The sequence below is a fragment of the Zophobas morio genome, unplaced genomic scaffold, assembly GCF_036711695.1.
Source record: "Zophobas morio isolate AGI-343-1 ecotype UQ-CSIRO unplaced genomic scaffold, CSIRO_AGI_Zmor_V1 ptg000017l, whole genome shotgun sequence".
Taxonomy (NCBI): Eukaryota; Metazoa; Arthropoda; class Insecta; order Coleoptera; family Tenebrionidae; genus Zophobas; species Zophobas morio.
This window is the reverse complement of record NW_026972122.1, coordinates 17,692,193-17,836,371: the sequence shown is the minus strand read 5'-3', so window position 1 is coordinate 17,836,371 and position 144,179 is coordinate 17,692,193. Positions and strand designations below refer to the sequence as shown.

The 144,179-nt window shown below is 35.1% G+C and overlaps 6 protein-coding genes and 2 long non-coding RNA genes across 12 annotated transcripts in view; 1 reads left to right on the top strand and 7 right to left on the bottom strand.

Moving 5' to 3' along the window:
- The window catches only part of LOC135130177 (Y+L amino acid transporter 2), a 14,061-nt gene extending 4,818 nt beyond the window's left edge, over nt 1–9,243 (bottom strand). The window contains exon 1 of the mRNA XM_064057536.1: nt 8,804–9,243. Coding sequence (XP_063913606.1) covers nt 8,804–9,047 — 244 coding nt within the window. The 5' untranslated portion in view covers nt 9,048–9,243. The remainder of the gene's footprint in view (nt 1–8,803) is intronic.
- Nucleotides 9,244–29,448: 20,205 nt separating this feature from the next.
- Nucleotides 29,449–44,705, bottom strand: LOC135130181 (tyrosine aminotransferase). Its single transcript, XM_064057543.1, has 3 exons — nt 44,440–44,705; nt 32,798–33,789; nt 29,449–29,583 (listed from the first exon to the last, which is right to left on the bottom strand). Exons 1-3 carry the CDS (start codon nt 44,612–44,614, stop codon nt 29,470–29,472), a joined length of 1,281 nt encoding a protein of 426 aa, XP_063913613.1. The 5' UTR covers nt 44,615–44,705; the 3' UTR covers nt 29,449–29,469.
- Nucleotides 44,706–45,044: 339 nt separating this feature from the next.
- On the bottom strand, nt 45,045–48,825 carry LOC135130189 (uncharacterized). Its single transcript, XR_010280701.1, has 3 exons — nt 48,099–48,825; nt 46,914–47,377; nt 45,045–45,476 (listed from the first exon to the last, which is right to left on the bottom strand). It is a non-coding gene; the product is annotated as an uncharacterized LOC135130189 (long non-coding RNA).
- A 4,649-nt stretch (nt 48,826–53,474) lies between these two features.
- LOC135130182 (cdc42 homolog) lies at nt 53,475–67,644 on the bottom strand. The gene is made up of 4 exons (XM_064057544.1): nt 67,422–67,644; nt 66,984–67,063; nt 66,712–66,934; nt 53,475–54,152 (listed from the first exon to the last, which is right to left on the bottom strand). Exons 2-4 carry the CDS (start codon nt 67,046–67,048, stop codon nt 53,865–53,867), a joined length of 576 nt encoding a protein of 191 aa, XP_063913614.1. The 5' UTR covers nt 67,049–67,063; nt 67,422–67,644; the 3' UTR covers nt 53,475–53,864.
- Nucleotides 67,645–73,125: 5,481 nt separating this feature from the next.
- LOC135129979 (uncharacterized) lies at nt 73,126–73,849 on the bottom strand. Its single transcript, XM_064057248.1, has 2 exons — nt 73,762–73,849; nt 73,126–73,706 (listed from the first exon to the last, which is right to left on the bottom strand). The coding sequence occupies exons 1-2, from the start codon at nt 73,847–73,849 to the stop codon at nt 73,126–73,128; spliced, it is 669 nt and encodes a 222-aa protein (XP_063913318.1).
- Nucleotides 73,850–80,777: 6,928 nt separating this feature from the next.
- Nucleotides 80,778–114,145, top strand: LOC135130171 (death-inducer obliterator 1-like). 5 transcript variants are annotated; one of them, XM_064057517.1, is made up of 19 exons: nt 80,778–81,181; nt 81,697–81,830; nt 81,890–82,006; nt 87,072–88,318; nt 90,329–90,465; nt 98,439–98,691; nt 98,746–98,958; nt 99,352–99,489; nt 99,544–99,696; nt 99,898–100,392; nt 100,445–100,589; nt 100,642–101,133; nt 101,264–101,386; nt 104,766–104,903; nt 104,991–105,299; nt 105,627–105,842; nt 107,411–107,563; nt 107,659–107,903; nt 113,331–114,145. In XM_064057517.1, exons 2-19 carry the CDS (start codon nt 81,716–81,718, stop codon nt 113,691–113,693), a joined length of 5,052 nt encoding a protein of 1,683 aa, XP_063913587.1. In that variant the 5' UTR covers nt 80,778–81,181; nt 81,697–81,715; the 3' UTR covers nt 113,694–114,145. The 5 variants fall into 5 exon arrangements, with proteins under 5 accessions (XP_063913587.1, XP_063913585.1, XP_063913588.1 ...); XM_064057515.1 differs by having other exon boundaries at nt 113,307–114,144; XM_064057516.1 differs by having other exon boundaries at nt 80,789–80,883; nt 113,307–114,144.
- Nucleotides 114,146–129,806: 15,661 nt separating this feature from the next.
- LOC135130338 (uncharacterized) lies at nt 129,807–130,623 on the bottom strand. Its single transcript, XR_010280737.1, has 2 exons — nt 130,362–130,623; nt 129,807–130,291 (listed from the first exon to the last, which is right to left on the bottom strand). It is a non-coding gene; the product is annotated as an uncharacterized LOC135130338 (long non-coding RNA).
- A 4,524-nt stretch (nt 130,624–135,147) lies between these two features.
- LOC135129977 (putative nuclease HARBI1) lies at nt 135,148–137,411 on the bottom strand. Its single transcript, XM_064057247.1, has 4 exons — nt 137,360–137,411; nt 135,609–135,709; nt 135,312–135,567; nt 135,148–135,266 (listed from the first exon to the last, which is right to left on the bottom strand). The coding sequence occupies exons 1-4, from the start codon at nt 137,409–137,411 to the stop codon at nt 135,148–135,150; spliced, it is 528 nt and encodes a 175-aa protein (XP_063913317.1).
- Nucleotides 137,412–144,179: the final 6,768 nt, after the last annotated feature.

Below are 144,179 nucleotides of genomic sequence, written 5' to 3'. Positions count from 1 at the left end.
AACAGTGAGGTTTATATTATGGTACTTGAAAACGTGATGCTGATAATGTAATATCAGACGGAATACCAAACTTCTTATTGAGAAATTGCGCCAGAGTTTTTGTAGAACCTTTACATTTTATAAATAATCTCATAATAAAAACCTCGAATTTTCCTATTCCGTGGAAAAAAGCTTCTCCTACATCAGCTTAAAAAAAATGATCCAACTAAAATCGATTAATATCGACCGATTGTTTTACTCTGCAACTTCGTGAAAACTTTTGAATCTATTATATATAGACACAATATTCTATTATCAAACACGTAGTAAGCCCTTACCAACATGGATTTGTAGAGAAGCGTTCCACTATTACAAATGTTGCTTGCTTCTTACAATATATTTCTGACCCTTTTAATGACAAAATTCAGGCCGTGTAATAGTTAGCGACTTTTGCAAGGCATTCGATACAATCTATCATTTTGTACAGTTGAATAAATTAAGATTAATCAGCTTTTCAGAGTCGTTGATTCTACTATAAAACTCCTATCTTAGAAATAGAATACACTATGTCAAATATAGAAACTTTTGTTCTAAAACTTGTACCCCTAACGCCGGTGTACCCCAAAATTCCAATTTGGGCCCGCTATTCTTCTTACTGTTCATCGACGATCTACCAGACGTAATTAAATCACAGACTACACAGACAAGCCACTGCCCCACCACTGACAAACGAATATAGTCTTTAATTCAAGAGTCCAAACAGTCGATTTCAATTATTTTGCCCTTAAACACAGGAAAATGACGGTTTAGGTAAGAATGACCTTGATTCCGCTTAAAAATTTGCAAAATACTGTAGTGGCTACCCTGGTTAGTGGAAACTTTTAGGATAATGTAACTAGAAAAACTAGAATTTTGACACTTCGGGTCAGAGATATTGAATATAAGTACATATATACATTTAAACCTCCTTGCTTTGGGTTGACAACATAACCACATATAATCTCAAAATGGGTCCGACCAAGACGTGTAAGTGCAACGCACTCCTGTGAGTCCTGCGGCGACAGACACAATACAATACAATATAATCATACCCTCACTTTTAAAAAATGTATAAATTTAATTAATAGCACTCATAAATTTTTTAGCTTGTTCATGTTTTTTTTTTACTATGAACGTACGTACGAACGCCTTTATTATTTTAGTAAGTTAAGCACAATTAATATGAGTTCTGTTGATGTATTTTTTTAACATTATGTTGGCTTTTATCCGAGATTGTGTTGTAAAGTGGCAGTCCTCGCGTTTAAAAATCGCGCGTATGAAGTGACGGTTGAGGTAAGTCGTCAATAAGGGTCACGTTCGCTCAAAGTGGGTATGTGTCTTGTCTGGTAGTCTGTGATTAAATTAATTATTGTAGACGATTATGAAAGTACATCGAGTGGGAGGGGTGAATGCGCGAAGTGCGAAAAGTATGGACGAATCACTGGCTGACCATTAGTGTTGTTATTGGGTTTTGCATGTTGCACGCGTTAGCAACAGAACATATACTAACTCCATTTGAGATACACCTGTTAAAACTTTTATGACTTAAGCGGCTTAAACCAAACCACCCTTATAAGTCAAACTGGCTATTGTAGGCTTTGTGGAACCGAACCGCAAGATTATTACTGTCCATTGTTGGCATAATGTAGCTGTGAACTGAGTTAAGTAATACAATAGCCAGTTTGACTTATAAGGGTGGTTTGGCTTAAGCCGCTGAAGTCATAAAAGTTTTAACAGGTGTATGTCAAGTGAAGTTACAGTACAAAACAGGTACAAAGAGTAAAGGAAGTTCGTTCTCGACGCCGCCGATTCCGTGAAAGTGGTGCTCATGCACATTGAATATTGTTTCAAATACTGGTATCTGAGCTCTTTTATTACTATGTACTTCTGATTTCAAATAAGCTCTAGGTCCATAGAGGACTCCTTATTCCTTCAAAATAATCTGAATGAACTATATAACTGGTGTAACTACAATAACTAGGCCCTAAACGTAGATAAGTGCAAAGTAATGTCATTTACTACTAACTTTAGAAACTACCAAATTTGCATATAAGATCAACAACGTCATTTTAGAACGTACAAAATTTTGTGATGACGTCATCAAGATTTTTGCAAGGACACATATATCAGTTAGGATGGGTGCAGTGTAATACTGATAATAATAGTATTTCATTTTCAAATTTTCGGGAAAATGAAGTGGTCCATTTCAGATTTAATTAATTTAATGTTTCATTAAAAAGTTGGTCTAAAGAGTTTAGACAGTACTTCCCTCGCTGTCGGAAACTTGACGACTGCATGCCTATTGTTTTTTTTTTCTCATTACATTTTTGTAGTGGGAATTTAAAAAAAAATTGTGATGACGTCATCAACATTTTTGCAAGGACACGTATATCAGTTGGGATAGATGTAGTGTAATACTAAGAATAAAATTATTGTATTCCCAAATTTTCGGGAAAATGAATCGGGTCGTTTTGAATATTGATTTCTTATAATCAATAAAATAACGAAACAATTTACTCACGTATACGGCGCCGGTGTGTAATATCTAGAGAGCGGATTTCTGTCGGGCTAGGCAAGGCCAAACTCGGTACGGGTCGTACGGGATGCGAATTCATTGCGGTTGCGGACTGCACTTCGTTTATTTGAGATTAGAATAACGCTGTTTCGTTGCACTCTGCTGTTAATTCCCGTTCTCATTTACTTAGCCGTTTGATTAATAAATCGTTAATTATATTTATGGAATTAGTACCGATTAAATTCATTAATTTTTTTGAACCATCTCTTAAAAAAATCTAAAAAATATGAATGGAATGATAAATCACAAGTACAAACTCATCATATTTTTTGCATTTTAGATAGGATTTATTCAGCAAAATTTAAGGGTGACATCATCAATTTTTTTAGGAGGGATGAACAAATACATTTTGAACAAAAGTTTACCATGCTTATAATAACTTTAAAATATTCCCAAGATTTCAAAGCATTCGGTTTTGTAGTTTCTGAGTAAATCAGTAAAATAAATTTACGCTTTCATTAATTTTTTTGAATCACCCTGTATATGCAAATCCAAAAAATATGAATGGAGTGATAGATCACAAGTACAGATTGATCATATTTTGTACATTTTAGATATGATTTATTCGGCAAACTTTCGAGCTGACGTCATCAAGTTTTTGGAGGGGATAAGCAAATATATCTTGACTAAACATTTATTATGCTCTTTATGACCTTAAAACATCTGCAAGATTTCAGAGCATTCGGTTTTGTAGTTCCTGATTAAATCAATAAAATATATTTACGCATTCATTAATTTTTTTGAGTCACCCTGTATATGCACGTCCAAAAAATATGAATGGAGTGATAAATTACAAGTACAGACTCATCATATTTTTACAGTTTAGATAGGATTTATTCGGCAAACTTTCGAGCTGACGTCATCAATTTTTTGGAGGGGATAAGCAAATATATTTTGACTAAACATTTATTATGCTCTTTATAACGTTAAAACATCTGCAAGATTTCAAAGCATTCGGTTTTGTAGTTTCTGAGTAAATCAGTAAAATAAATTTACGCATTCATAAATTTTTTTGAGTCACCCTGTATATGCAAATCCAAAAAATATGAATGGAGTGATAGATCACAAGTACAGACTGATCATATTTTGTACATTTTAGATATGATTTATTCCACAAACTTTTGAGCTGACGTCATCAAGTTTTTGGAGGGGATAAGCAAATATTTTTTGACTAAAGATTTATGATGCTCTTTATAGCCTTAAAACATCTGCAACATTTCAAAGCATTCTGGTTAGCAGATTAAAAATTAAATTTCAAAATGTTGTTTTATAATTTTGATTTTTTTTCCAAAAATCTGGACGTTTCGGTTGAAAAGTCGATTCGGAGTTGTAAACTACATGTGTAGGACTATGTTATTTTATACAATTGAAAACCCATGTACTATGTACAATTTTGAAGTGACGTCATCGCATTAGTGGTGGGGATGATTAGACAAATTTTGGTTAGCGTTTTACCATCTACATGATATTCTTAATATAAGTACAAAATTTCACAACAATCGGTCGAGTACTTTCGGAGATTATCTGTCTAATAAAAATCCGGGACGGCAGACGGACAGACGGACAGACGCACAGACAGACGGAAATGGGAGACCTATTTCTTCGTCTTCTAGGGGTCATGAAAGATCGAGAAAACGTAAAAGTAGAGAGTCGGCCGACGGACTCGATTACAATACTTTCTTTGCTTACGCTCGGGAAGTAAAAATAAAATTTTATAATTTTTCTAAGAAATCGTAAACGTTCGACTGTACTTTATTGGCGAGAGAAGTTCTGTCGAAATAAAGTTCGACCATTTTTTTTTGTGCAGTCTTGAAAAGGACTCAAAGATATGTGTGAAACCTCACCGATATTGGGGGAAAATTTAATCATGCAAAACCTGTTTCCAGATAGTTTTCCTTGTTGCGCAGGAATAATCAATTAAACAAGTTCATCTTCTTAGATAAACCATAATCAGAATCCATTATTAACAGTTATCTAATAATCGTATGATTAACTGATTACTATTACTTATTTTTACTTCCCGAGCATAAGCGAAGGAAGTATTGTAATCGAGTCCGTCGACCGACTCTATTTCTACGTTTTCTCGACCTTTCATGACCAGTAGAGTACGAAGAAATAGGTCTCTCTTTTCCGTCTATCTGTCTGTCTGCCGTCACGGATTTTTATTAGAGAGATAATCTCCGAAAGTACTGGACCGATAGTTGTCAAATTTTGGCTTTATAGTAGGAAAATCATGTAGATGGAAAAACGCTAACCAAAATTTGTCTAATCATCCCCACCAACAACGTGATGACATCCCCGCAAAATTTTGTATAATTAATGTATCTTAAATATTATAAAATATTATACACCCACACTTGTGTTTTGTGAATCCACCCCAACTTTTTTTTTCCCCCTTCAAATCAGAAACAGCACATCCTAGTTTCACAATGTGACAATACAATAGTAGAATAGATAACTGTTATTGTGACACTGTAGTTTATCGATGTGCTTTACAACGCATTCATAATTTTCCATTATTATTGGTACAATACATAAATCAATGCACTGGATGTAAAAACAAAACTAAAGTACATATGATTCCTTAATGAATGCATAAAAAAGTCTCTCCCGGAAACTTTACAAGAATAACGTGCAGGTACTGCATCAGTTGCTTATCAGCAGAGTCATCGTCGCCGTTTCGCCGACATGTAGACGATTCGTCCAAATATACCTATAAACAAACGTGATGTCTATGCTGTAGCGAAATAAAGTGTGTTACATCACTGAATGTTGAATAAAAATGTGGTCTAGGGTTACTTATACATAACTTCCTTCGCCCTTGAAATACAGTCGAACAAATACAGAGTTTACCTTTGTCTAGATAATGCCAACGTGTTTGGCGAAACTCGTCGAAAATATTTTGTGTATTATCGGTGTTGTGGGAATAAACGTTCTATAAAATACAAAATGTTCGAAAAATTATAAAATTTAATTTGGCGAATTTTATTTTTACTTCCTGAGCGTAAGCAAAGAAAGTATTGTAATCGAGTCTATCGGGGGGGGGGGGGGCGACTGGCTGCTTTTATCTTTTCTCGACATTTCATGACCCATAGAGTATGAAAAATTAGGTCTCCTGGTTCAGTCTGTCTACCATCTGTTTAGATTTTTATTCGGCAGATAATCTCCAAAACTACCGGACCGATTGTATTTTATATGTATGTTAGGAATATCATGTAGATGGTAAAACGCTAACCAAAATTTGCCCAATCTCCCTATCAATATCATAATATGTCAAAAATGTTTATAATAAATTTTATAAAATAGCATACGCTTGCATTGGTTTTCCTGAATACAAATTCGCAAAATCTTTTTTTTTTTATTCTTCAAAGAAGCGGGTTTGTGGCACTGCACTTCGAGGGCAAGAGAAGTCCTGTCGAAATAACTTTCGACCAATTTTTTTAATATATACCCACTAAAATTTAAGAAAGTGGTTAACTACGAGGTTAGTGACGGTGTTACACGGCAAATTCTTAGTAATTTTTGTCACTTTGTTCTTATTAAAATCTTAAATCAAACTAATCGCGTTTTTTCATGAAGTTGTAGTTTTGTTTCAAGGTAATGAAGATCGACTTTACTAACAAAGTTAAAAAAGAAGATATAAGTTATGTATGTAATACTTGATTTCATTGTTTCTTAAAATGAATAAATATATGTAACTCACATTACTTCTTGAATATATATGCATGGTAGTTGGTAGACGGTGGAAGATAAAATTAGTTCAGCCACAAGTTTAGTGTACACTGTTTTCTTTGTCTTGAAGATTTAGATTAGGTTTGATTAAAAATCAAAACAAAATCATTTTGCGTCAAAAAATTACTATTATTTCTTTTGGAACACCAATATATCGTCATTCTCATTACTCATTACTGTTACTAGGATGCTTCGACCTCATATTTAACTTGCATTTGCCTCAGAGGTTTTGGATCACCATTAAGGTTTATTTTTTCAACTTATTGTCTTACAGTTTACGGTTTCTACTAGTGAAAAAATAATATTTTAGTGTTAATGTTGTGAGAAACGTTGATGCGGACAGATTCTGCGTTTCCGTAAAGGTGTATCTAGTAGGAGTTTAATTTAGGAAAAACTGCAGCTTAAGCAGATTCATTGGTACTCAAAGCTGAGATTATCAAACTAGAAAGCTTCTGTTATTTGATGTGGCAATATAAGGTGCTTTTTGGTGTGGCCTAAAAACCTAGGGTCTGTAGTATGCTGATGTTCTATACTTTGAATAATACTTTATTATTGCACTAATTAACTATTATTGAATTAATTATGAAGACATATTGGAGGAAATATAAAAATTTGCAACTACGTGAGCATCTACATTTAGGTATAATGTCTCAGATACTACAGGCTTATATGGCTATTGTAAAATTAGGGTATTGTGAAGACGACAATGGAGCAGTTAATAAGGCAGACCCCCAGTTGTAAATTGTGTTTGTGTTGGTTTAGAGTACCAAAAACGGATTACCCAGCAGTGGATATTGAAGTGGCAAGATATTGGGACAAATTTTTAATTTATGACGCTAGGATTAAGCCGGTAACCAGCCGCACAAAAGGAGTTATAATAACCCATTATTAATTTTAGTGGGGCCATATAACCTTGTAGTATCTGAGACACTATATTATAAATAATCTAGCATGTTTCTTCGGAATTGATCTCAATAATTTAAAGAAAATACCTGAATGAAATGAAATGAAATTGAACAAAATGTTCCTTTCTATAATGGTAACTTTAAATTTTCCTATTTAGTTCGAATTTTAAATATTCATTATTCATTGCTTTACAGTGTTGTCGTCCAGCTTTTGATTCTCGCATGTCTTTCGGATGGGTAGTGAAATTTTTTAAAATCGACTGTTCGGAAACTAAAAATTATGCTTCCCATCTGTAAAAATGGTTCCAATTTTAGCTGCCAGCTCTGTGTTATTTTGGATCCATAGGCTTTCTTGAGTTCTTTATAACATTTGATTATTGCAACCTTATTCCATGACCTCAATAAAATTTTTGTCACCTGTGACTTTTTCGATAAAATCCTAGTCGGTTCCATTCCTTTGTTGAATACGTAATTATTATGCCTTTTGGGAATTAAATAACAAATTCTTAACACAACAAATGTTTCAGATTTTCAATATTTGAAATGCCAAAATGACAGGAAGGCAAATATATAAATCCCTGTAGAGCAATCTTACCAACTTTTTTCAATTTTAAACAAAAATTTAGTGGGCGTGTGTTAAAAGATAGATAATAATAGGAGTAGTAAATATGAATTATTTAGTATTACGTGGCTAGCATTTTTTTTTAATTTTTAAGAACTAAATTAACATAAAAAGGACAAGAGTGGTTTTCAAAACATTTTTGAATTTTTTTGAATCACCACTTGGTATAGTCAAACTAGTAAAATATTTCTCTAGGCAAAAAATTTGCTCATAAAATTTTGTATTCTCTCATTAAACTAAAAGATCCTCATTCAACGAAATTTAATAAGAATTTTTAGTAAAATGGTTAACCTACCACACTGTCCATGTCCCAATGGCGCGCATTTTGACAAACCAAACCTGCGCAGCTAACCGAAGGATGTCGCACTCACACGTGTTTCATGTCTGACTTTAATAAACCAAAACTGCAAATTCAAAATACACGAAAATCCACACCGTCTGAAAAACTAATTTTTTGTTGCATCATTCGGCATGTGGTTCGATTTGTTAAAATGGACACAACGGTGAACGGGGCGAACTTGAATGTGTAACGTGTTTTGGAGTTGCATCAGAAAACCGACTTTCGCTAAATGCTTCAAATTTTGCATAGGTTACTACATATCGTAAAATGCACGCGAATTCAAGCAATTTGGCTATAATAGGTACGCCTCTGTCCATAGTTTTGCACTTGAAAAAATGTGGGAATAGTTTTTTCGGAACAATAAGATTTTCATATACTTATTTATTTAAATCTGGTTAGAACTTCGGTAGAATTTTTGATAAATATTGTACACATGTAATTTATAGCAAACGGCCTTTATCGTTTTAAACTTATTACATCATTGTTTAACATTCCTACTATCAACATCATAATACTTTGTACGTAGATACCACGTATAAACAAAGAAAATTATCCATTACCGTTCGAGTATAAGCAAGTTAAATAATGTTGCATGTAATGTAAGTACTCACCTAATTCTGCGTAACATAATGCGCCAATCATTGATAAAATTCCGGAAAGTATCCACACAATACACGCTTGTCCTACAGAACCAGAAAATTTTAACACTCCTTTTGGGGACACAAAAATTCCAGAGCCAATTATAACCCCCACGATTATAGCAACTCCATCAATTAAGGATAATTCTTTCTTCATTTTTACCTCGGAATTTTTGATGGACATATTTTCGTCACTCTTCTTCTTTTCTTTTGACATTGTTATTTGTGTTTACTAAATCACCAATCGACAATATTTTGAATATACCACCACTGACAGATTTTCAAAATGCAACACGTGTTCCTAACCTGTGTTTTAGTTTCCAACATCGCTCACCGCTTACAAATTCGAACGAACAACTTTTACTATCGTTGATGCGACGGTTTTGCGCCGGCTCAGACCTCGCATGTGGCAAACTACTATCGCGGTTACATCAGTTCTACAACATTCGTTTGAAACCTTCCGGAGTTTCATTGGCGTCGATTTTGTAGGGTTAATGGGAGCACATATTTTGGATATATTTGAATTACGAGGCACGAGTACTTTCTGTACTTGGGATAAATCCTCTGGTAATAAATACTAAAATACTACTTAGATTAATAAACACGAGGCTAAAGTTGTTTACACAGAACTTCCCTCACCCTGCAACACAATCAGTTCCGCCAGTGCTAGTGTTGTCAGTGAACAAGCCTGTCACAACTGGATATTTTCAAATTTAACATTCGTTAGTTTATTAGATATAAAACTCTTGTCGGTCCTTGTGCCCGACATACAGGGTGTTATTAAAAGGTACGTACAAGAAAATTGACAGTTCTTCGCGAAGTCTAAAAACCTGAAAAACTTAATTTGTGTTATCAAAATTATAAGGGGAAAATTAACCCCTATCCAACCTTTTTAGACGCTACTGAAGGATAAATATATATATATATATAATCTGTTACCCTCTTTTACCCATTGGGTGTCGAGGGGGGAGACGCACCGAGCCGCTCATATAGGTATGGCGATCTTAGCCACCCATCCACAAAGTGACTGCGGACAGCGTTGCTTCATGAGCATTTGAAGGATAAATAGGTAAAATTAATTTACTTTAATAAATCGTAGCAACTGTAACAATAATAAAAAATAGAAACGGAAGATGATCTTTTTATCAGAGGCGTACAACGAATTTGGACATAAATTTTAATAATTTTTATCTCTAAAACAAGAACACTTTTACCTGAACTTTTTTTTAATTTTAGCATCCATACTTTGAGACCAATTGCCGATTTTATTTTGTACATACCTTTCAATAACACGCTGTATAATGAAAATATTATTTATTTGTTCGTAGGTTAGTTCGTGATGATGGTAACACATTCTAGTACTGGACAAAGGGAATACTTTAAGTATGTATATGCATTTTACTTAAATGAATAATTATATTTAACTCGGAAATTACTATTTACAAAAGAGATATAGTTTACAGGAGAATAATTTGGTATAACAATAAATTTTAGTGTAGTTTAACATGCAAACATGTATGTATAATTAACAGAAATGAACTTCAGTATTAAGTCATTTTTAGAAAAATTCAAGAAAACGTTGGAACTATGAAACCAAATCTTTGAAAGCATAAAAAAACAAACATAAAAAATATAAAACAAAAATATAACATAACTCAAAATTGGTAAGGAACATCATAGTAGTTCATCAAACAACATAACTGTTCAACCAATAATTTCAATACAAATTAATCTTTAAAAATATAAAACTCAAAACGTTATCCATTCGAGATTACTAAGGGTGATTTATCATCAAAATTAAACTGAACTTTAAAAATATTAACAAAAAACAAAAATTTAAAATTTTATGAAATCATGCACATTTTTGGAGATATCAACACTTACCCCTTGTGTAATAACCAGTACGCGGGAATTTATCTCACCGCTGCAATCCCCCAGTTGAAATAAGGTGTGTTTTACGGCGAGAAGGGGGACGCCTTGATCTGGTCCACAAGGTCGTAACCAGTGCATCGCTAGGAGTGTTTACAGCTAGTAAAGAAACTACTTCTATATTACTATACTAGCTTTTCGCCCGCGGCTTCGCTCGCGTAGACGATTCGTTGTGTTGAGCATTATTGCTAAGTTTCAAGTAAAAAATGTGTTGAAGAGGATCAATACAAAATTTCAAGTAAAAATCGCCATAAAAATATTTTTCCTCATACAAACTTTGTCACCTCCTTTCATCTTCTTAGGGGTGGAATTTTGAAAAAATCTGAAATACATCTTTCATTATTTGTGTTGAAGAGCATTAATACCAAGTTCCCCTTAAAAATTTAAATTTACAGTAGAAATAGTTTTTCATACAAACTTCCCCACCACTTTTCACTTGAATCTCGGAAAATGCTTAAATACTGCTTCATTATTGTTGATATTATAGAAAACTACCCTTTTGCTAACTGTATTACCGACATAAGCTTGCGCATGTGCGCACTTGACAATGCAAGTTCAGTTGATGTACCACCAAGTTGCAATACACATTTCAATCGTTTCGTTCAGTTTTATTCACCTATAATTTCCAAACAATCAATTCCACTGGATAAAGCAAAACCTTGCTACAGGTTATGGGCCCAGGGTACTGCTGATTGTTTGGCCGCGTGTAAAAATAAGGTGAATCCGATATATCTCAGTGATAAAAACTTTTGTGTTCCGGCAACAAAATGGCAGCGTCCACGCTACCACCGATCGAAAAACTACTAGGGCGCGAAAACTTCAACTCATGGAAATTCGCAATGCAAACATATTTGGAGCATGAAGAGTTGTGGGAATGTGTTGAGGGTACGAACACTACGGCAAAACAAGTTGCAAAGGCTAAGGCCAAAATAATCCTGTCGATACACCCCATAAACTATGTCCACGTGCAAAATGCGAAGACCGCGAAAGAGGCATGGGAAAATTTAATCAAGGCCTTCGACGATAAAGGACTTACGCGAAGAGTTGGCCTGTTACGTACCTTAATCACAACTCAGTTGGAAAATTGTGATTCCGTAGAAGAATACGTTAACAAGATTATTTCAACAGGACATAAATTGACGAATATTGGTTTTGTTGTAAGTGATGAATGGCTCGGGACGTTATTACTTGCTGGATTGCCAGACCATTATCGCCCGATGATAATGGGACTAGAAAGCTCCGGTATCGCCATTACCAGTGACTCCATCAAGGTGAAACTATTACAAGAGGTCAAGGTCGATACAAGCAGTTCAAACAAAAATGGAGTAGCGTTCTTCGGAAACCACGCCGAAAAGAAGAACTATACTAAAAATGGGCCACGGTGTTTTGAATGTAATAAAATTGGTCATCTCGGGAAGAATTGTTTTAAACGAAAGGCTCGCCTGCAGAGAGAAAATGGCAAATCTTCCAACACGAAGGAAGCGAAATCCTTCTTAACAGTCTTGTCAACGGGAAACGATCATGTTGAAAAAAATGAATGGTATATCGACTCCGGCGCATCGGTCCATCTAACAAACGACAAAACATGGCTGACATCCGCAAGCAAACCTCCTTCATCCACGCAGGAAATTATAGTAGCCAATAAAAATCGTCTAAATGTCGATGCAGTGGGGGAGGTAAATTTGGACGTTTGTACCGGTGGTACACCTGACAAAATAAACGTAAAAGAGGTTATGTTTGTGCCAGATTTGACAACAAACTTGCTGTCTGTGAGCAAAATAACCAATAAGGGGCACAAGGTCTACTTTGAGAGCAGTAAGTGCAGTATATACGACAAAAACAACGCCCTCATCGCCAGTGCCACACTGAAGAATGGCATGTACAAACTGGATCGACCGAAAAATAAGGTGCACGGTGCTAACTTAGTATCGGTTGCTGACAATATACATCTATGGCATAGCAGACTAGGCCATCCGTCAACGGACAGCATGAACCGAATAAAAAACGGGGTCGTTACGGGAACGAATTTCAAAAATTCGCTGAGTGAACCTTGCGAGGTATGTGTGCAGGGCAAACAACACCGTCTACCATTTAAGCCACATGTCAAGAACTCAAGCCGACCCTTGGAACTAATCCATTCAGACCTATGTGGTCCTATGGAGGAAAATTCATTGGGAGGATCAAAATACTTTCTCACTTTTGTGGACGACTTCACCCACAAAGTATTTGTTTACTTCCTAAGAAACAAATCAGAAGTACACGATGTTTTCCAAGAATTCAAGAATATGGTAGAAAATCAGACGGGAAATAGGGTCAAGACTCTGAGGACTGACAATGGAACTGAATATGTCAACAACAGGTTGCTCAAGCTGCTGAAATTGTCTGGTATTTGTCACCAAACAACGATTCCACATACGCCCGAACAAAATGGAGTTGCAGAGCGGATGAACCGCACCATCATAGAAAAAACGCGTTGCTTATTAATTGGTGCCAATTTGAAGAAAAGGTTTTGGGCAGAAGCCGTAAATACAGCTGTCCACTTGATCAACAGAGCACCGACAAGAACATTGAAAGATGTCACACCAAATGAAGCTTACACAGGTAAGAAACCTGATCTATCCTATTTAAAAGTGTTTGGTTGTAGGGCATTTGTTCACGTGCCTAAACAACAACGCAGAAAATTGGACCCGAAGTCAGAAGAATGCATTCATGTGGGCTATGCAAATGGTTCGAAAGGCTACCGGCTCTATCACATAAGAAAACAGAAAATTGTGGAGGCTAGAGATGTTGTATTTTTTGAAAAAGAACTTCCAAAGGCATCGCAATGTGAAAACAATGATTGGTTGTTTTACCCAATCACCGATGAAACGAACCTCCATGATCATACCGAAGAAAGTGAAGAGTGTGAGATCGAAGAAACTCAAGCAGACGAAATTGATGAACAAGAAATTGAAGAAATTCAGGTTGAATGTAATGTCCATGAAATTGAAACCAATGATGATGTTGAGCAAGTCGAAAACACCGAAAGAGAAGAACCCGCTATAAGAAAATCAAGTAGGGAAAGAAAAGCAAAGGAATTTTCTGAATATATTTGCTACCATGTTCAGTCGTTGACGAGGGAGCCCAAAAATGTTGAAGAAGCTGTTTCGAGTCCTGAGTGTACAAGATGGCTTGAAGCAATGCAAGCTGAATACGATGCACTCATTGAAAACAAAACATGGACTCTCACAGATTTGCCAACCAATGCTAAAGTGATTGACAGCAAATGGGTATTTAAAACAAAATTAGATCAAGACGGGAACATAGATCGATTTAAAGCCAGACTTGTAGTGAAAGGTTGTTGTCAACATAAGGGGATAGATTATCAAGAAACCTATTCACCTGTGGTACGATACAATTCGATTAGATTGATCTTAGGGCTTGCAGTCAAGTATGACCTTGACATTGATCATATGGACGCAGTGACTGCGTTCTTGCAAGGAGATCTTAACGATGACATTTTTATTCAGCAGCCTGAATTATTTGAAGTTAGAGGCCAAGAAAATAAAGTTTGCAAATTAAACAAGGCAATGTATGGTTTGAAGCAAGCTGGAAGACAATGGAATTTGAAGTTACATCAAGCGTTTATAGAAATTGGGCTAAATCAATCAAAACGAGATGAGTGCATATATTATCTTTGCAAGGATAATAAGATTGTAATTGTCGCAGTCTATGTAGATGATTTACTCATTTTGGGCAACGATTCAAAAATGAAAAATGAATTGAAGAAAGAATTGGAAAGCAGATTCAAAATGAAAGATTTGGGAGAATTACAGTATATCCTGGGAATTCGGGTAACAAGAGACAGAAAAGAGGGCAAATTATGGTTGGACCAATCAAAATATTTAGAAGAGGTTTTATCAAAATTCAACATGGCAAACTGCAATCCGACTAAAACTCCGTTAAGTCCATCCGAGAAGCTAACAAAAGAAATGTGCCCAAAATCAACGAACGAGGTTCAAAACATGGAGAATGTACCATATCAAGAGGCAGTTGGGTCATTAATGTATGCATGTCAGGGTACGCGTCCGGACCTGGCATATTCTCTAGCGTTATTGAGCCGATTTAACAATAATCCAGGCTCTGCTCACTGGTCAGCTGTGAAACGAGTCCTTCGATACATCCAGGGCACAAAGGACTTCAGACTCTGTTTTACAAGGACAGAGAATGGAAAACTTGCAGGTTTTTGTGACGCAGACTGGGCAGGTGATGAAGATGAAAGACGGTCAACCACAGGATATGTCTTTACATTCCAAGGGGCCCCTGTATCATGGAATAGCAAGAAACAACCCACCATTGCTTTATCCACAACTGAAGCAGAATACATGGCTCTAAGTGCAGCGGCGCAAGAAGCTATTTGGTTACAGGGCCTTCTAAATGAATTAATGCCTGAAGTCGATGACGAAGGACCTATTCTGAAATGTGACAATAAAAGCGCAGTGGATCTGAGTCGAGTGGGAGGATACAGAGCAAGGACAAAGCACATAGATGTGAGACATCATTTCCTTCGTGAGCAAATTCAAGAAAAGGCCATACAAGTTCAACACATTGCTTCGAAGGAAATGACAGCTGATGTGATGACCAAAGCATTACCTCTGGAACTGCATGAAAAGCACCTGAAGGAAATGGGACTCAAGAAGCGTTAATTTTACTTTATTTAAATTTAAAAATTTTTGTTGTTGATAGTTGTAGTTTTCTAGTGGGAGTGTTGATATTATAGAAAACTACCCTTTTGCTAACTGTATTACCGACATAAGCTTGCGCATGTGCGCACTTGACAATGCAAGTTCAGTTGATGTACCACCAAGTTGCAATACACATTTCAATCGTTTCGTTCAGTTTTATTCACCTATAATTTCCAAACAATCAATTCCACTGGATAAAGCAAAACCTTGCTACAATTATTTGTATTGAAGAGCCAAATACCAAGTTTCACGTAGAAATTTAAATTTACATTAGAAATATTCTTCGCATACAAACTTAGTCTCCACATTTCACTCCCTTAGCGTTAATTTAATATCAAGTTTCACGCAAAAATTTAAATTTACAATAGAAATACTTTTCCCATACAAACTTAACCAGTATTTTTCACTCCCTTAGTGGTTGAATCTCGGAAAATGCTTAAATAAGTACTTGTTTCACTATGCATTAATACTAAATTCCATGTCAAAAATTTACAATAGAAATAATTTTCCGATATAAAGTTAGCCACCACTTTTCATCTCCTTAGGGGTTGAATCTCGGAAAATGTTCAAATACTTGTTTCATTACTTGTGTTGAAGAGCATTAGTACCAAGTTTCACGTAAAAATTTAAATATACTCGTACAATAGAAATATTTTCCCATACAAACTTAGCCTCCACATTTCACCCCCTTAGGCCTTAGGGGTTGAATTTTAGAAAATGCTTAAAGACGGGTTTCATTATTTGTGTTGAAGAACATTAATACCAAGTTTCACGTAAAAATTTCAATCCATAGTAGTCAAGTCAAAGTCAAAAATACATTTATTTAAGCTGGTTGGTAACAGTTTTTCTTAAGATATTACACGGCATGGAGTGTGGGGCGCTCCTGAGGCTTAGGGCCTTTTCAGCGCTGAACATAGCTGTGATACAATAGGTTTTGTACTAACTGGTTGTTCTTAAGATACTTAGTTTACATGTTTCGCTTAAATAAGTACAATACATTCTAGACTTAAGATTAGGATTAAACTAGGGTTGGTGGTTTTCTGCGTCGTGTCTTGTCTTGTTCGTTGTCCTCGGTCCTGTGGCGGTGGTTTGGTCCTGGTTGTCGTCGTCGTCGTCCTTCTTCGTCCTGGTTGCTGTCGTTGTGGTTCCTGGTCCTGGTTGCGTCGTCGTCCGTCCTGGTCCTGGTTTGGTCTTGTCGCTCGGGGGGAAGTCTGAAAGAGAGATGTCCGGTGGTGTCCGGGGGGGGTCGTTTCGTCGGGATACTGTCCGTCGTTGTCGTCGTCGGAGGTGGGGATTAGGATCTTCTCATTGAGATGGGGGTGTCCTCCATGATGTTTAGGAGGGTCTGGGGGAGATCCGGGTATACGGTCTCCAGGAGAGCTGTTGGAGGGAATTTGATTTTATGTTTAGGGACTCGCGGAAGACGGTTAAGCAGGCGGTTGTTAGCGGTGGGGTGTTTGTGTGTTGTGTGTAATGTGTTTAAGGCGATTGTGTTGTTGTTCGCGTTAATGGTTCTAATTACGTATTTTCTCTGTAGTGTTTTAAGTCGGTCTAGGATGGGGATCGATTTTGTGCGTTGGTGGAAATGATTGGAGAGGAACTTGTAATTTAGTCTGTAAATACGGCGGAGGATTTTTCTTTCGCATGCACCTATTTTTAAGGCATTTTTTTGAGAGTGTCGCGTAGATGGGTGCTCTGTAGTCGATAATTGGGCGTATGTAGGTGTTGTAGGTGAATTTTAGGGTTTCGGGGTTACAGCCACGGGTGCAGCCACGGATGTGATAGAGGAGGTTGGAGCGGTTTCGGACCTTTTTAAGGCTGGTTTCTAGGTCGGGATTGAGGGAGCAGTTGTGGGAGAAGGTTATACCCAAATATCGGACTGTGTTTTGTTTGGGGATTTGTTCGGCATGCAGTGTTAGTCCCGATTCTCGGAATTTTCGTTGTTTTGTGAACGCGCGTGGATAGGACATGCAGATAGATTGGGATTTGAGGGGATTTGGTTTGACTCTCCAGTCGTTGCTCCACTTCTCGGCTCGTCTGAGTGCTTCCTGGGTTAGGAGAATGGCTCTGTCGGGGTTTCTGTGGGAGGCCCAGATCGCGGTGTCGTCAGCGAACATCCTTGTCTTGGTCCTGGGCGTGTCTGCAAATGGAAAATCGCTGCAGTATACGGAGTATAGAATGGGGGAGAGAACGGAGCCCTGGGGGACTCCGGCTCTAATGTTGACGGGTTGTGAGAGGGTGTTGTGGATTTTGACTCTGCAGGAACGGTTATGTAGAAACCAGTCTAGGAGCATGATAAATTTTGGGTTGATTTGGCGTTTAATGAATTTGTAGATGAGTTCGTCGTGCCAAACCTTGTCGAAGGCCCGCTCGATGTCTATAAAGACGGCGATTGTGCACTCCTTGAGGTTGGCAAAACGGGGGGCGTCAGTATGGACTTGTTGTTGGGGAATGATGTTGTTGGTTTCTAGGAAAGTTTTTAGGCGATTTGTTAGGATCTTTTCGAAAATTTTGCCCATGATGTTTAGGAGTGAGATTGAGCGGTAAGAAAGAGGGATGTGGGGGTCTTTGCCTGGTTTAGGAATCATTATGGTAGAGGCTTGTTTCCAAGAAGTCGGGAAGTACGAAGCGTTGATACAGTTATTGAAAATGGTGGTTAGGGCTTGGAGGGCTGTTTGTGGGAGGTTTTTGAGAAGAATGGCTTTAATTTAGTCGGGGCCTGGGGCTTTGGAGTTTTTAAGGTTTTTGATATAGGATTCGACTTCTTGGAGGGAAATTATGTCTGTCAGGTCGTCGTCGTCTTGGTTAACATGCATGTTTAGGAGGGCTAGGGGGTGGAAGGGTTGCTCCCGGAATTCCTGCACTTCTCTTGAGACTTGGTGGTAGAGATCTTGATTGAAATTTGGGTCGCGGGGTATTTCATGGATTTCTTGAAGTGTTTGGGCGAAGGTGTTGCTCTGGTCTTCGGGAGAGGAGACAAATGTACCGTTTTGAATTAGGTGGTTTGATGTTTGTGTTTTTTGTCCGGTAATTAATTTGAATTTGTTCCAGAATTGCTTTCTGTTTTAGTAGTCAAGGGAGGCGCAGGTGTCCGACCACTTTTCTTCCCGGTACTGATTTATATCGCGTCTGATTTGGGCGTTTAGGCGGTTGTTGTTTTTAGAAGTGGATCGCGGATTCGAACGAAATCTCTGTAGATTTTCCGTTTCTGTTTGATAAATGTTAGAATGCGCGGTGGAAGTGGTCGTTTGTTTTTCGGTATGCGTTTCACGGGTATTGCATGTTCTTTAGCGATGGTGATTGTGTTGGTGGGTTGCAAAATTTGAATGTCGATCGCGTCGGTGTCGTGGGTTTCGTAAATTGGAGGCAAATTTTCGGTAATGTGTTCTTTGTATTTTGCCCAGTCGGTGTGTTTATTGTCGTGGACTAGTACGAGTTTGTCGGGTTGGGGTGGAGCGGGTAATAAAAGTTGGGCGGTTAGTGGTAGATGCTCTGAGGTGACCGTGGTGCAGATCGAACAGGGGGTGTTGAATTTCGGAATCAGATGTTCGGTTATGATAATGTGGTCTGGTATAGAAGCACCGTTGTGGGTAATGAGAGTGGGTTGTCTATTTTCAATGCGAAAGAGTGGGTAGTTGGTCAGATGGTTGACTAATTTTCTGCCGTTGCGATTTGTAACGGTATCACCAAAATCTGTGTGTCGAGAATTGAAGTCGCCGATTAGAATGGCGTTGGGGAGTTGTGATGCATATTGTAGGAGAAGTGAGGAGATTGTTTCACTTGGTGGATTATACTCGTAGTAACAAATTATGGTTATTGAGATGTTACTTATTAAGACGTTGGCAGCGATGGCTTCAAGATTTGCGAGGTTGTGTGGGAGGTCATGTTGGACGGATGGGAATTTTCTGGAGATAAGGAGGGCCGTTCCGCGTGCGTTCGGGATGATAGAATGGCGTTGGTATTTTATAAAGTGGGGAAATTTAATTTCACGTTTGGTTTTGGTTTCTTGTATTGCAAGGATATGGATGTTGTCAGTTTGGATAAGGTTTTTGACGGCATTTACTTTGAAGGTTAGGCAGTTGACATTGATGGTTGAAATGTTAATGTCGGTTGGGTTGGGATCGTGGTTGCGGTTCGGAGGCTGTGAGAGGGGGATGGGGGCTGCACGTTGGATGGGTGGCCCAACGTGCCACCCACCCAACGTGCAGCGAGGGCGGGGGAACATGCATGTTAGGTTGTGTGGTCATTAGAGGTCAAAGGTTATGAAGAGGCGGTGTCCTGAATGGTTGAATTGGGGGGTTATTTTGAAGTAGGCTTGGGATGCGTCTTTAATGGCGGATTGGGTTTTGGACTTTTCGTGGGGGAAGAGGTCAAAGAGTAGTTTTGTGGTGTAGGCTATGAGGGCTTTTGCATAGATGGTGGACACGTTGATTTCGACTGGTTCGGGAACGTCATCGAGGGGGTCGACAGGGTCGGCGAATTCGTCTGGTGGGTTTATGATATAGGTCGGGATTGTTGGGGTCTCAGGGGTTACAGTGAGTTTTTCAAACTCGGGGCACTTCCGGGACCATGCTGGGTGGTTGCCGTGGCAGAAAGGGCTTTGCGGGTCGGTTTTGGGGCACTTATTGGGTGCATGCGTGTCGGAACAGGTGGGGCAAATGAGTTTTTTGTTGCACTCGGAGGCGGTGTACCCAAGTATGAAGCACTTTGGGCACTGGACAGGTGTGGGTGGTGGTGGGTGTGAAGGCTCACATGAGTGGTGGCGGCCGAAGATGTTGAGGCCTGAGTTTAAGAGGGTGCCGATGGTTTGGGGGTCGCTGGAAATGACGCCGACTAGCGGGGTGGGTTTGTTGGTTTTCTTGGAGGCGATCCTCCAGATTTTGTGGATTTTCAGGGCTACAGAGGTGGCGTGGTTAACGATGTCCATCTCTTCGATGCTGATGTCAACATCGCGGACTACTATGGAGAAGTAGGGAGATTTTTTGGGGTTTTGTTGGGGTCTGTTTCTGGGGTTTATGGGGCCGATGGTGACGCTAGCGTCGGAGCAAGCCCTTTGAAGCTGGGAATGGAAATTGGGCGGCAATTCGCTGCGTGTGATTAGGAGGGCGGATTTGTTGAAGTTCGCTTTCAGAACTTCGATGTCGCGGACTAAGAGGTGGGTGGTTAGGAGGGTGTAGAGATGTTTTTGGGGGGCGAATTTTGTGGGAATGTTTTGTATTGGGTACTTGAAGTACTCCTGGGGTTCGGATTCTTCGGAGATGTGGGACACTACGGTGGAGTTGGAGTTCGAGCGTTTCCTTATTGGAGTCGTCGGAGGTGTGAGACTCACGACGGGTGCGGCGGTCGGGGCTTTTGGTGGATTGTTTTCCTTGGAGGTTGCCATGCTTAAAATTTAAGTTGGACTCACCGGGTTTTCTAGCTGGTCGTTTCGACGTCGAGGCCTGGGAGCTGTAGCTCTGGGTACGCTGTGAGCGGCGCAGATTGGAAGACATCCTTCCTGTTCGATGCGTAGATCGAGAATGCAATTTATAGTAGAAATGTTGTTCCTATACAAACTTAGCCGCCCAAACTTAGACACCACTTTTCACCCCCTTTGGGGTCGAATCTCCGAAAATGCTTAAATACGTGTTTCGTTATGTGTTGAAGAGCATTAATACCAAATTTTTAATAAACATCACCTCAAAATTTACAATGGAAATATTTTTCGCATACAAACTTACACTTTTCACCCCCTTAGGGTTTGAATCTCGAAAAATGGTTAAATCGTGCTTCATTATTTGTGTTTAAAAGCAATAATACCAAGTTTCACGTCAAAATTTAAATTTACAATAGAAATATTTTCCCACACAAAGTTAGCCAGTACTTTTCACCCCCATAGGGGTTGAATCTCGGAAAATGCTTAAATACGTGTTTTATTATTTGTGCTGAAGAGCATTAATACCAAGTTTTAAGTAAACATCACCATAAAATTATTTTTCTTATACAAACTTAGGCACACCCTTTTTTAACCCCTTAGGGGTTGAATCTCGGAAAATGTTTAAATACGTGTTTCATTATGTGTGTCGAAGAGCATTAATACCAAGTTTCACGTAAAAATTTAAATATACTCGTACAATAGAAATATTTTCCCATACAAACTTAGCCTCCACATTTCACCCCCTTAGGGGTTGAATTTTAACAAATGCTTAAAGACGGGTTTCATTATTTGTGTTGAAGAACATTAATACCAAGTTTCACGTAAAAATGTAAATTTATAGTAGAAATATTGTTCCTATATAAACTTAGCCGCCCAAACTTAGACACCACTTTTCACCCCCTTAGGGGTCGAATCTCCGAAAATACTTAAATACGTATTTCCTTATTTGTATTGAAGAGAATTAAAATGTACCAGGTTTCACGTAACGATCTAAATTTACAGTATCTAGATATATTGGTCCTATACAAATTTTATCACCCCTTTTTAATCCCCTCAGGGGATGAATTTCGAGAAATCCCTTCTTAAACGATGCCTCCAGTATAAAATGAACATTCTCTCCATATTTCAACTTTCTATGATTAGCGGTTTGGGCTGGGCGTCGATATGTTAGTCGGGACATTGCCTTTTATATATAAAGATTACTTCAAATAATAATACTTGATGCCCTTTTTAATTTTTCAACCACAGGACCACAGACTTGTGATCTTGAAATGTTATATTATGTTGAAATAGTCCAAACGAAAAATATATTTGTAATCAAACTATCGCCGCGACAGCACTGGTTCTAGGTATGAGATACAATTCCGCGCATTGGTAATAACCTAATAACACAAACAAACACTGAACTGGCAAGTGGTTAGAGGACTCAGGCGTTTAATGGATCTTTTATAAGTGAAGACCCCTCCAAAGGAGTTGTTTTTGCAAGGTTATTTACTACTTACCAGTGTATTTGGGGTGTCGTAAAAGTATTTGTGTTCCCACCTAATTAGGCTAATTAACTTTAGTATGAAGATTTTTAGTGCCTAAATGTGCTTTTCGCTAATATGTACGAGTATTAACAAATTTAAACCATGAAACTATAAAACTGAACAAAGACGATGTCCCGTCAAATGGCGCCAATATTCAACTGTGAAATTATAAACCTTGATTAGCATGGTGTGAAATCATAAAATCCAAGATTCACAAGGACAGCGTTGATTTTTACGACAATGATGATTGTTCTGATTCATACTGACATCTCCAAAAATAATCGCTCGTTACATCTCCTCCCTGCTAGGAAAGCAAATGCTTTGCTTTAATTAGCATACATTTGATTTTTGACCAGGCAACTTCCTTACCTAAAACTCCTAACTACTAAATCTTTCCTCTTTCCGTCTTGAAACATGGACGGGGAGGTTTCTTCACACAGGGAATGATGTAGATTCGACCACATCGAAGGAGGATTCCAATGTTCATGTTTGCCAGCACAATCTAGTAGTGTTACCAAGAACTCCTTTTCGTTAATTGTCCAAATTGAGATAATTTTGCTGTAACCTCAATCTATTCTCAAAATTCTTAAGTTGATGGTCCTTCGGCTAAGTTCTTTGTTTCGGACTTCAAGCTTGCTGGTATGTGGGCCTTCGGATATCGTCATTGCTCGTGCTCAAGAGTTGGCTCTTGACAATGCCCATTCGATAGGTCGATTTATAACACTCATTCCGAGTGTGTATTAGTAAAAGCCTTTATTATTATTAAATAATAAAGTAAAAATTCTAATAAACTAATATGTATTAGTGAGAGTTCTCTAATATTTTATAAAAAAAATCACAAGATTAATAATAATTGATAAGCTATATACTATGCCAGCAGGAGGCAAGTGTATCAATCTCCGTGGTATGCATTAATAATATGTTTTTTAAACCTCTTTGTAGTCGTCATCGCGACTTCCTTTTTGGTTGTTTCCTAAAAATAATAAAACCACGTAACTACTTTTTACTTGGATTAAAACCATTCTATAAACAGTTAGAATTATTAATTATGAAATAAACCCGCCAAAAATATAATTCATATGTTTAACTTAACAACTTTCTATAAAGAAAGTTGTTAAGTTAAACATATGTTTATTCAATACCCACAGTTACTCAGGAGCTTGTCCTTTGCTTCTTGTATGACAAGCATATGTGGACTTCGCACGATAGATGAAGTTGGTTCATTTAACTCCTCTGTTTCAGATTCTAAGCTGTCTGAACTCATATCAGACGTTTCTGATTCAGCACAACTTATTTCCTTTTGAATATCATTTTCTTGTTCGTCGCTTAGAACGATTTTATCTAATGAGATATATAACGGTTTTTTTTTAATTCAAAATTGTCTTCACTACTGTGATAACCCAAACCTCCCGCCTTAAATTGACATTGAACAAAATTTGAAAAAGCCCGCTAAAATTTGAAATTTGGCCTTGGCTATGATCGTCTACAAAAGTGAGACCCTACGTTGTGTTTTGAAAAATGGCGGGAAGCGTTCGTTCATACAAATTGGCGCACTGCGGAGCGGGAAGAGTGACGGATTTAAAAAATCTATATATGGAAAAAAAACTATGAGAAATAAATCCAATAAAAACCTTTATTTTCGTTCGAACCTGAGAACATAACAAAATATCAGCAACCTCACAAGTGCAACAATAAACAAAATTAAAAGTCGCGGAATTCTCGGATAAGTAATGGATGGCAAAGCAGAGATTATGGTAGTGTGACCCCTACAAACCAGGTGGGGGCGCACAGCGTGTGCAGGGCGACAGCCGCACCCCCCGTGAAGGCCCACTTAGTCCTACCTCACCACTTCACGCGCGTGGTCTTACGCACCCGCATGCTCTAGGTTGACCATCCTATCCCCCGCAAATAAGGTAGCTGAGTAAACTCCGAGTCCGCTAAGGCCGGAAGTCTAGCAAGACCCGTAAACACCCGCACGGATACGTCGACGCCACCGCGTCCACGCCACACAACCCCCGAGTTAACTAGCGCTATCAAAATGAGTATTTGCATTTCAGACAAGCAATAAGCAAAATTTAATTGGCCACACTCCATCAACACCTTTTTTTTTCTTAAATAACAAAGAAATTTAAATGGGATTATTAATGAGAAATTATTCATGTTTTTATTCATAACTTTAAACAACAACCAATTTGAAAGAGATCATATTATTCACATTTTAGCAATGATTTTATTAAATTAAACTACATTTACGTCGCTGATTTCATCAAAGAAATTATCTGATAATAACAAAGAAGTTATGGATTTTATTAGTGTTTATCTGATATTGAACAAAGAAGTTAAAACTACATTAAAATGATCTGGGCAAAGTTACGTTGTTGACCGAATTAAATAAAAACAAACAAACCCCCCCCCCCCCAGCACATCCCCAAACAAAATACACATGAATAAAAACACATACGAAATAAACAGAACAACACATAAAAATACGACACATAAAATACCCAAAATAAGTAAAACATAGGCAATCATGGGTGCACATTCACTTTGAATTGTGCCTTTCTTTCAATAACATTCATTTTCAAATTCATCGACAAAGCTTTCGGTTAACAACAAATCCATAATGACTAATACAAAAATTCACAAAAGACGCCCTTGAAATTCCCCGTACTCTGCACCCTACCAGTTTCTCCTTTCTATTTTTTTTTTTATTGAATATTTGAAAACTACATGGAATTGTAGTAAATTAGAGTTTACAATAAACGCACAGGTGACGCAGCTAACACAAAAGAAAAACCCCCCGTCCCCCAGACCATGGCATTTTTAATTTTGTGAGTTTTTCCCAATTTATGCACTGTAGTCGTTAACTGGTTTGCGGCTAAAAAACGAACCATAAAAAAATACCATTCCACCACCCCTGCAAAGACTTTCCTCTTGATTACCTCGTTTCAGTTTTTATTAGAGTTAGAATTTGTTACACACTAAAATTTAAAAATAAATCTTGGACCGCTCTAACACGCACACATCGAAAGTTAAACTATTTCGTTTAACCTGCAGTTTGTTGACCTCTTTGGCCTCTAATTTTCTAGTATTTTTTACATGTATCGTAAGTATCTATTACTTTGTTAAAATAAATTTTACGTTTGTTTTTAAACCCTATAACCCAACATCCCGTACACAGACCACGGCCCTATATAACAGGTCTGCGAACTCCCAGTTTAAAATGGTCTTTTTTCAAAGAGATCCCAGGAGGCCACGAGAACTTAAAGTTCCTAGCGCCGTCTACTGGACACTATGATGAAACTATTCACAAAGGTCGACCAATAATGAATGAAATTTGCGTAAAAATGTCCTTGAATGCAAGTTGTCAAAAATGTCAGCTTTATAGGTTAAGTTTTGTGACGTCTTTTTGAAAGATGAGGGGGAATATACGTCAAATGTCATGTCAAACATCAGTTGGTAGTGCAAATAGTACAATTAACTACCACATGGTGGCGGTCATCTTAAGCTCCCACAACCTACTACGATACCAGTTTTTTAGCGCCCGTTTTATGAAAATTTATGAATGGAGTTGAAACACCTTACTTATACCACCGTGACACAGACTATCCCGTATGATTCCGTAATTAATATGACATTTCTTGTTGACAACACCAGACAAAATGTTCACCGAAAACCTTAAAATGAAAAAGAAACTATGTTCTTCAAGGTCGGAGCACCTTTAGCGACGCTAGTGACCTCTTTATGTCGTTCCGTAAGCTCCCCATATATTTCTGATGGAATCAGCTGACACTTTCATCAGGGCCACCAGGGCTATGATATACGTGTCCACGGCCATATATAACAGGTCTGCGAACTCCGAGTTTAAAATGGTCTTTTTTCGAAGAGATCCCAGAAGGCCACGGGAGCTTAAAGTTCCTAGCGCCGTCTACTGGATACTATGATGAAACTGTCCACAATAATGAATGAAATTTGCGTAAAAATGTCCTTGAATGCAAGTTGTCATAAATGTCAGCTTTATAGGTTAGGTTTTGTGACATCTTTTTGAAAGATGAGGGGAAATATACGTCAAATGTCATGTCAAACGTCAGTCGATAGCGCAAATAGTACAAGTAACTACCACATGGTGGCGGTCATCTTAAGCTCCCACAACCTACTACGATACCAGTTTTTAAGCGCCCGTTTTATGAAAATTTATGAATGGAGTTGAAACACCTTACTTATACCACCGTGTACGTGTCTTTGCAACAATGTTGATGATGTCATCACAAAATTAAGTAAAGTAAAAACTCACCTCGAAAATGCTGGATATGTTTCATTATACTTTAGATGAAAGGGCAGTTTTGTCGAAACAACTTTCGACCAATTTTTTGTATGTTCTTTAAAAGCTCTTCCGATGGTTTTACCTATTTGTCCACCTTCTGATCGTTGATCTGTCCACGTATTTGAAGATGTAGCAGGCTCGTTAATATTTAGTCGTTTGGAAATATAGCCACTCATGTGTCATACAGAATCATGATGCAAATCATCAATGTTTTCTTCAACAGTTGGAACATTTTCGACTGAACCATTACACTCTGACAATCCAGAAAGACATTTTCTGCTGAGAAGTACATTTTTCTCTATGTAAGGACCTTGAGGAAAGTCATCTTCTGCATTGTAATCTTCAGATAAAGTAGGTACCATAATTATTTATACAATAAATTGTATATAAAATTTGGTTGCGTAATCGATATTGGAAGTCAATTGGATCTGCATGGTCGTCAGGGTGCCCAGATCAGTTGTCACAGCAATCGCCAATAGAGGGACTCGAAAGCCGCCAAAATCGCCAACCCAAAACCATATATTAAATATAGGGACATTAGGGGCAATTCTGAATCAAAGTTGTTAAATTTAAAGGGTGTTAAATTGCAAATTTCCATAGTAACGAGTTAAATTCGTAAATCTGATTGGCTGTTTATTTTTTAACAACCTTTAAATTTTAACAGGTTCGATTCAGAATCGGGCCTTATAGCCCCTAGAAATACCAGAGATATAGAGAAATACATAGTACCGTTATCCATTGTTGTACGAGTGGAGCAAACGGAGTTGGTAACGCAAAAAATTTCCCTGGTTTAGAACCAAATTGTGTCAGCAGAGAGTTGACAGCGCGTAAACCGTTGTTGTCACGTGGTCTTGGCGTGGTCTTTTTGTTTAAAGTCAATTAATTGTCAATTAATATAACTAATAATTATTAAATAAGATTTTATTGATTAAATTTTATATTTTATTCAAATTAAAAATCCATATTTTGTACATAAACTACAAACTTTAAATCCAACATAAAACCATTTTAAATTTCGCGATCTGTCAAATGGTGTTAATAACTTTTGTTTTTGTTAAGTTTCCGCCAGGTTTGCTCCACGGTGACGATACTATGTGTTTTCTAGAGGCTATAATAGGGACTTTGCCAACAAAATATATTGTTGAAATCTAATGAAAGCACTTATCCTTTTTTTAATATTTATTTTAACTAAAAAATGCATTGACCCTTTCAGTGTGATGAACTGACGAGTGATGACTAATGACTGACGAGCGACTGTGAGGGGATGAGAGTGAGAGTGATAGTTGATTGTTGACTTTTTCGATTTTTTTCATTACTTAACTGTACACAAAAATGGAAAAATAATAGAGTCCCCAAAATTCGCCAAAATCGCCAACTGGCGCCGACATTAAAAAACAGCGCTAATCTTGGGCGCCAAGTCGCCAAAATGGCGATAAATCGCCAAATCTGGGCACCCTGATGGTCGTACCAGAGAACATAGAGAAGCGACATAGAGGCTGATTTTGCAAAACCACCCTTATTGACATTGGAGTCCTTAACCGCCAAAGGCAAGCGCCAAATTTAAATAGTCCATGTCCATGCCAATAAAAACCTTGCTTCACTATAATTGTAATTCGTGTGACCTGAATGAAAGTGAAGGAAACAGTAAGCAGCTTGGAATATTCTGGTAAATCTAGTGTCAATTTGTCGAAAATAAAACGCGTCGTTAAAAATATTATGACATTTCTTCTAGTTACTTTTATTCCTAGTTAGAAACAAACACTGCTACCAACATAAATTGAGAAGTCCACAACCGTCATTTGATTTAAACTATGGCGCTTCTCTATGTTCTCTGGTCGTACCTTTAGCACTGATAGTAGCAAAAAAGTTTTCTAAAATATCTTGGTTTAATCGATATCTTAGGACATATTTTAAGGCAAATCTTTCATTTAAATCTTGATACATTAATTTTAGAGCTGCATTTGATTGGATAATTCCTACATTAAAGATTAGGTAGGTTAATGCATTAATAAATTGATGGGATACCTTTTTGAAAAGGCATTACCCCAGAACTTGCTGCTGAAATCCATGCCCACATATTTACAACAATATGTGCGTCCACTTCGTTCAATCGAGTCCACGTATTTTTATTCGCAGCGGGTGTTTCGTGGCCTACGAACTCGTTCTCGATCATTTGGACATGATTGAAATGCTTTTTCGTCCAAGAATACTACTCTGCTCTAAAATTCAGTGTCGTGTAACAAAGTTTGGCTTAATTTTCGAATTCCCGCCTAGTTGCGAATGCCGACTGCATTCAAACGACGACGAGAAGTTTTAACACTGGCCCGGAAATTAGGTACTAATTACAGTTGCTTCAACAGCATGGTAAAAGGCTGCTTGGTTTAAAAGAGTCTTATACAGTTGCGGCCAAAATGAAGGATGGCAGTCTTCTTTCCCCAGTGTAACTTTCAAATTTTTATTGACGTTCAGTGAAGACCGTCGTTTCCAAAAAAAATCGGACAAATGACATTGACATGAAAGTGATATTCCCATTGCTTTTCATTAATCTGTGAGAACCTGATTTGCCCATCTTGCCCGAAATTTTTAGGAAACAACTGTATCTATTTAATTGAAACCAGTTTACGTAACTAAATTTTTTGAAAAAAATCTTTCAACAGGTGTCCTACTTTATTTTGGCCGCCATTGTACGTATTGAAGAAAAAGTATATAAATTTTATTTAAGTAGTTGTACAATATTTATTACAAAAGTGTATCATGCGACTGCAAGCTTCTCTCAATAAATTTTCTGGTACAGTTAACACTATTCTTATGAAATCCGGTGTTTGGAAACACTGCAATAAGAAATAACAAAGATTAAGCTTAATATTAAATGAATAAAAAAAAATGTTTCGAACTACGCAAAATTTTGTCAGAATTGTACATTACATAACAGGTGTTTTCGAAATTAGAGGTAGCATATAAAAAAAAACTCGATATGCTACCAAGAAAAAAAAGGAACACAAAAAACGAACGAAAAAGTTAATATCAGAAGTGACTGAGTCTGTCGGCATTACTTTTTAAACACAAATGTAAACTTTTCTTGCGTTTATGTTGCCATAATATTGTCACCAATCTGTCAATCTTGACAACTGTCAACTGAAAATTATAGAAAACATCATGATACCAATTTCAACTAAAAATCTAGGATCACCACACAGATCACCAACAGACTCAGTCAGCTCACGCGGTATAACATGTAGTAATAATAATATAATAGGTATGTTGAAAGAAAACTCTCCTACAAATTGGTGGTCATGATTTGAGTTGCACATCCAGAAAAATGTATGGCAAATTAGATTTTTGTTTTGAATAAATGAAATAAGACATTAAATTCGTTAATATAACCCCACTACAGTGGTTTAGTTAGTTGTAGCTTGTACTCTTCTACGGCAATCTTCATTTATTCTAGCCAACATATTCTCATTTACTGAGTTCGGTATTTGTCACACTTTCCTAATATTAATAGCATGTCTGTTTTTTTTCAGAATTCGAAAACATTTTAAAGCAAACGAAACTTGAAAATATTTGGCTGACAGAAATAATTTGTCTTAATTTTGATTCTCATCATTGCTATATATTATTCATTATTATTTAAAAATAAAAGTTAATAAAAGCTGTTTATGAAACATAAAATGGCTTGCCTATGCAGAAATATTCAGGCGTCAACAGATAAAATGAACACCCTGTATATAATTAATAGGAGCAGCATTTTGTTAGAATGCAATGATTTTTAGCAGTACGTATCGTAGAGTTGAATTAACAAATATGCAAACAAATAACATAAGCGACAAAACACCTTGATCAAAAAAAATAGGCGAAGGTTATTTCGATAAAACTTCCCTCGCCCTGAAATACAATAAATCATATCTACCTTTTTCGAAAAATTACAAAATTTGGTTTTGTGAATTTTATCTTTTTAATGATAACCCTTGTAAGCTAAAATAAAGACATGTATCTAATGTTAAAGAAGCATGTTACAGTTTTGTGTCAAGTGAATTTTTCCATTACAAAATTTTGTCATTCATTCTTACAAGAGCGCATGACACCTACTTATAGTTATCAATTTGGATAGATGCAGCGGAATAGTAACAACAGTACTGTATTCCCAAATTTTCGGAAAAAGGAGTGAGTGGTTCTTGATTTAATCTATAAAATAAATATCCTCATTCATTCATTTTTTGAGCCATCCAGAATAAGTAATTCTAAAAACTATGAGTGCATTGATAAAACACAAGTACAGAGCCATAATATTTTGAATGTTTCAGAAAATGTTGAGATGACGTCATCAATTTTTTGGAAGGGAATACAAGAATAAATTTTAATTAACAATTTACCATGATTACTATCAACTTAATAGGTAAGTAAGTATGTTTGCAAAATATCAGAGCATTCGGTTTTGCAGTTTCAAAGTTCAATTGCAAAATGTTGTTATATAATTTAATTTTTTTTTTTCAAGAATCTGGATGTCTAAGATGAAAACTCAACATAGATTCATACACCACATGTGCAAGAGTATCTTATTTTATGAAATTTAAAAAAATATACTATTGTAAATTTGGAGAAGCGTCATCTCATTGGTAGTGGGGATGATTAGCCAAATTCTGGTCAACGTTTTATCATTTACATGGTATCTAGAGATGCACGATATTTCACTGCCGATGATTATTTCACCGTGATCCGTCTGTCACTGTTGGTGACTGTGATTGGTGTCGGCAAATACCGGTGATTATTATTTAGAGATTATCTCTGTCTAATAAAAATCGACACAGACGACAGACAGACAGACAGATCGAAACGGGAGACCACTTTTTTCATACTCTAGAGGCCAAGAAACGTCGAAGTGCAAGTCTCTCGATGGACTCGATTACTATACTTCTGTATGTAGGTATACTCAGGAAGTAATAAATATTTGAAACAGTAGATAAACGAAAATCCAGCATGCACTTGTTGTCAGAATTAACTAATAATTTTGATGGTATTAATTTACCAGAAATTTATCGTAAATACGCAGCTTTACGCCCACAAAATATGGAATACCTAATACCGACACGTTTTTTGTTTTATAAATCGGAAAAACGCACTACGCAACCTGTTGGTATAAATTTTATTGGAAAATTCGACAACTTATTGACGGATATTTAAAATTAAAACGTATATTAACTCAACACTCGTAAGAACCATAGGGGTAGCAATCAACTAGAAGATGGTTACTCCAATATTATTAATTATTGATGAGAACATGAAGAGTTGCTCTGAAAATGACAAACTAAAAATAAAAGTCAAAACTCTGACGTTTCGGAAAACCAACAAAAGCAACACACAAATGGGACAATATATTATTTTAAATAATTTTTTGCGCTGATGCCCTTTTTTGATGCACTCACCAGGGTGTGGGAAGTCGAATTTCCTGCACGGGTACTTTTTATTTCGCATTATCATGGTAACCTTAAAGGAGCCTCAACATTGCGACGTGTTTGAGGCACTGGCAATGTCGTGTCACGAATATGTGTAGACAACATGTTCGTGAAGCCCGCTTCCCACATTCCCACAAATGCGGCACTCCCTTCAGTTTAGCCGCAAACAAGCATTCATGTGGAAAGCAGGCTATCCTGAACTAGTTCCGTAAACTAGTATTCCCGCATGCCGTTTAATATTATACCGGATGATGAAAAAAACAATATTAATGGAACAAATAAAAGTATTATTTTTTAAATCAGATATTATTTTGATAATTAAAATATAAAGTAATTATGCTACGCACATATTGTCAAAAAACGATGAATGAAAAACGCAAAAATGTAAGATTTGTGGACCAAGAAATATCTCAAATGACCAGATGAAAGAAAAAAAGAAGATAAATTGCAAATAGGCAAAAAGTAGATAGAGAAAAATTGTAGCTAAAAATGACAAATGCTGGAGAAGAAAAATTCAGCAAGTAAGGTAAGTGTTTAGTAGACCCACATGATTCATACATGCATAAGTTAAAAAATATATAGGTATACTTACACTTCCTGGTAAGCAAAACACAGATTCTTCCTCCATAAGCTTGATAACTAAATGTGAAATGTCTTCAAAAGGAAATCTTTTTAAATAAACTTTTACCATCATATACATTGTTCCTTGTGGCATATAGGGTAATAATCCTTTTGCTTCTTTCAATAGCTTAAATATCATCGTAGCATTGGTTTCTAAAGTATTAATTAAATTGTCATGAAAAATCTGTGGGGTATCAAATAAAATTTTAGGTAAAGCTCCTTGAATCAGAGTATTACTTCCAATAATTCGTTGACTTAAACTAACTAAAGCTTTACGAATATTTTTACTAAATGCGTCAGAATTGTCATGAATTGCAATCCACCCTAGTCGCCAGCCAGGAACTAAAAATCTTTTAGCTAATCCTCCACAAATTAAAATAGGTAAGTCTAAATTCAAAGCAGCTGTTGAAACAAATTTGTTTTTACTAAAAACTATTTGCTCGTATATTTCATCAGCTATAACGGGAATTTGGTGCAGACGTGCTATCCCAAGAATCTCTTTTAAATGTTTTTCACTATACACCGAACCGCAGGGATTTGATGGATTGTTTAAAATGATCGCAGCAGTAAAACAATCGATTTGTTTCTCTAAATTTTCCAAGTCAACTTCCCAATTATTTTCAGCTATTAAGTTGTAATACTTCACTTTTATTCCAATAGTCTCCGCTAAAGTACGATATATAGAAAATCCTGGTTTGGGAATCAGTAAATTGTGGTTTCGTTTTTCATCACACAGTGCTGTTATGCAAATTTCCAGCGAAGAAGAACAGCCACTGCATAGAATTATGTCCTGAAATGAAAATCTTGCTCCGTCATGGCTAAGATATGTTGCAACAGCGTCCCTAGCTTGTTCATAACCCGTGCAAGGGGCATAGCCGTTGTATTTACCGCTCTGAACAACATCTATCACGGCTTGCACTGTTTCTTCAGATGGTTTTAGATTACCATACACTGTTGGATCTCCTAAAAAAAAAAAATAAAAAATATATATTTAAATAAACAGAATGAAAATTATAACTAATTATAAAGGAGAATAAAAAATATTCAATAGTTTTATATGAAGTAAGTAAAACCTGCACATTATTGTAAAGGCTTCATTTTTAAGAGACCAGAATGCTTAGACCCATTTCCTATAATTGCTAAAATCGAAATAGCTGAAACAAACAATGAAACAATCCTATTCACTCACTTAGTCTTTCTGCGAAAGAACTTGCACTGATCAAAGCAATTTTTTTAATGAATTTTCACAAAATAGGTATTCTGTTAAACTATGACATTCAGAAGTAAAAATGTTGTTTAGACAAAATTTACAACGCCCCTAAATTATAATTAATTGTACAAGTTCAGTTTTTTAGATTAATAATAAAATTTGATTCTGAGAATTCTATTTTTTTGTTATATTTAATAACCTTTGTAAATAAAAATAATAATAGGGGTAAGTTGTTAAACTTCAAGTGAATGAATATGATAAGCATTATGTTACAAGTGCAATAATCTAAATAAAATGTCTAATAATATTGTCACCGATTTGTAGTAGATACAAACGTATTAGTTTTGATCAGTGGTGGCTCGTCAGGGGCCGCAGTGAAAAAATTAAAATTAAAAATTAGTTTTTGTTTTAATATATTTTAACATCAAATATATTTTGTGTGATCGATAAATAAAAGGAATATTATAGCCCTCATTGGGGGCGTAAACGAGGTCTTTTTGTCCCTAGGGCGATAATAAGAGTCATGGTTATTGTAATTCCATATTGTGAATAAAGACAAAAATTGTTACGACCATATCCCATACATTCTCTGTTTGTTTTACTGTTAAGTGTTTTGTTTATAAAGGGCGATAAGTGCAAGACGCCTCAGAAACACTGAGTACTTCAGTTGGAAATTTATATGTGCAAGAGTACTCACTTAATCACAGCAAAGGTGCTTCTGTATAAAAATTAAAAGTAACATTATCTTCAGGAAGTCAGAACTAATTTCTAACAAAAAAATATTTTTGAGTGCAATTATAGCCACGATTTTAGTTGCAAAAAATTAAATTTCTAAACACTGCATTTGCGTACTATTAGTACTAATAGTACAAGAGTACGCGGCCAATCAAATCAAATGATAACGCATTACAAAGCGAGTAAAAGTAATTTGTTTTATTTAAAAACTTTTATTATAAAACCAAACCTCAAAAAACAATAACAAAAAAAAGAGTAATTCTTTGAACAACTGCTTCATATTAATGAAAACTTATTTCTATGATAGGAACTAATTAGAACATAAATCACATTTGAATTTCACAAAACCGGGATAGGCAGTACATTTGTCATGCCACCACTTTGAATATTTCCAACAATCTATTAGGTCAATATCCGTAGGTTGATCGTCATAAAATTCACTGCATCCATGGCAAATGCTCGCATTTTTTGTGATTAACCGGAATTGTTTTGCTTCTTCGCCTTTTACACTTTAAGAGAATCCTTTTTTTCTTTTGAAGGTGCCGTTTTCTTTTTATTTTCCAGTGTTTGTTTAAAAAACAGAAAGCTAGTTAAGACCTCTGTTGAATCCAGATAATCTTGCAGTGCTAGTTTTTTCGGGCTGTCGCAACGTTAAATTGTGTTTCTGACGGTAAAGATAATTCGTTACCGGCTAATTTTAGGGATTTGTCAAAAAGATGATTTATATTGTTACGTTCGGCAAACTCATGCTATTTTACGTAAATCTTTCACTGTTGGTCCACAAAACAATGAATCTAATTTTCTGACATGGTATAGTAGATGGCCTTCCAACTCTTGAAAATACCGGTTTAAACCTTCCCAACGAGGTTGGTACAAAACCTTGTTTCAGACGTTTGCGTAATATTGCTTCGTGAATCCCGTAGGCTTTGGCCACGCTTCGGTTCGATTTTCCTTCGCCTATCAATTTTTTTACATCTTCTGGCAACTCTTTATTGAACATAATTTTTCGTTCCGTTTGTAGTCTAAATAAATAGTAAAGTTTAAAAATTAGTTCATTCAAATATTTTATAATTAACTGCTAAGAGTACCCAGCATACTCTTGGACAAAATGACTTTTTTTAAAGAATTAATATTTTCACAATATAATTTTCGGAGGGCGCCACAGATTTTGTGCGTACTCTTAGCCAACTGAATGTAGATAAAAAAAAAAGATTAGGTTATGTCCGTTGAATAATTTAAAAAATTACCCGGAAATTTGTGTCATAATAATTATTCAAACTATTTTTTTATCTCTCTCCACTTCTATAAAATGTATCAAAACCTTAGATCATATAATAAATAGATACCACCATGCCGTGTTCTTTCCCTAGGACAGCCTGTGACGACATCCTCCTGTCACACATCTCTCTCGTGCATGGAGGGATTACAGTGAAGCTATCCTTGCCTGATCACTATTTGAATTTTGCGTTTGAATTTTGAATTTTAGGAAGTATGTCTGAACTAACTTCGGAAGAAAGATGTTGACAGCTTGATTTTATAAATAATTCACAGTAGATAACGAAAAGAATAGTAAATTATTGGCCAGCAATTGTGATCCTTTATGACTACATCACTTAAAATAGGATCTTTGTTCTAAATTCTAAAATTGTTTTTTGTACAACAACTCGAAAGAGAGGTTAGAAGAAACATCTGTCAAAAGCGATTTGTTGCGCTGGTGCGGTACAAGGATGGAAGTGAAATAGACATATACAGATGAAATGCATATAACAAAGATGAAGATGTGGTGATCACACAAGGATAGCATTATACTACTCCCCTTGACGTAGAAAACGACCACAGATAGCTTCATGTCTAGTCACAGCTTTCAGTTTAAGTATTGGTATCTATTTATTATATGATCTAAGATCAAAACTTACATCCACATACATCTAAAGAAGTGCCTTGGATATATGATATGTTATTTCTGATGGAATGCTGATAAAAGCCGGGCACAGAGACCGAGAATCATGGCTTATTTAGATGTTTTGTTTACACCGATGCCATGGAAAATACACGTCTTCACAACTGGACTGTGGACCCATTCCAACCGTGCTCTGCAGGATTGAGTTTCTATCGCGGGTTTTAATTTTTATTCTGTGCGAACACGTATGATAAATATTCTTGTACAATCTTCTCGGTAATGCACACCGCCTATATTACTAATATTCGGCCACATAACGCAAGGGTCGACAAAAATCGCCATATATTACGCCGATTGATAATGTGCATAAAATTTTGTGGAGTGTTTGAACTTGCTTTACATGACGAAAGTAGGAAACCACAAAATCCAGGTATATTTCGAGGTCTGATTGATTGTACGGCTGAATTGGACTCTGATTTATCAATCATTTGAAAGAAGCAACGGTTTTTAAAGAAACGTCTAAAACTGTTCAAAATGAACTTTTAGATGCCATGAACGTAAAATTTTAACCGAAGGCAAAAAGGTATGTGGATAAATCTTTTTTTACTTTTATTGAATGTATTTTTGTATTTATTTCATTCACACAATTTCGTCTACAAATTGGTAATAACAACCTGTTTTATATCTTCACATTTAACTCATCAATCAAATTGTGTCCCCCCATTTCAAAAGGTCACGAGCCGCCACTGGAAGAAACTGTCCTACAGACACACACATAGTTTATGACGGTGTGATGAGTTTTTAACGGGAACTTCCAGATTGTTGGAAAAAATGAATGCGTGAATTTATTTTATTGATTTAATCAGGAACTACAAAACCAAATGCTTGGCCACCCCAGAATTTTACTGAAAAAATCCAATCTTAAATGTACAAAGTATGATAAGTTGATGAGCAGTACGCGGGAATTTATCTCACCGCTGCTATCCCCCAGTTGAAGTAAGGTGTGTTTTACGGCGAGTAGCGGGGACGCTTTGATCTGGTACACAAGGTCGTAGCCAGTGCGTCGCTAGGAGTGTTTACAGCTAGTAAAAAAAAACCACTTCTATATTACTGTCTTACTTCAAATAATAATACTCAATGCTCTTTTCAATTTTTCAACCACAGGACCACAGATTTGTGATCTTGAAATGTTATATGTATTATGCTGAAATAGTCCAAAAGAAAAACATATTTATAATCAAATTATCGCCGCGACAGCACTGGTTCTAGCGTATGAGATACAATTCCGCGCGTTGATGATGAGTCTGTACTTGAGATTTATTACTATCATTAGTATTAATATTTTTTAGATTTGCTTATACGGGGTATCTGAAAAAAACCCAAAAAATTGATTACATCATCTCAAAATTTTGCTGAATAAATTCTTTTGAAAATATGCATATTATTTTTCAAAATGGGCGCGAAGGTGAAGGACATGCAAAACCCAAAAATTTACTCTTAACTGTGTAGTTTACTATTTTTTTACACCTCCTTATTACTTCCCGAGCGTAAGCAAAGGAAGTATTGTAATCGAGTCCGTCGGCCGACTCTCTACTTTTACGTTTTCTCGATCTTTCATGACCCCTAGAAGACGAAGAAATAGGTCTCCCATTTCCGTCTGTCTGTCCGTCTGTCCGTCTGTCCGTCTGCCGTCCCTGATTTTTATTAGACAGATAATCTCCGAAAGTACTCGACCGAATGTTGAAATTTTGTACTTATACATATTAAGAATATCATGTAGATGGTAAAACGCTAACCAAAATTTGTGTAATCATCCCCACCACTAATGCGATGACGTCACTTCAAAATTGTACATAGTAAATGGGTTTTCAATTGTATAAAATAACATAGTCCTACACATGTAGTTTACAACTCCCAATCGACTTTTCACCCGAAACGTCCAGATTTTTGGAAAAAAAATCAAAATTATAAAACAACATTTTGAAATTTAATTTTTAATCTGCTAACCAGAATGCTTTGAAATGTTGCAGATGTTTTAAGGCTATAAAGAGCATCATAAATCTTTAGTCAAAAAATATTTGCTTATCCCCTCCAAAAACTTGATGACGTCAGCTCAAAAGTTTGTGGAATAAATCATATCTAAAATGTACAAAATATGATGAGTCTGTACTTGTGATCTATCACTCCATTCATATTTTTTGGATTTGCATATACAGGGTGACTCAAAAAAATTAATGAATGCGTAAATTTATTTTACTGATTTACTCAGAAACTACAAAACCGAATGCTTTGAAATCTTGCAGATGTTTTAAGGTTATAAAGAGCATAATAAATGTTTAGTCAAAATATATTTGCTTATCCCCTCCAAAAAATTGATGACGTCAGCTCGAAAGTTTGCCGAATAAATCCTATCTAAACTGTAAAAATATGATGAGTCTGTACTTGTAATTTATCACTCCATTCATATTTTTTGGATTTGCATATACAGAGTGACTCAAAAAAATTAATGAATGTGTAAATATATTTTATTGATTTAATCAGGAACTACAAAACGGAATGCTCTGACATCTTGCAGATGTTTTAAGGTTATAAAGAGCATCATAAATCTTTAGTCAAAATATATTTGGTTATCCCCTCCAAAAACTCGATGACGTCAGCTCAAAAGTTTGCCGAATAAATCCTATCTAAAATGTACAAAATATGATGAGTCTGTGCTTGTGATATATCACTCCATTCATATTTTTTGGATTTGCATATACAGGGTGACTAAAAAAAAATAATGAATGCGTAAATTTATTTTACTAATTTACTCAGGAACTACAAAACCGAATGCTTTGAAATCTTGAAGGTGTTTTAAAGTTATCATAAGCATGGTAAGTTTTTGATCAAAATGTATTTGCTCATCCCCCCTAAAAAATTTATGACGTCACCACAAAATTTTGCCAAATAAATCCTATCTAAAATGTACAAAATATGGTGAGTCTCTTCTTGTCATTTATCATTCCATTCAAATTTTTTCGATTTCCATATACAGGGTGACTCAAAAAAATTAATAAATGCGTGAATTTATTTTATTGAGTTAATCGGGAACTACAACACCGAATGCTTTGAAATCTTGCAGATGTTTTAAGGTTATAAAGAGCATAATAAATTTTTACTCAAAATATATTTGGTTATCTTCTACAAAAAACTGATGACGTCAGCTCAAAAGTTTGCCGAATAAATCCTATCTAGAATATACAAAATATGATGAGTCTGTACTTGTAATTTATCATTCCATTCATATTTTTTGAATTTGCATATACCGGGTGACTCAAAAAAAAAAATGAAATCTACTGCGAAAAAAAGACATAATAGACACGCAGTCGTCACGTTTCCGACAGCGAGGGAAGTACTGTCTAAACTCTTTAGACCAATTTTTTAGATTTGCTTAAGAGGTGGCTCAAAAAAAAAGTCAATTTATTTTATTGATAAAATTAAAGGCAACACATATTATTAGTATACATTGGACCAACCCAATTTGGTAGACACAAAATTTTGTAAAGTAAAAACTCGGTTGAAACATAAGGGTAGCACGCTTATTTATATTTACAAGGTGGTATATGTGTTGATTGTAAATGTTGAATAGGTCATCACAAAATTGTGTGAAGAAAAGACTCAACTCGAAAATACTGAATTTGTTTCATTATACTTTTGGTGCGAAGGAAGTTCTATACAATGTTTCCAAGTAGGTATTCAGTACATAGAGTAGATGCTGAGGTATATAAGAGTAATAATGAAGTAGGTACTTCGTACTTCGAATATGAGTATCTACTCAGTTTTATTCATACCACCCAATGTCTCGCTTCAATGTTTGATTATGTTGATTATGATCACAACTTTGATCAACTTCCGTATCCGAATTACCCATGAAATAAATCATTGCGGTTAGCACCTGAGGTAGTTCGTCGCACATTTGATTGACTTCGTGGACCTATGTCAGCTTATCGTCTTCTCGGCATTGTAATGAACTTCATAAAACGACAGAATTATTTTCACAGTCAATCAAATCTGTAAATTTTGTCTTGAGAATTTTAAAATATTGAAAACTTCAAATTAAATCCTCGAATAACTGTAAAGAATGAGGTTTTGTCGAAACCAACAAAGTGAATAAAGGGAAATAGAATGGCAGATCAAAATTAATAAGAAACTTTCGCAATGTGTAACTAAAATCACTTTAACCAAGACTTTTATTAAAATAAACGACGTTGTTTTTTTTACGAAAAAACAAAGAGCGATTTGAAATGCAATATACTTTTCACAATCGCACGGAAGAATTGGTTTTGTATGACACGTCAGTTAGACCACAGGTCCGTCAGAAACGCCAACTATTGAAATTAATTCGAAATGGCGATTCCCATACAAAATTTTTAGAATTTTTTGCTTTTTTAGCTGTTTTATTTTTTATAAATTTTCTTATATACAAACCTTGTCCTGACAATAAAGAACACATAAAAAAAGAATCATCCAACCTGGTGCAGTCGTTCTGAAGTTATGCGCGTACATACATTTCGGCGATTCAGTTTGATTTATATACCTAGATACCTAGATTATGCATTATTATTTTAGAACAAATTTCATTACCATAAAAAAGGTTATACTGAGTCGACTTTAAAAGATAGACATATGCTGTCGCGGACTTTTTTTTAACTTTTAGAGGGGAACAATTTCATCATACATGATTTTTACGTAACTTTAACCGTTTAAGCAGCTTAAGCAACGGAAGCTGTCAAAGGAGGAATAATTTTCCCGTTTTTCCGAATTTTTCATTGCTACTTCCCTCCTATTGATCGTAGCGTGATGTTATACAGCGTATATGTATATACGATAAATGGACGATCCAACATAAAAAGATTTTTTGAATTCGAATCAGTAGTTTCTGAGATTAGCTCGTTCAACCAAACAAACTCTTCAGCTTTATAATATAAGTATAGAAGTATAGATTCGCGTCTGGCACTATCCAACGAATTTGCGATATTGTATTTTCCAAACAATTTAAATTTTAGAGTCGAATGGATATGCTCCTTAGAAATTTCGTGTTTGGCCAGTGCACGATGAACTTCTTTTAAATTATCATAACCACTCGAATTATAAAGTTTCTTGGATTCCGAAAATAATAAACAATACCAACAAAATAATAAAATTTGTTACGTGTTTCGCTGCCAGCTAACCAAGGATATTTACCGTAGAGTGTTTTAGAAAATGCACAGTTATGACCAAGCTTTGGTTGAAGCAAATTGCTCATTAACGGTCGAGGAATAGTCAATTGCTTTACAAAAACTTTATCGTCATAAGTTAATTCTTTAAATTTATGTATTAATAAATAATTAACCAAGTCGCCATTCGTGTCAAATTAATATATATTTAATTATTTACCCATTTTATCACGCCCACTTCGTGCAACGTACAACCATAAATTAATATAGATGCGACATAGAAGCTGATTTTGCAAAACCACCCTTATTGACATTGGAGTCCTCAACCGCCAAAGGCAAGCGCCACATTTAAATAGTCGATGCCAATAAAAACCTTGTTTCACTATAATTGTAATTCGTGTGACCTGAATGAAAGTGAAAGAAACAGTAAGTACCTTGTAATATTCTGGTAAATCTAGTGTCAATTTGTCGGAAATAAAACGCGTCGTTAAAAATATTCTGACATTTCTTCTAGTTACTTTTATTCCTAGTTAAAAACAAACACTGCTACCAACAAATTGAGGAGTCCGCAACCGTCATTTAATTTAAACTATGACACTTCTCTATGTTCTCTGGTACAACCAACAACCACTACTTAAAAATATTCATCGTTCGTTCAGCTTCGGTTTACTAATCGTCCAAGTACGTTGGACTGCTACAACGGAGCCGGTCGGCTGGCCGGCCGACAGCGGGTGCATGGTGAAACTACACGGGAATTCACGGGATATTTTATGTAAAATATTTTTTATTACGGGAGACGAATATAATTTCGACACTCTACAGTTCGGGATGTACGAGGGTAGCGCCAAATATTCCCGGCCTGGCATAGATCCAGGTACAGTAGGAGGACAAAATCTTAGGAATATGTCAGTTCCAGTCTCATTAGGTCTGGAACATACAAAAATGCAGCTTAGGCCAAATAGTTTTTTGAAAAAAACCTTCGAGGATGCCATTTTGGAGACGACGAAGAGGTGAAGGCTGCAGTTTCGGCACATTTTGGGACCAAGCCGAAAGAATATTTTTTTAAATGTATTGAATTGTTGCTGAAACGATCTAATAAGTGCATTGATGTCAGGGAGGACTACATTGAAAAATAAAATTTAATTGTAAGTCTACGCCGTTTCTTTCATAGGCAGGCCGGGAATTTCTGGCGCTACCCTCGTATCGTATTAAGATATATGTGATCAAGTGATTGATAAAAACATTGCAATATTGTTTGAATCATCCAATTTTACCCAACTAAATTATACTATTAACGACTGTCTTAAATTTTGAAACTGTATGCTTGATATGCACAATTCTTTAATCAGTTTTTAATAATTTATAATTCACAATCCTGTATTTACATTAAGGTATTAAGGATAATGGAAAACTGTAAATATGGAAATGAATGAATATACTCGTAAAACAGCAATAGAAACGAGCGCGCCGCATCCATGGTGTCTGCGGCAAAATCGGTCAGCAGAGCACTACCGGCCGATGTTGTATGTTCCAATCTACGCCAGAATCGTAACTTTAACGCAGCCCTATACCGATCGGAAAGCAAAAGCGGTAGTTCGTAGATTACTGTTGGTAATTTTTCAACGCATCGGCCGGCCGGACCCGTGTCTATAGCATTTGACATAGTAAAATAGTTTCTCTGCGGGGATGAATTTAAAACATTAAACTGTGTCTTCATTATTAGAAATTAATAGTAATTATTTTTATTTATTAATTTTTTAATTTTTACAAATTATTGTACATTCTACCATAACAGTTTTTCAAAAATGCTAATAAAAAATTTGGATTTTCAAAAGAAAATTGTTTTCTCATTTCTTAAATTATTTGGCACGACCTGGCCGACCCTGCCGTCCCTGACGAGCCGACACTGGTGCATGTGATTTATGTGGGTAAGAAACACCTCCGCAAAACACCCCATTATTAGTGGTTAAGAACCGTATTGCTGTCATATAATTTTAAAAAATATGTTTTACTGTAACATATTGATAACGGTCAGTAGCGCAACTAAAAATAAGCGCGTCCCAAACAAACTTAAATATTGCGGAGTTTTATTTACGCAACTACTAATGATGTCCTAACTATAACAAAATTTTTTAAATATATGAGGGGTAGAGTTTGAGATCTTAATTTATCCTATACTTACCTGATACCAAAGTTAAAAAAAAATCATCAATGCAAAAATATATATGTATGATGTATATGTATTTGGTTAGTTCAAAATCGGTATATTAATTACACGAACTTATTACCTTCAAAATAATTTTTACAATGGACCTCCCACTGACTCAGAAATTACCCCTATTCAAGCAAAACTTCCATCATAATGGGTACTAAGACCAAGTCAGATGTATTGATGATTTGATTGATAAAATGAAACGACTTTCGAGACTTTCGAATTATTCTAAGTATACATAGTATTGGCGATTATTTCCTGATCTCCCCCATCACCTTCATAAGTTTCACATAATTGTTATAAATTCACAAATATTTCAAATAATGTTATTTTTTGTAAAGTTAATGAAAACAGTACTAACCTATCGAAAGTGCAATAACATCCTTCGTAGGGTTGGGCTGGAGATCAAGTGTATCAACAATTTCCCTTATATAATTCTTGCAATTTTTCGCAGCTGATGAAGATTCTACCACCCAGTCTCTGTCGAAGTTGTTAGTAATAAATAATTTCTTTTTTTTAATATCAGTTCGTAACATTTTCAAAAAACACAAAATCTTTAAGTATAGGGGAACTGGACGATATCTTTCGATTAATAAGATCACTTGGTAAACGACCTCGAACAGAACAAGAATTAAATTTTATAGTAGAACATGAGTTGACACTTTTTAAATATGCTAGTGTTTTTTCTGTATCTCACTAAACGAGTTTAATCTATTATGCTAATTTTGTTTACTTCATGCACTCAACACACGTGTAAAACACATTTTGATCCAATCTTAATTTTTCACAATGAAAAATAAAGTTAATAAAAATATAAAAAAATATTGTAAGTTGTAGAAATAAAACACAGGATTCTTAAGTCAAGTGATACAGAATAACGTTTTATAAACTTTCTTAATAATGTTTATCAAGCAGCGAATAGTCTAAGAGCTAGCGACCGATTTACTTTATGTGTTTCAGTACTTACGAAAATCAGTGGATGAAGTTTTGTAACCGTAAACTGCACTATAAGCAATCCCCATTCTGGAATAAACAACGCTAAATTCATAAAACTCTCTTGCGCTTCTGGCGAGGGTTTGCTAAAGGAATTTTATTCTGGTATTTAGATTTATTCATCAAATCAATTTATTTCTAATTATATTCAAATTTCAACACTGTTCCCATAACACAAATATAAGAACAAATACAACTTTTTATTATTCAGGTAACTGTTTGGAGGGGTGGAAATGTTCTGGCAATATTTTTTTGTCCTAACAAATACTTACCTGCCATTAAATAACAAATCTGTTATTCTAATAACTTGAACCTTTTTACTTTCCGAGCGTAAGCGAAAAAGTATTGTAATCCAGTCCATCGGACGAATGACCACTTTTATGTTTTCTCGACGCTTCATGACCCCTACAATACGAAAAAAGCAGTATCCCGTTTCCGTTTGTCTGTCTGTTTGTCTGGTGTCTGTATCCATTTTAATTAGACACGTCATCTCCGAAACTACTGGACCGATTGTTGTCAAATTTTATATGTATGTTATGTACATACAGTGGCGTAACTACCGGTGTTCCATACGTTTGCCGGAACACGGGCCCGCTTCTTCAAGGGGCCCGGTCCGGTCACACGAACATTTTTTGTTTTATTGGATTTTTTATATTATTGCGCAAATTACATCCCGAAATAAAAAATGAAAATGTGCGGTGATCCTAGGATCGATCGTTCATTGCTATTTAATATTTTTTGCTGCCTCTGGCGGCATCTCAATATCATAGACTTGATAAACTCGGGTTTTAGTCACCGGCACCAGCGGTCAGAAATGCCCTGTCGCACTGTCGCAATCCCATTGTGGCAAATCTAACACTTCATTTAGTAATTACCAATCTTTAGCCGGCAAAAGTATGACTAATTTATGATTCAGGACAACAAAATACATACATTTTCAGATCTTCAGTGAAACTTTATGGTGTAAGACGTAAATAAAATTCAGTTTCAGTTGCGTTTTATGAAAACTTTCGTATTTTCAAAACTATTTTAATTTTGTGTTTGTAGTACTTTTTTGGAATAATAAAATATATCTGATGTATGTTACAACTAATTTTTTAGGTAGAAAAAAAAAACACTGAACCGCGAAATTATTACAAAATGAGTACCTAGTACCTGTACTAGTTCCAGTGAAATTAACACAGCATATTTCACTTCTCTTACAATACCTCTTTCGGTGGCTTCAGCGGAAAGATCTTTTTCGAAATTAAAAATGATTAAAATTTTTTTAAGAAACACAATGGGCCAAGGCAGATTAACTTCACTGGCTATTACCTCAATTGAAAATAAAATTGCCATAAGATTAGATGTGTCAAATGTTGTATCAACTTGTTTGTGCCCATTGGAAAGCAAAAAAAAAACAATTTTGAGATACATTTTTATTTCTAATACAACGCGTTTCAAAATGATTTTCATCTAGTCGCATATGGCTGCAGATTTTCATCAAGGGAAACACAGGAGTTGAAGCGATTTCAAAGCTAACTAGATAAAAATTATTTTGAAACACCCCTTATATATTTTAATTATATGTGTTTAGGTAGTTATTGTATTTTGTTTTTTTAATTCAGTGTTTCAGGTAGAATGATTTTAATAAAACGTGAGCCCTAATTGCAATATACTCAAACTTTACTCATTATACTCGTATTTTTAAATAATTTTTATTTTGCTATTCATTAGGGGCCCCACAGTGTTGCAGAACACAGCCCCGTACTTTGATTGTTACGCCACTGTGTACATATATTAGAAATATCATGTAGATGGCCAAATGCTATCCAAAATTTGACTAATCACAAAAATACTTACACACTAGTAATATACGAATCCACTGTTCAAATTTTCGCAAAAACATTTGCAAGGTAGGAAAACGTTTTATTCCCAACACGGTTTATACGTCTCCGTGACGTAGTGGGTGTATTGGAGAGAACGGCGACCTTGCGGTACTGGAATTGTGGGTTCGATGCCGAACTTGGCCCTTTCCTTTTTACTTCCAGAGCGTAAGCGAAGGAAATACCTATTGTAATCGAGTCCGTCGACCGACTCTTTACTTTTACGTTTTCTCGACCTTTCATGACCCCTAGAGTACAAAGAAATAGGTCTACCGTTTCCGTCTATCTATCTGTCCGTATATGTTTATTAGCAGTGCGCGTTATTCCATCTCAGTGGTGCAATTCCCCAGTTGAAGTAAGGTGTGTTTTACGGCGAGTAGCGGGGACGCTTTGATCTGATCCACAAGGTCGTAGCCAGTGCGTCGCTAGGAGTGTTTACAGCTAGTAAAAAAAACTACTGCTATATTACTATATTACTTCAAATAATAATACTCGATGCCCTTTTTAATTTTTCAACCACAGGACCACAGATTTGTGATCTTGAAATGTTATATTATGTTGATATAGTTCAAAAGAAAAATATATTTGTAATCAAACTATCGACACGCCATCATTGGTTCTAGCGTCTTGTTTATTAGACAGATAATCTCCGAATACTGGGCCGATTGTTGTCAAATTTTGTATTTGTATTAGAAATATCATGTAGATGGTAAAACGCTAACCAAAATCATCCGCAAATAACATTTTTTCTGAAGATATCACATCAACTATATCATTTATAAAGATTAAAAATAATAATGGTGCTAAGTTAGAACCCTGTGGGACACCGGATGTTGGGACAAATGGAGAAGAATAGTAATTCCGATATTTTACAACTGTTTTTCGATCAAATAAGTATAACTTAATCACAGCATTTAAAGAATCAGTGAAACCATAATGACGTAATTTTTTTAGTAAAATAAAGAAATCTATTGTATTGTGATAACCCAAACTTCCCGCCTTAAAAATTGACCTTGAAAAGGTTTGAAAGGCCCGCGAAAAATTCAAAAATTCAAAGTTTGGCCTTGGCTGTGATCGTCTAACAAATGAGAACCTACGTTGTGTGTTTTTTTTTGTGAGTGATGAGTCATGAGTCAGTCCAAAACATGTGTTCAAAACATACCTCTCCAAAGATGCGAAGATTTCGACAAAAGGAACACAAAAACCTCGTCGTAAGAACGATGAGAAATCAGGAACACCCAATGGCTCAACGGGGGCTGCTAGGTTTTCCAATGGAACGGATCAACACTGGAAAATAAAAAACAACAGCAAAGGCACTGAATAACTCACAGTTAAAAATACGACCTGTTGCTCCAAGCGCTCGTAAGGAAGTGGTGTGTCTTCTCGAAGCGGTCAAAAGGAAGCTGTCTGTTTGCTCGAAGTGGTCAAAAGGAAGTGAATCATTTCACAAGAAACAAAACCACCCCCACATTTGCGCATGTCTCTCTCTTGGTGTGGTTGGTTGCCAACCTCTTCTTCTTCTTACCAACCGTTTCTTGTGCGCGCGAAATTCATTAAATTCATCCTTACAGTATCGAAAGCCTTCTGAAAATCGGTGTAAATTACGTCCACCTGACTTCTGTTATCTATTGCTTCGAAGACATATTGAGTGAAACAAGCCTGATTGGTGTATTGGAGATCTTTTCTTAACAAACCCATGCCCATGTTGTAAAGGTGATAAGTACGAACTAATTGAACAATAAATACATTTATATAAATAAAACTGACTCAAAAATGTTTGCGCAGTTAGACAATAAAGAAATAGGCCTCCTGTAGTTTTTAATCTCATTAACAATACCCTTCTTAAACACTGGGCAAATACATGCTTTCTTCCACATAGAAGGAAATTGTTTCGTAACTAATATTGGATTAAACAATTTAGACAACGGACCTCCAAAAATTGTAGCACAAGCCTTAACTAAAAACCTTGGTATTCCATCTGGACCTGCGGTCATAATGACTACGTTTATAGCGATAAGCTTGTAGTGGACTGACCCATACCCTCACCTAAATCCCACCTACGTAGTGCTCTTTTAGTCTGCGTTTACATCAGCAATAATGCGAGCGGCTCAACCACATTTATAGGTCGAATTTAGTCCTAGCCTAAATTTTGTGAAGCGCCATCTCACCACGTATTATTAAAGATTATATTGGGGTTATAGCAGTGGCGTAACAATCAAAGTACGGGCCTGTGTTCTACGACAAAAAAATTCTGATTGTTGTTTATTCTGTAAGATTTCCGCGTATGATATTTCCGGTATTTTCGTATATCTTTATTTCTAGCCTCCTATGCCTCCTCTGTTAACTGCCCAATAGGAAGCAAATAATAATTGTCCCATGAATTAGAACTTTATGTACCGTCATACGCATGTTAAACCATCCATATTCCTCAACAAATATTTTCGTCGTTTCAATGCCATATGCATTGTACGTATGCTTTTAATTGTATTTCTTCTCCACAAGTAATTGCTTTTAAAATCACAGAAAATCTGTAGATTAAAGTTTTCTATACTCCAGTGATCTCTGCTGAAATTTTAGGAATATCAAATAATCGCCTTGCAGTGTTCCCATCATTAGACTTTCCGCTCCCTCCTGCACGCGGTTGGTTCACAATCAACCCAAGTTTGCCACGAAATTATTTTTGAATTTTTTTTTTGTACTTCTATACCTGCCTTTTAAGCGGTTCTTACTTGCCATTTTTTAATGTCTAAACTTCAAAAGACACTCTAGGTCGGCTCACTAGAAAACATGTTGAAGGTTTAGATGTCAGAGGTACAGGTAGAAGTCTCTGCTCTCAAAGACACCAACTCCTCCTGTGCTGCCAACTATAAGGCATTTTGCTTAAAAAAAAAAACGCTCTTCAATTCTCCTACACTTGTCATCTTTTGAGAAAAATTTAACATTTTTCTTCAATTCAAGTATTCAAGTTTCTTTGTCTTCAATATTGTAAAATTTTATTAGATGAGCAATTAAATGATCCCTCTGGACTGAGCCGGTTTTTTTTTGCGTTTTTCACGAAGAAGGGAGAATAATTCCTTCCTGCAGAGAATATTGAACTCAAATTATGTCAAAAACACACTCATTACTCGAAAGTAATGCATATAAACTTACCTCAAATTGCTGTATATGTATCTATTAAATACTAGTTATTAAAATAAGCCACTATAGGTGAGTGAGTATGTATGACACGAGCACGATAGTGTGAGTGTTATACTGACTCACGAGCCTATACTGGCATTTTTGTCACGTGTATAATATTAAATTTTCTCTTATACCTGCTTATATTCTTTAATTTCCTTCATAAAATGTAAATATATTCGAAATCAAAATATGTAGTTGGCGGCAGTTACTATGACAGAACTGTAAATAAACAATTGTGGAATTAAAAAAAAACTGTCAAGTTTTATCAAACAAAAAATAATGGAAATTCCAGAAGAAATCCGTAAAAAGGCATTAAGTGTGGTGCAGAATTTGCTTCCTGATACTTCCAAAGAGCTATACGACCGTGAATATCAACTGTTTAAGCAATGGATGAGGAGCAGGTCAACAGACGTTGTTTGTGGACCAGGGAGCTGACACATGACTACGCTTAAAAGGTTTGGTGGATGGTCCTCTGATAAAGTTGCAACAGGCTACGTGGAAGATTCTTTAGAGCAGAAGATAAAAATTGCCCGAAAAATACTAATAGATTCTTCTGTCAGTGTGTCTTCATGTGATGTTGTGGAAAATGGTGTGGAAACGGCGACGAAGGAGAACCACTCCGTTGAACTTCAAGGACCATCGACTGGTTCTGCATCAGTTTTTGAATTTCATAAATGTGTTGTACATTTTCATAATAAATAGTGGTTTATTAGTACATTCGTAAAGCAATGAAATACTGGTTTCTTAGCAATCAGTATCTCATTCAATAAGATACTGAAACCAGTATCTTATTCCATGATATATTGATGTATTTTAGCAACGCCAAACAATGCTAATAATAGTCTGAATATAAGCAGGTATAAAGGCAGCCACACACAGAGAGAGAAGAGTCAAGACTTGAATGTACGTGTCACGGGGTACAGTTAAAACTCCTAGTGTGTGGAGAAGAATGTGGCATGTGCAGTCAAGTCTGTTGTTAGCGTGCACAGTTATAACTGCGCGGGGAAAACTCAGTGTGTGTGGAGACAAGTCGCTGCACACTTGAGTTTTAATTCATTAGCGCCGTATTTTTAAATGACGTCTGACTTATTTTACAATTGTTTTTTTTTATACAGGGTGTTATTGAAATACATGGAAACAAAAAATCTGGTGAATGTAGGGAACTTAAGAAGTCAAATGAACGTTTGTTGTTTTAGTAAAATTTTGAAAGGAAAATTTAACCCCTATCCAAACATTCATTCCTCCATTGATAATGGTTTCACGAAAAAATGTGAAACCTAGTAACTGAAAACTGCCGAGGTGTAACTACTGTTGCTATTAATTTATTGCTAGCAACAAATAAACAATGACAATAATTAATGAACTGACAATTAAAACTTCAAAATCATAATTTAATCAACCATAAAATTAAACAAAACGTAACGTATGCAACTAGAGCAAGTTTTCAAAATGTCCACCACCATTTCGTATACACGCTTCCGCACGTCTAATCAATGATTGTTGGGTTCTGGTTATCATTTCGGGATGTGTTCTAATTTCAGCAGCTACATTTGTTATTCTGTCCCAAAGTTCCTCAACAGAATTTACTGGTGTTCGGTAAACCAACTCTTTCATGTGACCCCATAAAAAGAAGTCGCATGCATTCAAATGAAACTCCCACTCGGTAAGACAATCGTCTAATGCTTATACCTGGATCGTTTTCAACGACATTCAAAATTTCTTCTTCGGCATCAAGTGTCCGTTCTGTCCTTTCACGACCACGATCACTAAAACGAGGTTGAAATTTCCCATTTTCTCGTAGACGCTGAACAACGTTAGCAAATGTTTTATGATTTGGCAATCTTCGTTCGGGAAATGCTTCTTGGTATAAACGTCGCGCTTCCAAGGAGTTTCCTAAGGCTTGTCCATACATCAGAACCATGTCAGTCATTTCAGAATTAGAAAAATTCATTTTGTTGTTCCAAAAAATTGCAAAAACGTCAAAAAATGATGGGCTAATGAATGTATTGTCATGTTAACAAGCAACAATTTTACCTACTTTAAATTACTATAGTGATCAAATTTACCTTTAACATTTTTGGAATCAGTAGCGCACACGCAAATTTTAACAGATTTTCAATCAATTTTATCTCGAAAACTAAAGAATTTTTATTAGATCAATATTTGATGCATAAATTCTCTACATCATGACCAATTACCTTAAAAAAAGTTTCCATCTATTTCAAAAATACCCTGTATAATACAACTACACGCCACTGTAATGAAAAAAACATTTTTGTTCGTTAGCATAGCGATGCACATTTGCTACAGAACTGACGGGGAAGCATGAGTGTGTGTGTGCAATTAGACAGTACGGGTTTAACTTAAGACAAGCGTGCACACTTTTAACTGCGCAGTCTTCCCTCTCTGTGTGGCCGCCTTAAGAGAAAAACATGTTTTTAATGTGCTGAACACATAACAGTTAAAACCAACGAATTTTCCGAAAAGACTGTAGTTTTGTCATTTTGTCAAACGAAAACTAAATGCATATCCTAATTTTTTAAATAAGCTATTATTCAGTGACGAGGCCAGGATTCAGCAATAACGGAGAAGTAAAATGTTACACCTGCCACTACTATCTGCAAGAAAATCCAAGAATTCCAAGATGGATTCGAGAAACACATTTCCAACATGTATTCTCAGTTAATGTTTGGTGCGGTCGCACAAATAATCATGTCATTGGCCCCCACTTTCTTGATGGACTTCTTAATGGTGCAATATATCAGGATTTTTTACAAACCGAACTGCCTTTACTGTCAGAAGTACGAGACGAAGTTTATGGCTACAACATGATGGGGTCCCGCCGCATTAGCACAAAACTGTTCGAGAATATTTAGATCAGTCGTTCAGGAATCATTGGATAACTTGAGGATCTAATAATATCTAGCCACCTCGAAGCCCCGATTTGACAGTACTGGATTTTTTCTATGGGGGGTTATACAGGAAAAGGTACCTATATGAGACACCACCATTAAATATGGAACATTAAACACAGAATACGCCAGGAAAGCAGAGCTATAAGTCCACAAACATTGCAACTCGTTAAAAATTATATTTGTGGTAGAGTATTATTATTTTGGGTTGCGTAAAAATAATTTCCAGAAGTAACTTTCTGGTGACTAATTTGTACTCGTATATTAGTCATTTTGGCTTTATGCAAGGTATACAGGTTGATATATTAATTCTTTTCAATATCTTTGGGTTTAATAAAGGAAATAAAACACATTTTCTTAGTCTAACCTAATGTGATAAAATTTTTGATCATCTGTATTTCTGTTCACAAACAAGAAGGGGTTTTATCGCAGACAAAAAATACACATTAATTTATGTATTTTATTTTAATAATTATGGATAACTTATACATAATTTTCGTTCATCTCTTTTTTGAAATTATAAAGAACTGTTCAGATTAATAATATGAAAATAATAAAGTACAGATTACAAACAGTACAAAACAAATCTCGCTAGAAATATAATGTTTAGAACACTTATTGCCAACTTAAACTTTCAATTTAACTGAAGTCCCTTATTTAATACTGACTCCTGTTCCCAAAAATAATTCATTATTATCAGATTTAAGAGAAATGGAAGAGTTAATATAGTAATCAAACAATTTTTAGTAGTATCATAACTAACAATAAACAAATAAATATAAAATTTGTGTTTAAACTAACATAAAAAAGTTTAATTCAATTTTATTGTTTTATGCTTACAAAATTACACACTTTTTACGTTTAATTGGTTCTGGAGGTTCCAAAGCAGCTAAAATAGCTTCATCAAATACATTTTTCAGACCTTTTTGGGTTAAAGCTGAACATTCAACATATTTTACTGCTTTTAATTCCTTGGCTAACTTTTCTCCTTGTTCAACTGAAATTGGTTTCTGCTTATTTTTCGCTAATTTTTCAATTGTAGCCCCGTCGTCACGTAAATCCACTTGAGTTCCAACAAGAAGAAATGGAGTTTTTTGACAGTGATGTGTTATTTCTGGAACCCACTGAACAAACATTGGTTATTATTGGTGGATAAATAAAGATCAATGCATGCATTAGAATACTCAATACAAGTCCATAGTCAATAGTATATTATTCCATTCCTGTCGAGAGAATAGTTTACAGAGGGGTGTAGCCTTGGGGCACGGCTGTAGAATATATCTATTCTACAGCTGTGCCTTGGGGTGAACCAGTTCTCGAGAAAGGAATGGTACCTTTGCCGAGGTCTGTATACTATTTTATTCACAATCATTTTATAAAACAAGCACCATTATAATAATAAAAAACCTACCTCCATAATATTGTGGTTTATTTCGGTAAAATATCCGATAGAAAAATTGATTGGCCTATTTCGGAGCCGGTTTATAGAATATTTTGCTTGAGGTTAAGTTCGTCACACATTTAACGAGGTGTTCAGCGACGTCTGATAAAAATTTAATCGCAATCAAATATTTAAGTAAGCTGCTGTAAACCGGCTGTTAATTGTTTAAATTAGTATTTATAATTCGGCAGTGATGACCCCACAAGTCGGAAAGAGTTTAATTTCCGACCGCTTACATGGCTTTAGCATTATACCCAAGCAAATCGCATCTTATAAACAAGTCCAAGAACAACTTGGTATTAGAGTGAGTATCGGGGAAACGAATTTTATATAAATGGCTCACGCACAATTGTGTCGTTAAACTAAAATATACACCCAAATGCAAGTCTTCGCCATGTTGTATACGTACACCAGAATTGTAGTGGGCTTAAGATCTAAAATAAATAACTTTTACAATTCTGTTTGTGAATGAATAAATAATGTAAACTGAAATCTGGTTGGCCAGTGATGTTGCTAATACTGAACTTTTTCCAAATGATTTTGTCGTGTATCGGAAAGATGCAAATCTACAAGCAATGAACGTTTCCCGAGTAGGTGGCCACTCTTAGGTATTAGAAATACATTGAAATCATCTGCTCTGGATTTTCCTAATTTAGGGGATACTGTTCCGGCTATCGATCTTGTAGGAGTGAAATTGTTTATTAAGCAGGAATTAATTCTTATTGCAATTTACGTACACTTTTTAACCTTTCCTTAATTTGGTCCAGCATAATGTGCAGGTGACGTGTCGTAATATTTGTTGACGAGTAAAACAAATGTTACAGCAGTGCAAAAAAAATCTTTTGTTTAAAAGAACATGGACATGAATACTCATGATTTCTTTCTGGCATTTCACAATGATTTGGAAGTAATAAAAACAATTAATTAGTTTATAAGATAGGCCGTATCTTAATTAATTAATAATTATTTTGCATATTTGTAAATATTATTACGATCCTGTACGCCAAAAATAAAAAACTTTCAATTATAAAGGAGGTTAAGAACAGAATGCAGATTCTCTATCAAGTGGCATATAAAATTGAAAAGCTATTACAAAACTGAAACAGATCTGTAGTGTGCGCATTAGCAGTTTCCATTTTTTGTTTTTTTAAGTAAGCTTCATTTATTTAAAGACCCAAACGATAACTTTTTTGTCCATTTTGGATACTTTTTTCATTCATTTTTCCGCTTTTGAGCTGCGATTTGTAATTTGATCAGCTCTAGCGCGACAACAAACAATGTCCTTGTACGCATGTGCACAAGAGCAAATGTGCTCTTTTCTTACCAAAGTATCATTTAAGCAGTCAAGATTGTTGGTTTAGTTTAACCACCGCTTAATACAACATAATCACTTCTTACAATATGGTACAAGTTTATTTAGGAGTTAATCACTACTTAAATTTTAAGTATCGTTGGTGCAAGTGAACATAACTGATTGTGAATAAAATATTTAATATATTGATTAAACTTATACAGATACAAAACTTTCACTATGTTTTCTAATAAACTGAAAACATAAATTTATTTACAAAAGTCTTTAAACACCCCACCTTGCGATACGGATGTTGTAAGCTCTAAATAAAATCTGAATAAATGTTATATAATACCAACCAATTCTAGCGGTAATACAGAGTCATCAAAATTGATTGAGAGAGTTGGTAAACCTGAACTTGAATAATTTGGTTTATTAAGTTGTATAAAAATATTAGCTGTCAGATTTGAAGTTTCAAGTTTCAAATTTCAAAACTCAGTGGCGTCTTTTTTCGATTTTTTTTTTTTGTAAAAATATTAGTTGTCAGATTTGAAGTTTCGAATTTTTGTCACGCCACTGAATTCATTGCCATATAACCTTAAACAAATCTGTCATAAGGTTGACAAACTTCACGACAAAAACAGGGGGTACCAACTCTCTCAATCAATTTTGATGACTCTGTATAACATTTATCCCCACAATACCGAAAACAAAAAATATTTGCCGACGCGTTTCGCCAATCACGTTGGCATTGTTTATACAAAGCTAAACTCAAGTTAAATTACAACTAAAGGCTTATTTATACCCCAATTAGGGCACCTTCCTCTTCACCACAGGGACGATTTCAACAATTAACTGCATTTTTTCTTTTAAAAAACACCAATACCTTTGTGAATGTCTGGAAATTTACAATTATTGACAAATTTAACAGAAATTGATGTATTAATTTAAGATTAAATTAATACATCAATTTAATATTAAATTAATACTTCTGCACCCATTGTTGCGAAATACGCACATTCTTTGTAGTAACAGCTTAGAGCTGCAGTGAAAGACATAAATGTAAACATTCCAGATGTCTTTTTTGCTATTAATTTACGACATTGCCAAAGTTAAAAGAATCGGACTGCACTTGCAACGGGTCTTTCGCCTTCGCGGTGTCCCAGAAAAGTCTACGTAAATTGCGGCGGTACGCAGGTAGTACCCTTATTGAATTAAATTGCATTTAAAAGACTAACATGCATTATATGTTCGTAATTCAAAAAGAAAATTTTAAAAAATCAAGAATGATTTTTTTTTTAAATCACTTGATTTAAATCAGGCCAACAATGATGCTTATGATAACTTTAAACTACATATCTCCAAAATTTCAAAGCATTCGGTTTTGCAATTCTTGATTTATTCAATACAATAAATTGACTCAGTCATTGATTTTTTTGAGACACCTGTTTAAGCAAATCTAAAAAATATGAATGCAGTGATAAATCACAAGTATACACTCATCATTATTTACATATTTAAGCATTTTTTCAGCAAAATTTTTGCGGTGGCGTCATCAAATTTTTAGGAGAGATGAGCAAATACATTTTAATCAAAATTACCATGCTTATGATAAACTTAAAACAGCTCCAAGATTTCAAAGCACTCGGTTTTGCAGTTCCTGATTAAAACAATAAACTAAATTCACACATTCATGAATTTTTTTGAGTCACCCTGTATATGCAAATCCAAAAAATATGAATGGAGTGATAAATCACAACTACAGACTCATCATATTTTGCACATATAACATAGGATTTATACAGCAAAATTTTGAGGTGACGTCATCAATTTTTTGGGGGGGGATAAGCAAATACATTTTGACTATAAATTTACCATGCCTATGATAATTTTAAAACATGTCCAAGATTTCAAAGCATTCGGTTTTATGGTTCCTGATTAAATCAATAAAACAGACTCACGCATTCATTAATTATTTTGAGTCACCCTGTATATGCAAATCCAAAAAATATGAATCGAATGATAAATCACAAGTACAGACTCATCATATTTTGTACATTTTAGATAGGATTTATTCAGCAAAATTTTTAGGTAACGTCATCAATTTTTTAGAGGGGATGAGCAAATACATTTTGACTATAAATTTATGATGCCTTTGATAACTTTAAAACATCTCCAAGATTTCAAAGCATTCGGTTTTGTAGTTCCTGATTAAATCAATAAAACAGATTCACGCATTCATTAATTATTTTGAGTCACCCTGTATACGCAAATCCAAAAAATATGAATGGAATGATAAATCACAAGTATAGGCTCATCATATTTTGTACATTTTAGATAGGATTTATTCGGCAAACTTTTGAGCTGACGTCATCAATTTTTTGGAGGGGATAAGTAAATATATTTTGATTTTATGACAGCATGATAAATTTTTGCAGATGGTTTACCATCTACAAGATTTCAAAGCATTCGGTTTTGCAGATTCAAAATTAAATTGCAAAATGTTGTTTCATAATTTTGATTTTTTTTTTTTTCAAAAATCTCAATTCGGCGTCATAAACTACATGTGTAGGACTATGTTATTTCATACGATTTAAAACCCATTTACTATGTACAATTTTGAACTGACGTCATCGCATTAGGGGTCATGAAAGGCCGAGAAAACGTAAAAGTAGAGAGTCGGCCGACGGACTCGATTACAATACTTCCTTTGCTTACGCTGGGGAAGTAAAAATATTAATGCAGTCATAAATCACAAGTAAAAACTCATCATATTTTGAATATTTCAGATCGGATTTATTCAGCAAAATTTTGAGGTGACGTCATTAATTTTTTAATTTAATCAAAAATTTACCATGCTTATGATAACTTTAAAGCGTCTCCAAGATTTCAAAGCATTCGGTTCCTGATTAAATCAATAAAATAAATTCACACATTCATTAATTTTTTGAGTCACCCCGTATAATCAAATCCAAAAAATATGAATAGAATGATAAATCACAAGTATAGACTCATGATATTTTGGATATTTTAGATAATTTTTCGGTGAGGATAAGCAAATATACACTGACCCGCAAAAAAAAAGGTCATCATGCTTATCAGAACTTTAAAACATCTGCAAGATTTCAAATCACTTGGTTTTGCAGATTCAAAATTAAATTGCAAAATGTTTCATAATTTTGATTTTTTTCCGAAAATCTGGACGTTTCGGGTAAAAAATCAATTCGGAGTTATAAACTACATGTGTAGGACTATGCTATTTTATACAATTTAAAACTCATTTACTAGGGACAATGTTGAAGTGACGTCATCACATTATTGGTGGGGATGATTAGACAAATTTTGGTTAGCGATTTTTTAAAACGTAAAAGTAGAGACTCGGTCGACGGACTTGCTTTGCTTACCCTCAGGAAGTAAAAAGTTTGTTGTATAATATTTTACCGTTTGCTTCGAAGTCTACCGGAAAAACTTACCCAAATATCTGATATTTTTATGAAACAATAATATTGTTTTGAGTTTTTAAAATCATTAAATCTGAGTTACTTTACTTTTTTATTTGCTACTCCTTCAGAAAATTCATGATCTCATCTAATAATGTATTGGTTACTAACATAATAGTTACAAACCATACAAAGAAACTGATAAATAACAGAATAATAAAATTGACGTTCGTCTTTTAAAGGTTTAATTCTCCAAAAGACACTTTATATCGGATCGCAGTATCTATTATTTCTTGTAGGAATAGTTATATCAAATATGACACTCATTACTGGACGATCTAACTAAAATCTAATAAACAATCTAATAAAAATAATAGTATATTATTAGCCAAGGTTGCAGAGCCAAGCATTATAGACCGAGCGCAAATTAGAACCCGAGACGCGCAGCGTCGAGGGCTCTGAAGCGCGAAGTCTAGAAGTGGCTTTGCAACCGTGGTTAATATACTATTTTTTTCACTAGTAGAAACCATAAGACAATAAAATGAAAAAATAAACGTTCAATTTTTTGACGCAACATGATTTTGTTTTGATTTCTAATCAGACTTAATCTAAATCTTCAACACAAAGAAAACCGTTTACACTTGTCACTGAATTAATCATTTTATCTTCTACCGTCTACAACTACCCTGCGTATACTCAAGTAATGTTAGTAGCACAAATTTATTCATTTTTTAAGAAATAATCACATCAAGTATTGCGTACATAACCTCAATCTTCTTTTTGAACCCGTGGTCGCAAAAGTTGAATTTGCTACCTCTAAATGAGTTGACATTTGCATGCGTCATAGCTGCTAGTGAAAATAGTATATTATTAGCCAAGGTTGCAGAGCCAAGCATTCTAGACCGAGCGCAAATTAGAACCCGAGACGCGCAGCGTCGAGGGCTCTGAAGCGCGAGGTCTAGAAGTGGCTTTGCAACCGTGGTTAATATACTATTTTTTTCACTAGTAGAAACTATAAGACAATAAATTGAAAAAATAAACGTTCAATTTTTTGACGCAACGTGATTTTGTTTTGATTTCTAATCAAACTTAATCTAAATCTTCAACACAAAGAAAACCGTTTATACTTGTCGCTGAGTTAATCATTTTATCTTCTACCGTCTACCAACTACCATGCGTATACTCAAGTAATGTTAATATCACACATTTATTCATTTTTTAAGAAATAATCACATCAAGTATTGCGTACATAACCTCAATCTTCTTTTTGAACCGGTGGTCGCAAAAGTTGAATTTGCTACCTCTAAATGAGTCGACATTTGGATGCTTCATGGCTGCTAGTGAAAAAAAATCATTTTCGGTATCACAAGCAATATCAGAATTTATTGTTTTGGTAAAAGTGCATACTTACATAATTTGAAATGTTAATAATCAATAATTTGCTCAATAAATAAATATTTTAGTCAAATATTTATAATTTTAAAATTTTAGCTTGGCAAGGTCAGATAGTTGGTAAAATAATATTTTTGTAAATTTTGAGAAAATGTATTGAAATCAATCTACTTGTAATTAAAAGAGAAATAGTTCTGCTTTCAGTCGACGTAAATGTTACAAATTTCGTATGAAATTTCTATTTGTTCTAGATGCCCAAACTGATCTTTTAAGGGAAGTCTTTATTCACATTTTTGATAATTTCAGCACTGACATAATCTGGTTTAACATGATAACCTAATGTATGTGCATGTAACGTTGTTTATAGGTATGCAAGAAGCATGTAAGTATTAGTGTTTATTATAATTACATTCACCGTAATTATTACTGTATTCAACTTTTATATTTATTGTATTCTGTCTACTTTACGAGAAACATCTTTGAGAGTTTGATAAAGGGATGGAGGGCTACAAAAAAACCTAGCTTGTTGTACAAAGTTTTACAGTGTTTTTATTTAGATTAAGTTCTTGCAAATAACATCAATTGTAGCTTTAGAAACTATGTATCAATTATTATTTAATATTATAGTGTTATTGATGTAGCATTATTGTCTCTCTGCAACTTGAAGATTATAAAGCAGCAAAAAAAAAACAAAGACCTATTGATATTGAATATTTTAACAGGCTTGCCGCATGATGTATTGTGTAAAAATTTAAATAATAAAGAAAAATTAAAAACCAAGTTTTAAAATATTTCACATTAAAAACAAGTATAATCTAAACCAAAAGCACTGAATTCATGTTTACATAGAATTTTATTGTTGCAGAAATCTATAATTCCTAATATAATCCTCAGTTCAGTTGCTTACAGCTTATGTTTGAAGAATTTTAAAAATGTTACTAATATTATAGGACTTACTAATCTTCTAGAAGGTCGATCGGGAAGATAATGAAGAAAATCTAAATATAGGTAGATATTAAATATTACGAACTTTTTAATTAGGCTTACCGATAAACCTTTTTTTACAATATCCAAAGTTTCGTATTTATGCTCTTCATTTTATTGTTCATTGAAAAATTATTAACTGTTAACTATTAACAAAAACAAGATAAAAATAAGAAAGTTATCTAAACTTATATAAAACTTAATACAAGGTTATTATAAATGTTTCTTAGATCGTAGATTAAACAAAAGCAGAAAGAAACAAACTGATACGCCTAAACTTTTTTAAAGCCACTTTCAATGTACTCTGTATAAATTCATAACGTCATTGCCCCCTACAGCGTTGCCACTAAAATGAGGCGAACAACTATAGTCTTTGCCATTTCGTTAATCGTAAATTTGGCAACGTTTATATTCAGACAATTTTCTAACTAAAAACCGTAGTCAATCCACTGAAAGCTGTTACCAATTGCTAAATTTTAAGCAAAATCAACAGGTAGTGTTTCAATAGAAATGGCAAAGACATTACTGCAAACGTGGGGCGGCTTATACTACCTACATACAGGGTGATTTGGCCTAAATGATGAATTTAATTTGTGGTTAGCGGCAACCCGAAATACATTACTCATTTATTCCTTGATTCACACTAGAATTTCAAACATATCACAAATCCACGAAGTCTGTTTAAAAACGTCAAAATAAGGTGTTACTGTCACGCATTACATTTAAAATAAAATTTGATGGAAAAAACTCCCTGAAAAGGAGTTTCACGAATCCAGCACGGATTTTCTTGTGCATAATAATACATGGGCAATTCCACAAAAATATCAACCTCAGCACATTTTTTTGAAAATTGTTAAATTAATCTAAATCTTACAATTAGTACTTTTAAAAACTTTAAATTTTACTGGCATATATTTGCTTTTACAATACCATAACACCCGCAGTAAAAATTTCTTGTTATTGAGGAATAATAAAATTGTTCAACGAAATGATAGATATTATATCTTCCTTAACATTGCTAGCAACAAAGTAAATATCTTGATTTACTTACAATATAAAGCACGGTCGTAAAGAGTGCACCTTTATTGACAATAATGTACAATCAGTATTTACCCCAACATCAACTTTAAAAAAATATTACACTTCTTTCTTCTGATATATGTGATAATTGGTGTAAGTAACGATAAGTGACTAATTTTCATGTTATTCAGAAATATTAAAAATAATTGCAAATCAGGTTACATTGTCTCTTTTTGTCGTTCTCGCTCTCCATTTTCATTGTACTTTTATTGAAAAAATTGCCTTGTGATTATTATTAAAAATGGCATCGTTACTTACGCGAAACGGGATAATTTTCTTTCGGTGGCTTAGCTTTGAAATTAAATAATTAGTCTTAACAGCCGTCAATCTACCAATAATTTGATTTTGCTGTGTTAATCGAAATGTCTGTAACATCCACTGAAAGAATAGGAAAACACCGACAAAAATTAAAGAGACTCAGAATACCTAAAATCAACCAACCCAAAATATCAGCAGAAATATAGGGCAAACATAAGCGACACAGAGAAAAAAGACTTTGCGCTAAAAAAAGTTAAGATAGCATGAAAATAAAAAGGAGAAAAGCGAGAAAAGCCAAAATGAAAACAAACAAATGGAAATTTCAAATGATGGTAATGTCATCAAGTAAATTAATTGTAAATTCGGTAAGTTTGAATATTTTTTCTATTAGCACCTGATCCTTTTACTTTTTTAACATTACATACATTTGTTTATTTCAACTTACAGAGGTTTTCATAAAAAAATAAAATTTGCAAAATCAAATTTTATAATTCTCGAAAATGCTGGAAATGTTTGATTGTACTTCATGGGCGAGGGAAGTTCTGTCTAAACAACCTTCAACCAACTTTTTCTTTTGTTTAAAACACGAATTTGCAATTTTTCTTACTTCCGTGGCAGCTAATATTCACAAGTTCGCGTAAGAAACGATGACATCGTGTAAGTAACGCAATTTTTCCTCTTTTCAGACATAATCAAAATTAAACTTCTTCTCGGTTTTTGAATACCCGAAAATTAAATTTATTGTCATTATAACTATTTTTGTATGATAATTCACAATTCCATAGAAAATGGAGAAAATTTATCAATTCCAGAGGTGGCAGGTTCAAAGGTTTCGCGTAAGTAACGCAAAGTTTTAAGTAAATTTTGACTAAATAAAATATGCCTTTCGTAATATCAAATTATTAAGAAAAAAGAGAAAACAAATCTCTACGATTAGGTTAAAAAATGAAAGTGTAAAAGCACTTATGAGGACAGTTTAAAATAAAAAAACTTTGCAGAGTCCCGTACGATTTTAGCTTAAGTAACGGTGGAAAACATTTGCAATCCCAATCCTAACAGCACAGTGGCAATAGGGTTCACCTGACGAGCGAAAACATACAAATTCGAATGTTTCGAATGTCGTTTGGTCTCAAATATTTTTCTTTTACAGGTTTTCTTTATTACATTAGTAAACATTACCGCATCACAAAAACAATTGAATTAAGACTCCTTCAGTTACTGCCATCTCTTAAATTAATTACTTAAATTGTTTATAAATTTTGTGGCATTTATTTAGTTTGATAACAATGGAGATATATTATCTATTTATTCCTAAAAGAAGGTGGACGTATCTTAATAAAAGTTACATTAACCAAATGTTCTAACTCAAAGCTTCTAAAAACTTTGCTTTACTGCAAAAAATAAAAGCGGCAATGCCAACTTACATCGATAATACCGCGTGATCAAAAATGACTGAATCTCTTGGCAATCCTAGATTTTTAGTTGAAATTAGTATTATGTTTCCAATAATTTTCGGTTGTGAGCTGTCAAAATTGACAGATTGTTGACATTTTAACTTTGCAAGATGTACGAAAATATAACCTAAATTTGTCGTATGTCACGTATCTGTCACACCAAAGTTATTGAATATATAGTCTTTGCCATTTCTATTGAAACACCACTTGTTAATCGTAAATTTGGCAACGTTCATATTCAGACAATTTTCTAACTAAAAACCGTTGTCAATCAATCGAAAGCTGTTACCAATTGCTAAATTTTAAGCAAAATCTACAGGTGGTGTTTCAATAGAAATAGCAAGGACAATAAGTATAGGTCAAAGTTCTTTAATAGTGACTAGGTTAGTGCATACAGCGAGTTTGTAGACAGACCTGTTACAGGGGGAAGGGGAGCCACCACTCATTTGTGACGTAGAAAGTAGCTCGCTATGGTTTTTGGGATCTTGTTGTGAACTACCTTGACTGTGATTACGTCCTGGATACAAAGGTTTTGTCAACACAATGTCAGTTTCGGCAAAATCGCTCTTGTAATGTAGTGGAAAAAAGTAACTAGATTTCAAATTACTATAAAGGGACCTTAAGTATAGATAGAGTATGCCGTATAGCTTCCATATTATCAAACTGTCACGAACATCTCCCGGGTGAGAGGAGTGAATACGCGATAGGTTTATTGCACCGCTGACGAGTTTCAGTTTCATACAATTTCAAGAAAAACAAAAAATATTGGTTTTTGAACAAAATGTGTGGTTAATACACTTCTTGTCCAGTCAAATTTTTGTGGCGTTCTAAAAGCTGTCTCAAAAGTCTCATAAAATCTTGTGTGTGCGTCGTAAGTTATTCCAGGTCAAACGTCAAAAAAAAAACAGTTTTTTGCGATTATCTCGGTTTCTATTCCCCCAATGATGTTAACATTTGTCATCATAATCGTAGAGCATAAAATTTGGAACAAATTTTATTTGAAACATTTTTTGATGCGCTCAATCGATTTTGAGATAGAGGGCGGTGAGAGCGCAGCGCTCGTCCATACGTACTCTAATGCAAAATCAACCGTGAATATCTGTGAATAGCTTGAATTTTGAATAATTGGTATTACTTATCAGTTAATACATTGTATTTAATAACATTTTACATATTTTCAATATGTTCATTTAATAATACTTACCTACTTTGTGTAATTAAAAATTCTTTAGATGAAATACTTATTGTGTATCTTAATTTATTGAAAGTAGATTTTATGTAGAAAAATAATTAAGTACTTTATCTTTAAAATGTGTAAGTTTAGTAGATATATTAGATAATATATTATACTTGTTATGGTATTATATGTATATCTTAAAGTTATATTAATTTATTCAAAGTAAATTTTAAGGAAATGAAACGAGTTAATATATTTTAATTTTATCTTTATTTAGCAGCTGTACATTTTTATCTTGCATTACAGTACGTATGGATGAGCGCTGCGCTCTCACCGCCCTCTATCTCAAAAATAATTAAACGCATCAAAAAGTGTTTCAAATAAAACTTGTCCAAAATTGTATGCTCTACAATTATTATAATAGACATTAACATCATTGGAGCAAAAGAAACCGAGATAATCGCGAAAAACTCTTATTTTTGACTTTTGACCTTGAATAACTTACGACGCAGACACGAGATTTTATGAGACTTTTGAGACAACTTTTAGCACGCCAAAATGAAGGTATATACGAAAATTCAGCTCATTATCTCTCATTCCGAGGTTGATCCCCTTTTTATGCTAGTGACTGGACTATTCCCACACGTTCGCGTATCTGGTCTTTGTAAACATATACTAAAATCTAGAACAATGACAAATGTATTAAAACTAATAAGACAGCAGTAAAATCTAGTTCCGCCACTGACTCCCTCAACCGCTTATCCGTCAATTCACGAATGTGTATGAACACGATATGAACAGCAGAGAAGATATGTATACGTGCAATACAAAACAATGAGCACTGTAGTCTCTCTATACATATAAACCTCCTTGTGTTACAGAAATACTTCCGTTCTGCCAACATAAACACAAGAAAAGCTCACATTTTTGTTTAAAAAGTACTGCCAACAAACTTCTGATCACACAGTACTATAACTATAAAAAAATCTCAACGTTTTGCCTCAGCCGGCAATTTTTTTGGTTTCTGATCATTAGAGAAATCTAGAAAACAGTAATGAGGGCCTGATGTACAAAAACAATACCCTTACAATTAGCAAATTGTAAAATTATAAAATGCCAGTGACAAGTCAAATAGACAATCACCTATTATTATCATTGCAACTTACTTTTTCTTTGACGTTTTCAAATGAGGACGGACTAACAACTGAAAAACACACTAGAAATACATCAGTTTGAGGGTAGCTAAGAGGTCGCAATCTGTCATAATCTTCTTGTCCTGCTGTATCAAACAATCCTAAGGTATATGGTTCACCACCAATCATTACAGTAACAGCATAATTATCAAAAACTGTTGGTACATATTCTGATGGAAACTTGTTCGTAGTGTAGCTAAAGAGGAAAATATAAACATTTAATATATTAGAAAATTGTAACATACCTTATCAGCAGGCAGGTTTTACCTACAGCACCATCACCTACCACAACACACTTGATTGTTTGCATTGTTTTTCCTTATACCTAAAAGTAATTTAACATTAATTTATAAATTTGGTGTTAATTGGACTGGGCTAAAACGAGACGAACAAAATGTAGGTATCGTAGAAACTTTTATTAGTTGTACTTTTCATATACAACAATTTTAGTAACCAAAAACCGAACATGGATTCTTCAGAATGTAGGTTGATTTTAATAGTATAATATAATCCATGACTTGTATCACATTGCCGTGAACAAAGCAATACAAATGCTTTTTCAAGTTAAATCCCAAATTTGTTTGAAGCCAAAGCATCTGCCATTTTAGTGCTACTAGCGTCATTTTAAATCCGATGACAGTCAAGAGTTCAAGCGATATATCGTAACAGTGGATTATATTTACCTTGTCAATGTAGTTTAAAATGATAGGACATGTATATTTGTTTTCACTTTTCGCAAAAATTGTTATAAATGTTGGAATATATTAATCTCTACAGTGTAATTGCGGAACAACACACATCTCACAAGCTAGAAGGTACAAAACGACAGATGACACATCCACAGGACACCGCGATACCACTACATGTTTTCCAAAGTTACTAACGTTACTAACATCAGAACTAACATGCACCCAACATGTCACTAATGTGAACAGAAAAAATTCCACCGTTTTGTGGGTAGCTATGCCTTTTTTCGTGAGCTGTCCAGTTAAATGGTAACCGGTCCGTTACATACGTTACCAAGGAGGTTGGAATTAGTGTACCTATATGTATAATATATTAATAAGGGTAGGGTAAACAAAGGAATAGATTTTATATAATTGGTGGATAATTTTTTCCAAGGCCTATTTCAATTTTAAGCAATTTAATGCAGTGCTGTAGACTGTCAAGCTGACATTGATCAGAGACGTTCGTCAAGTTTTATTTAAAAAATGACCCGCCTGCAGTCTAAAAGGTTGTCATAAACATTCAGAACATGGAAAAATCTTTAAAAGCATTCGGCGGAGATCTTTTGCGCGATCCCAATGGAAGATTAAACTAAATGCTGTCGAACTTCCAAGACAAGGACGAGTATGTGGTGATAATTTTTCAAGGGATCAATGGATAATTTTGTGCAAGAAACTTAAAATTCACGCGGTCTTGTCGATCAGAAATTAAAATGGCCCAGCAGAAGCCACGCAATGCGACAGTCGGCTGTGTCTTTATGAAACCCGAAATAAAAAACCTGAATTAATTGATTTTTAATAAAATCGTTTTCATTATTTCTTTTAGATCTTGTCCACTTGCAACGCTACTGTTTGACATTTATTTGACGGAATTTTGGATCAAAAATTGCTGTCATGTGTCATCGTTTGCTCTACCCTTATTTATATATTATATAGGTACACTAGTTAGTAGGAATCACAGCTGGAATACTGTGGTTGGAATAGTCCAAGCCACGGTTGTAGAATAGATAGGTTGATACACTAGCATACATTTGCATATCCCTGGTCAGCGACGCCAATTGCCGATCGCGTCGCCTGGTTTTTGACGTTTTAGGGACACAGAACTCTATAGGCATCTGTCTATAACCGATGTAATTAATAAAAGAAATCGTATTTATCGACTTCGATCAAATGTCATTTACAAATTTTGTATTGTTCATAAAGCAATGTAAACCAAAATCCCTAAAATAACTAGAACGATTTCCGCTCGTCAAGGTAGAGGCGCTAGCTGTCTGTGTCCTTTCCATGGATATAGGGATCGAAAAAAAGCGTCGCCATCCCAAGCCATTAGTGTACAAACCTATCTATTCTACAACCGTGGTCCAAGCTCATACCCGACTATAACTAACGTACTCGTTAGTTATACCGGGTGTCCCACGCAGGGCCGAAACGAAAGAATATATAGATATAGGCGAACCTTGCGTTAGGCGCCCCTCCTCTACAAATAAAAATGCAATTTTACAGAACAGTTTTATTTATATTTTTTAATAAGTACGCAAAACAGATACTATGATCAAATATAATAAAAAAAGAAAAAAAAATAGAGTTTATACATATAGGTATATACCTAATATGTATAAATATTATATAAGTTCAAAATAAAATCAACATTAAAAAACCTGTCGCACCGGTTACATGTTTCTGAGTTTCCGTTCAAAATAAAAAAAGATTAATATGACATAATTCTTGGTATAGTTTTGGAAATTTCATTCTACCCTATAAAATTTTATTGACGATAACGAGACGGACAGTAGTACAGTGGTAATAAATATTTATGGCTCACACCAGTTCACTCGAATTTGTTTAGAACATTTGCCAGGTAGTTGTAATTATAAAATAATGGTCATTTCTGTTCATAAGTAACAATGGTCCCTGGGGGTCGATTCTCGAACTCGTTCGAATAAGTTCCGCATACGCAAGTGGCCAATTTCCGAACGGTTTTGAAGATTCGGTATTCTCGAAGCGCGCGCACACCTAAACCTAAAACTCTGTTTGGTTTTGGTCGTTCTGTTGTAACGTCAATATAATATCTTTAATATGCTGTATCTGTTAATATACATTAATAGAAAGGGTTACCATTCCAAAAATACACAAATTGTAATGTATCAATTTGATTGTGGGAATTTTATAATTTCATTTACAATTTTGACATTTGTGATGCAAATTTAAAAATTTGTAATTGTTGTCGTCGAATTACTAACGGAAACGGTTTTAGTACAGGTTTATTTACAATACCAACTACAAAAATGATAACACGGCCCAAGGTTGTATGTGTATGTCCACGTGGAGGTCTTGGAGAGAGGACGTCTGGACACGGTGAGTGGTCGGAGAAGAAGAGGACGTCTGTACACGGTGAGTGGTCGGAGAAGAAGAGGGTCTGTTTTACGTTTCCACCGTGGCGTTTCCTCTTTGGGCTTGCGCGTTGTAACTGCCAATCCGGTGGCTGCATTATGTATGTATAACTGGTTGCCTACTTCCAGGCGGCCACAGTAGTCCCCTCCCAGTGACTACGTTTCGTAGTCGCGGAATTTCACTGGTGGCCTGGCTGTTCTTCCTGACCTTGTAGTGGTGCTCGTCGACGCAGGTGTTGTCGGGACCTGTTGCGTTGGGGGCTGCACATGAGGCGGAGTGCAGGACTCTGCCGATATGAAAGCCGGTTTTACTCGGTCCAGGCTCACTGTGGTTTCTCTTCCATTCATGCTTATAACTATCACCTTGTCCGTACGTCGTAATACGTGGTGTGGTCCGGTGTATGGTGGTTGTAGTGGCTTCCTGACTGAGTCATCTCTGAGGAAGATGTGGGAACAGTCAGACAGCTCTGGGTGGACAAAAGTCTTGTGGTGGCCATGGTGGGTTGCTGGCCTTGGTCGGACGTTGCGCATGTGGAGCCTCAACTTGTCGACGAAATTGCTGGGGTCGACTTCTGGCTCGTCGTTTGCGAAGAAAAATTCCCCCGGGATTCGTAGTTGCGTGCCGTAAGTCAGCTCGGCTGGGGAACACTGAAGGTCGTCCTTGATTGTTGTCCTTAAACCTAACAGCACCGTAGGTAGGATGTCGTACCAGTCACTGGTCTCGTGGCACATGATGGCGGCTTTGATCGTTCTGTGCCACCTCTCGATCATCCCGTTGCACTGTGGTCGGTATGGCGTGGTTCGGCAACGTTTAGTGCCCAAAAGGTCTGTGAGGGCAGACATCAGTGTGGCCTCGAACTGCCGGCCTTGGTCAGTTGTAATACGGTGGGGGCAACCGAACCGCGCAACCCAGGTTGCGTAAAAGGTTTTCGCCACCGTCTCCGCCGTCATGTCCGTCATGGGAATTACTTCTGGCCATCGGGTGAACCTGTCTGTCATCGTGAGGCAGTACCGGTGTCCCTGTGATGGTGGTAATGGCCCAACGATGTCCATGTGTACATGTTCGAATCGGCATTCTGTAAGTTCAAAATGTTTTAGGGGTGTTCTAGTGTGCCTACTCACCTTTGACCGCTGGCAAGGGAGGCATTCGCGCGCCCATTTTTTTATGTTGCGTTCCATGTATGGCCACACGAAACTTTTATGTACCGCCTTGAATGTGGCTTTGCCGCCTGGGTGTGATTTAGAATGTACCATGTCAAATACCCTTTTTCGTAAGTGGAGGGGTATGTAGGGGCGAATTCTCCCCGTGGCTGTGTCGCACCAGATCGCCGTATCCGAGTTCATGGGTGTGAGATTCTGGAGTTTCAAACTGGTACTGGAATTCAGCAGGTTTCTCAACTCCAGGTCTTGTTCTTGGGCGGAGGCGAGTTCGTCTGGGTCGATCACTGCTGCCGTGTGAACTTCGCTGATTCGGGATAATGTGTCCGCCACCATGTTGTTTTCGCCAGGAATGTGTTCTATCTCCGTAGTGAACTGACTGATGAAGTCGAGTTGGCGTAGCTGCCTCGGGGAAGCTTTCTCTGAGTTCTGTTTGAACACGTAAATCAAAGGCTTGTGGTCCGTTCTAACCGTGAAGACTCTCGCTTCTACCATGTAGCGAAAGAATTTGATGGCTTCGTATATCGCGAGCAGTTCGCGGTCGTACGTGCTGTACCTTCGTTGGGTGTTGGTCAACTTTTTTGAGAAAAATCCCAGGGGTTGCCAGTCGCCTTTGACCTCCTGCTCCAACACAGCCCCCATGGCTGTATCCGAAGCATCGGTGGTTAATCTTAATGAGGCGTTCTCGGAAGGGTGTGCTAGCAGCGCAGCACTGGACAACTCGCTCTTGCACTGGCTGAACGCTTCTTCCGCCTCGTTGGTCCAGCTGATTGGCGTCTTGTCATTTTTTTTCGAATTTCGCAGATACACATGTAGAGGTGCTTGGATAGATGCGGCATTTTTGACGAAGCGACGATAAAAGTTGATCATGCCGAGAAACTTTCGTAAGTCCTTCACAGTTTGCGGCTTAGGAAAATCACTTATCGCCGTCACTTTCGCGGTTGCTGGACGGGTCCCGTGAGTCGAAATGCTATGTCCTAGGTACTCCACTTCACTTGCCCCGAACACGCACTTTGCTGCATTAACCACGATTTGGTGTTGCTTCAGTCTTTCAAACAGCGTTTTTAAATGTCGCACGTGCTCCTCTGGGTTCGCGGAAAAAACTAAAATATCGTCTATATATGCGAAACAAAAATCTAAATCGTTGAGCACATTATTGAGGTGTCTTTGAAAAGTTTGCGCGGCATTGCGTAGGCCAAAAGTCATCACTGTGAACTCAAATAAACCGAATGGCGTACACACTGCAGTTTTTGGGATGTCCTCGTCGGCCACTCGAATTTGGTGGTAAGCACGTACCAAATCTATCGTGGAGAACACCGTTTTTCCCTCTAGTCTGGCCGAGAAGTCCTGGATGTGTGGTATGGGGTATCTGTCTGGGATTGTTACCCCGTTCAGCCTCCGATAATCCCCACAAGGACGCCATTCCCCAGGATTCTTCTTCTGCACTAGGTGCAGTGGGCTGGCCCATGGACTGCTGGAGGGGCGACACCACCCTTGCTCCAACATGTACTGGATCTCAGCTTTGGCAGCCTTGAGTTTCTCCGGTGGTAGTCTGCGTGGTGTTTCAGCTACAGGAGGGCCTGTTGTGTATATGTGATGCACTACGGAGCTGGATATTTGACTTCCCGGACGTGGTGCTTTCGTCAATTCCGGGTATTCCGCCAGCAGGTTGTGGTAGCTGGAGGTTTTTGCCACCGTCGTAATACGTGGTACGGAGCAGGCCAATACGAAACCAGGGGAAGAGAGATGTGTCAAGGGGTCTACCAGCTTCCGGTTTCTCAGGTCCGGTAGGAGGTGGTAGTACTCGAGAAAATCGGCCCCTATTATTGGTTTCTCGACGTCCGCGAGGATGAAAACCCATTTAAAAGTTCTGCGTAGCTTCAAGTCAACTACCATGAATTTCTGGCCGAACGTGGGGATGGGTGTGTTGTTCGCTGCAAATAGGGCGGGTGTATCTTGTGTCTGTGACTGAGCCTTACCTGAAAACGTTTTCGGCAGGACTGAGACCTCTGCTCCGGTATCAACTAGGTACCTGATACCGGATTTGGGATCCGTGACGAAGAGACGATGATGACGCGCGTCGTCGTGTACCGCCTCGATACCCGACGGCGCCTCTAGTTTTCCGGCTGTACAAACGTGCAAGGTTTGAAACACTTTCGGGCGTTTACACCGAACTTGGCGTGGTAATAACAAACGCCATTTTGATCCGTGCGTTGCCTGCTGTGTGTCCTTGACCGATTTCGACGGTCATTTTGCCGTGCTTGTGGACTGCGCCCTCTCGTGTTGGTTAGATGAGTTACGGCTACCGATAAGGCCGCCATCTGTTTCTGGAGGTCTGCAATTACCGTAATGAGGTTAGTTTCCTGCGTTGGTACGATGGTGTTCTGCCGCGTCGTGTCGCTGGTGGCGCCTATCGCGTTGATACTGGAAGCCATAGCGTTGCTTCTGTGTATTTCCGCCAATTTGTCCGCGATTTCTGCCATCTTTTCCAGCGATACTCCCTCGCTCGCAGACAGCACGAGTTGGACATGTGGTGGAAGTCGCTGTAGCCAGAGCGTTTTTACGACTTCGCTATTCATCTGCTGCCCCGCGAGTGCCTTCATTTCGCGGAATAACTGGGATGGTTGTCGGTCCCCTAGCTCCATCTCGTTTATCAGCTTTCGTAGCTGCTTCTCCTGTGAGTCGGTGTAGGCGGCTATCAGTTTCTTCTTAATTGTGTCGTACCTCTCTTTGTCTGGTGGGTTCGCTACGTCTGTGACCGGCTGGAGTGTGCTCTAGCTTCCGGATGGCTTCTTGCTGTTTTTCGAGTTGCTGTTGCAGTTCTTCGGCAGTCGGCATGTTCGTACCCGTAGTTCTTCGATCACGTCGGGGTCACCAATTGTAATTGTTGTCGTCGAATTACTAACGGAAACGGTTTTAGTACAGGTTTATTTACAATACCAACTACAAAAATGATAACACGGCCCAAGGTTGTATGTGTATGTCCACGTGGAGGTCTTGGAGAGAGGACGTCTGGACACGGTGAGTGGTCGGAGAAGAAGAGGACGTCTGTACACGGTGAGTGGTCGGAGAAGAAGAGGGTCTGTTTTACGTTTCCACCGTGGCGTTTCCTCTTTGGGCTTGCGCGTTGTAACTGCCAATCCGGTGGCTGCATTATGTATGTATAACTGGTTGCCTACTTCCAGGCGGCCACAAATTTTAAATTGAAACAGCCGATTTCTGTGTAGTACATATATATATAATAGCTACATATGTATGAAGAAACAACGCACTATTGCGATATTCTGGGTAATTTCTAATAATACATTAACACGTTCTTATTATGGTTGTAACAATAATTTTTAGGTGACTCTGGCTAGCCATTGCGTAACATTTTCGGGCACAATAACTCAGGTATTTTTGAACGGATTGTTATGAAATTTGAAAAGTGGGTATTTTGATAGGTGAGGATTAATATGAACCGGTGAGAATAATCATTATCTTGAAAAAGTAAATTTTCCATGCCTTAATTTAATTTTGAATTAATTAAGTTTTGCATCACTTGATTAAATATGAAAAATAAATACTGTATGCAAAAATTCATCACCGAAATCCGTTTGGTTAGACAAAAAATTGGCCTAAAGAGTTTAGGCAGTACTTCCCTCGCTGTCGGAAACTTGACGACTGCATGCCTATTGTGTTTTTTTTCTCATTACATTTTTGTAGTGGGAATTAAAAAAAAATTGCGATGACGTCATCAACATTTTTGCAAGGACACGTATATCAGTTGGGATAGATGTAGTGTAATACTAAGAATAAAATTATTGTATTCCCAAATTTTCGGGAAAATGAATTGGGTCGTTTTGAATATTGATTTGTTATAATCAATAAAATAACGAAACAATTTACTCACGTATACGGCGCCGGCGTGTAATATGAGAGGGAACTGAAAATCGTGTATGTATAAGCATTCTTAATTTAAGATGACAAGCGTAACAGCATACGTGAAAGTCAAACAGAGAAACTGTAAACAAAACGACCATCGGTTTTATTGCTTCGACTTCCGCTTATTATATAAAAATTGGGTTTTATTTTAATTTTTGACGGTGGAATTCACAATTGGTTGATCATAAACATGTCTATACCACATTCGCGGAACCTAGTCAGCGCACAAAACAAATGCACGTCTGTAATGTTTCAACCGAGTTTTTATTTTAAAAAATTTTGTGTCTACCAAATTGGGTTGGTCCAATGTAATACTAATAATAAGTGTTGCCTTTAATTTAATCAATAAAATAAATTGACTTCATTAATTTTTTTGAGCCACCTATTAAGAAAATCTAAAAAATATGAATGGAATGATAAATCACAAGTACAAACTCATCATCTTTTTTGCATTATAGATAGGATTTATTTAGCAAAATTTAAGGGTGACGTCACCAATTTTTTTAGGAAGGATGAACAAATACATTTTGAACAAAAGTTTACCATGCTTATAATAACTTTAAAATATCTCCAATATTTCAAAGCATTCGGTTTTGTAATTCCTGATTAAATCGATAAAATAAATTCACGCATTCATTAATTTTTTTGAGTCAGCCTGTATATGCAAATCCAGAAATATGAATGGAATGATAAATCACAAGTACAGACTCATCATATTTTGTACGTTTTAGATAGGATTTATTCAGCAAAATTTTCGGGTGACGTCATCAATTTTTTAGGGGGGAAGAGCAAATACATTTTGATAAAAAATTTACCATGCTTATAATAACTTTAAAACATCTCCAAAGTTTCAAAGCATTCCGTTCTGTAAATCCTGATTAAACCAATAAAATAAATTCATGCATTCATTAATTTTTTTGAGTTACCCTGTATATGCAAATCCAAAAAATTGGTCTAAAGAGTTTAGACAGTACTTCTCTCGCTGTCGGAAACTTGACGACTGCATGCCTATTGTGTTTTTTTTTCTCATTACATTTTTGTAGTGGGAATTTAAAAAAAAAATTGTGATGACGTCATCAACATTTTTGCAAGGACACGTATATCAGTTGGGATAGATGTAGTGTAATACTAAGAATAAAATTATTGTATTCCCAAATTTTCGGGAAAATGAATTGGGTCGTTTTGAATATTGATTTCTTATAATCAATAAAATAACGAAACAATTTACTCACGTATACGGCGCCGGTGTGTAATATCTAGAGAGCGGATTTCTGTCGGGCTAGGCAAGGCCAAACTCGGTACGGCTCGTACGGGATGCGAATTCATTGCGGTTGCGAACTGCACTTCGTTTATTTGAGATTAGAATAACGCTGTTTCGTTGCACTCTGCTGTTAATTCCCGTTCTCATTTACTTAGCCGTTTGATTAATAAATCGTTAATTATATTTATGGAATTAGTACCGATTAAATTCAGTGATTATCTATCACCCGGCGATCCAGCACGTCCCCCCTATAATCGTGACGTAGCCCGACAGAAATCCGCTGTCTAGTAATATGAGGGGCAACTGAAAATCGTTTATGTATAAACATTCTTAATTTAAGATGACAAGCGTAACAGCATACGTGAGGGTCAAACAGAGAAACTGTAAACAAAACGACCATCGGTTTTATTGCTTCGACTTCCGCTTATTATATAAAACATTGGGTTTTATTTTAATTCTTGACGGTGAAATTCACAATTGGTTGATTATAAACATGTCTATTCCACATTCGCGGAACCAAGTGAGCGCATAAAACAAATGCAGGTCTGTAATGTTAAAGTCGATGTAAATAAGCGTGCTACCCTTATGTTTCAACCGAGTTTTTCATTTAACAAATTTTGTGTCTACCAAATTGGGTTGGTTGGGGTGTAATACTAATAATAAGTGTTGCCTTTAATTTAATCAATAAAATAAATTGACTTCATTAATTTTTTTGAACCACCTCTTAAGAAAATCTAAAAAATATGAATGGAATGATAAATCACAAGTACAAACTCATCATATTTTTTGCATTTTAGATAGGATGTATTCAGCAAAATTTAAGGGTGACGTCATCAATTTTTTTAGGAGGGATGAACAAATACATTTTGAACAAAAGTTTACCATGCTTATAATAACTTTAAAATATTCCCAAGATTTCAAAGCATTCGGTTTTGTAATTCCTGATTAAATCGATAAAATAAATTCACGCATTCATTAATTTTTTTGAGTCACCCTGCATATGCAAATCCAAAAATGTGAATGGAATGATAAATCACAAGTACAGACTCATCATATTTTGTACATTTTAGATACTATTTATTCGGCAAACTTTTGAGCTGACGTCATCAGTTTTTTGTAGAAGATAACCAAATATATTTTGACTAAAAATTTATTATGTTCTTTATAACCTTAAAACATCTGCAAGATTTCAAAGCATTCGGTTTTGTAGTTCCTGATTAAATCAATAAAATAAATTTACGCATTCATTAATTTTTTTGAGTCACCCTGTATATGCAAATCGAAAAAATTTGAATGGAATGATAAATCACAAGAAGATACTCACCATATTTTGTACATTTTAGATAGGATTTATTCAGCAAAATTTTGTGGTGACGTCATACATTTTTTAGGGAGGACGACCAAATACATTTTGATCAAAAATTTACCATGCTTATGATAATTTTAAAATATCTTCAAGATTTCGAAGCATTCGGCTTTGTAGTTCCTGAGTAAATCAGTAAAATAAATTTACGCTTTCATTTATTTTTTTGAATCATTCTGTATATGCAAATCCAAAAAATATGAATGGAGTGATAGATCACAAGTACAGACTGATCATATTTTGTACATTTTAGATATGATTCGGCAAATTTTCGAGCTGACGTCATCAAGTTTTTGGAGGGGATAAGCAAATATATTTTGACTAAACATTTATTATGCTCTTTATAACCTTAAAACATCTGCAAGATGTCAGAGCATTCCGTTTTGTAGTTCCTGATTAAATCAATAAGATATATTTACGCATTCATTAATTTTTTTGAGTCACCCTGTATATGCAAATCCAAAAAATATGAATGGAGTGATAAATTACAAGTACAGACTCATCATATTTTTACAGTTTAGATAGGATTTATTCGGCAAACTTTCGAGCTGACGTCATCAATTTTTTGGAGGGGATAAGCAAATATATTTTGACTAAACATTTATTATGCTCTTTATAACCTTAAAACATCTGCAAGATTTCAAAGCATTCGGTTTTGTAGTTTCTGAGTAAATCAGTAAAATAAATTTTCGCATTCATTAATTTTTTTGAGTCACCCTGTATATGCAAATCCAAAAAATATGAATGGAATGATAGATCACAAGTACAGACTCATCATATTTTGTACATTTTAGATATGATTTATTCCACAAACTTTTGAGCTGACGTCATCAAGTTTTTAGAGGGGATAAGCAAATATTTTTTGACTAAAGATTTATGATGCTCTTTATAGCCTTAAAACATCTGCAACATTTCAAAATATTCGGATTAGCAGATTCAAAATTAAATTTCAAAATGTTGTTTTATAATTTTGATTTTTTTTTCCAAAAATCTAGACGTTTCGAGTAAAAACTCGATTCGGAGTCGTAAACTACATGTGTAGGACTATGTTATTTTATACAATTTAAAACCCATTTACTATGTACAATTTTGAAGTGACGTCATCGTATTAGTGGTGGGGATGATTAGACAAATTTTGGTTAGCGTTTTACCATCTATATGATATTCCTAATATAAGTACAAAATTTCACAACAATCGGTCCAGTACTTTCGGAGATTATCTGTCTAATAAAAATCCGGTACGGCAGACAGACGGACAGACGGACAGACAGACGGAAATGGGAGACCTATTTCTTCGTCTTCTAGGGGTCATGAAAGATCGAGAAAACGTAAAAGTAGAGAGTCGGCTGACGGACTCGATTACAATACTTCCTTTGCTTACGCTCTGGAAGTAAAAATTGGACCGAATCTCAACCTCCGTTATAACGTCATATGTCACTGATAAATTGACATTTGATAGCTTTCGAAATTGTGAGAAGAGCGTTTCAAGCACAGTTTTCAAGGTAATGTGACGTCATGTGGCTGGTGCGCAAAACGGACGAAAATTCATCCACCGAAGTGGCATACCATGCGGGAGTAGAAGAAAAACATTAAAGTGGCAAGTGGCCCGATGGATTCGATGACTTGATGACCATATAGTAATGTGAGTGTAAAAAAAACACATGTTTTATTGGTTTTAAAACACGTTTTTTTTTTGTTTTTAAATAAAGGATAGGTTTTTTACGCAACTTCAAAAAAAATTGATATAAATAGGTAGCTCTCGTTGACAGGTTGGTTGGTGTGTCTGTTCTTGGGTTGTAGAAAAATTAGAACTGCCTACATTGTCATATAAGTCGATAAAGAAAAAGAATAAAGTAATGACTTGTAAAGAGTAAAATAGTAATTTACACAACTAGTTCGGGATAGCCTGCTTCCCGCATGAACGCTTGTTTGCGGCACGACCGAAGGGAGTGACGCATTTGCGTGAATGCGGGAAGCAGGCTCACGAACGTGTTGTGTACAATATTTTTTGCAACGAATTAAACGTTTAAACTGAAGAGCTTAACTGTGAGTTATTTATAAACAACGGCATTGACAGCGCCGTCAACACATCACAATGTTGACACTACCCGAGTATTTTAAGGTTACCATGGCAACGGGAAGTTAAATGCACGTGTGCACTGTGCGGGAAGTTCGACCTCCTGCACTCTGGTGAATGCGCGAAAGCTATCAAAAAAGGTCATGAGTGCAAAAAAAGTTAAAGACTGTCAAGTTCAAGTGTGTTGCGATAACTCGAAGGACCGATTGTAATAAATACAATAAAAACATGGTGGCGCTTGAATATGTATATTTGTACGATGTTGACAGTTTCCAGTCCAAATTCTTTACTACTATAACTACTATAATTATAAAGACTCGGCTCCACAAAAAGGTGCCGCACCCTCACATTACGTGATTAAAATTTTCGCTGTAGTCGGGTGAGAGAGCCGCCGAGCTCGAACAAAGTGCCTTTCCTTTTTTTTTCTTTATTTTATTCCCGTAAGGTTTTATGAATTCTTGTTTTTTTATAATAACATTTAACTAATAAATACATTATCGTCTATTTGTAATACATAATATGTATATATTATGATATTATACATACACATATGATGATATGATTTCCCTCCCAACTTTTAAACTTAGGTTATGAATCATGTCACAGGTTGGTTTTATAGGGCGTTAACAGATGGCGCCATTATAAAATTAAAATAAAAATATTTTTGCTTTTTCCAATGACAGCTTTAACTCTTATTAAAATTGGTATAACTTTCAAAACAAGGGTTTGAGTTTATATGGATGGGTCAATTAAAAGTTTGTAAACTTATAAAGAACAAAAAAAAAACTTAAAAAAAAACAAAAAAAAGTCTTTTAAAACATTAAAACAAACAGATTAAATAAAAAACGTTTTTTACATCTCTATGACCATACTTCTTTAGCTTACACTAGGAAGTATGGTCAATGTAATGCGCAGTTTATTCTTTTGGGTTTGTGATATTAACTTTTGTGACCTTCACCACCTTAGAAAATGGAAATGGGAATATTACGGAATATGTATATTTAACGGATTAATATGTAGCTGACGTCAGAAGTAATATTTTTGTCACACGCACGTGTTAAATATGTAGGTTATTTTTTCATTCGCGAAAAAATGCCTTTAGGATATACTATGCAACCAATAATTTTCGTGAGTTTATAAGACATAACATGGCCGCTTTGGAGTGGAATAATTAGTGTAGCGTGGTGGGATCGAATAGTGGTGTCAGAGGTTGTTGCTTGGTGGTAGCGTGTGCAATAATAATAATAGTAATAATAATAACAGTGTTTTACATTCTTGATAAAGTCCTTTGGCATTTCGATCATTCGGGTCATTTGGGATTCGTGTTATAAGTGGTTTTTGTATCTTTTTGGTTGGCAGTAACCAGTAAACGAGTGTCGGAGAATTGTGCCCTTGTGCTCTGAGCATTTGGTTTGATAATTTTATGTTTGATAAAACCACGATAATGAAACCGCATGATGGAATGCTTTTAATTATTGTGAAGTGTTAAAGTTACGATGATGAATACAAATATATAAATCCCCATGTATGCATAGAAAAAGTGATGTATGTATGTTTTTCACCAGCGTTTACAAACGACGAAATGTATTTAATCAACATGAAAAGTTTGTACTGTTGCATTTCTAACGAAATTACTGTTGATATTTTATTTTGTTAACAAACAGTGGAATTTTCCTATCAAATTAGTGAAATTTGTAACTTGTGAAATTTATTTCTATAATTTGGGAAATGTAAGGCAATTTAAATGACACTCTTCGATTTAAAAATAATCAATAGTAATGAAAATCAGCATTAGATCCTTATTATTTACAAAACAGTTACAATTCAATGATCACATATATGTTTACTATACATATAAATGGTTGTGTATAGATTTAACGTCGGTATTTATTTTTTGTTGTAGCGCTTGTTCACTTATGTGTGATGATTTGAGTAACTAGGCTGTAAATACTTCGGTATGTTCACAGTGATTAAAACATTTTGAGTGCTTAGGTTAGGAACTAGTAACCTCTAGCTATGTAATTATAAATTGAGGTATGTCAATATCAAATAATTTTTAGATCTACCTGCCGCTGTAACATGTCAAACAGTGTTGTTAAGGTAACGGATGCCACAGAAGATGACAGTTTGTTGCTTCTTGTTGGAGAGGATGGAACAGTAACTCCAAGTAAGGATATTGTGGAAGCATACCTGAGTAAGTTATTATTAACTAAAATAATAGTGTTATGTATAATTATTACATAAACTTTTTAGATTCAAAATCTGGCGCCACTAATCTCCATATAATGCATATTAATAAATCTGACGATCAAAGTATTGAAGTAGCTGTAAATGACATGTTGTATTTACCAGACACTGAAACTGATGAAAGTATGTGTTTTATTAAATTGTGTAACATACTCACACATGTATATATAAACATTAAATCCTGAGACCCATGATATTTCATATAGAGTGGAGTAAAAAAAGATTTAAGGGAATTAAGTACATAGATAGTATGGTGTAGCCTGTATCAAATTAACCTGCTTCTTTGCCTGACGAGTAAGAATTTAAATGTAAATAACATTTGAAGCAAGATAAAAGTTATGGTTTTCATAAAGTTCCAACATTATGAACCAATAAAAGCGTTTGATTGTCACTGTGTTGGCAGATTATCAAGTTCACCACATTTAGTTGTAATTACTAAATAGAGGTGATATCGGTTATAACCTGTAAGATATTCTATTTATATATTGAGGGTATCGAACAAAAACTCAATAATTGATGAAAATTCATAACAGAGTCAAATTGATTGTGTTAGATTAAATGATTGTACTGAATACAAAAGTAGTTTTTGGAATTTTCGTCAGTTATAGTGTTTTCGTACTGTGTATCGAGATGTATATATACACTGACCAGCAAGAGAAAACCGGCCACCTGTAATATTTCACAAAATTACTTTAAAAATTATTTATTTAACTGATGAGTAAATTATCACAGTTGCGTAGGGTAAAATTACATTTTTTTTACAGTGTACAGGATGTACAGATTAGCTAAAAAAGAGAAAAAGAAATACATTAAGTTCAATATTTCAGGGTGGCCACTTTTCTGTGCCGGTAAGTTTATATATGCAGAAGTAGTTTTAACAGAACACTACTGTTTTGTGTTACTTTCACTGATTACATTTATTCATATGTATTAACATTTTTATAATTAACAAGATTAAAAAAGGCAAGTTTGCTTATACATGCTTGGATTTTGCATATTAAAAATTTTTCGCTAAAACTTACTTAAGTTAAATGACTTCTGGCAATAATATTAATTATTATAATGCCAAGGATTATGCCCCGGGATTTTGGCTATTATTAAGAATCACCTGCTTTGAGGTAAATTTACTGATCCTAGTGGTTTTTTGTAAAAAAATCAAATATTGACAATATGTGCAACAGAATAGTCACTTTTTTTTGTTGGACTGTTTATGTCACAAAAGTTAGCCGACTGAAAAGTGAAAAAGTAAAAACTGCAAAATACATTGTTTCAAGTGAACAGATATCCGTTACAAGAAGATGTCCATTATAAAATTCTTCAGTACTAATCTGCATCCGGAAATTGTAGCAGACAGTTTTGCTACTCCCTAATAAATAGAGTACAAGTTGGTATGTATGCTGTGGAAAACCGTAATCAATGCTTTGTGGTGGATGTAACTCTCTTAAATATACCTACTCTACAACAGATAAATTATACAAATGGAATTTTCGGTTGATGTGCAGGTACTCAAAAATTCGATAACATCAGATATGTATTTGTAAACTGACTTTTCTTAGTTTTTCCAGATCATGTGCGTTTTATGTACCTAATTTATTTTTATTGAGATGGTACAAGCTTTCAAGTTATCTGAAGTGAAAAACGGCGCAATTTACGTGTTTTCATAAGAGAAAAACGTGTTGTTACTGCTAATTACTTGAATTTGTATTTTTTATAAGCACTTTTTCTAAATAGGATTCCTGGTGTTAAAACATGTAGCAAAAGCAAAATTATTCCGCTGTGACTGCCAAATGTAGCAGAGATTATAAAAGGGTTTATGGCATCGAAATTTCCGAAAATTTTGAAAAATTTAATATTTTAAAAGCAAGCGTTCACATTTATTATTTGATACAATTTGCAATAGACACTTCTTTATCCTGGTATTTACAAGCGACATTGTGTAATTTCTTGTTATAGCAATTTATATCTATTTTTAATCAAAATTTTATATACAACAGTTGATTCATTATGTCTCATTACTGAGGGAAAAGATGAAACAATTTCTACTAATGTAAGACCTATTTTCAGGAAGTCCACAGCTGTATAATATCAGTGATTTTTAACGATTGTGTTTTTATTCGTCCTGTTCAAAAGGTTTGAAATGTTAGTGACGTGTGTGTATTTAATCTGAAAGTTAATTTAATGGTGGAAAAATGCTGAGCGGTTTATTGCAAATAAATCTGTTTTTATACATTCTAGTGATATTTATTTAGATGGTTCAAAATATTTTTTTGTTGTATTGATCTGTATCTTGTACAGTAAATTTAGTTTGGGCACTTGAAGTATCGTAGGTATAAGTATATTTTTACATATTAGCGTATTATTTCTACAGAAGAAGGGAAATGATATGGATAACATGGTCTTTTAGTAAGATATTTACATTTTAATTTACGAAAATGGTCATAGGTATTTAAAAGTTTACTGTTCCACCTCTTTTAACAATAAATGTACATAATTTTGCATACACCTTTTTATTTGCTATCACTGCAACATGCAGGACGATTTGATTTGTAACTTTTGATTTTATTGCCTATTTTTGTAGATGAAACACTTTTAATTTTTATTTTTTATTGTTTTTGTTCCCCTGATGACCGAGAAAAGAAATTAATACAAATTTTTTCCAGAAAAGTAAAATTGATGTCAAAACACAACATTTTGCAGAACAGATTTTGTAAATAACTCATGAAATCCTTTGTAAATGTCATATAGTAATGTTTAATAATAGTGGTTTTAAAACCAAAATGATAATAAAGTTTATGCAGTATTATGTTTCAACATCTTTAAATATGACCTTGCACTCAGTAGAAACGCAAATATTTTTTTTTTATATTTTAAGAATTATTAACCATAAGGTTTTAGTACTCTATATTATGTTCTTTTTACCACATACATATCAGTATTGTTACACAAAATCTAAATTTGTAAAAGTAGATGGTATATTCTTAAAAAAATATAGAAATTAAAAAGTTTTAATGTATTAAACGGAGGTCAGGAACTTTGAAAATTATTTTTAGATTATATGAGGTCTGTGAAAATCTGTCAATATTTTTTTATTAAGTCACGTAAAGTAAATATATTGTACAATCGATCGCACATTGATCTAAGACAACTGCAGTGAACAAAATTGTTGCTTAGTTTAAGCGGTGTAAAATAGGCTTTTGTTTCTATAGAGTTGCCGGCTTTTCTTCTAAATGTCCTTCTTGCTCTCTTCGCTTTTGTGTGGTCCAACCTTCTTCAAATTTTGTTACAATTCGAGCCTTCGTGGTTTCTGATAATTGGGGAGGCATAGTAATAACCACAGAAAAAAAATTGAAATGTCTTGTATAGCATTGACATAGACTCATTCAGTGATTAACACATTAACGATGAAGATTCAGACAACTGTGATTTTAATAAATATCTCTATTTATGGTAGGGAATTCTAGTTGTCCCAGATTAATGTGCAGTCAACTGTATTAACATACCATTGATACACCTGAATATATTTGCAGTACAGATATTTAAAACTTCTCCAAAGTGTATAATAATAAAAGTTTACTTACGAGTATAACAAAGTAATGTAAGAAACGACCGAAGAAGTTCCGATTATTGTAATACTTCAAATGTGTAATTATTAATTAATTAAGCTTGATTTGATTACGAACCACATTGTTTGTAACTATTGTATTAGTTTATTTTATATTTAATAGGAAGTAACAGCAAGTTTGGGTCACAATACGAAACATGAATTATCTAATCAAAAAAAAAAAAACTGGCTCTTGTACAGGTACGAATATCCACAAATACAGTAAAATTACAAATGTTATTAGGTAACTTACGGAAAAAATGTATGATGAATAATGATTATTCTGCAGTTCGGTACAAGAAGAAATAAGAATTGTGAAATAGTAGTTGTTTCACAAGTTTGAGAGGCATGATTAACAACAAACATAAACTATTACATTTATAATAATTTGGTTTTTGTTCGTTTCAGTATATAAACATTTTTAATACTGTTTATAAATATAACTACGCATATTTAAATATATTAAGCGCACAGGTTTTTCTAAATTAACTTGAGTTTTTCGTATTATGTAGTTGGCAAAATCTCAAAAGTATAAAATAAAAATTAAAAATTTACCATTTCTATTGTGTCTTGCTACATATACAAAATGTCTCAGTTTTTATGGACTGCGATCAGCAAAAAGTAAATAGTTTTTTTTCTGATGTGAACTACTTTATGTCTCTTAGCATTTTCAAAATTACGATTTAACAAGAGACCTATCATGATAGCAACATAAAAACTTATTGTTTTTAAAAAATGTGTATATTTTTTGTAAACATTTTTGAGAAATAACTAAAAATTGAATTTTCCGTTTCGGAAAAAATGGTCATCTAAGAAGACTTACTTCCTTTATCCTTTGACTAAACTCAGTACCTGTTTTGAAACTTTGAGATCGTTATATACCCTTTCGCAATTAGTATACCGTATTTTTGTTTTTGTAACCGTGAAAGTGGCTAATCGCATTGAATTTGAATAATACCCTAGATCGAAAATGTTTATATGTTGTTCATGGGATCATCTGTTTTAATTCTGGTGCCAAAGGATGGAGGTTTCAATGCCCTTTTTTTTCTAAAATCGACATTACAGTTGCACTTTATACAGTGAAGTATCAGTATATTTACTCTAACGTACCATAATAGTCATTTTTTCATATATATATAGGTATATATGTAAATTCTGCCGATTTTCGAAAAAAACATCAATTCACGGAACATTTTTATCACTCACATGGTTATTTGTTTAAATAAACAGAATATTCTCAATGAAACACTGAACTGTGCTTTGACACAGAACTAAATGTCATGAAAAATATAACAAAATTGTAGTACAAATAATATAAAATAAATGTGGTCAGTGATCACTGACTTTTAGTTGCTGCACAAAAAGATAATCTTAAATTCCGTTTGCTGCATCAAAATCATATTTTGATTCTTCGTCTTAGCGCCAAAGCAGAATGCTATTTTTAAACCAAGATTTTTATCATGTGTTTGTATATGTTTAAAAAATCAAATAACTAACAGTAAAAATAGTAAACATTTGCCAAAAAATGTTTTTATATACATAATTGTTTTACCCTACGAAATTAACACCATAACAAATTACTTTTAGGTGCTGAGCAACCAAATTTCGATGAAATTGCATACAATTTGTATAACATAAAATTGGACCATGATTATGTATGCCAGTCTGAACCTACAGAGGAGGTGGATGAACTAGCAAAAACACTTAGCATACTAGATGGAGATGTAGAAAGTCCAGGACGTCACATTTCAACATTTTGTGAAAATGAAAGTCGTGAAAAAAACATTACAGGAAAAGCAGATATATTAGAAGAAAATAGTTCTATATCAAGTGTTAAAATTACCAGCACGCCAGTAAAACCTAATTTTAAAACTCATCACAAAAGATTGAAGTCAAAGGAAATACCAGACAAAGATGATAATAGCAGCAAAATTGACGATGATTTGGAAAATAATAGTTACATGGAAGACGACGGAGAAGAAAATAAAACAAAGAGTGCTAAGAAGAATTTTAAACTCGAATTAAAAAATAAAGGTGTTAAACAAATAATAGATTTGCCTAAAGAGAAATCACCATCAGCTACACATGATTCAAAATTGGCAGAAAAGAAACCCGTAAAAAAAGAACGGAAATTATCAAAAACTGTTCCTGATGATTTTGCTTTATTTTCGACACCTGATATCATAAGAAGGGTAGGCGGGAAAGACTCTACATCTCCAGGTTGTCCTGCAACTGCACCTGTGGTCGATTCATGCACTTTTGAGAATAAACCTGCAAAAATTGAAATAAGGTCTAAATCAGTTTCAGAGTCTACATCTTTTCCAAAAAAACAAGATAGATTAAGTTTAGATGGAAAACTGGTGGACAAACAATTTGCTAAAGTAGAGATTAAAAATAAGGACAAGAAGATTCATGGCGATTTGAAAATAAAACGTGAACATTTTCCAAAAAAAAGTGCAGAGCCATCAAAATCATATGCAGAAATTAGTAGTAGTACAGAAAACGTATTGGAAGATACAAGTATTACACCAGGAAGTGATGAAAAATACGCAAGTAACTTACCTGTTGACAGTTCTGATTTAGGCAACACTGAATCTGGTATAACTTTGGATGGGAATAGTCTAGATTTAGATCCAGCTTTATTAGAAAACATCAATAATGACTTGATATCAGAAGATATTCTCTATCAAGTTGCCCAGTCGCTTGTATCCAATACCGAATTGCAAAATGCCATAGACAAAAGTCTAAATGAAGAAAGTTTAGTTCTTCAGTCACCAGGACAAGACATTTTGGACACCAAAGACGCCACTACTGAACGAAATGTAACAGAACAGGTGAATTTTATTTATTACGTATATTATACATACTTTGTAGATTTCTTATAGTAGTCTTAGGGCCGCTTTATACAAAGCGAGTTAAATATTTATTAAATCGTCGATTAATTTAACACAGGATTAACATGTAGAATAAGAGCCCGTGATTGGTTAAAACATGCACGTTGCCTAACAACGGACCTCGATTAAAAGTTAATCGCGAATTCACTTTAATTCGCTTTCCATAAATCGGCCCTTAATACTGTTATAATTTTGTAAGTTTTGCAAAGAATACACCCAGTAATATGCAAATGTAGTTGCAAAGACAGATACTGTCTCTTTGTGGTAATGGTGTTTAGAATATACATATATAGTTAAAAAATATATTAATATAATCGAAGAATGACTTCTTTTCTGAAAACAGATCAGTTTTGTCATACTACGTACTTTTACTTGCTCCATATATCAGTACATTATTAAAGAACTATCAAAATAAGAAAAATAATGAATAAACAAAAAAATGCAGTAACTTTCGGCCACTTGTGGAGTCTACGAATTTTAACTAAACGTCAATATTCAGATGTATAAAAATATTATTGATTTCCATTTAATCATTCTGAAAAAAAGTGATTTTAAAAATGAGTAAAAAGCGCAAATGAAACAAAAGACAGGTGAATCACAAGAAACGAAAATCAAGACTGAAACCGACGACGAGGAGCGTACGTCATTGACCAAAACAAGCCTTTAAATTTAAAAGTAGACTCACCTGAAGACAAATATGTCTTCTGCGCAAGTATATTGGCAGTTCTTCTAAGATTGTGCGGACTTTACCATATTGTTTTCTTACATCGATTGACTGATCCATTTATCATTTTATACTTATTAACTGGCCTCGAAAATCTTCAAATTCTGATTTAGAAATACTGCAAATCATTTTGGTATATAGTTTTATCAATGCTATTTTGAACTGAGTATTAAAATATTTTTGTTTCACCAAGCGAATTCCATAAATTTATTTCAAGACTAATTTGGTCTTTTTAACATTACATACTTAAAATTTTTTGGTTTTTTTTTTTCATAACGAATTTTTCCAATTAACAACAGATTGTAAGCTCAGGAACCCGTCTCGAATATTTTTTTGTGTATATTCTTATATATTTTTTTGTGTATATTCTTATATATTTTATTTTTAACAAGATAGGATAAAAGGCACCAAACAAGTTGAAACCGAGGTCAAATCGGACAAATGATCGCTTGCCCTTACTACTTTCTATATTACGCATAAATTTTGAGTAAACAAACATCTTGCGAATCTTGTTAAGATCTGGTTCACTGCACGTGCACAGTTTGTTCTAAATTTAAAATTTGAAGCTCCATGAAAACTGGAAATGCCAACATTTTATTCTTTCAAAAAACATACGCAGTTGTGTTTTTTTAGTTGAACTAAAAATATATGTATTAAAAAGATCGTATGTGATTTGCATTTATTTTTCGATAAAATATTGTGGTTAACAGCTGTGCATGTCCAATGAATATAGTATAGGAACTCCCACTGCCGTAGACAAGAAAGCATGTTTCGGGTGTTTTGTAGTTTTATCTAATCTGTTTAACAGGCAGTGTCTCTATTATTGTTGAGATATTGACGGGTATTTGAAAAAATTTGCAACAGTATTGTTGGAAGTATTATAAAGGGTCTCTTAAAAAAAGTGATAAATTCGACGTAATATTTTATTTTTGTTATTCTGCCGATCCAAAGTTAACTACTTCGTAAACCAAATGCATGCCGTTTATTTTTTGGCGTTATTTCTCATTTATTTAATTTCTAAGGTTGTCTTATGTGGAGATATGTTAAGAAGTTGTAAAATATTAGTAGCATTTTCGGATAGGGATAAAAATATTGCATTTTTTTTATGTTTGATCCACAGTTTTACAATGAGTGGAAAACTTGGTGGGAGACTATGCAGTTTACATTTATTTACCTGTTTAAAATATTCTACTATATACCTCACTACAGTCACTTTTTTATTTTAGGTAAAATCTTGTGGATTACTACAAAAAGGAACCCAGATTGTACGACCAGATGGCCGCATTGTAGTCATACCGCCCATTGAACGTCCAACTACTCGAAGTCGTAACAAGAAAAGCAGTGAAGAAATAGTCACGGCAAAGTATGTAGCAAAGGTCATTTAGTGTTCTAAAATAATGTCTGTATTGTTTTAATTTCCGACTGAAAAATATTATTGCCTCGATAAATAAATTAGTAATTTAAATCCAAAGAAAGGTAAGAATTTTATCGATAAACTTTGTGTGCAATTACCTACCGAGCTTTGAATTAATGAAACGCCATTTTATGAAAAAAATATGATGTATATGTTTTTAAACAATAAGCGTTATTATTATTTTGTTTTCAATAATTAACCGGGTAAACATGAATTCTGAAATAGGTACGGTTGTGTTCAATGAAAATGGGAAATTTCAAAAGAAAAATCTGTCATTTTTGGTAATTTCTCATTCAAAATAATATTACGTTGTTTTTATTTGCTATTTTGACATTTTTATCATGAAATTTCAAATTTGATTCGGTTGGGATTATCGCTTATCATTTTGTCACTGACATAACACGTGGGTTATCTACGGATGTTTCTTCCATAAAGCAAAGTTTTTCTATATTTTGAGCTAAAATCAAAATTAAGGTAACTGTTAAAATATGGACACTTATTAGGGCATGATAGAGAATTGAGGGATTCAGAGCTAAAGTGGACCAAGTCCAAAAATAATGATTTTTGAGTTACCCTTACCAAGTAATTGTCGAAGATTTGTACTTCTCAATTCTATAATTAACCAAATCCATATTTAAAATATTAACCCATGTTATGGGAACATTGTTTTTATGTTGTGAAGTATTTTTCAGAACGTTCAGTGGAAAAATTGATCAAGTCCAAATTGTGATAATTCTTTGTTTTTTATCCTTCGTCCTATAAACCCAGACAAGTAAAATATGCAGATTTGTTGCTTTACATTCCTCCAGTTCACCACAACTATTTTAAAAACTTAACCACAAGCAACTTCCACCAGAAAATCTTTTGTAACACAATCAGTTGAAATGAAAGACGAAGAAATAATCCATAGTGAAATAAGACAAGCAGTCACTAAGGGTATCTCATACAACTGATATAAAATTGTATTGATAACGTATGCAACTTAAGTCTTGGACCTTTTTTTTATTCGTTAAAAAAATTGGAGCAACATCAAAACCATTTAATTACAAACATTTTTGTAACCCTTTATTTATATTACACTAATAAGTGGTCCATAGTCTTCTATTCCACAAAATTTTGTTCTGATAAAACCTCTTAAGGTACTGGATGGTATTCAGGTCAAATGCCAGCCTAGTATGGCACACCATACTAAAATTTTATCTTTAAACTTATGTTTGCCTTATATTTCACATCATCGGGACAGTTTTCTATATCATCATTGTAAAACCCCTCATTATCCTTAATTTATAACTGGGTAATGTGAAATATTTTGCATCATTCAAGATGATCCCTCTTTGTTAATGTTTTTGGCACTTCCTTCGTTTACGATACTTCAGACCTTTTCTTTTAAGTTGTCGACTGATAAATGGAAACCAAACAAAAACAGCTTTTGAGTAATTTGCAAAAGTAGAAATTTGTCCCAAAACTTAAGTTACATTTATTTAAAAATAAAACGGTTTAATGTTAATTTGTTGGAAAGTTCACATATACTTGTCACAGTCTCCCTTTATCTGAAAACTTTTGGATTACATGATATTTTTGAAACGATTCATTTGATTATATCATTTGTTTGATTTTGTGTGAGTCACTCGGTATATACACTTATAGAGGGGCTAACGTGAAATCTGGGCATTCATTAATGCATAAGAGACGTTTCAAAGACGAAACGTGTTTTTTTATATTTTGACAGATCAATAATTACCATGTTGATTCCATCTAAATTCTTTATCGATATAAAAACCTAAATATTTTGTAAATTTAGCCAAATTGCTAGGCTAATTAAAAGTTTGTAACGTCAAAACATTTTTATCTCTGTTTAGCAGTAAATCACTGTTCAGCTTTATTTACACAATTTTTACTTTGGCTAGAAACAATATCGACTGTTGTTTCTGTAATACCAATGCAGGTGTCAGCGTGTAAAGCATTACATCAGCGTGGGCTATACAGCTTAAATAAAAGGTCATAATACAATACCTCCGAGTAAAAACCATATAAGTCCAATTTTTATCGAGTTTGAGATTATTATTGTACCACTAGAAAGTGTATAAAATTCTACACAAAGCATATCTTATTATGAAAAATTTAAAAAAATATTAACGGCGTTCTCTCCAAGAATTTAAGCAGATAAGTACCAAATTTGAACTGATTATTCGAAAACAACCAGACAAGTCGACTTATCTCATTTTACTATATGTTTCTTACAGACATATCGACTTATCTGGTTACTAGCGTCTATTGATGCACTCTTCTAACGAGATAAGTGCACTTATCTGGATTCAAAAAATCAAAAAGACGGAGAAAAAAAAATAGTGCGAACTACCAGAGGCAAAACCGGTTGGAAAAACAACATATTACAATATTTTTCATCAACAGAATTTGTCATTCAAACAACCAAAGTCAGATACCTGCTCCACCTGTGACACATTTAATATGAAAATAAGAGCAGAAGAGTGTGAAGATAAAAAACTATAATATCAACAAGAATTGCAATGTCATCAAGAACAGGCTGAATTTCCTTACGAACAAAGCAAGAGATATAAAAAAATGTAAAGATAACAAACAAATATAAAAACGGTAATTTTTGACTTACAACAATGCTTGCCAACTCCATGCTTAAGTACGTCAGTGATCTTCTATAAGAGACAGCTATGGACTTTCAATTTAACTCTTCATAATAATCAAATAAATAATACACCATTTTCTTACATGTGGCACGAATCTATGTCAGGGCGTGGTGGCAATCAGATAGCTTCTTGTCTATTTAAATATATTCAAAACCTCCTCGATGATGTCAAAGAAATTACACTTTCTTCAGATACATGTGGTGGCCAAAATAAAAATAATCATGCAATTGCAATGTTTTTATACATTATGCAAACTATCAACAGACTGGATCATATCGATCATAAATTTCTTGTCCCAGGCCATACACACATGGAATGTGATAGTGATCATTGAAAGAAAGGAAAAAACACTGAAATTGAATTATATCATCCCTACGACTGGTATCGCCTCGTGGAATCATGTGGTAAGAAAAACTAGAAGTTTAAGGTTGTGAACATGGAAGGAAATGATTTTCTTGTGTCGCTGTTGAAACGAATTTTGGTGCAAAAAAACATTACCGAAGAAGGCGACAAAGTAAATTTTAGAAATATCAGGTGGTTTCGTTATGATAAAGATAAAAAAGGCTGTGAGAATACCCCTTTTAAGTGCATTAACTACATCAGACGCTAGGAAGAGGAAAAGAAAAGTGCCATAATAGGCCAGAGCCAACAAACAAAGACAAAAAAGGAATCTTTTGGAAATACTGAAGCTAATACCCAACGAGTTTCGACATTTTTACAGGAACGTTCCCACCGACGAAAGAGTAGATCCCGAAACAGCAGATTTTTCTAGCGATGAAGTAACAATTTTTTTTGAAAAAATATTATTTGTTTTTAAATTTAGTAATTTTTATAAAATTAGGTAATGATTCTGTTGTATTTTTTATTATTTTTTGTTGCAATGAGATTCAATTTTTTATATACATAGTAATTTATTATATTTACTTTTCTAGTTAATAAAGGTTTCTTATATATATCTTTCGATTTAATTAATTTTTTATTAAAAAAAAAAAAAAAACAAATAGCAAATACATACATACATAAGTTACTGCTACCAGCCAGATATGTTGCCATCAATGTTTAGCGAAGATTTCTCACTTAGCATTATCATTCTACATAAATTATAATACTAAAAAACTATGTATTTAATAAAACAACAATAATATGTCAAAATAGATACATTTTTGTATCTCAAATCGATTTCTAAATGAAAAGTAGAACTTTGATGACAACCAGATATATTCAAAACTGAAACGCTAATACCCCGGAATGTCTATATTTTTGCAAAAATGGAGGAGAGTTATAAAATGTTGTTTTCAGTTCCTGTAAAGTTGCACTATATCGACTTACCTGGTTTTTACCCGGAGGTAGTGTATAAATAATAAAAATGATATAAGCCCAATAATAGACCCTTGGGGAACTCTATAATGAATGCAATAAAAGTCTGATCAGTTCCTATTTAAGGTTACTTGTTGAATTCTACTTTTTAGGTAACTCAATGAAGAGATTTATGCTAGACGGTGGAAATTATAAAAATACGTTTTTCGAAATAGAATATCATGCATTACACAGTCAAATGCCTTGCTGCGATTTAAAAAACGAGTTTATATGCTCCGATACCAACCAATATCATAAAAAAATCTCTCTGTTTTTGCTGGTCTAGATCGGCAATTTTTTGTTTCTGAGTAAGTAAAAAGAGATTTTAAAGATACACTCTTCAACGAAAGTTTTTTGATACACTGTATGTTTAACAGTACTTCATATCTTTATATAAACTGGTTATAAGGGAAGTAAGATTTAGGTTAGGTGAAACACTCTGTAAATATGATATGTATAATAACGTATTCAAGTAAGCAACTCATACTCAACAATTTTCGTTAACAGAAGTAGCAACGTCTGCTTTTTGTTGGACGCTGAGTGTGGCTTATTATTTTTTGCTGTTTTTTTGTATATTGGACCTAGCTGCATATTTAAAGTCTCTGACTGGTACCATCATCAGAGCTAAATAATAAACAGAAAACTTGTTTACAAAACATTAACGTTACTACACTTACCCGAATTACATAATTAGTGACACAAATTGGGCTTGAGGCCTGCCGTTAATAGCAAACTCAGGGTCTAACGAGGAAATGGAAAGAACACGAAATACAAAGGTAAATTAGAGATATCTATCGAGTTTTCTAGAAATAAAAAGGTAATTGGCGCCGTCCATCAAGTGTTCTACAAATGCCAAGTAGAAAAATGTATAGAATCACAAATATTATTAAAAATTGTCTTTTGAGAAAGATAAAACTAAATATAAAGAACAGAATAATAAAAAAGCAGACGTTGAGAAAATATTTAAGAAATAGTTAGTGAGGAAGAAAGGAAAGGAGTATTGAACCAGTTTGTTTGGGCAATCAACTTCAGTCCAAGGTCATATCTCGTTACACTGGTACCTCTGGAGTGTCTTTTAATCTCTCGTTTTAACTCCGGTCCGAACTGATACGAGCACCTATTGTAAACTTTTCATAAAGTTTTGATGTCCCCTTTTTAAATCCGAATTACACAATTCATGCAAATAGAAACAAACGTGGAACTAAATAAGTCCGAAAGTAAATGTGTAATAAGTAAAGAAGTCATACAACGACAGAATTTTATATCGCAAAAAATGTTACAGTATTATTAAAACCGCATTTCTAGATTCGATTTTGTAAAATGTGTCTCATAGAAAAATAACAGTATTATGACATAATTTATAATAAATTTTGTTAACTCTCTGAATGCTAATATTGTTTAAATAAACAATTATTAAAATAATTTTTAAGGTACTTTGCTTCCTAATTCAACATGAATTGAATATGTTTAAGTAGTAAATACGCGTAATTAGAGTTGGGTAGATATTTGCCGGACTAGAGTTAATGCCATGCCTAAGGAACGACCTGCTGGGGGTCAATTCTCAAACTCGTTCGCGTGTAGTGTAAGAAGTAAAGATATAGCGACATGCGCAGAGGCGGAGTTTAATGGAAAATTGAGTGAAGTATCTTTTCGTTATTCAAAGCGGCGTTGAAACATGTTCTTGCTGAAAACATCGGTCTCGTTTGGTTTAACAGTTCGCCAAGATTTTAATCCTGGAATAGGGAGATAATTTTGACTTGTCATACCACCGTTGATATTGTTCAGATGTAAGAAGTGTGCGTAAAGTGGAAAACATTAATGTTGAAAAAAAAAAATAGACCGATTAGACGATGTCTACTTACTCTACCAATAGATGCGCATACGAATGCCTCCGTATATGGCAACAGCTGCAAAATATAGGGGAAATTTAAATGCGATGGTTGGTAGAACTCACGGAGTATCGGTTTAAATCCAAGAAAGACTGTTTTAATCTGTTGCCTCCAAGTTTATAGGCAGCAAAACACGTAGTATCGATGTAAATTATTGATTCAAATTATTATTGTTTTTTTTTTAAGTTTTCTTTACAAATTGCGAATATGTAATGCATTTTACGGCCTTTTCAATGCAAGTTTAAATCAAAATAAGTTGAACACTGACTAGAATACAATATGTCCAACAAAGTAAAACGGCAATTCTTTTGATCTGCATTTTAAGGAATGTATGAGTAAACATTATAAACATAAATAACATTATCAATTACTTGTTTGCAATGTAAATAACAATAAATTCTCTTTATTGTTCAGAACTCGCAGAAATACGACTGAAATATGACACTAATAATAATAATAATAATTAGTCTCATACTTTTGAATGTTTCAAAATATGTGGAAAATGAAAATTATATATAATAACTAAATAAAATGTGTAGGGGTATCAAAAAATGAATAAACATAATTAAAACTGAAACTTATGATTTTTTTCTTCCTGGTTTTATTAGAGTTTTAATTCAAGATAATTATTAAAAAACCAAAAAAATTAAAAAGTCTATTTAAAAAAAATCGATTTTTTCAGTCCTACGTATTAGATACCAATTCTTGTGATTTTTTACAATGATGCAGATACAAACTAAATAATATTTGAATTAATTGAATAAAACTACTAGAGACCTACTATTTGCAACAAACAAAAATGTATTTTTGACGAGGACTACCGCAGCCAGCAGATATTAGACTTTTAATCCATTGTGTGTTTTAATGATAGGAAACACTATAAAGCTATTATTAAATTATTATATTTGCCCATTCGTAGACGTTCGAACATTTGCATGAGTTCAAAAATCGACCCTCTGTACTATAATCTTTTTTGTTCAAACCATCGAAGAAAACATCAGCTCGTGTGTGGCTATTCCATTAGTGTTACACTGCACCTATTCAATACGTGTCTTTGCAAAAATGTTGATGACGTCATCACAAAATTTTGTTAAAGGAAAACTCATTTGAAACCTAGGCGCAGCACGCTTATTTACATTTACGTTAACGTTATATTGTACATATCTTTGTTGTCACTTATAAGGATTCTCATAAAAAAATTAAATTCGCATAGTCAAATTTTATAATTTTTCGAAAAAGCTGGATTTGTTTGATTGTACTTCAGGGGCGGGGGAAGTTCTGCTTAATAAGTCAGTTTCTTGAGAAAATATATCATTATTTTAATTCTGTGGGTATCGTTGGTGATTTTTAGAAATAGCGACGGTTACGGTTTTCAGATTTTTATTCGTTGCTTACGGTTGAGAGTAAGAGGGAGAAGTTTTTAAAAGGGTGTTTGAATGGTCGACAGGTAGGTTCGGTTTTGGAAAGGTGGAGGCCGATAAAGAAAGAGTTTAGAAAATTATAGAAATTGGAAGAGAAAGTAGGAGCATAGGGTAGGTAGACGAAAGATATGACCTATTTACAATTGTACAGATTTACATATATATATATAGTTTAGGTCGATCACGTGATTTTGTATGTACGGTTGTTCCTACAATTCAATTTATTTTCCAACGCTTCGAACATTAATTTTTTTGTTCTTCAGGGGTGCATAAATTATTTTTATCACTGAGGCTGTAATTGCCAAGGTGCTAGCGCGCTCAACAATTTAATGTGCCTCTGAAGAAGAACAAATGATGTATGATTGAACCGTTGGGAAATAAACTGAATTAAAAGAATGGTGTTTTTTCTTAAGAAACTCTACGTCGTATAAATATGTACCGAGAAATCTACATACAACGAAATCATTAAAAAATGCTTTCAAAAAAGCACAGTTAATTTTTAAATTGTGCGCTGATGGAATAAATGTGAACTGTAAAAATGAATTTCTTTAATCATATATAAATTTTGGGGATATAATATTTTTTTACTGCAGGTTCAACCGCAAACCTTTAGATGAAGAACATGTATCGGGAAACGAACTGGATAGTTCTGGGGAGGATGAAGAAGAATCAGAAGATGATCCCAATAAATTGTGGTGTATATGTAACCAGCCGCATAATAATAGATTTATGATATGTTGCGATACGTGCGAAGAATGGTACCACGGAAAATGTGTAAATATTACAAAAGCAATGGGCCAGCAAATGGAATCAGAAGGAAGAGAATGGATTTGTTTGTTTTGTAAAGTAAGTTCTACCCTATCCGTGTAAGTTTGAATTTAATCAATGAAGATGATGCAGGATCCCATGTTAAGAAGACCTCAAGCTGCTGCAAAAAGAATTAGGAAAGCCTCTCGTAATTCAAGACAATCTTCCGATAGCAATAGCAGTTTGAAGTTAGTTGAAGTTAAACCAAATACAGTGCCGTGTGTCGTTTGTCAGAAACCTTCCAGGAATAATTCCATTTTTTGTAGTGAAGCTTGCATTTTGACTCACGCACAAGGTGTTGAGAGAGTGAGTACCTAATAGATTTATTCAGCAAAGAATTACAGTATTACTTTTGTAATTTCAAAATGACAACTACTGGTAACTATTTTTGTTAGAATTTTGTGATAAAAAAAACGGTTGATGTCTTAACCTGAGAGGAATAACAATAGTAAATAATCATGGTAACAACAGTAATAGAAATATTAATAAATAATAATTATTTCATTCTGTAATAATAAAAGTAATGGACGTTCAAAAATAAATTATGATTTTAAGGAGAATATTTTTGTTTTACATCCTGTGAAATATAATTATAAACTTTAAATTGCTATTGTTAAATGGTTACTTCTTTTTTGTCTTTAATATAAAATTAAGTTTTTAATGTGTTTTTTTGAATTTATATATATATTTTTCAAACAGGTAGTTGTATTTGAACGATCATCAGGTAACATGTTAACTGGAAATAAGGCTCCTAGCGCTGCTAATCTTGAGCAGTGGCTAAAAGACCACCCTGGATATGAAGTCGTAAGGTCTGCGGGAAAAATTGTTACTACCAAGGTAATATTCACTCTTCTTTCTCAGTGATAAATTGATAATAAACTGTTCATGCAGACGCAGCTAACAAGTCAGTCAAAGTTGAAACTAATTAAAAATTTGAATAATGAAACACGATCCCCGGTATTTAAAAATAAAAATTTTAATGGAGGAGTAGTAACAAAGAGTATTCCAAAAAGTCAGCCACATTTGACGAAACCTGCAAATAAGGTATTTAAATGACACCGGTTTAAATAAAAAAGTAAAGTTTTCACTATGCTCGCTACAACAAATTTATCTTCATTTTTCTTAAAAATTTTAACTTTATGTCAATTTTAATTATTTTTAAAAATGTTAAGTTACTTTAGAAAGTGGACTAATATATTTGACATGTATTTTACTAACCTGAAATTATCTTGATTATCTTTCTAGGCTAATATATCTGGACTAAAAATTATTAAGCAAATATCCCCTTCTCATCAAAAGGACAAAGTGTATAGTTCTAGCAAAGAATCAATAATTTCATCGCCAACTAAAATTAAAACTATACAGTCGCCTATAAAAGTAAGTTCTTCACCTGTTAATAGAGAAAAGTCAGCACCAACAAAGATACAAAAAGTTCGACATGCTGATCAGCCGTCATCAAGTACACCCCAACCTAAACAAGAAAATATAAGAGAAAATGTTCAAAAAACTATATTTGAACAATTAACTAATAGATTAAAAATGGTCGATGATTTAAAAGTATCAGAGGAAGATTTAAAAGATATTTCAACTGAAATAGAGTCTCAGTTATATAAATGTTTCGGCGATACTGGACAAAAATATAGAAATAAATACAGAAGCTTAATTTTCAACATAAAAGATATCAAAAATCAAACCTTGTGGAGACGAATTTGTGAAAAATCTATTAATCCGTACCAGCTGGTAATTCGGTAATCACTGTCATTTATAAGTTTTTGTTAATTTACTTTTTTAGGTAAGATTGTCTCCAGATGATTTAGCTAGTCAAGAGCTGGCGCTATGGCGAGAACGAGAAGCAAAACATCAGTTAGACATGATAAAAAAATCAGAACTAGAATTGTTGAAATGTAGTCGTCAGTATGTTTTAAAAACTCACAAAGGTATATTGGTGCTAAGCGTCAAAGGGTTGTAGGAAAACTTATTATTTTGCAGGGGAACAAATTTTAGAAGATAATCGTCCTACAGATCATATTGACAACACAGAAGTAATTACTAGTTTAACAGATGTTGAAAAATCCGAACGTAAAATAGACAGTTCAAAAGAAAATGATAGAAAAAACCACAAGCACGGTCATAAAGAAAAGGAAAAAGATCGCAAATCCAACAAAGAAAGAAGTGACAGTAAAAGCCACCATAGCTACAGATCATCAAGTAGAGATGATCGCAGTAGAAAAAGATCTCGCAGTAGGGATAAAAATTCAAAACACACTGACAGAAGAAGACCTAGAAGTCGTGGAAGAGACAGACACAGGAAATCATCACATAAAAGTTCCAGACACAAAAAAGGGTCACATCGAGGGTCTTCAACAGAAAAACTTGATAAAAAGAGTAAAGAAATTCTTGAACAATTGGTTGACAACAAAATTGTACCTCCGTTGGAAGACAGATTATGGAAACATGTTCCACAAGATGACATTTTATCAGGTATGAATTTTATTGATATACAATTAACAAATAGAACGTGGTACAATGTACATGAAATATAAGCGATTTTATGTACATTTAGTAGACTAGCGTATTATATTTTGTATATCTAGAGTTATATATTTTTCAGCTCCGATCATAGAAAGTGATAGTGATCATGAACCAACGTCGACTGTAATAATTCCGACTCCACCACGAAATAGTGAATCTGACGATTTTTTAACAAATCAACCCATTGGTGAAAATAAAAATGGTATGTATTTGTTTCTATAATGAACTCTATGCCTGTATTTTCAACCTTTCGTTAAAAAGGAATTCAAATGTTTTAAGTTTAGTGTGAAAGTATTTCTTATCTTAACAGAAACAAACACACTGCTCAAAAAAGTAGAATTTATTTAACCTCAAAAAAATTTAAACAAATCGTCATGTCCCAAACGACTACGCACTTTCTCGTGGACTGTTCTCCAAAAATATAGAACATGATTAAATACATGTAGATAGTCCCATCCTATGGTTTCGAGCATGCAGTCTGACGACGGGCGAATAAGAGATGGCGCACCAACGATTCGCCGTTAAAGACAGAGACTTTAAATATGTTTAAAGTCTCTGGTTAAAGACCGGCAAATAGCTTGGACACCAATCGCTTGCCTAGACTACTCGCACAACACCAACAAAACTGTTTTTAAATCTACCACTAGATAGAAGGCGAACGAAAAAACGTGTTAACCTACCCCATACATTCCGTTACAACTATTATCATAATTTATAACGTTTCCTGATCAGACTGATGCCTACCCCATCTTTTCGAATATTTATAATCTGGCCTGTCCGAACTGCTGCGGAACATTTCTAAACCGCGATCGAATTGCGATACAAAATTTTTCGACTGCCAGATACTTTAAGTTTAATTTATTAGATATGTCCTTTTAATTCATAATTCATGACCAAACCCCGTTATAATGCTCAGTTGAGGGTTTAACGATCTCGCATATTTGAAAACATTTTAATTAGAGCGGCCAGCAAAAGGAAAGATGACAGCACGTGGCCAGCGCAGATCGCACAATTTCGTTCTGGTCGAGTCCATTGTGAGCTGAAGGGAGATACCATATATCTAAAAGATACATATAATACCGTTCTAGGAGAATTCGGCGCGACCGACTTGGCGCGAGACATTTTGGCGCAAAGCCAACTTGGCGCAGGGACACTTTGGCGCAAGCCATCTTGGCGCGGGCCATCTTGGCGCGAATGAACTCGCACCAAGAAAAATAGATATAAATATACAAAAATTGCATCCGTTGTTAGCATAACCTAATTTTTATAGTCACCAACGCGTGGAGGGGTAATGTCGACTTCTCAATGGACACAGGGGCGCTTCGCGCCCTGCACCCCATTATAAACATACTCCTAAACGTGGAAGTTCTTGCTCCGTGGATCATTTAGTTATTGGAATTTGTGCGAATGAAACTGTGTATTTGGTTGCCTACACTTGGCATAAATAACAGAGTGCCAACCACAGTACGAACAATAAAGATTTTTTATATTATATACAGACGTACTCGCGCCAAGATGGCTTGCGCCAAAGTGTCCCTGCACCAAGTTGGCTTTGCGCCAAAATGGATTGCGCCAAGTCGGCCGCGCCAAATTCCGATATAATACACAGTGGCGCGCGTCTACTCGCTGTTTAAGGTTTTTTCCTACGAGCGGTTGGTGTGTCTTCTCGAGTTGCTTTGTGTTTTCCAGGGTATTTCTTTTATAATAAGTAAAACAGTCTTGTTAAAGACTCAATTTAATTATTTAAATAAAAAATAATTAATGAAATGTTGTATGGTACGACACTGGTGACTTGAAGCCGCGCAGCCTAAGCTCCGCCCATGTCATCTTCTATTCTGCCGGCTGCTCTAACAGAAAATACATTTGTAATTTTATTTTTCGTAAATTTGCTCTTGTTACTAATAACACTTTTACAGCGAAAATGTTTATGACATCGGAGAATGCTTTTAAGTGCTTACGTTTTCTCAAAAGTTACTTTATTTTGGCTAATTTATTTTATGGTGAAACAGGTTGTCCGCTTTTTAAAAGAACAACGGACTACTAGGATAATAATCAATGATTTTTATTTTTTTATAACAAGATTAACACTTTTAACGTTAACAATAATAATAATAATAAATAACATGTATAATAACGTACCTAATAGAAACAACATATTTAAATAACATTATTAATAATAAAAAAATACATAACATAACTAGCACCCTACCAACTATACTGAAACAAAATAAAAAATACCTTAATTTATTTTTACACTGTAAAAAGTAGTATAATATTTCGTTGAATAAATAGCAGAAGTAACTATAAAATTTGCATCCATATGCATGATGAGAAATCTTATGACAAATCTAATAAATTAATAAAAGTTAGGGGAAACGGTTTAGACAGTATTTCGTCCTTCAAAGTGCAACCAATGCATACCAGATATTTGACCATTCCCTACCATGCATACTTCTTTCTTTTTCAAAAATACTTGTACCAGCTGTAACAACTAAAGTAAATAGGACCAAAGCAAATACACATGGAGACATTTTATTGGACGATTAGATCACTGCCAACTTGTAAACGGAGAACACTTTGAACATTTATTGTAGCCCCACTCATAGTTTATTATTTATTAGTATTTTCAAAGATGACGTGATTTTACAATATCAGATGTTTTTTGTGAATGTTTTTCTATTTTTTGTATCAGTAGAAATAAATATGTCCAAGCTATTTACCGCTAATGTGACTCGATATAAAAGTAATAATCAGTACGCGGGAATTTATCTCACCGCCGCAATCCCCCAGTTGAAGTAAGGTGTGTTTTACGGCGAGTAGCGGGGACGCTTTGAGCTGGTCCACAAGGTCGCAGCCAGTGCGTCGCTAGGAGTGATTACAGCTAGTAAAAAAACTGCTTCCATATTACTATATTACTTCAAATAATAATACTGGATGCCCTTTTTAATTTTTCAACCACAGGACCACAGATTTGTGATCTTGAAATGTTATATTATGTTGATGTAGTTCAAAAGAAAAATATATTTGTAATCAAACTATCGCCTCGACAGCACTGGATCTAGCGTATGAGATAGAATTCCGCGCGTTGGTAATAATAGATCTAGTGACTTTATTTACCGCCCTTTGACGGCGCCACCTCTTATTCGCCGACCGTCAGACTACACGAAACCATTAAACGGTACTATCGGTATGTATTTAATCAATGTATAGTACAAATCCTATTTTTTTTTTATTTTCGTTGTAATTTCCCGAGTAACTCTGTAATGCCTTAGAAGAAGGTGTCATACCTAGTTTCGCGTTTACTGTTTTAGTCAATAATTTTACCCAATCTCACATCAACAAATTGCATTGTACCTAGATTTCAAGAAAATTAGAAGAAGATAGAACTCTTATATTGATTTTAAAATGAATCTTAATAAAAAAAAAATCACCTTTTCTTTATTAACAAACTATATTTTTTGTGAATACTTTATTATCGTTTGTGATGTCATATTTTTGTTTTTCGTGTATTATTATTTCTTGTATTAGGTGTAGAAACCTACCGGAAATAAAATGGAATTCTATTGTTACGTATTTTCCAGAAAAGCTTTTTGGTAAGGAAAGAGTCGAAGAAGATGGGTTAACTACTTCTCCGCAAACGAAATCGGATGAAATTTGGAGAGGTGTTATTAATATGATAGATGTTGCACAAATATCAATCACGGCTCATGAAGTATCAGGTAGTACATATTCTGAAAAATGGAATTAATATTTATTTCGTAATTTAGTAGTTACTGATATTAATGGTATTGAATTATTTGTTGCAGGGGATTGTAATGGTTTATCATCAGAACTACCTGCAAATTTAGATATTGTGGGTAGAATATCTCCTGATACAGTTTGGGATTACATTGGCAAAATGAAATGTTCTAACAGCAAGATTATTTCCATTGTCAGACTAAATGCCATCAATGTAGAAGAGAAAATGCCATATTTAGCTCTCTACAGTTACCTGTCCAGCAGGAATCGACTAGGGGTCGTAAAAAGTACAAATAAGGCTGTAAAGGATTTTTACATATTACCTTTAGCCTCACAGAAGCCCATTCCGCAGGCTTTGTTGCCTCTTAATGGTCCAGGTGAGTTTCTCTTGAATGTGTTGATTAGGTTGTGTAGGTTAATAAGGTTCGTTTTTTAACTCAGTTTTGTAGTTGACAGAAAATTATTATAGGTTTAAATTGAGAGAGGCGCGCCAAGTGACCGTTATTTGTTTAGAATTTATTCATAACATAAAAATTGGCACATGCCAGTTATGAAATATTTTATTGATTTTGGTGCGTAAACTTGCTTTCTGTGTTACTACAAGACGATAATATTATTTTTATTTATGTATTTTTACCATAATAATAATAATAATAATTTTTAACAACAAAAAATGTACTAAACGGAATATATTATTTTTTCAGGTTTTGAAGAAGCTCGACCAGCACTGCTTTTGGGAATTATAGTAAGAGATAAACGAAAACGACCTTATGTTGATACAATACCACCTATTGTTACTAGTTCTAAGAAAACAAAAATAGACTTGGTAATCCCTCCGCCGAGGTCTTACACTCCACCACCGTTAAAAGAATCGAGAGTAAAACTGCCCCTTCCTGCATCAGATATTGATCAAGACGGTGGTAAGTTTCTCAGTGAAGTAAATTTAATACAGTTATAGCGACTTTCAAAACGGGCTAAATTTATTGGCCCGTGAAAAATTAGTAAACTAACGAGAAAAAGTCGGTCGAAATTTATTCTTCCGTCGCTTCTCTGAAGTACAAGTGCAACAAATCCCAGTTCTTTGAAAACTTGTAAAATTAGAAAAATTAGCCGCATAAACAACGCCCCCCCAGCGCCTGCGCTGTGAAGGCGCAAATTGCACAAGTACAAACATTGTAAAATATACAAGTACTCCATACAGATATTAGTCTTAGGCAGTCAAAGAAATATCGTATTTACAAAGCATTCGGTTTTGCAGGTTCAAAATTAAGTTGCAAAATTTTGTTACAATTTTTTTTCTCGGCAAAATTTTGAGGTGACATCGTCAATTTTTTGGGTGGATTAAACAAATGTATTTTAATTAAAAAATTGAAGTCTTGCAAACGTTTTAGGGTAATCACGGTACAATAAATAGTTAATCAAAATTTATTCGTTTATCCCCTCCCAAAAAGCCGTATAAATTTAGTCTTTGACGTTTTTTCTATCTCTATTAATTAATGAGAAATCGAGCTGAATGACTCACTCTGTATGTCTTAATATGAGAATCTTTATCCTTACGAAAATGAATGAAGAATAATTCGCACTATGAGAGCAATACTCACGTACAATAAGTCAAAATTTGCCGAATTCTTAAATTCATCATTAATGCATAAAAAATTAATGTAGTTTTAGTACATGTAAGTATAAACGGTTTTTAATAGTTTTAAATGTTTGTCTTGCATTTCCGAAAATTACGTGTGCACTTAATGCAAGACTACCGTATCTCAAAAATAAGTGAAATGCACGTAAGCTATAAAGCTATGAGATTTCAGTCGATGTTGATAATCTGATACTCCTACTAATTTAGGTACAAATTGAACACAACCAATGCACAATGTCTTCTGATATAGTTAAGAATTGACCGAAAACATGGAAATCAATTTTTCTTTGACTAGGAAAGGTAGGAAAGTTAATTAGAGCGAAATAAAAAATTTAAAATTTGTCAAAAGTTCCATCGTATAGAAAGGAAGTATATCAGGAAATAATAGTCAGTCAATTTCCGAACATCACGACAACGGCGGCATCAGACTTAAATGAAAATGCTTAAACAATATTTATGAAGGTCCTTTATCAATACGTAAAAAACTACGATGGACTGAATCAATTATGTATAAAAAACGAATAAAATAAAATTATAACACATTTTATAACAATTTAGTCATAGTAGATGTTGAATGAATTAATACTGTGATCGTTTTGTGTTTTGTTATATTTTTTTCATTACAATGTGTTGCTAGTTTGCTCTTGTCTTAAATTTATTAACACATAATTAAATCATCATTACTCAAAACATGCTGTCTTTGAGTTAGATGAGTATTGCTCTCACAGGGCGAGTTATATACTCGAAAATACGGTTTAAGGTGTGCAGTATATGTATATTGTGCTTCATTGACGAGGAAAATTCCGTCAAAATAACTTTAAACCTTTAAACTTTATGATTTTTTTTCAGATGAACCGTACAGTCCAGAGGATTCGGATCCTGATAGTATTATACCATCAACAACAGAAAATATTCCCAATAAAACTTCAAACTTCTTGGAGTCGGATGTTGGTACATCACAAACTTTTCAACCATTTGCTAATAAATTTGACGATATACCAGGTTAGTGTGAAATATGAAATTGTAGAGAACAGCATGAACTCATTGACAAGGATTAAATGAGATAGCACATTTTTTTGTAACATTTTGCTTTTCAGGACTAGAGAATGCAGCACTACCTTCAAGCACACAAGAAATTCAGCGGCAAATGGAAAAACTTAATAAAGAAATTGAAATGCAAAAATCAGAAATAAATAGCATATCACAAAATATTGCAACTGCATCTACGGAAATTGGGACGACTGCCCTAGCTAATATAGCTTTACCAAGTAACTTGCAACAAATTTTAGACAGTATTAAGACCATTGGTGCCACAGGTACTATGGAAGTACTTGATACAAAGGTATGTAAGTGTACGATGGAATAACCATAAAATTAATGAAGCAGTTAATAATTTCACTTTTTAATTTTGATTTTGTTAGAGAGCAATATATATATATGTATATTGCTCTAATAGCAATGTCCTCTTTGCTAGTCTTTATATTTTCATCGAGACAGTACGAATGTAATGAAGTGTAAAATGCATTGAAAGAAATAAAACATGTAGTTTGTGAAACATGGGCGGTTGATTATCGGCGTTACCATAAAATTGAGCCGGTTTGAGAGGTCAAACGGAACAAAGTCAGTCTGACCAGATTACAAAAATAAATCTAACAAAACAAAACATTTTAACTTTAAACCAACAGTGTCGGTAACGATATGATACGGAAGATATAAAGAGTGTCGATAAAATTCCGCACAAAATTTATAATTCCAATAATTGACGTTTTCTTGAAAAATTCTTGTGCAACACGATCATATTTTTTAAAGTGATACTTTTTGCCGTAGATAGTTATCTTTGATTCTAGGTTGCGAAATAATTCTTTTGCATTCGAATATGCAAAAGCATTTCGCAATCGAGTATCAAACAACGTTTTTTCGAAAACTGTGGTCCAAACTTAGTAAACAAGCAATCTTAAGTATAGTAACGAGTCCAACGGGAGACTTGCCACTTTCATGTTTTCTCGACGTTTCATGACCCCTAGAGTAGGAAAAAAGTGCCTTATGTTTCCATTCCGGGAGAGCTATGAGTAGACTCGACTAACGTAACTTGCTTTACTGCGCAACTCACGTGATGGCCCTTTTTGTTCTGATTGTCACTCTGCCTCCTTTTGACAAGCGCTGTTCCTTTGTCGTGACTATTTGTATAGTGTTAACTACAAGGTCACATGACTCCACTAAACTTAGTAATGGAATGTTAGTTATAATGCCTTTTGTGCGACTGGTTACGGCTTCAATCTTAGCATCATAAATCAAGGATTTGTCTCAATATCTTGCCACCTCAATATCTACTGCTGAGTAATCCCCTTAAACATTTTTGGTACATTAAACCGACACAAACACAATTTACAACTGTGGGTTTGCTTTATTAACTGCTCCACTGTTGACTTCACAATACCTGTTATAATTGTTTGAAAAAGTTTTTCTAAAATTTTTTAATTTCACTAAATTACTAACAACAAGTTATTACATCTGTATGTAGCAAAATTGAATTACATGCAAGTAGCCTATCAATTTTGTGCGGAAATTTATCACCACTCTGAATAATCTTTAAGTCAAAATTATCAAAGTGTAGTATTAAAATAAAACTGAAGCAATGTAATTAAAGATGAGCGAAACCGTGATTTTGCGATCACGGTGATCACAGCGATCGTTCCTTTTGAATCACGGTGATCAAGTAACGGCGAGCGACGAAAGTAGCGATTTAATACTTGGATCACGGCGCCGGCGTGAACCGCGATTATTCACGGTTCTTTCTTGTCACCGTGATTTGGACGGTGATCGCAGGAACGGTGATCGTAGGAACGGTGAAACGGTGTGCCATGTGAACAGCAGAAAATTCCGATACATCGATGAATGAATAAATAATAATTGTTGGGATCAAATAAATAACAACAAATAATAGAATCTCGAAAGTTGTTTTGTTAATCTAATCAATGCATATCATTACTTGGTCTTAGTACCCGTAATGATAGAAGTCTTGCCTGAATGCCGGTCATTTTCGGGTCAGTGGTGGGTCTTAATAATAATATAGTAAATATAAATTTATTGCCTACATAAAAACATCATATTGCATAAAATGCATAAATAATTAAAAAAAAACTCTCCAAATGACTAGATGTCGCTTCAGATTTTATAACAGACTGTATGAAAAGAAAATAAAAGCCAAATTCACCATTCACTGTTTCGTATTACCGGGATCAATTTTAAAAGGGAAAATCACGGTGACCGTTACTTGCCGATACCCGACACGGTTACCAAAAGTGACAAACAGATCACGGTGAAATAATCACCGGTAGTGAAATATCGCGCATCTCTAAATGTAAAATTTACTTTGATGATGAGTTATCATAACTAAGGCTCTTTCGGAAATGCAATACATTATGAAACAGAAGAGATGTTAAATAATAATTAGTCAAACAAAATGTAAAGTATGTTAAGAGTGACATAATAAAGATGTAATTTTTATATAAAACGTAACAAAAATTTAGCGACTTCCCTCGTCCTCGAAGTATAATCATGCTCACATAAAGCCCGTACAACTTCACTTTTACGTTTTGTCAAAATCAATAGCTTGGATACAAAATCATATTGTCATCTCTACGGGATTGCAACAAATCCATCTTTGTCGAAAAATTATAAGATTTGGTTTTGCGAAGCGTAGTACATGTTTGTTTTAACTGAGTTTTTCCATTACAAAATTTTGTGATGACGCCATCAACATTTTTTGCACGGACACAGAACGGGTGATCAAAAACTTTTCAGATTAGGGTAGGCTATGGAATAATTTTGTATGTCTGTGACACGGTGATTAAGTAACTTTCAAACTTCAAACCTGTCAAATTTGAATAAGGTTTAGAATGGTGTTCACGTTGGAGTAGAAAACTTTTATGGTATAGGCGTACTTTCGTAACGCACGTAAAATAAATCAAGAATGGGAGTACTCTGTACCACACTGCATGGCGGAATTCCAAGAAAAATTCCAGAACTTTATTTTGGATTACAAAGATTTTGTGAATCATTTAAAGTATTCCGTGGGGCTATTTCACGAGACTGGCAGTGTTGGAAGAAAATAAAAAACACAATGTTTCAAACGCCGTGGCGGACTTAGATGACCTTACCCGCGGAATATCAAAGAAATGTAAAGAAATTAACAATTCTCTGGAAACTGCAACATGTTGTCGGTGGGGCTCGCCGGACAGCTAGACTGTATCTTGTGTCAAACAGGGGTCACTTGTTGGAAATTTATTTCTTTTTCTTTCTTAAAAAAGAATTACGCGGGATAAAATTAAGGTTACTAAGGTTCTGTTTCCTGAATGAACGACTGCTTACAAAAAGAGACAAAAGCGAGGAAAGGCGGTAAAAATAGTATATTTTATATCAAGAGACTAAAGTGCACGATGTAATCCCGAAAGTGGAGATTAGTACCCGAGCGTTAGCGAGGGCAATAATCACTTGAGGGATTACATCGCACTTTAGTCTTGTGGTGTACATACTATTTTTAGCTCTCTCGGGATTATAGATACTAAATTTTAAATTGGAAGCAAATATTCGAAATTACCTGTCATCAATCGGGATAGTAGAAGCGGGACACAGAGGGAAGAGTGAAGACTTGAATGTACGTGCCACGTGGTACAGTTAAAACTGCTAGTGTGTGGGGAAGAATCTGGCATGTGCAGTCAAGTCTGTTGGAATCAAAATTGCTCAGTGTGTGGACACAAGTCACTGCACGCTTGAGTTTAAATTCAGTTACTCCGTTTAGAGAGTGCGGGTTTAATAAAGTTACGCCGTTTAGAGAGTACGGGTTTAATAACTTAAGACAAGCGTGCACACTTTTAACTGCACAGTCTTCCCTCTCAGTGTGTGGCCGCCTTAAGCCTTGTCGGGTAACCAAGGCTATAGGTGTAAATAAGACGAGTCATTTTGAATTTTTCGATGTAGTTGTATTATAGGGTCAAAAAGAGCCACTTTAGTCCCGATTTACAGTGACTAAAATATCAATTTTAGTCCCGGGAGGGCAAAAAATCCTTTTAAATTCGCTACTTTGGAATTTGAATCGTGAATTTTGACGTCTTCCTTTTTTTGACATTGTTGGTATGAGTCAGTCACAAACATAAAAAATAATTCCATAGCCTACCCTAATCTGAAAAGTTTTTGATCACCCGTTATATCAACTTGGATAGATACAGTGTAATACTAATAACAACAGTACTTCCAAATTCACGGGAAATTCAATTAAGTCGATCTAGATTTAATCAATATAATAAATTAATTCATTATTTTTTTAAGTCATTCGGTATTGGTAATTCTAAAAACTATGAGTGCATTTAGAAACCACCAATAATAGTAGGGTCAACATCATCAATAATAATAGAGTCATCATATTTTGCATATTTCAGAGAATTAATATTCGGCAAGGGGATAAACGAATAAATTTTGTTTAACGATTTACCATGATTGCGAAAACCTTAAAACGTTTGCAAGATTTCAGAGCACTCGCTTTTATAGTTTCATAGTTAAATTACAAAATGTTATACAGTTTTGATATATATATTTTTTTTTTAATCTGGATGTCTAAGGTAAAAATTTCATCCCATTGGTGGTGGGGATTATTAGCAGAATTTTAGCTAATCATCCCCACTAATTTGGATAGCGTTTTACCATCTACAATGTCTACTCCTAATAGACACAGAAAATTTGTCAACAGCCGATCCAATAGTTTCGGAGATTCTCTAATAAAAATCGACACAAAAGACAGACAGACGAAAAAGGGAGACCGTTTTCATACTGTCGAGATGATGAAAGTGGCCATTCGTCTGATGAACCCTATTACCATATTTCCTTACTCTCGAGAAGTAACAAAAAAATACATTTTTAAATTAATTTAAATGAGTGCATTAAAGTCTATTGTGACTGGATCATAGGCTTTGTACCTTATCTGTTTCACATATTGCTAATGTTAAAATTTAAAAATGTGTATTGAATTTCTAAATTTGTAATATATTTTTTGATTAAAATTTTGGTCAAGTATAGTACGCCAAGTGCAACAAAATTGAATGAAAACAGTATTTGTTGGACAATATTAGTTCCTTACAATCGAAAATGGACTTAACACACCTTATACACTTACCTTTGAAGTATCCAATAATCCCTTTAAGTTATTTGTAGCATATGTATTGGTAATGCCTAGCAGAGAAAAAAACATAATAGCTCCAAAGGTGTTTCCCAAACGAATTATATGTAATTTTTTTCGTTCAACTGCGTTTGAACAATAAAATAATTTTGTAGAATTCATTTATTATGTTGAATTACTAATGACAATTGTTTCTTCACAAATTAATAGCTAATTGCTTTAAATATGTATATTATGCATATTATGCAGGTGATCAATATGATTTAATTCAAGAGTTTCGTAGGGATCTGTGTTTATGATGTTTTGCATATAATTCCTTCAGTTATAAAAACCATTTTTCATTTCTTTGTGGACCTACAACTTCTATTTCAGTTTACTTTTCAAAAATTAATGTTGAATTAAATTTTTCCGTTTTGTATTATGCACCCTACATCATCATTCATCACCTACGTACGACCATTAATTGAGCGCTAGGGTCTCGTGGGAGAATATAGAGTAGCGTGCGCAACTAGTTTTCTTTAGTATTTTATTTATGGTATATTCTTTGTTTATTTTATTTTATTTTTTTTATAGTCACAAAATTCTGGTTTATCGCAGGAGAATTCAGATTTCACCATTCCATTGATGTTACCTACGACATTTTCTCGCCAGTCCGTTAGTACCAATGTGGAAGATTTTCCAGAAACTACTATACCGTTAAATTTACCATCTAAAAAGAAAGTTACGTCAGAAACTGATAAATCGGGCAGCGTTTTGAGTTCTTTGTCGGAAGAGGACTTAATAAGAAAAGCCGAGGAAATGCTAGAGGACTCAAAAAAAAATTCCAGAGGAGATGCTCGTTCAATTCCTAAACCTACACATTCATTAACTAGTGTAAGCAATTCAATTACACCACGAAAACTGCCCAAGGTGGAGTTAAGTCAACCACCGATTCCAGGATTAGAAGATACAGAAATTTAAATATTGCGAAACACTAAAATATATATATAAATGGTGTAAGGATTTCATTGTTACTTCATTTAAATATCTACACAGTGAAAGAATGTTTACATCATGTTTATGTAGTAGTCACGTAGATCTATTAAGTTGTAAAAACATTTTTTTAGCCGAAATTTATCTTTTTTGTAAATACTTTTTTATTTTTAAGTTGTGTACAGAACAACACTATTTTTCCCATTTCATTGTATGCAGTTGTTTCATTTGTCTTTAATATGTTGTTCTGTTAATTCTAGATGATTAGTGTGTGAAAACGCGAAAGAAAACGTTGTAGAATATGTATTTTATATTTTTTGTTGCAATTTATATAAAGAAAAGTTTGTGTTTTTATGCATTGGCAACATACCTACAGTTTCTTATTATTGATTGTAGTCATGTAAGTAAAATAGTATTAGAAATAGAATATCATTTATTATATAATTAATTTTATTGTAGAAGTTTATTACAAAATCAAATTCTCTGATTTATTATAAAAAAATGTTTTTTTTTTTTCATTCGGTCGAACTGGTTTAACACTTTTTACCAATTCTTGCGAAGATGGCGTTGGGACTTTCCCATGAACATAACCGAAAGCCATTAAGAATGACGAATAATACATTAATTTGACAAATTTCCTCTAGTTTTGGTGACAGTTCAACGCAAATGAATTTGACCAGTGAAATGGCTTCGTTTAACTGAAACTATGAACCAATCCCAGACAGCCTACAAATTCTTGGTAAGGGATAACCCAACCGAGAGAGTTCGCAGTGCATCAACAGGATCGAAACATTACAGAATATTCAACAATATTAAAAGTAGATGTTATTGGATAACAATTTCCCGCGCTGTGGTGCTGTTATTCGGACTTGCCTCTTGAAACATTTTAGGGTAAAAGTAAATTTTTATGAACTATTGTAATCCTCGTGTTATGGATTCTTATCGCAGGGCCACATTTTTTTGATGAAAAAAATTTGTCAGTACTACTGCAAACTATCACTTTCAACATTTTTACTACATGCCGCACAGAATATCCTTAAATTGCTGGGTGCGATGACTGCGATGTTATGCAATTTCGCTGATGTTGACACGTGGTCTAAATTTTTGTTTATTGTTTGTAAATTTCACAGTTCATTGTAAAGATTTTTAACTGTTTGTAGTTCTAACAATTTAACAGTCTTGAAATTGTTTAGAAAAACCACGTGCTAGGAAATTCACATACAGTGTCCCAGAATTCGCGCCATTCCCGTGCATGAGATGTTGCCTGTTCCGAACTGTGCCGTAATTCGCAAAAAGAATTGTCCATGCTTTAACCGTGTGAGAACTGGAAGGTGATTAAGTTGACCAATAGAGAGGCTGCTTTTATATCCGAACGTTTCTATGTTCAAAGTTATCTATGCCAAGAACAAAAAATTGGGTAATACGAAAGTTGAATGAATTATTTTCGAGTCCCCCTCCGTCAACAAAAGGAAACAGAAGTGTGGTTTTATAAATTTAATCATTTTGACAATTGTTTGTCATAAACTGTCACGAAGTTCATCACTGACCTGAAGAGACGCTTCTGCGCCAAAGAAGACTGATTAATGTCCACAAGAGACTTCAAGGTTTACTTTGTGGATGTTTTCGGTATGGATTTATTTATGTACACATATTTACCACGGTGGTAGAAGTAAGGTGTGGAAACAAGCCGCTCCAATTTGTTGAATAAAACACGCATCCCAGTAGGCTTATTTACTACGAAATAGTATGCAGCACAGTATGTCCATCTATGTATTAACATTTCAACTTGTCCGTGTATTTATGAATGAAATAAGTGACAGATTCGTTGGAGGGAAAATAAATCACAGCACTACGGTTTGTGGTTGGTCTTTGGTGTGAATCGTGTGATTGGTAGATGATTCGACATTTGTGATTGGGTAATAAATGACATTGGCATAAATGTCAAAGATTTAATACAGTTTTCTATTACTTAATTTCAACTGATCTCTCCAGACGTCGCTGCGGTGTGGACAGATAATGACATATAATCCAAACCACGCGATTTGTGTTTTCTACCAATGATTTTGAGGAAAGTTATGAATGAGGTTTCCACACCTTACTTCTACCACCGTGATATTTACAATGAATGACATTTAAGCAACGTGGTTGTGTTGGAACTCTGCGGCGGCGAGGAGCGCGGTGTTCTTGTGATCTTGCTGCTTCTATGGACGATGGCGGAGAGAGCGAGTTGTGCTTCCATCAGGCCTTTTCTAGTCTCGCTTCTCGTTTTCGCTTCTGCGTGGTACGCCAGCCAATTAGCGGTGTTCTTTGCAGGCGTACGGTTGGTTGCCTATAGCGCAGGCAACTTGCTCGCCACAGTACCCCCTCTCCAGTGACGTCGTCACGGGTCATTGGTCTCTAAAACGGACTGGTGTTTTAGTTTGTCGTCCTGCTCTTGTTGTTCTGCGACCGATTGTGGGTTCTGGCTGCGTTGTTGTTTGTAAAATTGGCGGTTCGGCTTCTTGTGGAAGGAATGCTGGTTTGACTCTTTCGATGTTGACAGTTGTTGGCTTGCCTCGTACAACAATGGTTAGCGTTTTTCCTCTTCGAGCTGTTACTGGGTGTGGTCCGCTGTATGGTTGTTGCAGCGGTCTTCGTAGTTTCAAGTCGAGCAACATTAGCTTGCGGCCGTACGTCCGAATTTGGCTGTTGTTTGCTGCAAAAAGCACCGTTTCAGTGGGGCATGGACGTTGCTTACCTGAAAAGGCTTTTGGAATGACTGAAATCTCGGCTCCGGTGTCGATTAGGAATTGGATTCCGCTGCTCGGGTCCGTTACAAAAAGGCGATATTGCTGCTGTGTTGTACCGTCGTGCACCGCCTCGAGTGCCGACGGGGAAATCAGTTTCCCGAATAGTTGCAGGGCTGGTGGCACTTCCGGGCTTTTTCGCCGAATGTCTCATGGTAATAACATAACCCCTTATTCTCGTTGACACGTGTCCGGCTTCTCGAGTTCGAGCGGTGACGTCCGTTGCGGCCATATTTGTTTGTATTATAGCCGCGTCCTCTGTCGGTAACTAGGCGTTCTACGGTTGCCGTCAATGTCGCGATCTGCTTTTGCATGGCTTCCAATTCCAGGGCGGCCTTAGCGTCTGCGAGTTCCTTTTCAAGTTGGGCGATTCGTTCAGCGTTCGTCATGATGTTGCTTGTCAATCGGTGTATGTTCTGTGTTGTTGCGTTTTCTTCTTTCGTCGAGGGTCACCAGTTGTGGATGTTTTTCGTGTGGATTTATTTATGTACACATATTTACAACGAATGACATTTAAGCAACGTGGTTGTGTTGGAACTCTGCGGCGACGAGGAGCGCGGTGTTCTTGTGATCTTGCTGCTTCTATGGACGATGGCGGAGAGAGCGAGTTGTGCTTCCATCAGGCCTTTTCTAGTCTCGCTTCTCGTTTTCGCTTCTGCGTGGTACGCCAGCCAATTAGCGGTGTTCTTTGCAGGCGTACGGTTGGTTGCCTATAGCGCAGGCAACTTGCTCGCCACAACTTTAAGGCAAGTAGCATGGAACAGAATTTATTGCTGCTCCCACTCTAGTTAATTTGTTTTTAACCGGGCTGTACAAGTCATAAGAGAAGCTGTTTCATTTCATCGTAGACAAATAATACATTTAATAGGATTCCACATAGTGCTTGTACTGTAGATACCGAAGAGAAGGTATTAGAAGTCATTTTCTTAGAGCCCCGTGAATAACTGTACCGTAAGCATGTATTTTGAAATATTTGGATTTTGTTTTTGTACTTTACAGATAAATGAGCATAATAAACTGAAGAACAATAATCAAAGTTTGTAAGCATTAGGGTATTGCACAGTTTCCATTTAGTACTAACTATCCAAATACTGTTTAAATTGATACAAATATTCAAACTTATTAAGTAATAAATACGCAAAATAAAGTTGTAAGTCCGCTAAAACTTTTTGCCTACGAATTACTTACATAATTTTTTGGTAAAAGCTCTCGAAAACAGAAAATCTCAATTTTTTAATTTTTACAAATAGGTCGTCTAATCTAGATTACGGTTGTCATTGGGGTACCAAGGCAATCGTCACCATATCGTCACTTTGTTGATGAAAAAATTATCAATTGTTATTGTAAAAAACGCATCTGTGCATAAGTTATAACCGTATTACAAAAATTAGTGAAATAGTCCCAGAATCAATTTCCGAGAGAACTCAAAAAATTACTTTGGATCTGCTTTCTTCTAAATCCCCCTAGCAATATGAAAAGGAGTACCAAGCTTTCAAAGAATGGCAGATGAAGAATAAAGTGTTAACAGTGAATGAAGACGTGATGTTAACTTATATCCACGAAAAATCAAAATATTTAAAGCCATCATCAGTTTGGTCTAAATAAATATTCAGTGCTCAAGGCAACATTGTCATTAAAAGAAAACGTCAAAGTTGAAACATTTTCGAAAGTGTTAGCTTTTTTAAAACGCAACTCAGTCGGTTACGAGCCAACAAAATCGAAAGTACTTTCAAGAGAGGGGGTGAATAAATTCCTAAAAAGCTGACGACGAAATGTATTTGATGATACAAGTGGCGGTATGTTTTGGAATCTACGGAGCCTGCAGAAGAGAAGAGCTGCACTCCTTACGACTGTCCCAAATTATGGAAAACGGTGACTCTCTCATAATAATCACCCTTTCCGATACAAAGACGAATCGTAAGCGAGTATTTGCTGTAACCTCGGAAAATGAAAGTGTCAACCCTTTGGAACTGTATCGTAAAATATGCTAATCTGCGCCCACGAGTTATACCGCACAACTATTTTTTTATATCATACCGAAATCAAAAATGCACTGTCCAGAGAATTGGAATATACAGCTTTGGTAAAATGCCTTATTCAGTAGTTGCAGAATTTTTGAACTTGGTTAATCCTAAAATGTATACCGGACATTGTTCCCGTCGGATGTCCGCCACCTTACTCGCCGATTCAGGAGCTAACTTGGTCACTTTAAAACGTTTGGGTGGTTGGCGTTCTTCTGCAGTGGCGGAAACTTATATTGAAGATTCCGTGGAAAAGAAAAAGAAAGTGTCAAAGTTAGTCATGGGAGGAGGGAAAATTTTTAACGTCAACATCTTCATCTTATAGTAAAGAAACCTGTATTGCTACTACACTACTTGATGCAGTAGGAAAGAAATGACTGAAAGTGGCGTATTTTTTCCGGAGACTCTTTTAAACATGATTCAGATTGTACAAGAGTCAGTCAATTATGAACCGGAATTCTGTTTTTTCGAAAACTGTACTAATTCAAATAAGCTGCCATAAATAGAATATGAAGGTAGGAATGTAGAGAAGGGATGTGGCCATAGCGGCAGCCGATATCTTTTTGCAATGAGCAGTAATGCATACTGCATAGATATTGTAGCCGTCCATAGAGTCGAAATTTGCGAATAAAAATAAAATAAAACCGGTTCAAACGGAGCCGACGGTGGCTTGCAAATTCTGACGTCACTCTGGCACACGTTGCACAGAGGCGTATTTAATATTAAATGTCATCTTTTCCGTTATGGTATTCTGTTTCATTTCTTAGCTCAATCTCGTCAATAAAAACGAATCTCTGTTCACTGTACACAAGTTATGGTATGGTATATTCATCGTTGCGAAGGTAGGTGGAGCAAAAAACCTGGTCATCTTAGCGGCAAACACGGCTATAAACTAGTCCACGTGGACTGTTTTGTTTCCTGTCATATTTTACTTTGCTTGAACCAATTGCGTTGCACCAAACGGTTATTACACTTGTTGAAATACATTTTCAAACTTCCATCTTTCTCCAGATCGTCGGTTTCGTAGCTGTTTGACAAATCGTTTGTCGTAGACAGAAAATAGTAAGATTACAGTGACCCTAAGATATTGTGCAATCGGCCTTAAATACACCCCTGTGTAATGCGAAGTGCCGTAGTGACAGAACTTGCAAGCCGTCGTCGGCTCCGTTTGAACTGGTTTTATTTTATTTTTAATCGCAAATTTCGACTCTATGGACGGCTACAATATCTATGCAGGCTACTATATCATTTCTTATATTGAAGTTCTGTGTTCTGTGAGCAGTAGCATCATGTCGAAGCAAGCAGTGCCAGCGTCGGTTGCACAACGCATTATCATTAAATTTCTCGCAAAAGAGGGCGTCAAATCCTCCGAAATTTTAACCAAATTGCTTGCGCAGTTCGGGGAAGAAACGTGGTCAAAAACTCAAGTGTACGAATGGTCCAGAAAATTTAAAGAGGGGCGTGAAAAGGTTGAAAATGAGAGTTACTATAGTCCTCACAACCATTTTTTTTTTTTGGACTGGAGAGGAATATTGCTTGTCGACTTCTTCATGAACGCCGTACTGTAAATGCTCCATACTATTGCCAGCTTTTGGACGATGCAAAAGCCGCGTACAGATCCAAAAGACGCCAAATTCCAATCCGAAACGTAATTTTGCTTCACGATAACGCTCGACCGCACACAGCCCTTTTAACGTCATAAAAATTGGTTGACTTCCACTAGGAAGTCTTCAAACATGCCGCACCAAGAAAAATAGATATAAATACCTATACAAAAATTGCACCCGTTGTCAGCATAACCTAATTTTTATAGTCTCCAACGCGTGGAGGGGTAATGTCGACTTTTTAATGGACACACGGGCGCTTCGCGCCCTGCACCCCATTATAAACATACTCCTAAACGTGGAACTTTTTGCTCCGTGGATCATTTAGTTATTGGAATTTGTGCGAATGAAACTGTGTATTTGGTTGCCTACACTTAGCATAAATAACAGGGTGCCAACCACAGTACGAACAATAATAGTTAATTACGTGGCAAGCTTAGTAAATTAGCCTTTACGGGCGAGCCGGAATGTTTGCAGGGCGAGCGACGTAGGAGCGAGCTCTGTAATCCGGTGAGCCCCAGTAAAGGCTAGTTGCAAGCGAGCCGCGTACAACGTTTTACTTCCTCTTGTCTTGTTAAAGCTCGTTTACTGTCGTCTGAACTAACTCGGTAAATTAGCCTTTACACGCACCCTGCCTGTAAAGCGTTACCGTGGCAGCTTTACAGGCACCGTGCCTGTAAAACGTTGTCATGACAGCACCGGAATCAAACACACATTCGCTACGTCGGCCTTTTTCTTAATCTCACTAATACTGTGCTAATACTAACGTTAAAATCACCTTCAAACTCTTCATCTTCATCGAATTCCACAATTAACAGAGCTCAGAAACAAAATTAAACTATTTCAATTATTAATCGAATTTACAAATTGACAGTCCCGTTATTTTCAAACAATTCAATTTTCCATAGTTACCGGAGCAAACTATGAAAATTGGCTATAATTTCTATGACTGTAATTTCAAGTAAAATTTCTAGAGATGCCAAAGTTGTTCATTTTCAGGATTTTCAGCAAGAGGAAGTAAAACGTTGTACGCGGCTCGCTTGCAACTAGCCTTTACTGGGGCTCACCGGATTACAGGGCTCGCTCCTACGTCGCTCGCACTGCAAACATTCCGGCTCGCCCGTAAAGGCTAATTTACTAAGCTTGCCAAGTAAATAACTATTACTTCCTCTTGCTGAAAATCCTGAAAATGAACAACTTTGGCATCTCTAGAAATTTTACTTGAAATTACAGTCATAGAAATTATAGCCATTTTTCATAGTTTGCTCCGGTAACTATGGAAAATTGAATTGTTTGAAAATAACGGGACTGTCAATTTGTAAATTCGATTAATAATTGAAATAGTTTAATTTTGTTTCTGAGCTCTGTTAATTGTGGAATTCGATGAAGATGAAGAGTTTGAAGGTGATTTTAACGTTAGTATTAGCACAGTATTAGTGAGATTAAGAAAAAGGCCGACGCAGCGAATGTGTGTTTGATTCCGGTGCTGTCATGGTAACGTTTTACAGGCACGGTGCCTGTAAAGCTGCCACGGTAACGCTTTACAGGCAGGGTGCGTGTAAAGGCTAATTTACCGAGTTCAGACGACAGTAAACGAGCTTTAACAAGACAAGAGGAAGTAAAATTTTTTTATATTATATACCGACGTACTCGCGCCAAGATGGCTTGCGCCAAAGTGTCCCTGCACCAAGTTGGCTTTGCGCCAAGTCGGCCGCGCCAAATAGTTCCATTTCGTGACTGAGTATGGTGACGTAGCAACGCAGCCGCAGTGCATCTGATTTAATACCTTCTTTGCTTTTAGTTATAGCCCCTAGCGAGCGAAGGCGACACGGACTTATCATCTCGCATTCACTCCTCAGCCCCAAAACCCCCTATGGTATATTCACGGACATATTACATTTCAAATGAAACACCTTAAAAATATGAAAGAAAAGACATTCGCGAATTAACAGACATACACATATGAAAAACGAACAAACACAAAATCCTATACATCTGTTTGGAATCAATGCAAATATTTGATTATCACAAATTTAATAAAAACAAAGCAAAATCTGAATTAAAGTAACTGGATGCAAATACACAAGTTATTACGGGCGTGTGGCGTCAAATTTTAAAATTATGGCAGAACCCCTGGGGCGTTTCAGCACAAGCGGAGTTTGGGGGGCTACCGGTCGGGGCTGTTCTCCCCCCTCGACGGTGATTCTATCTATCGCAAAGCCTACCCACACAGCACATCACACATCTCCATGACGAACATGCCGTCCGAAACTAAGTCGTTATTATAGCCCCTATAAAACACATAGTATCGTCACCGTGGAGCAAACCTGGCGGAAAAACTGCAGCTATAAATTACTACAATTCCTAAGAGAGTACTTATACTGAACAAATGGAAACGGGTACATACAAACTGGCTGACGCGGTCGGTTTTTTAATCCGGCCCCGAATATTGAATATAGGTACGTTGGCTCTGACAGTACGAAAGGGAGAGATAGATTTTATGATACCAAAGAATTTTCAAGCAGAAATTTATAGATAGCAAAAAGGTGTAATCGCATTGCGTTTTGTGAGTTTGGTAAACAGAGTGCTGACATCCCTGCCTTTATACACTGCATTTAAATATTAAACAATCACAGGAAACTATCATCATCAATAAAATCATATTAATAAAATAAAAATAATAACAAAAAACCAAAGACCCCTCAAAGCATAAAATTCAACATTTTACACTTATTGCCAAAAAAAACTTAACATTTGTCTATAAATCTTTTTTCAATATATATATTTCGGAGTTGCTGATTTCGACTCCACCACGAGTCAACAATTTCTGGTAGCATGGCATTTAAATAAAAATTTTCCAACATTTAGCATATGTTTATTCCAGAAGTCATCATCTCTTTCAATCAAAAAATATTCTAAATCTACGTTAGTGTAGATGATAAAATAACACCATTTTCTTTTAGTTATATGCACTGGACCATGATACAAGTAAATATGGTATGGACATACGCAGGTTTGCTGACGTCACCTGGCTGTATTCAGGCGGGAAATTGAAATATTTACCGAGCCCAACTAAAGTCACTAGATCTACTATTACTTTTAGAAAGTACGGCAAACTGCCTGTGGTCGGAATTCGACAGAGAGGAACCTAACCTATGTGTTAAACAAAGATAGCACGAGGCTAGTAATTTTCGCTATCTGTCAACGAAAGGTTGATGTGTTTACGATTTGAGGTTACGACAGACTGTACTAGAATTATTGAGTTAACGGACCGGAAAGAACACTATTCCAGTCCCAAAGTAACTCCAGCCCTATTCAACGAGAAAGTGTCACCGGTAACCAGCAAACAGTCGTGGAAGACGTGTTACCACCAAGGCAATTGACGGCCAAATGACAGTAACAGGATCGCCATACTGGAAGCAAAAAATACCTGCTGTCGAAAAGACGGAGCATAACAAGGACACAGATATTTTCTTATTATTTGCTATCATCCCCGCTATTTTTTTAACAACGCTAGGTCGCTAGCAAACCACCAATTTGTTTTTACGCATCAGTTTGGTAACAATAAACAATAACCCTCATAACCACAAAAACTCATAACTGCCTCATAACCCTTAAAATTGATATTTGACATCAGATGTCAACACAGAAGTGGAAGGTCATTCATTCCACATGACGTCAGATAACGTTGCGCAGAAGAAGACGAGTTTTGGTTCATGGGATGTCCATACCATATTTACTTGTATCATGCACTGGACCCTGTTATACCTGATACATACCTATAGTTGTGGTTCGGGTTCAAACTAGGTAATTGTAATAACTGCATTTATTGAACAATAAATTAATGATTTTATTTTTAATAGCTCTTTAATATTTTTACTGCAATTGAATTAGAATTTATTAACCCATCTGGAGAAGCTCCTAAAAATTTTTTTCAAATTTGCCTTTTCTTCATTGTCAATAGCAAATTGTATAGACTTGGGCAATTTTTTCATAAAGTTTTATCGGAATGCACAATACTTTTAACGGTATTTGCGATGTTAATTCCGTCTCTCATTTTGTCCTTTCTTTACTCCATTCCCTACACATTCGCTGACCACAAGTACCTTTTTCAATAGCATTTACGTTACCCTGTGACAGCTTTATTAATAAATCCGATTTTTTTCTTTCATACACTTCGTTTTCGTTTGTTCATCGTTGACGATATTATTTTTACCGGAATCCAGACTTCGGATACGCAATTTTTTAATAGAGGTTTTAGTTTTATTAATCGTTTTTGTTTTTTTCAATTTTTGTTCCACAAACGCCTTCGTATACTAACATTGGCCTCCCCAATTTTTTTTTTTTTTGAATAACGGAATTAGGAACGTACCCTTATTATTATAACTTATTGCCGCAGCAAAGCATCACCCTTGATACGATCCTCGTGCAGAAAAACTTAAAAACTTATTCTTTTTCCTCCCACAAATTTATTAACGACAGAATTGTAGCATTCCACAGCATTGTTCTCAATATCAAAAAGTAAACTAGACGACAAAGTTGCAATTCTATTTAAAACTTGTTTGTAAGGTTCATATAAAACACCATCTGCGAAAGTAGAAAATAAAATATCATTTGACTGTCCACTTTTATAACAAAAATAACTTGCACATTGTTCGTGATTGCCAAATATATGCTGGAAAAGAAGGAAGAGGCTCATTTTTGCTAAATTTAATAGCACTTATAATAGCTGTTCTAAATTTTAGAATACTATTTTTAAAAACATTTTTATTAGTGATATCTGCTTTCGTTGTTTTAACTATTTCTCTAATTTTGGAACAATAATTACGAAGTATGTGATTTCTACATTCCATTTTTTATTAGACAAGTGTTCTCCGAAACTACTGGATCGATTATTGCCATATTTTGTATGTATATTAGAAATATCATGTAGATGGTTAAACGCTAACTAAAATTTGGCAAATCATCTCCACCACCAATGGGATGACGTCATCTCCAAAATTTATAACACAAAGTTTTTTAAATTTGATAAAATTAGATACTCCTGCACTTGTGGTGTGTAAATCCGTGTAGAATTTTCACCCTAGACATCTAGAAGTTTTGGACAAAATGTTAACATATCCGGGTTCTCATAAAAAAAAATAAAATTCGCATAATCAAATTTTATAATTTTTCGAAAAAGCTGGGTTTGTTTTATTGTATTTCAGAGGCGAGAGAAGTTCTGATGAAAGAACCTTCCACCAATTTGCTTCATTCAAAATACATTCCGAGAGGTAACTAGGTATGTACCTACCTAAATTTCTAAGATTTCCTTCGTACCTACAATAAAATATTCTTGGAAATTTAATTTTACTTTTCTACCTACTTACAGAATATGCCCAACACGTACGAATTTTTATGGAAACAGGAATTTAAAAATAAGAGGAAGAATTATGGTCGGAATTATATATATGAACAAGCATTTTTTTGTTGTGTGTATTGCGAGTAAAGATCTCAACAGTCTCTGACAATGATTTTATTAATTTATTTTAAAACACACATTTGGCTTTTTTCTTTTCTTATGACAGTAAATTAGGTTAAACCGCATATCAAAAATTCTCTTTCAAGGGACTTTATGCTAAAAAAGGTAGGAGGTGCTATTTAAAAAATTATCGATGACGTCATACACCTGTCAAATATCGCTCAAAACTTTTGAAACTAAATATTACAAAATTTTTATATACCAGTAGACGTGTTTTTGCGTTTTTACTTCTCGAACGTAAGCTAAGAAATATTGTTTGTTTTCTTTCATAGTAGATAAATATTTTAGTTCCTTACTCTGCTCTACCTGCAAGCTGGGATACACTTCCCCCGCTGACAATAGCAGTAATAAAACTAGTTAAGTATTGTAAACGAAGTGAACGATTTTAACCCTTAGAGATGAGTGGCAGCTGTCATAACGAGGTAGCATGGGTGTTTTACAAGTTGCATATCTTTTAAAATAGAAACACAGTAGAGATAACAATCAGTAGAGACAGCTCGTGTCGGCGCCTTTGTTCTTTCTGACCCGAATTTTAAGCCGTCATGGGTGGTCGTTGCCTAAACTATTCCTAGATGTCGCCACCCAATTTAAAAAGTATCACTTCATTTACAATTTCAAAAATTGATTCGTGTACGCAATTTATTGCAAACTGTGTAGTTTTAAGGTGGTCTTCTGCATCGTGGTGACTGATTCTTCTTCATCAAAACGACGACCTACATTTAACTTTAAAATTTCTTCCATATCAGGCTCGCAGTTTTGATTACCTGTGTTCGTTTCATCAAAATAATCTTGTATGATTAATTTTCTAAAAGCCATTTGAAATTGATTAGATGTGGGGTTAATAGAATTTCCATTTTGTTTCCTAATCCATCCAAAACAGTTTTCTAGTGCGTCTGTCTTGGCAAAGGCGTCTTATTAATATATAGTCAAACCCATTTTACCTAACAACTTAACCCGTAAGCGTAATATCATATAAAGTAAAATTTTTATTTAAAAAAAATTATTACAAAAAAAATGCATATTTGTCGGCTCACATAAAGTGCAGGTAATTGGTATGGGTCGACGCAGGTAAGAATAATTAAGGAATTCATGAAACCGGAAGTCCATAGGGATTAAGCGAAAAAGGATATTTGACAAAATGTACGGCTTGGGTCATTTTTATCCACGCGCGACTGCTTATGGGTTAAGCAACGTTTCAAAATAAAACTCAAGATTGTGTAAGTCAAAAAATATATATATACATGATGAATAAAAAAATTGTTTATTGAGAGAAGGTCTGCTTATATAATTTTTTGTTACGTGTAATTTGTTTCTTATTATTTTTATATTTAATTTTACCACAACAACGGAATCATATATAATAAATTTTTATTATTTATTTCATAACCACCGTTGTTGTCCGTTTGCGACGACTTTTTAAACAAAAAGTGTGTTATGTTTACTATCTTTTCCAAGAATTCCAAACACGATGGAGAGAATAAGGCGCACAACAGGGATCCTGTATGAAAATTCATCGGACAAAGATTTTACCTTTTATGTGAAAATTACATTTTTACACTATTTGTACAATTCTACCGGAAAAGCAGTCTTAAACAAGCAAAACCGGCAAAAATATTGTAACAAAACTGCCAAATTTCAAATATTTTAGACGTCAGTTGGGCGCCCTCATTCGGTCATAATGCGAACGACCACCCACGAAAACGGGTCACGAAAAACGGCGAGCTGTCTCTACTGATTGTTATCTCTACTGTGATAGAAATTTTCTTGAGGTGTGGTAGAGCCTTAACAAAAACAAAAATTATAAACACCATTTGACAGACAGCGAAATTTGAAATGGTTCTATGTTGGATTTAAAGTTTGTAGTTTATATACAAAATATGGAATTTTAATTTGAATAAAATATAAAATTTAATCAATAAAATCTTATTTAATAATTATTTATTAGTTATTATTAATTGACTATTAATTGACTGCAAACAAAAAGACCACGCCAAGGCTACGTGACAACAACGGTTTACGCACTGTCAACTCTCTGCTGACACAATTTGGTTCCAAACCAGTGGAATTTTTTGCGTTACCAACTGCATTTGCTCCACTCATACAACAATGGATGACGGTACTATGTATTTCTAGGGGCTATACTTTTAGTTAACATCGATATACAGGGTTTCTATCAATGATTATAGGATCGAAGTAGGACATGAATACGTGCCGCCTCTCAGTTTGGGTTTTACTAAATGCCCAAGGGGGCACAACAAATACCACACATCTTTGTAACTGGTTGCTTCATACCTTTTAAAAAAATAAAACTAATTCATTACAACAAAAAGAAACAAATTTAGTGAGGTTAAACATCACAGTTGTGGTGACCACATTTGAAATAAAATTTCACGGTAAAAAAATTAACAGCGGCGCGAAATCGCATTTGAATAATTTGAATTTGAAAAAAGAAAATCAATCAAAAAAACTCGTTAAACATACAGCCACAGTATAGAGATCATTTAGTAAGGACAACTCGCTATTTTTACAGACCCGTTTTCATGGGTGGTCGTTTGGCTTGTCACTGTATGAGGGCGCGCAACGCAAGGTACTTCTATGGTACTTCTCTTTCTTACACATTGGAAAATTGAATTGCTTTGGCTATCTAGTGACTTTAATATCAAATATTTGAAATTTGGTAGTTTAGGTGCATTGGTTTTGATGGTTTAAGGCTGAATTTTCACAGAGACATTATAAAAAATATTCTTCATGGTTTGATTGGACCGTTCCTTATTGTTTATTTTTTTTTTTTTGTAAAACAATAAAATGTAGATTAGCGTTTTCTAATAACGTTGAATTTTACAGTATTAAGACAAGGAAAGTAAATTAATAAAACTTAAAAAATCGGAATCAGAGAAGCGGGGCTAAATCGGAATTTCAATACGGCAGCTGATCAACTTCCATATCCGAATTACCCATGAAATAAATCATTGCGGTTTGCACTTGAGGTAGTTCGTCGCACATTTGATTGACTTCGTGGACCTATGTCAGCTTGTCGTCTTCTCGGCATTGTAATGAACTTCATAAAACGACACAAAATTATTTTCACAGTAAATCGAATCTGTAAATTTTGTCTTGAGAATTTTAAAATATTGAAAACTTCAAATTAAATCCTCGAATAACGGTAAAGTTTGAGGTTTTGTCGAAACCAACAAAGTGAATATAGGTTATAGGTAAGCAGAGAAAAATGTTGTGCCTCGGTGGGATTCGAACCCACGTCTCCAAGCATTCCGGGCTGGTATGCTGACCGCTACACCACAAGACAACTTATCTTTGCTCTGCTTACCCATGTGTTATTGTGGCGCTACAAGGTAAATAGAATAGCAGATCAAAATTAATAAGAAACTTTCGCAATGTGTAACTAAATTCACTTTAACAAAGACGACGTTTTTTTTTTTACGAAAAAACAAACAAGGATTTGAAATGCAATATACTTTTCACAATCGCACGGAAGAAATAGTTTTGTATGGCACGTCAGTTAGATGACAACATGACGACAGGTCCGTCAGGAACGCCAACTATTGAAATTAATTGACCAGTAAAGTGAATGACGCGCGAAATTTGAACTCAGTTCATAACACGAGAGCCGTATTTCAGTTCCCCGTGTAATCCTTATGGGTGAAATCGAGGCGTCATTTTAACGCTTAAATTGTACCATTAAAGTAATTTTCTTATATATCCCACTACCTGTACCATTAAGATTGATATTTTTACTGTTGATCTTGATACCCAACATGAACGGAACCGGTGGTATTTAATAAATATTTAAATTCAACTTTTACTACTACATTTGCCTCGAACGTATGTCGTACAGTGGTTCATACTGCCATTGACTTCCCCCTCCACATAAATGGCTTTGATTTTCAGATGCTATAGATACGGCTGTGAATTTAAAATAATACATAAAGGGGATCTCATATTTGCTTGATATCATATTTGCAAATGTTTTCAATCAATTGCCAAATTATGACTTAAGAATCATCATCAATCCCAAGCTTTTTTCTTTTCACACATTTTTGCTAGAAAAGGAAAAACTTAGCATTCCTGATTAAACCTTTCATGTACAAGTAAAAATCACTTTCATTTTAGTACGAATTGGGTGTGAAACACCATTTAAAAAAAAATCACAATTTAAAGAACAATTTATTTCAAAACAAAAAAAATATTCTACAATAAAAAATTGCACTTCCTAATGCAAAATAATCTGATTCACTTTTGGTGAAAAACTGACCCACAAACTGTTATCTTGATGGGCCATTTAAATAGTCCTCGGACACTAATAGTTCTTCGACACTGTGAAGTAGGTTTTCTTCAGATCTTTCTGGTTCAGAGGCCCAATAGCCAAAGCAGTGCTTTGCTCCCATCAGTTTGTCGTAAGCTTTCATGAAGTTGTACCTCAACATTAGCTGTTTTTAGGCTGACTTGGGGATTAAAAGAATTTTCAGAGACAACAGCTCTGACTTCAGCGGATTCACTTTTCTTCAGATGTACGTCCCAAGCACACAAATTATTGGTCCAAAATACATTATAACGTCCGTGTAGGGCAGGTGTAGCCATATGGTGACATACAAATGCACCTCTTGGGGTTTCACATGTTGCCTCTCTTAAGGAATATCTATGCATAATAAAACAAAGTACGTCATAATTTTACTTGATACAGAATTTATCAATATACATTAACTTACCATAATCTTCTCGCATTATAGCTCGAATAAACTCTTCAAGCACATTTAATTCAGTATACCAATTGACTTTCACTACATTATTTGACTGTAAAGAATTTTCTCCAACAAAAAAAAATGGCAATTGCCCCTATTGTTAACACATGTCTTTCTGTCATTCTGTCAGTCCACAGATACATACAACCAAATGTGAATCAATATCACAGAACTAATATATCATCATCATCCAAAAATTGTGATTATGATTGTTTGTTGTGATGAAAATACGAAATCAATTGTCATATTTTGGGGATTTTCACGATCCAAACGTCACTAGCCCCGCAAAATATTCGCGTTCCTTTTCTGTTCGGCGTGTTTCTGGATTTTCCGTTTCACTCATGCGCAAGGCATTAGAAACGATGTACGTTACTTTGATGAACAACGTTGTTTTTAATTTGCGATATTTCTTTAACACAAGCTTTTTATATAGTTAAACCGAAGATAATTGTATAGTCTTTATCGCTTGTAGCATGAACTAGTTAAGATCTCTACCTGTGCGGTGTATTTTGTCTGTAAAATCAAGCTCCCATAAGAAACCCATAGTAGAATTTTTGAATTATGAACTGCCGCGCATTCTAAATTCTAACCTTACTTTACTGGTCAATTCGAAGTGGCGATTCCCATACAAAATTTTTAGAATTTTTTTATTTTTTGGCTGTTCTTTTAAGTTTTCCCTAATTTTTTAATTTATAAACCATCCCCGTAATATAAAAAAATCTTCAAATCGGTCAAGCCGTTTTTGAGTTTTAGCGTGACTAACAGGAACAGCAATTGATTTTTATTATATAGAAGATTAAAAAATGGGGGTTGGTGATAGAAAGGTGAAAATTTAGGGTTATATGTATTTTTTGATGCCAAATCTTAAAAAAATAAAAATAAAAAATTTTGTGCAAAAAATAGACAAAAGTTTTTTAGGGTGGGCCATCCTTATCACTTAGGGGTATAAAAAATAGTTTACAACCTATTCTCAGACCTACCGAATATACCTAAAAAATTTTATACAAATTGGTCAACCCATTTCGGAGGAGTTGGGTTACAAACACTGTGACGCGAGAATTTTATACATAATGCATTATTATTTTAGAATAAATTTCATTACTATAAAAAAGGTTATACTGAGTCAACCTTAAAAGATAGACATATGCTGTCGTGGACTTTTCTTTAGAACTTTTAGAGGGGAACAAATTCGTCTTACATGATTTTTACGTAACTTTAACCGTTTAAGCAGCGTAAGCAACGGAAGCTGTCAAAGGAGGAATAATTTTCCCGTTTTTCCTAATTTTTCATTGCTACTTCGCTCCTATTGATCGTAGAGTGATGTTATATAGCGTATATGTAGATACGATAAATGGACTATCCAACACAAATAGATTTTTTGAATTCGAACCAGTAGTTTCTGAGATTAGCGCGTTCAATTAAACAAACACTTCAGCTTTATTATATAAGTATAGAAGTATAGAAAGTATAGATTACACTCTTGCGATGAGGGATATTCACCAAAAACATTAAGCTTAGACCGTCTGAGCACAGTTTATGTTCATTTCTTCTGTTATTTTTTTTGTAAGGAGAAATGGTTCACGATATAATTTGTTGAATTAGGTTTGGAAGGTCCAACTTGAATTATGGCATAATTTAATCTCACGTAAATTCTTTGTTTGAAATTAATTGCACAAAAAATGAAAGGATACAAATTCGCTTGGCGAAAGCGGAACACACGGTTTCTAGTTAGAGTCTATGGTTTTGGCATTGTTCAAAAATGTTAAAAATAAATTTCAGGGGAGACTTAGGTCCGCGTGAATCGCGTAGCTTGTTAATAGCTGCCTTTTTACGAGGAGTGAGTAGAAAGTATCGTCATGCTTTAGATTTTCAGTTGATGGAAACGCGGAGTGTTTGAGAGCAGAATCACCGTAAAGGGGTGACCGACAAGGCGAAGCCTGTGCCTGAGACGAGAGCCACGACATCACGCCGTACTAGCATTAGAAAAACGAGAAACGTAAACAAAAAGATCAATTATTATAAGGTACTACACTTCAAAAAAATATATGAAATAGCTTGTTGTGGTGACCGAATTTGAATCAAAATTTTCGCGCTGAAATTAATTAACAGCGGCGCGAAATCACATTTGAATAATTTGAATTTGAAAGAGAAAAAAAATTCAATCACAAAAAAGAAATCGTTAAGCATAGGCAACCAAATATGCACGTAGGGGTTAGTTCTGCATGTTTAGTTAGAGGGTGGCTTGGTAGGAGAGGGTGGTATGTTGAAAGCGTGAGTCATTATGTTTCGGTTCGGTGTAGTGGATGCATGGTGAAAGGACGCTGTAAGTAGCTAGGTTTAAATTAGCTGGTTTGGTAGTTAATAAAACGGAGGAAGCCTTTGTTTAACGACAATCAATCGTAACCGACGGCGACGGCACCCAGTTTCCCCAATCCGCGCGGCTAATTCTTGCAGCGTTTTAATCGGAAAAGTGTTAATTTTCGGGACCAACGCGGGCCACGTGGCGTAAATTTGTTTTATTGTTGTAAATTCACAGTTCAGGCTAGGAGTTAATCGTCAGCTAGTGCTAACACAATCTAACAATCAGGATTATTTAAATAAACCACTTGCTCGAAGATTTCATGAAATTCATTTAGTCAGGATAATAATTGTTTGTTTAACAAATTACGAATAGGTTTCTGGATGCATATACGTAAGTGTTACATTATGACACTTCATAATTCTTCACACAAGATTGCTAATAGTTCATTTACGGCAGTTAAATTAACAAAATTCATACCGCGAACTGACGGGTTAAATAATTTCTTCCCTTAGGCGGTTATCATCGTTATTATTATCATTATCATGATTACATCACCGGGGCACCTCACAACGCTAAAGCTTGATTACTTCGTCGAGGCATGTACTCGCAACGATATAGATTGACTACATTACCAAGGCATGCCCTCACAACGCTACAGATTGATTACTTCATCGAGGCATGTTCTCGCAACGCTAGAGATTAATAACACACTCGAGGTATTCCCTCGCAATGATAAAAATCACCGAGACGTTTTTCCTCGCAACGATGATTGGATATTTTTGTGTTTATTTATTATGTGTTTTATTGGGGTCACCAGTTCGCGGTATGTTAAACTCTCAAAGTAAATTGTTTTTTTGAAGTAACCAATCACTTAGATCATGATATAATTTGGCATAATGTAAACTCTTTGTTTGAAACGTTGATAAAGTGTTGCAAATATTAATCTCATGTAAATTTTGTTAACTTTGCAATTTTTCATCTGATACAATATTTCTCTAATCTCATAGTTTTAACCTCAGTAATTTTCCTTTATTGTATAATTTTCATTGAACGTAAATTTCATGGTCTGCAGTTTTAACCTCACATAATTTTTATTTGCACAAGTTTATTTCACACCAGATCTTTTGTTTTTCATAAATCTTTACTATTGTAGTTTTGTTTTGTAAATATTTTGTTGATGAATTTGTCCATCGTATAAATTATTTGGTGTCCAATTTTAATCCCACATAAGAATTATTGGTTGTTTAAATTTCACAAGATTGTATGGCGAAATTAAATGTTGTTTATTGTTCTTTTGAAACTTTAACACTTGTTCAGTTGTTGTTAATATCAGAGTCATAAGAAAGTGAACATTTAAGATGGAATTGAGGTTAAATAACACAGAAAACGTGACAGAAGCGAAGTGCGGTTCCTAGTCTAGCTGGCGAGATTTATCGCGTAACCTGCAGAAAGGGTACAGGTTTGGATAGATTCAGGGACGGTCGCCGAAGTTGTAACGCTCTCGGCTTCTGTCCTTAGCCGAGATCCAACTGCGGGTCTGCGATCGTAACGGCTTAGTTTCGGACGGCATGTTCGTCATGGAGATGTGTGGGTAGGCTTTGCGATAGATAGAATCACCGTCGAGGGGGGAGAACAGCCCCGACCGGTAGCCCCCCAAACTCCGCTTGTGCTGAAACGCCCCAGGGGTTCTGCCGTAACTTTAAAATTTGACGCCACACGCCCGTAATAACTTGTGTATTTGCATCCAGTTACTTTATTTCAGATTTTGCTTTGTTTTTATTAAATTTGTGATAATCAAATATTTGCATTGACTCCAAACAGATGTATAGGATTTTGTGTTTGTTCGTTTTTCATATGTGTATGTCTGTCAATTCGCGAATGTCTTTTCTTTCATATTTTTAAAGTGTTTCATTTGAAATGTAATATGTCCGTGAATATACCATAGGGGGTTTTGGGGCTGAGGAGTGAATGCGAGATGGCAAGTCCGTGTCGCCTTCGCTCACAGCTTCTTTCCTCCTAGAGAGGGGGCGGAATTTTTTTGCCCCCTCCCAAAAATTTTGTCTATTATTTCTTTCGCTCTCGACTCACACGAAGTGTGTGCTCACTTGTACGAAAGAACGTCTTCCCGCCATTAAAATAAAAAAAAAAAACACACAACGTAGGTTTCCATTTTATTAAACGATCCCAGCCAAGGCCAAACTTTGAATGTTTGAATTTTTCGCGGACCTTTCAAACTTTTTCAAGGTTAATTAAAGGCGGGAAGTTTGGGTTATCACACTGTTTTGAATTAAAATCCAAACGGCAGCTTCATTTTTTAGATTTAAAGATTAAGCGCAAACAGTTGGAAGATTGAAATACAAAGTAAAATTCGTTTTTCATTCGTATTGACTTTTACTTTAATACAATTTTAACATAAATTAAACGATAATCTAAAGGTTTGCAAAAGCTGAATTAATTAGGGCCACTCGAACTGCTGTTTTCGTTATTAAAAATGTGCAATTCTGGATCAACATCTTGATCTTCACCTTCAAAAAATGCTTCCTTTTCTAGAATGCATATGTAATGCAGTACTGCACAAGCAACAATAATGTGGAAAGTTGATTGAAGTTTCATACTTAATCCTCTAGACAAACAAGGAAAACGTCGCTTCAGCACTCCAAAACCCCTGTCAAGACAATTTCTACTGGTCTTGTGAGCCGCATTGTATGCTCTCCCAATACGGTTTTTTGGATTCAGTAGTGGTGTCAGTAAATAACTTCGATATGGGTGACCATTATCACGTAATACAAAGTCTGTTCGGTATTCGCCAGAAGCTAAATCAGCACACAGGGGTGAGTCATTGAAGATGGGGCTGTCGTGAACGGAACCAGGCTAACGAGCAATAATGTTTATGATTTTTAATTCTGAATCACAAATATCTTGAACATTGAGAAATTCTCTTTGCGGTTCCGAAATCGTTCTGCTTGCTCACCTCCTGGAGAGAGTATTTTGACGTGAGTGTAATCGAGAGGACCTACGAGCCCTAACAACTAAATATTGGGACAGACAATTTCTCAAAAAAATCCGGTAGATATTTTTGATATCATTCAATTCGTTTGGACTAAATGCAAATTTTGCATGGGCAGCTATTTTGGCAGAGAGTGAGGTATTTTGCAAATTAATAAATTTTCTTAGAGAGCAAAAATTGTCACCTAACTAAAAAATGTGCAATTTTTGCTGACATTTAAATGTTGGGACACCCGAGAAAATTTCCTAAGTATACCATCGAAATACAAACGTAGTAGCTGGTAAATGCTGCCATTATTATAGGGATCGTAGCATTTCATGCTAGTGTTGGTTTTATTTAGAAAAAAATAGTTAGCGGCGGGCTAGTTTTAGTAAAAGTCCAGAAAATAATAATTTCTCAGTACCTCAAGGGAAAATCGCTAAGAAAAAGTGAAGATTTGTTCCAAATAGCTTAGTCGTCGATGGTAAATGTAAAATATTACGCAGACTGAGGTACCATCGGAATAAAAGGTAAAATTCCCGGTAGGCCACCACTTGTGAAGCCGCGTGATCAACGACAACTGATGAAAATTTATAAAAGTGGGCGACGGACTACTTCAAGAGAAATTACTACTTGCTGGAATAGCGATAACCAACTAAATTTTTCAAGACAATATTGTCGCGAATGGATACACAAATCAGACCTTGGTTTTTACATTGTAAATCTTAAATAAAGCTATCTTTGATGGACTTTATTATTTATTTATATTATTTTATGCTAAAGTAAAACCACAATTAAAAACTGCCCACAAGAAAAATCGGTTAATATGACCAAAATAAAAATTGGAGAAAAGTAATATATAACGCTAAGTCCAAATGATGTCTGGGTGAGATAATAGTAGAAAAAGAGTTATTGAAATAAAAAAGGAATTTTAATATGGATTATCTCAAACAAAGAGTCAAGTTTGCAAGCGGAAAAATGGTTTGGGGCTGCATGTCTATTAACGGAATTTAAAGACCAGTTAACAACGTTCATGGAAGGGAAATTACAAATTCAAACAAATATCAAGAGACTTTGCAAAGAATATTAACAACTACTGAAGCAGTCTATCCTGTTGATATTTATATTTTTCAACAAGATGATGCTTCAAGTTACACACCTACAACACTTATTACAAAGAATAATAATATAAATGTTTGCCCTGATCATCGAATAGCCCAGATCCTAATCTAGTAGAGACGGTATGGCGTGAAATAAAAAAATATTTAGGAAATCATCCATCACAAGCGATTGTCAATCTTCAACGGGAAATTTAGCGAGTGTAGGATACGGTAACAACTCCTGTGTATTGTAGAAAATTAGTTGAAAGTATGATGGCAAGAATTCCTGCAGTTATTAAGGCAAAAGGAGATATGACCAGTTACTGAATTTGCTGTCCCAATATTTATGTGTCACAAAATGTTACGTTGTTTTAGAGTTTTATGTCACTGTTTGAGTTAGAAATCAGTTTTTGTTGTGCTGTAAACATTAACAGTTTTGCAAAACGAATTAATTTTAAAATTTTAATTATCTAAAATAAATTACATTTTTGTTAAAAAGTTTGGTGATTTTTTTATAAAAATTTTTTGGTGTCCCAATATTTAGTTGTTAGGGCTCGTATTACTTTCAGAAACTCACGAATGTTGTGAAATCCGGACTTAACTGAATGTCTTTCTTCAGTTACTTGCATTTTAATGTAACGAAGTTTTAAGGCTGTTATCACATGCTCGGCTAATGATTCTACTGGTTGAAGATTTATGAATGCCAATATTGTCCCTAAGCACTTGTTGAAAATATGCACTTGCTAGAAATCGTAAGGTAACAAGGAGTTCCAGTTTTGCAGAAATAGAGTGATTTCTTTTTGTTGCAGGTTCCAGGTGATGACCAATCACATTGAGCAACTCGTTGAATGTGTTTTTATTGATCCTGTACCTTTCCTTGAAATCCACATCATCATACAGCTCACATGGATCCTTACGAACGAAAAAGCGTCTTGGGCGGCGTATTCTTCCTGTTTGCAGTGTCCCTTCTTGTCCAATGAAGACAAACTAGATGCTAACATCTTCTATAGATTTGCATGAACAATTATGCTAAATACAACTATTACTACTGAATTACGTTTACTTTACCTCAAAAACTATCAGAAATCTTGTCCTTAAAGCTTCATACAAACACGAAATCGCAACTTAATTGATGACAGAAAGTTAACTAAGGTTTGACATGATGTTAACTCAAACGATAATTTTATACAACACAAATCCTGGGTTAACACAGGTTTGACGTATTATTAGTTAACACGATGTTTTGAAGATCCATTTCCTGTTCAAGTACAGATAATTGGAGTTATGTTTTACTGTCTCTTGAACGTGTGAAGTGAAAGGGAGTTTCATTACAACATGTTTCGACTTTTGATTAATACATTAGTTATCTTTTTCGTCAATGGCGTGTTTTTATATGTTGAAATACCCGGTCTTAAACTTGAATCGAAACGATACGGCGCCAAAGCAACATCTGAATTAATCCCAGAACGGTACTTGGTACGCTATTTGTTGGGTGGTACGAGACGTACCGGGGGATGGTGAGATGAGGAGGGTGAAAAGGAAGGGAAAGGGCAGTTCGAAGTACTACCTTGAGGGGTGTGGATCGAACAAATTATTGGCTTTGATTCTTGTGTGTTTTTTGGAATTTTCCCTTGGAAATAGGAAACAAACGACTCTCCGAGACATTTGTGACGGGTGCGGTGTACGAATGAACGATCTCCTATCTAATGTGGTGGAATTTGGTGCGACGCCCGAACGGCTATTGTGACTTAAGTGCTGAAAGGACACCAACTGCACTAACCCTTTACCCAGAACGGTGGCGTATATAGTTGGATTCATGTATCTTTTTACACACGTGACCAAGGTATCATATAAGCTCAGACAGCACCTACCATAGGAATCTTTTAAGCTGAACGCCTCAAGCGCTCAATAAACCCCTAACCACAGCTTATAGTGCCATAAATTTGGGCCAAATGCCGCGTACGATTCAGTTAGTAAGTACTTAAATAAGAGATATGGTGTGCCCAAACAGTGGAGAGTAGTAAAAATTACAACTATCCTAATCACTTCAATGAGTGGCAGCACGACCGCGCCCCAGGCAGCATTCGGTCTAATTTGACGGCCACAATAGGTTCGACTATCACATATGATATTAGAGGCAAACTATTATAAGATGTGTGCATGCATACGGAAGCGGTGTTGGTATACTATCCTCAAACATATTTGGCGTTTAAGACTTCACACCAATTTGACTCCCATTATTATTCATTAGGCCGTCACAACTGGATGTCTTAAACCCGCTCACCGATACCTACCTGAAAAGACCTTTTCGACGTGCCAAGGACGGTCGAGACGCGAAGGACCGGACTCAGAGTAATTTTGTTTGTTAAAATTTTCAAATTTCAAAATTTCCTTACAGAACATGATTTATACTTTGAAGAAAATTACACAAAGACAATTATTAGAAGTGTTACACACTCGAAAATTTGAGAAACAATATAAAATAGATGCTATGGCGCGAGATCGTGGATTTAGGGTGATTAAACTTCCGCCGTACCATTGTATATTTAACCCCATCGAGCTAATCTGGTCGCAAATGAAAAATAATATAAGAAGGAATAATACGGCACCAAAATTTAGTAGTGCAACAATTGACATAATTAGGGAAGAAGCTTCCAAAATAACTGCCGAAATGTGGGCCAATTGTGTACGACATTCCACAAAAGAAGAAGACCAGTACAGGGCACGGTTGATAACACCGTTAATTATTAATTTAGAAGAGTCGAGTGATGATGACAGTGACTATTTCGATCAATAAATAAGCAGTAGTAGTTAATAAGTAAATAGTTGTGCTGTAATAAAAAATGATTGAGTACAAAGTTACTTTGTTTTTACTTAAAATAAAAAACTCGAAAGGCGCAGTTGTCGGTAAATGCAAAACTCAGTCCTGCCCTGTGCTTTTACCAGAAAAGGTCTTTTTAGGTAGGTATCGGTGAGCGGGTTTAAGACATCCGGTCGTGACGGCCTATTGAATTATAATGGGAGTCAAATTGGTGTGAAGTCATAAACGCCAAATATGTTTGAGGATAGTATATAATTATAAATTCTTTGTTCGCCCGGTCAAGTGTCGGATCAAAGTGGGCTAGGAACGGAAGGGGTACTTGTAAGACTGACGTAGAATGTGGGTAAATAGCGCCGTTTTGTTTCGGGTTAGCGTAGTTAGGTGGTGGATACCGGGTAATTGGGTAATTGTTAGTTGCGTTAGTTAGAAAGAGATAGCTTGTGACGCTTCACGTAAAGTAAAATGGCGACCGACGCGGTGTTGGCGTTTTGCCGTCTTTGTCATTTTGTTAGTTAGAAAGAGAACCCGAGTGACGCTGCCGATAAAGCGGAAATCGCGACCGACGCAATGGTGGCATTTGTCTATCTTTGTTCTTTTTATTAGTTAGAAAGAGATAACATGTGACGCTTCACGTATAACAAAATGGCGGCCGACGCGACGGTGCCGCTTTGTTGTTTGCTTCTTTGTTTATTGATGTGTTGTCGTAATACGTGAATTAGGACCTGTGAAAATAGTGACTCATCTGATCGTAATCTGATTCGCTTGCACTCGACTACGACCCGTGGCGCAGAGCTTTCTTCTTTCTCTTCTCTTTTTGTTTTTCTCCCTCTCTCCCTCTCATTTTTCTTTCTCTCTCTTTCGTTGTTATTGTTTTGCGTATGTGTAAATGTAGTTAATAATTAATGTATGCGCATGTGTCTATTAGTTCCTACAGCTGAATTTCCAACATGTACGCGTCAAAAGCCAAAACGACAATATTGATACCAAACAAGAGGAAGCACCCCAGGGGAAATCCCCCACCCACTATTTTTGAATTTGTTTGTTGTTGTCTGCCCTGAACACGGGTGTTTTTTTTTGTGTCTCTTTGTAGTTGACGTTTCCTCTTCTCACGGTAGTACAAGGCATGATTGGTAGGTCCGGTTCCCTTTCTTTCCCGTTCCGCGGGTGATCCATGCGTAATGTACCGCCGTCTCTAATCCCGTCGCTGTTTAGACGGTACACAGATGCTATACTGAGCACAGACCTGGTTACTGCGGGGCCATCGGACCTTGTAGATGGGGTGGCAGTTGTATTTGGCGACAGCAGCTTCTCTTGGAACGGCCGGAAGTAAATGGTACATCGCGCCACGAAGCCGGCGGGCCCGGACAGGAAATTTGTTGTAGAAAAGACGTGATTTAATGTGTTTTTCTGGGAGTTTGGATCCGAACCTTTCTTTTATCAATTTGTAACCACGATATTAAGCTTTATAAACAACACGAAATGTGTCGCATAATAATTATTCTTGTAATCTGGAAAGTGTATAACTCGTTCATTGTGTAATTGTTAAACATTAAAGGCACCCTCCCGTTAAAGATTTAGGTACTTATGTGTCTCTATACCTGTGTTCTTCCCTCACTCGTTGATTTGCTCACTTCGCTATAATAGACCTGAACCTCCTCTCGCCATATTAACATAACACAACTTAGGTTCTAACCAGTGGCGGCTCGTGAAGTTTTATTCAGAGGAGGCTCAAATTTGAAAAGCACTACTTTTTATATCTTTTATTATCTGAATAATTTTTTTCGTCATGCCCACGAAAAGAACACTCTTGCGTTGGCAGATAAATTATATTGCATTGATTAGTATTTTCAAAATTGCTCTATTTTCACCAACTTTCTCGTAATAGTTGTCAATATCCCTGTTATGAGCCGAAGCTAAATTATTGGCAATATTTTGCTTACCAAGCATTTCTAATTTAATCGAAGAAAATATGTGTTCCTGTGATTTTTCATGCCTTTCTATAGCTCGTAACAAATTTTGTAAATTATATTATAGCCTGTTTTACCTCAAACGGAAGATTTATCAATTATAAATAATACACAATTCCAACAGTATAATTTGTTTCTTAAAACCGAAGCCGTTAACTATTTAGTTTTATTATAATTATTTTCATGAAATGCTCTGTTTTGTTTCTAATTCTACCTGTCAATACCATTAATGGGAGTGATGGTGTTGGTCTCCCCTTTTGTACCCTTACCTACGTAAAGCCTAAACACCACCACCACTGAACAGTACACACTGAGGATGCGTCAAGGTTACGATCTCATTATTCAGATGCATTGTCGTTCGGAGGCAAGCCTCTGCCGCTGAAGCCAAACGCGGAGTGTTGTGAATTATGATTGTGAGGGCGCAAATATAAATTTTTTCTACATTTTAACCTGATATATGATGAAAGTAAATGAAATCAAACAAAATATTTTGAAAAATAACAAATGTCTACAAAAATACAAATTCTTTCATCGAAAAAAATTAGAGGAAGCTCAGCTCCAAAAAATATAGGAGGCTCAGCCTCCCCTGCCTCCTCTGAGGAGCCGCCACTGGTTCTAACCTTGCTAGACGTTCGCGATCATTGGCCAAAATATTCATTTGAATTTGCGCGGTCTTATTGTGTTCATAGTGCGCAGGCGCAATATTCGGCGGCAGGTTTGGGTTATTACAATGTTTTACAGCTGTTTGGAATAATATCCAAAAGGTCAAAAATAAACTGTATTAAAGTATGACTAAATGACGAATTTTGTGTGCTTACATGATATTGAAAATTTCTTTCTAAATAAAATAGTATAGAGCGCTTTACTCAAAAATTTGTGAAGTACATATGTATTGGGATCCAGAACTGTGGAATAATGAACATAAAATGATACAACATAAAATAAAATGTTCATTTAAAGAATGGAAATAGCTGTTCCTTCCAGTTAAATAATTTCAGAAATTAAAAAAAATATATCCGACTAGTTACGCTTTAGTATTTTATTCCATTTCAATTATTTCTGAATCAGATACACCCAGTGTACCTATATTATTTTAAGACCCACCACCGACCCGGAAATGACCGGCATTCAGGCAAGACTTCTATCATTACGGGTACTAAGACCAAGTAATGATACGCATGGATTAGATTAACAAAACAACTTTCGAGATTCTAGAATTACGGCATACAAATTAGTCTGATATTATTCTCTAATCTCACTCCATCCCCAAAAGTCTAGCGTAACTACCGACCATTTATCCGCGCATCACTTGGAAAGTGACCTACACTACTCTGACCTACTGGTGCTAATCTAATCTGACTGACATGATCAGACTGTTCAAGAAACTTACGAACAATATGGCATGTTCCTAACAAAACAGCTTTTTGAATTTTGACAATTATTGAATCATTCAAATGCAAAGACTTTAAATTCTCAACTAAGCTATTTGGAACTACACCTACATTAGAGATAACTAGGGGTAGAATTGAAATTTTTTTAAGACTCAACATGGATTTCATTTTTATCGATAATTGTAGATATTTTGAAATCTTGGTGTGGTATGTTTGAATAATGTTGTTTGTGTTAGGAATAGCAATGTCAATGAGAATTATTGTTATTATTATTAATTAATTAATTATATATTATTATACAGGTACCTACACTAGATACACCTAGTGAAATAATGAAAGGAGGAATGTCTTCATATGAAAAATTTCCTGCTTTTTCCAATCCGCCAAACTAAGTTTTTCACAATGTCTACAAAAATTATGCCACATGTTTGGAGTACATTCAGAGAGAGCTTCAAGACATAAATTCTCCACCCTATTCTTGGATGAAGGTGGAGAACATGTGTTTGTTGTAATAATTCTTACAAAACCCCCATATTATTTCAGTCTGGTTGTATTGACAATGGTACGGGAGTTATCTAAGAATTTCATTGCCACTCTCAACTTTCGTCTACCAAAAAACTCTTTTGTGTATTTGCCCTAAGAGGTTTACCTAATTAATTCCCACGAATGTTGCTTCGAAAACTTTTGTTTAAATTCAATACTATGACTAAGCAGCCATTCTTGCATTTGACTTACTAGACAATGTTGGTGCAACTGCAGTTGCACTGAATGATATGGTGCGTTGTCCATAATCAACACACATTTTTGTTCAACTTAGCCAAAGCGGGAATAGGTTGATTAACCACTCAATTTTGAAAAAGTCTTCTGCCTATTGTGATAATCTCTATCATTGTTTTGCGGATTTAATAAAAAGTTACAACCATCTAAAAAGGTAATCTTTATCCTTCACTTTTAATTTTGGTAGGATTACTTTTTAAATCTGATTCGTGCACCCAACGATGAAGTGGTACTGAACCATTTTGGTAAATCCAAGTTTCGTTGAAGTACACGAATGCTCAATAGTAATACCATGAGTAGGATGAATATTCGTGACTATTCCATTCATCTGTCAATTGGTTAAAAAGAGCCAATAAAAATTGTACTTTGTGCGGGCGTTACTATGGTTATAATGTGTTGTACCGGATATATCTTCCCAGGAAGGTATTCAACTGACAATTT

What these genes read in the sequence shown, in the direction of transcription:
- LOC135130181 (XM_064057543.1), bottom strand. Translation starts at nt 44,614, where the DNA reads ATGTTACGAACTGATATTAAAAAAAAGAAATTATTTATTACTAACAAC. An exon ending in TGTTATTGCACTTTCGATAG is followed by an intron (nt 33,790 to 44,439) that starts GTTAGTACTGTT and finishes TTTTTTTTTTAG; the next exon opens with GAGATCCAACAGTGTATGGT. An exon ending in TGTTTTGCTTACCAGGAAGT is followed by an intron (nt 29,584 to 32,797) that starts GTAAGTATACCT and finishes TTCTTATTGCAG; the next exon opens with TGTTTCCAAACACCGGATTT.
- LOC135130182 (XM_064057544.1), bottom strand. Translation starts at nt 67,048, where the DNA reads ATGCAAACAATCAAGTGTGTTGTGGTAGGTGATGGTGCTGTAGGTAAA. An exon ending in AAAACCTGCCTGCTGATAAG is followed by an intron (nt 66,935 to 66,983) that starts GTATGTTACAAT and finishes TTTCCTCTTTAG; the next exon opens with CTACACTACGAACAAGTTTC. An exon ending in TTGAAAACGTCAAAGAAAAA is followed by an intron (nt 54,153 to 66,711) that starts GTAAGTTGCAAT and finishes ATGTTTGTTCAG; the next exon opens with TGGGTTCCAGAAATAACACA.
- LOC135129979 (XM_064057248.1), bottom strand. Translation starts at nt 73,849, where the DNA reads ATGCCGACTGCCGAAGAACTGCAACAGCAACTCGAAAAACAGCAAGAA. An exon ending in CACTCCAGCCGGTCACAGAC is followed by an intron (nt 73,707 to 73,761) that starts GTAGCGAACCCA and finishes AGAAACTGATAG; the next exon opens with CCGCCTACACCGACTCACAG.
- LOC135130171 (XM_064057515.1), top strand. Translation starts at nt 81,716, where the DNA reads ATGTCAAACAGTGTTGTTAAGGTAACGGATGCCACAGAAGATGACAGT. An exon ending in TAAATTTGACGATATACCAG is followed by an intron (nt 107,564 to 107,658) that starts GTTAGTGTGAAA and finishes TTTGCTTTTCAG; the next exon opens with GACTAGAGAATGCAGCACTA. An exon ending in TGGAAGTACTTGATACAAAG is followed by an intron (nt 107,904 to 113,306) that starts GTATGTAAGTGT and finishes TTTTTTTTATAG; the next exon opens with TCACAAAATTCTGGTTTATC.
- LOC135129977 (XM_064057247.1), bottom strand. Translation starts at nt 137,411, where the DNA reads ATGCAAGTAACTGAAGAAAGACATTCAGTTAAGTCCGGATTTCACAAC. An exon ending in TCTCAATGTTCAAGATATTT is followed by an intron (nt 135,568 to 135,608) that starts GTGATTCAGAAT and finishes ATTGCTCGTTAG; the next exon opens with CCTGGTTCCGTTCACGACAG. An exon ending in TTGTTTGTCTAGAGGATTAA is followed by an intron (nt 135,267 to 135,311) that starts GTATGAAACTTC and finishes TTGCTTGTGCAG; the next exon opens with TACTGCATTACATATGCATT.